Raw genomic sequence first — 143,128 nt, forward strand, 5'->3', positions numbered from 1 at the left:
AATTAAAACCCATATTTTTTAGCCGCTGCCCGCCTGGCTGGCTGGCTGGCTGTGGAAGGAGCTGAGGCAGGGAGCACCTCGGGGAAGGGAGAGCTGTTGAGGAGACCCCAGCCTCCTCCCGAGGGGGGAGAAGGCATGCAAGGGGTCCTTCTGGGAGGCCATTCCCAAGGCTGGTCCCTCAGCCTCGGGTGGTTCTGAAGCCAGGCAGGCAGGGTGAGTAAGGGCGGCTGGTTTGGAAAAAGAGGGAGAGGCTGGCTCTGTCCTGGGGAGGCCCGGTCTGGGGAACGGAAGCGGCTGGAGTGTGTCCTGCTCAAGAAGAACCACGGTGGTTTGGAAGGACCACAGCCATAAGCCTGGATGGGCAGAAAGTAGTCCAGGACAAGGAAGCCCAGCCTGGACTCCAGTACGAGGGGGGACAGCCCACCAGGGAGAATGCTGAGGTGGGCACTAGGACACGGGCTTCAGTTCCAATCCGAAAGTTCCCTGTATGTCCTGGGCTGGTCCTGTGCCCCTTTGGGCTTAGGCACTTCATTTATAGGGAAGGGGACTAGACAAACCCCTGGATCCCAGCTCTGATGTTCATTTTTGCATCTCTATGGGCTGATGCTACGAGGTGGGGCTCGCATGAGATCCATCTATAAGGACTGGTGGCCCCTGTAGCACCTTGGGAGATTAGAGAGGTGCCCCCGCGCCCCCCCCCCCCGAACTTACTAGAAACCGGTCCCTTTTGGGTGGACTCTGTGTGCCAGGACTGGTGGGGAGTGGCCAGAGCAGGAGCTGAACTTCTAACCCCACTCACCCCTTGGCCACATCCCTCTGTGTGGGGCACAAATTGCACAGTGGTACCTGGAGCCCTGACTGCCCCCTGCATGTGCTCACCCTCTGGCCAGGGCCTTGAAGCAAAACGAGAAGAGGTGACAGAAAGGCTGTGAGCAAAGCATGGCTGGGCTTCTGCCCTGGTCGGCTGCTGCCTAGGCAGACAGGAAGGCGTGCCCATGCCAGCCTGCTCACTGCCCTCACCAGGACATACGTCTGGGGATGTAGGTCAGAGTGCATGGGATACAGGACCCACTGTGGGACCTGGGAACTCAGAGTGTGGAAAAGGGAAGAAACCTGGAACTGAATGAAACCTCAGAGCCAAGGCTGGAGTGCCTCCAGCCCCACGGACAGTTCCAGGGTGGACTGGCCTGCCGTACACGACTCTGATCTCACCCTGCCGTCCACTCCAGGCCCCCCGTGTTCCTCACTCCGCGTTTCCCTCCTGACTCTGAGGCCCCTGCAGCCTCCCCTCCCCTCTGAGGACCATTCACAGTTTACAGAGCACTTTCACACTCCACATCTCATTTGATCTTCACAATGCCAGGGCTGTCCAAAGGAAGGAAGCAGGCTCCCAGGGGTTAGGGCAACAAGCCAGGTCCAGAGGCAAGTCCTAGCCTAGCTGCTTGACTGACTAGCACAGCACCAGGCCCTCTTCTTCCCAGAGGGGTTCACTTTTTCTGATGCAGAAGCCTGATGTTCTCCTTGACCAGGGAGCGTTCCTGGACGGAAAGGCATGTGAGTCCTGGTGACCAGCAGTGGGGTGTACCAGGGGCCAGTGCTCACTATGCAGTGAAAAGAAACCATCGGCCCACTGTGTGGACCCGGGGAACTCCCCAAATCTTTCTGGAGCCACAGGTACTTCCTGTAGTTTCCATTATGGGCTCCTGCTCTATCTTCCGGTCCTCTTCTCCTCAGTTGGATGGGGGTCCTCGAGGGAGAACCCTAGTCTCGCATCGCTCTGCTTCCCTCAGGCTTCCTCAGCAAGGTGGCCAGAGCAAGACTCGGGCCCACAGGGAGGGTGGATAATAGCTGATGTAAATGGGGAAGGCCAGAGCCTGGTTGCAGAAGATGAATGTGTGTGTGTGTGTGTGTGTGTGTGTGTGTGTGTGTGTCTGTCTCTGTAGGGAGTTCTTGGCATGCTGACATGTGGGGCAGTGACCAGAGCAGGGATGGACGGTTGGGGTGGGCAGAGGGTGAATACGTGGCCCCGGAGTGGGTTCTCAAGAGTTGGCTCCACCACCGATTCTGGCTGCATGATCTGTTTAGTTCTCCTTATTAAGCCTCAGTTTACCCATCTGTACCAGGAGGAGGTTCAGGAGGATCACAATAACAGCAGCAATAGTCACGTGTTCTTCAGCGGAGAAGTAAGATCAGGGAAAACCTATGGGGTATGTCAAGGCACATGAAGAAGCTGAGGCTCAAAGCCATCCAGCTACGGAGCTTATGGAGCCAGCCAGGAGTCCGACTCCCGATTAAGCTGCGTGAGGCCCCCCTGTGCGCCCCTACCACTTCCCTGAACATAGAGGCATTCCCCAGGAGATCACATTTGACGACATCCAGGCAGGCTCCCCAAAGCCAGCTGACCTTTTCAGGCCGCGGCTGCGGGGACACCTACCCAGGAGAGTCAGGACTTGCCGGGTAAGGAAGGCTTCACGGAGGAGGAGGAGCAGACACGGAATCGTGAGGCTGTGGGAGGGAGACAGAACAGGGCTTTCACGCTCTGGATACCTTGGGGAGGATAAAAAGGAGGGCGGTGAGCCCTGGGGAAGGCACCACTCGAAGCCCGGCGACCAAGGGGGAGTGGTCCCCCGCATCCTGTCCTCCCGGGTCGCCGTGCAGCTCTCAGCTCTCGCTGGTGTCTGCCTGGGCGGGGTCCCGCTCCCCAGGCACCACCGCTCCGGCCTAAGCCCTCCCCCGGGCGCCCATTGGCCTGCACCCCAGCCCAGCCTGCGGAGCGCGTGGGGTGGGGGTGGGGGTGGGGGAGGTGGTGGTCTGTCGCCTCCCTCCAGCCCGCAGCTTGGCGGAGGCGGCGCCTCTACCGGAGAGCAGACCGGGCTGAGCGGCGCGCGGCGGGAGAGGGACGGCGTGGGCCACGGCGTTCGGGCGGTGACAGCGGCGGCTGTAGGCGAGTGCGGTCCCCACGCACACGCCGCCGGGCAGGGACCCACGGCCCCGGGCGGCCGGCCGAGGCGCGATCGGCGCGCACTCCTCGGCGCACAAGCTCCCCATCCCCGGAGTCTGCCCGGGCCGACCCGCAGCAGCCGACCCGCAGCAGCCCACATCCCCGCATCCCCGCATCCCCGCAGGCCCCGCCGGGAGCAGGTAAGGCCCGCCCCGCTGCCCCTGTGCCTCCACACCCTGTCCCCCTCCCAGACCCCAGAATCCTCGCCCCTGGGGACTGCGGACCCCCTCCTCCAGAGCGGGCCAGGGCAGCGCGGGGCCAGCCTCCGAATCTAAAATGAAGCCCCCTCCCGTCGCTGCTGCCTTCCTGCGGGACAGTCTGACACCCCCACCTCTTGGGGCGACGGGTCCCTACAGCCCTTAGCGGCTGGGGTCGACCTAGCTACCTCTCGCCCCTTCCCCTTCCGGTGCCAGAAGAGAGGACCTCGGGTTGGGAACGCACTGCGGCCAGAGAGACCTATAAGGACCATAAGCACCTGCCTCTCTACTCCCAAGGCACAAGGACGCGCTGCTGAATTGGGAAGGTGACGCCGAGGGTCCCCAGGGGGCTGGATGCCGCAGGTCTCAGGAGGTTTGAGGGCTGAGCAAGCGATGTGCTCGGTAGGAGGTGGGATAGGGGCCAGAATAGAATCCCCGCTTGGGGACACATTTGGGATTGTTGTCTCTCGGTTTCCCGCAGCGTGGAGGGGCTGGGTCAGGATGGTTTTGGTGGTCCCACCGGAAACGCCATCGGGGCCTGTGGGAGAAGGGCACCTGCCTGCCAGGCTGAAGTGGGCCTGACCGAGACCCCTGCCTGCTGCCTTAAAGGCACAGGTCCTGCGGCAGGGGTGGGAGGAGGGGGCCTCATCTTGTGAGTTGGGGCATCAGAAGGGGCCAGGGCTCCGATGGATGGAGCTAGATGCTCAGAAGGGAGCCCAGCAGAAGCTGATTCTATTTCACATGGAGCTGGGGAGTGGAGCCTGGCCCCTGGAAGGAGCTCAGGCCTCCTTTGGAAGGTGCTGGAGGGGGGTACGAGGTCGAGGGGAGACTCCCCACTAATGCTTCAGGCCATGTGCATGCTTTTCATGCAAGTGCGTCAGTTCCCCTTTCTCCACCTCCCCCAGCCTCACAGTGTCCCACCAAGCCCCCCTCTAAATAAACCCACGCACGCAAAAACAAAAAACCAGGCACGCATTTGGCTTTTCCTGTGAGCAGCCCTGTGTGGTGGGGGGCTGGTGAAGGGGGCTTGGGAGGGATGGGGCCACACACATCTGTGGCGAGCTACCTGCCTTGAGGCTGCCGTTGGCCCAGGCGGAGAAGGATCCTGAAGGCCAGGCTAGAGGCATTTGAGTGGCTGTGGGCTTCAGAAGGGGATGAAACACTGTTTGAGCCTGGGGGGTGGGGTGGGGGTAGCAGCAGCACCCAGATTCTCCCAGGAGGCCCCAATCTGAGTTGGGTGCTGGGTGCAGGTGGGTTGTGTTGGTAGAGCTCACACGTACAGATGAATCGGGCTCCTGATCCCCACTGACCTTGGAGAGGGCAGGCAGAGGTGCCAGTCTGGACACAAGCTGCAATTTGAACGTCTAAATTAGAGACAGGCCCTGTGCCAGATCTGCCAACCAATCCATCAACAAGTGTGTGTGGGGTGACCAGGGAGGCGGCCCATCCCTTCCTCCCCCGCCATGGGCAATTCACCCGCGGTTCTGCGTCTGGGACAAGACCCGGGAGTCTGCCCCCCTGTTCACAATGAGGGGACATGGCTGTGGGGAGTCTCTGGAAGGACGCTTTTCTGCATTCTCAGGGCTAATCAGGCTAAAGACTGGCAGGGGGTTGACATTGGAGAAGCTTCAGAACCCATTTTCTCTCCTGCGGCCACCCTCTCGGCCAGGCCCCTACGTTGGGATGCTCTCTCAATTTGTGTTGAATAAGCAGACACCCAAAATGGATATTTACAGTCAGCATATGGAACCAAGGGGCTAGGAAAGACAGGCACTAAGGTGGCTTTCTTTCTGGGGACGTGGCCTCAGGTCTACAGGTCATTGACCAAGGGCTGGCAGTGGCTAAGGGGAGGACAGACACCTGGTGCTGTCTGTCAGAGGGCAGAGCCAAGGCTCAGCGCAGTACCAGGAAGGCCACCCGGCATGACGCCTACACCTGCGTGACAATGGGTTTCTCATCCGGGAGGCGTGTGAACCGAAGTCCGGTGCCCCAGACAGGGCTGCCTCGGGGATTTTCTGCTCTGGGAGGGTAGAGGCCCTGGAAGCCTCGGCCACCTCTGAACAGAGGAATCCGAGTCCGGAGTCTTAACGGCTGGGCCTAGTGGTCCAGCTGCCAGGCAACACGCAGGCAGCAAATCAACTGCGATGTGTTTGTACTGAGCCCTGGATGCCGTCACAGGCACATGCCGTCACAGGCACATGGTGACAGCCACCCCCACAGTGACACACAAAGAGGGGGTGACACACAGCCGGGGAAGCATAAAGGCTTCCCGTGACACCGGCCAGAGAGCTGGGACAGAACATGTGACAGCAGAAAGACAAATGGACATTGGGGAACACACCCTCAGATCTAGATGTACCTGGGACCCCGACGTTTGCCCAGGGAAGGCTACAAGAATCCTCCTAATGCAAGCCCAGGTGCACGGGAACTGAATGCAGGAAGTGCGTGTGGCATGAGACGAGGACAAGGGCTGGTGAGCTCTCTGCAAAGGGCCGGATTGTCTGTATTTTAGGCTTCACTGGCCACATACTGTCTCAGCCACTCAGTTCTGCGGTTGCAGCGTATAAACAAATGGGCATCGCTGTGTTTCATGCGCTTATTTATGGACTGAGATTTTGAATTTCATAGTTTTCATGTGTCGTGAGATGGGAGTCTTTTCATTTTTTTCCCTGACCATTTAAAACTGTAAGCATCATTCTTGGCTCACTGGCCGTCCAAAACTGGGTGACGGGCTGGATCTGACCCGCCGGAGGGGCTGCCAAGACCTGGGCTGGAAGGGAGAGGTGATGTAAGAGGTTGAAGAACAGAGGGGCAGAGTGCTAAGGGCTGGAGCTGCCCTAGGGGGCCTGGGATGCCACCCTCCACTCAGCCTGGAGCTCAGAGGGCCCCTCTGTTTCGTGGGTCAGTGCCCGGAGAGGATCCCCACCTGGCCTGAGTGCCCCAACCCAGACAGGCCTCCGCTATGTCCATGTGATGAACCTCCCACACTGAGGACCCCTGGAGACCACATTCAGGACTGAAAACAAATCAGCATCACATCACTGGGGTTCACCGGAGCCTCCTTTCCCATTCACCCTGTGCCCAGGCTTGTGCCCGCCTCCACCAGGAGGGCGACCACAGGGAAACCTGTGTGCCCCCCTGGAAGGGGAGGGTGAGGTGCTGCTCTCCTACTATGGGGGCACCCAGGAGGCTAAAGAATGCCTGGAAAGACACACTGGAAAGATATTAGAGCTTCTCCCGAGGGACCTGGACCAGCCGCTGGAGAGCAGGGAGTGTCCCGTCCCAGGAGCTGAGCCCTCTGCAGCTGCGGTGCTGTAGAAAGAGTGCTACAGGGGGTGGGGCAGTGAGGGTGGCTGGAGGGTCTCTGAGGAAAGTGGGGAGCCCGGTGAGTTACCGCTGGCCCGGTGTGCTGACTGATGACGCTGTTTTCGCGTGTGTCTGGCAAAGTGGCTCATCCGAGGACTCGGCTGCTCTTGTCAGTTCCCCATCCAGGTCTGTGGCTGTGCTGATGGGGCCTGAGGAGGGCAGGCCTTCCCAAATCTGGATGGGGGAGCGGACTCCCTTCCAGCCCAGATATCTGTCACATGCCCGTTCCTGCCAGGCCGGGGCCACGCTCTGCACTGGGTGACTTTGGGGAGTGTCGCCCCCTCTCTAGTCTGTTTCCCCACAGGTAACTCAGAACCACTGGGAGGTGGCTTTTAAAGTCCATTTGAGGTCTGAAATGCTGTGCTTATAGTTGCAGCTTCCTAAGGAGAGAAGTATGGGCCGGGGACAGCAGAAGGCCTGACCAGTCCCCAAGGGCGAGAGAAGGGTCACTCATGGGCTATCAGTGGGTTTTGAGCTGATCTCTCAGCAGTAGCAGAGGCTGGCAGGAGCATAGGGATGGAGTGCACAACCTTTGGAGCCAGGTGGCTTGGGTTCACTTCCCAGCTCTACCACGTATTTGCTGTGTGACCTTAGGGAAGTTGCATAGCCTCTCTGTGCCTCAGTGGCCCCAGCTATCGCGTGAGTGAGGATAATGCTAGTAACTACTTCACAGGTTTGAGTAGGTGAAATGAGTTAATGCGTATTTATTGCTTGGAAGCGTGCCTGACACATACTGAATGTTTAATAAATGTTAGTCATTAGTAAAGAAAGGTGCAGCTGGCCAGCTATTTCCATTTTGAATGTTACACAGGGCTGTGGGGATAGAGGTGTCAGCAAGATAGTGCAAAAACCTGAACACAAGTGGTAAGAGAATAATAGTTAACATATGTGTAGTCCTTACTGGGAGCCAGGCTAATACTGTATAAATTTGTTGGTGTCTCACAGCAATATCTATGAGGTAGATATTACTATTATTCCCATTTTACAGATAATCAAATTGAAGCGCAGAAGAGCTAAGTGTCTTGTCCTTAAGTCCACCACAGTAAATGTCAGGAGATAGGGTTTCTTGTCCTCAGATCAGGTGCTAAATTGCTCCAGCAGAGCCTGGACCCAAGAGCGAGCCTGGGAAGATCGGTGACCAGGTCATCCTGACCACTTGTGTGGCTGGGCCAAACGGCCCAGGTCCACCCTGAAGGAGGGGGTCGCTGGCAGTTGGGGAGAGTCAGAGGAGGGAGGCAGCCAGGACGAGGAGGGACAGCTGCTGGCAGACCCAGGGTTGCATCTACAGGGCAGAAGAGCCATTCGCATGGCCCAGGGGAGTACCAGGTTTGGGGCAGGTGGTCTAATATTGTAAACTCTGAGAGCTGTCCAGCAAGGGTGCTGGGGGAAAAGTGGGGAGCCCGGTAGTGGGGGGGGGGCAGAGGAGGTCGCCGTCTTAGAGAGGCTGCAGGAGGTGACCCTTGAGGTCCCCAGTGGAGGTGGGGGAGTGGGAAAGCCAGGGCTTGGGAGCCTCTGGGGTCTTTTGCTGGTGTGTCCGCATCCAGTTGGGCAGGGGTGGATGTAGTGGGGGAGGGTGAATACGTGAGGACAGCAGTGGGCTAAGGGAATAAGTCATGAATGTTGGCATCACAAGGAAAAAATTGTGTAACTAGGTGATGGATGTTTACCAGACTTATGTGGCCATCACTTGCAATATATAGCTATTGAATCATTATGTTGGATGCCTGAAGCTAATATAATGTTCCATATCAATTACATCTCAATAAAAGAAAGAGAGAGAGGACAATAGTGGGAATCGGGAACCTGGCCAGGCCTAGTTCCACAGGCGGCTCCTGTTGAGCGGATCCCACCCGTCCACGCTATGTCCCTGGGCTTGGACAGCCCGGTGACAAAGCAGGGCACTGGGGGATAGTGGGTCTCCAGCGTGTGTTCAGTCCACTGCAGTGGTGGCCGCAGAGCTGCTCTGCCGGGAGCGGGGTGAGCACCTGCCTGTCCGCCTCCCCGCGTGAACATACGTGTGTGCACACGCACAGGCCTGGAGTGCGTATGTCTGCGTGTGTCCCTTCTGCATCAGAATCCAGACAGATCTCGTTGGCTCTACCTAGCTGAGTGCCTTTGCGCAATGAGTGTGTGTAAGTGCGTTATGATATGTGTCACGAGGCTGATAAACATACCGGTGTGATTGCATCTGCACACATCTTTGTTCTCGGTTGGGTGAGCGTGCTTCTGCGTTGCTGGGAAGGAGTGTGTGTGTGTGTGTGTGTGTGGTGGTCTGTCAGCCCCTGAAGGCATCTCCTCCTCTCCTCCTTTGTGTATTCCACACAGGGCTGTTTGTATTTTGTATTGATGCTTTCAAGTGGGTGCCCTGGGGATAAATGTCTTTATGATTTTCTCTGTGGACCTATGTCTGTGTGTCTGTGTGTGTGTGTGTGTGTGAGAGAGAGAGAGAGAGGGAGAGAGAGAGAGAGAGAGAGAGGGAATCGGCCATCGGCCAGTCTTCAATAGACTAACCCCTTGCTTGCTGGCTGCCACCTGCTTGCCTGTAGAACAACCAGAGCCAAGGAAGCCACTGTCCTTTCGGGGCTAGCAGTCTTGGTGCTGATGGAGGTTAAACAAGTTCGTGGTTCTGCTCTATGTGAGAGAGAGAGTCACCTGGAGAGCTTTGATCAGCCCCGAGGCCCGTCCCGGCCCTAGAGCGCCCCGCTCAGTTGGGCAGGGGTATTTTAAACACACCTCAGTGGTTGCGGGGGGCGGGGGTGGGGCAGCCCAGGTTGAACGCAGGGCTAATAGGTTAGAGTGCATTTTGGGACCAGAGTTGGCCCTGGCTGCTGGCCTCCGGGTCAGAGGGGCTGGCAGAGGTACTGGAGGCCTTGTCTTGGGTGGAGGCCTCCCTGACTGCACATCACCATCCTTTGGCCTACGTGCCTGAGAGTCAGCTCCACATCTCAGAGTCCTCTGCCTGTGGTTTTCCTCGGAGCCCTCTGCTGGTGGGGAGAGCCGGCCTCCTGCATCTGCTGAGGGTCGGCAGGCATTCCCATGGTCCCGCCAGGCATGTTGGACAGGGCCTGGAGCTCCCCAGGGATAGTGGAGGTGACCCAGCCTCCGGGGACTGCTCGTGCCAGGTCATCCAGAGGCAGCCTGTGACAGCAGGGATGGGAGAGTCCTGTACACAGCTGGCACCCAGAGGTGCTGGCCAGGGACTGCCCAGCCCGGGTAGCTTTTCCTGAACCACAGGGCAGAGGCTGGGCCAGCATCCCCATGGCCACTGGGCTTCTCAGAGCAACTCTTGGGTACAGAGGCCGCCTTCAGCATCTCTGAGTGGGCCCTAAGCAGGCAGAGCAGCAGGGGGCTAAGACGGGCCCCTTTCATGGAGCCTGCCTGTGGCTCTTTTTCTTTCACTGCTTTGGGTGCTTGTTTGTCCCCCAGTTTAGCTTGGAGGGGCTGAGGGCAGCTTGGAGGGGCAGAGAGAGAGGGAGGGAGGCATGGATGGGCAGAGAGCCTGGGCACAACGGCCCTAGGGTAACGGCAGCTCTGCCCGCTGGTGGGTGTGTGCAAGGCTAGTGGTCCGAATGTAGTGCCCATGGGCCTCCCGAACCAGGCACCTGTGGGCTAGGGGTGACCCTGACACGGGTCTCCTCAATCACTCTGTAATTGAATAGTAATAAACATACGTTTAAATGACTGAGTCGTATTGCATTGTATGGCTGTGCCGGGCCTGTGAACAGTGCCTGCGGGATGGGATGGAGGCCTTGTGGCCCATGCTTTGTGTGGATGCTGTTGTCAATGGTGCTGCGGTGAGTAACCTCACCGTGCCAATTTCTGTTCAAGTGCAAAGGTTTCTCCAGGAGAGACTTCCAGGTGCGGGGCTCCTGGGTGGATGGGACTATGTGCTAACGATCAGTTTTCAAGGCGACCAGACTCATCCCCTGAGACTGTGTGGGCCTCCCCAGCCTCTTCACTGGACTCCCCACACACTGTCGGCCTCAGTCCTGGAGGACCCGGCGCCCCTGCAGTGCGGAGGCCCAGCTCCCTCGGCAGCCGCTTTGTTGTGTGTGTCGGAGGTGAGGGCTCTGGCCTGGAGGCCCAGCTGGCGGAGGCCGGTGCAGGAGGCTGTGGGGCTAGGGGACCAGCTCGGCAGCTGGAACCAAGCGACCTTCCGTGAGTGAGCAGGTTAGAGGTGTGCTCCTGTCTCACGTAGCAGCCTGGAGCTGGGGTGGTCCCACTCCACGAGCTCCCTCAGGCATCCCGGTTCCCCCCGGAGTGTTGCCCCCACCGCTCAGGGGTCATCCTGGCTGCCCTGTCAGAGCGGGTGGGTCCGGCATTGGGAAGAGCGTAGGAGCAGGAGGACAGCGTGTGATGCTGTAAGGACATGTGGACATGTCACTGCCGCCCCTTCCATAGGTGGGAACTTTCACATGCCCTCACCTGAGCAAGAGGGACAGGCGGGCACACGCGTGACAGCTAAAGCTGTTGTGGAGGGAGATGGGGGAGGCAGCCGCCTGCCGCAGAGGAGAAGGCCACCCACACCACCCCAGTGGTCCCCTGGGGGCCTGCCCGGTGTGCTCCCACCGTGTCCTCTGTGCCTAGCAGATGTGGGTGCTCAGCAGGTGGTTGTGGGACAGAGAATGAAGAACAGCAGGGACGAAGGCATGAGGGCTTCCCTGTGGAGGCTGAGAGCCTTGTCGCGGGAAGGGGAGGCATGGGGGTGGGGGGGGGGGGGGAAGAGCAGGCTATCCCGCAGGACTCATGCCTTTCCTCTCTCTCGAACCCTAGGCACCTTGGGGCTGACCAGCGGCTGCTCTGAGTGGGAGGTGAGCGGTGCTGGCCTGAGCCTCCTTGTGGCTGAGAAGCGCCATGGCCAGCATCGTATGGGCCTCCCTGGCTGCTCTCCTGCTGCTGCCTCTGGTAAGGCCCCAGGTCCATACCCTGTCCCCCCTCCCCCCACCAGCTGGAGCCCCCAGCTCACCCGAGCGCCCACCCCAGAGAACCCTGTCTTTGGCCTGCCCTCAGCTGGTATCTCTGCTGGCACCCCCACTGGACCATCCAGCACTTTTGTGAATTAGAAAGGGTGTCCCATCCTCAAGGCCTTCAACTGACTTGGCCAGAAATCCTTACACAGTTTAGGAATGTAACGCGATACTGACGTGGGCAGTCTCAGCGCTGTGCATCCTGCGCACTGCAGGGCCCCGGCCAGGCTGCAGGAGGCTCTCTGATCCCAGGCCCCTGCTCACCAGTCTGCCAGGTCAGAGCTCAGGTGCCTGCTCTCTGCTCATGTCTCTCCCAGAGCGAGGGCGGTGGGGAGGGTTCCAGGCCCTGGTCCCTGCCCCAAGCTGGGACTTCACACCAGCAGTGGCTCTAGCTCTCTCCGAGATCTGGATCAGAGCCCTGCCTCTGCCCTGCCTCAGACAGCCTGTTCCCCACCCTGGAAGCCGTCTGCACCTCTGTGAACAGTCGGGGCTAGACTGAGCATGGGAGTCCTGGATGTGCCTGCCTCCATGCTCCCGACATCCCCCTACAGAACCGCTCCTGCCCCCAAATTTTGAGTTAGTGGCGACAGCAATGCCAGGGCTTTGAAGTTACTTGCTCCTGCGCTTGAATCCAGCATCTGCCACTAACCAGCTGTGGGACCTTGGGCAGGAGTTTTCTTAACTTCTCTGAGCCTCAGTTTCCTCTTCTGTAAAATGGGGCAAGAGTAAATGGGAGTGGTTCATAGGCCCACTGAATGCTGCCACTGCTCCCCACCTGCACCTCCTTCCCCAGCCCCCAGAGGAGAGAGACAATGAGCGATCAGCCCCTCCTCTCCCCCAGCCCCTGCTGGCTCCCCTAAAGTGTAGCAGTAGCCTTGTGGCTTCTGGGGCTACACTGTCTGGGGCCGAATCCTGGCTGTATAGTCTACTACGCTGTGTGGCTTTGAGCAAGTTACTTAACATCTCTGGGCTTAAGTTTCACATGTGTAAAATGAAAAATGGCAAAAATACTACCTACCTTGTAGTCCTCTGGATATATATGTATACACATATAGTATATGGCAGAATAGAGTATGAAGGTCATAAAGTGCTATATCTGTGTTTGCTGCTGCTTTTATAAGACTTGGAAACTGAGGCCCAGGGTCAGGGTGGGATCTACCCAAGGCCACACTTTGAGTTGGTAAAGAAGAACCTCATGGTGTCTGTGACAGAGTGGATGTCAGGGTCCCTGCTGGCCCTGAAGTTTCTGTCATTATCCCCATCCTGCTTCTGCCCCTCCCCCCCGGCCCCAGGGCTTATAGTGAGCCTTGCTGCTCCCTCCCACCATCCCTTCTGTTCCCTGTAGATGGCCGCCATGCACTCCGACTGCATGTTCAAGCAGGAGCAGGTCCTGTGCCTGGAGAAGATCCGGAAGGCCAACGAGCTGATGGGCTTGAACGCCTCCTCCCATGGTGAGTAGGCTGGCGGGGAGGACATGGTATCCCAGCACGTCCATAGCCATTAAAACTGGTGCCCCAGCCTGCGGCCACCTTGGGAAGAAAGGTGAAGGGGACGGGTCCCCGGGTCTTTCAGAGAGCCCTGTAGGGCAGTGAAGTCCTGGATGTGCTCTGGGCAGCGACACTGGGTTGCCCTTGTTGGGGACAGCCTGCCCTGGATGCCTCCCTGTGGGAGTGTTCTGAGTGGCTGGGTGTGGCTACCTTAGATCCCAGGGGGCTGGGCTAGAGCTGGGTCTGGCTGTCAGAGAGCTCGTTAGCAGACGGCCTGGGCCTGGCAGCAGCAGGGACACAGCTGCTGGAGGTGCCCGAACTGGAGAGCAGGTGGGCAACCCAAAGCAGGGTCCCTTTCCACTTCCTCTGCTCACTCCACCAGAAGCCAGAGACGAGGGAGCAGCGGTAACCCACCTCCGCCTGTCTGGGCAGTACTCCTCCCGGGGCGGGGTGCTGCCTCCTCTGCGGGAGCGGCCACGCACTGAGGACAGTTAGCAGCCGTTGTTTCCCCATCAGATGCCAGGCTCCCCTGATCCCAGTGACAACCCGGAATGCCTCGTAGCATTTCCAGATGTTCCAGGCAGTGGCGTGGCCCTGCCTGAGAACCAGGGGTCCTGTGTGGCCCCCTCCTCCTAACTCCCTCGCTGTGCAGAGAGGACGCTGAGGCCCACAGGGAAAGGGCACCCTGGACTTCCTGACCCCCAGCGACCAGGGAGAGGGTCTGTGTGGGAAGCCAGGGACTTGGGGGTGGGTGCATCCCTGGAGTCTTGGCCAGCCTCACTTACACCTCCGTCGCTGGAGGGTGGGGCTCTCTGCCCAGATGAGAAGGATCCACCTCTCCCTCTGGATCCTCTTTGCTTATAGGGAGCTCTTCTGAGCACCATCTGCTTAAATACTCGATTAATCTGCAGCCCAGTTATGTGTAACGGTCCCTCTAGGCCAAGCTCCCTGGCCAGACAGTGAACATTAACTGCTAATAGAGCTGCTCCGGCCATGCTGGACTCGCTTGCCCTCCAGCCGAGCTCTGGCTCAGCCCTAACTGAGGCTGGAAGTGGATTCTAGGCCTCACCAGCCAGGGAAACTGAGGCAGGGGCCCCAAACAGGTGCCCAGTTGTAGGAGACCAAACTGGTATCTGGCCCAAGGCTCTGGTCTGGGAGCTGGGAAATGGGACCATGAGGTGGGCCTGGAGCCCAGGTGTCCTGCCTCCTAGCCCAGGGCCTCTGTTCCTGCATCACAGGTGTCAGGGGCATGTGGGGTGGGGCATAAGAAGCATCCAGGAGGAAAGGGTAGAGGTGGGAGGCGGGGCTATTGCACAGATGTTTGTGGAGCCCCAGCTGGGGGAGGACAAGCAGGCTAGCCCACAGGGGCGACGTGAGCGTGAGACAGAGGTGAGGATGGACACCCTCCCAGGAGCGGGCAGGCCAGTGCTGGGAGAGGCTGCACCCCAGGTATGCTCAGGAGAGGAAGAGAGGAATTCTGGGAGGGTTTATGGACAAGATTTATACTAGGTCCGTGGTTCTCAAACCTGGCTGCACATCAGAATCATCAGGATCTTTTAGAAGAATGTGCTCACACTATAATCCAAACCAGAACCACAGTCCCTCACAGTCACCATGACTTTAAAGGCTCCGAGGTGATGCTGGCGAGAAGCTGGTCTGAGAACCCCCGAGTTAGGCCCTAGGGACCAGTAGGCCCTTGACGTGAGAGCTGAGGGCGAGTGAGTGGGGAGAACATCCTCGGTGGGGGCACCACAGCGGCAAGAGCTCTGTGCCTCAGAAGCTCCACTACTAACACAAGCAGGTGGGACAATAGCCAATACTTACATAGGTTTTCCATGTGCCAGGCACTGTACTAGTGCTTTTTCTCCGACTGCAGCAACCTGGAGGGTAGGCTCTACGATTACCCCTGTCTTATAGATGAGGACACGGAGGCACCTGCACCTCTTAAATCCTTGTCCCTCCCAGGACCTCCACCCCCCAGAGAACACCAGGTGGTAATGTGCATTGTGACCTCCAGAGGGAAGCTGAGGGACAGGGTCACGCTGGGGGCGGCATGGAAGCTGAGCAGGCAGGTGAAGGAGGAGGATGCGTCAGCAAGGTGGTGGAGGGCGAAAGCAAGCCCTCTCTGCCCGGCGCTTCTGTCTGCATCAGCCTCGGCATGTTCTCAAGATGTTTATTGGGACTGTTATTGAAGAGTTGTGTTTAGTGCTTTTGTCCCTCATTCCAAACCTCTGAATGCTAAGTGGGACTCAAGACAACACGGAGTCCAGCTCCGTCACGTGACACTCAGAGAGGCTGAGGCCAGAGGTGGCAGTCCCTGGCCAAGTTACACCGAGGGCCCGAGCCAGCTCGGGACAGGCCCCAGGTCTGTGGCCCCTGCCAGGGGTGCCCTTTGTGCTGCAGTGCCCTATGCCAGAGAGAAGGAAAAAGGGCCCCTGGGCGTGGGAACCTGACTCTCCACTCCTGAGGGTCCCAGACCCATGCAGGTCACAGGCCCTGCCTGCTGGGTGGGCCTGTTTGCTCTCTGCTCCGCCCAGGCAGCCTGGCTGTCCCGTGTGAGTCCAGCCAGAGCCTCCCCTTTGCAGGGTTGCAGGCTTCTGTCAGCCTGGAGGCCTGGCCTGCCTTTAAGCAGGGCCGGTCAGGTGTGGTCCTCGGGGGTCCCCAGACCCTGGAGGAGATGGAAGAGGGACGCCTGCAGTGGCCCTGGAAGGGGCAGAGGAAGGAGACTTGTACAGAAGATGAAAGCCTGCTCCTTGCTCTTCTGACCGGCCTCTGAGGCCAGTCCAGGGTGCACAGTGCCTGGTCCCAGCCACACCCCCCCCCGCCCCCCCCCCCCACCCCCACCAGAAGAGGAGAGGCCTGGAGGAGGGAACCACTGCAGGGCTGGGCCCAGGCTCCCATCCTGGGAGCAGAATCAGCCTCTTGCCTGCACTTCCCAGCTGCTGTGAGACTAAACAGGCGCCCAGCATGGGGGAGGAATGGGGTCTGCAGGGACCCCTCGCTCCCCAAATCTGACTTGAGCCTGCGTCAGAATCTTCTGGAACACTTGTTAAAACACAGATGGCTAGGCCTAGCACCAGAGTTTCTGACTCAGTGGGTCTGGAGGGGCCTGGGCATCTGCATTTCTGGCGAGTTCCCAGTGGAGTTCCTGGTCTGGGGGTCCACACTTTGAAAGCCAGTGAGCTCGAGGGGAAAAATAACTTTCAGTAAATGGAAATCATGCTTTCCCCTCGAACTGTATGCTAAAATGGGGGCTTAGTATACGCATGCATCCTCGGCGGCTTCTCAAAGGGACGACTGTGCCTTGTCTGAGTCCCTGCGGTGCCTCTGCTCTCACGGCTTTGAACACACTGTGGAACTGGACAGGATCGTCACCATGACAACCCGAGATGAGCGCCTCATTCTGTTCCAATTGAGGCTAATGGCTCCCGCGTCCTCTCTGTTCAGCCTGCCCGAGTGGTCTTTCCTCCCGCTGTTGTCACGAGGCGCTTCCGCTCCTTGCTGCTTTGTGTGGGTGGCTTAGTGGGAGCAGCCCGGGAGATGGGGCCTCTCCCACCACGCAGGCATCTCCCCCTGCCCCCCCCCCCCCCTTCCCGCCTGAATTCCTCTGACCAAGTTCCATAGAGGCTTGAGGGGGAGGGAGAGAGGCAGAGCCAGGAGGGCACAGGCAGCCAGTGTAGAGTTGGGCTACAGCAGGAGAGGAATAGGGAGGTGGGGTGACCCCGTGGAGAGTCCTCCAGGGCCCAGAGCCGTTCCAATTCCCGACCTGCTCTGCAGGGCCGAGGAGAGGAGGGAACGTTCTCAGCCTCTCAGCAGTGGCTGATGCACTGGACCATCGCCGCCTGGAAGCACGCGTTCCTGGCTGCTGTCACTAACCTCTCCTGGTTTCCTCCTGCCTCTGGCCTCCCCTCCTCAGTCTTCTCTGCCAGCTGCTCTTCTGCTGTTGGCATGCCTTCTTTTGTTGGGACCAGGCGCTCTTCTCTCTTCTTCTCTTCAAATCTAGGCCTTCTCATGAGACAGATCAGCCAGGTCCATGGCCCCACCGAGCATCCCTGTGCTGACGACCCCCTGTTCTTCCTCCATTTCCGACTTCCCCCCTGCACTCCAGACCTTCATCTCACTGCCTGTTGGAAATCTTGGCAGATGTGCCTTCGGAGACACTTGTCCTGGCAGTGGGGCCAGAGAGGCGCCCCGGCTTCTGGGCATTGGCAGATCTCGAGTGAAATCTCTGTTCCTGATTGGAGCTCTAGTCGCTCAGAGTTGGGAGTACCCTCAGAGACACCCAGCCCTCAGTGTGCACACAGGGAAACTGAGGCAGGGTGGAGGGGTAGAGACTTACCGGAGTCATGCAGTGAGCCCTGGGCTGCAGTAGACAGAACTCCAGTCTCGTGGCTGACGTGCAGAGCTGAGGGACACCCTGCCCTCTCCCACTCTCGGCCCTCAAATGCAAACTTCCCAAGTGTTATCTCCACCTCTGTAGCCCTGGCACATGGCGGGAGCTCAGAAAACAGCTAAGAGAATGAATCGCCTGCCCTGCCTCCAGGCCTGGGCCCCCCACCCTGTGAGCCCCTTCTTCCTTGTGCCATCCTCACCCGAGCCCTGTGCCCCTCACCGCCCCACCGTCCTTGTGACTGCTTGCCTCCATCTGAAGTGCCCCAGGGCCTCAGGAACGTCAGCTGGCAGTGGCAGCTGGCTGTGCCAGGCCTCGCTGTTCCACGATAAGGGAACATCTGTTAACGGGGCACCTGGGACATGGGTTGGACGTTCGACGTGACCATACTCCGTGACTGTTCCCGGCCAGCAGGGGCCCTGCAGCCCACACTGAGCTGCTGGGTCCCCTTTCAAGCACCAGATGTCACAACCAGGCGTGTGCGGCTGGAGCCCTGCTGGGGTGGGCGACGGGAACCATCAATGGCTGGCCTGCTGTGAGACCTGGGACACGGTTCCTCGCATGTGGCCCCCAGTGACCTTGCCATCTTGGTTTGTGGTCCTCAGAGCTTTCTTTCTTTTTAAAAAAATATGCTTTTATTGATTTTAGAGAGAGAGGAAGGGAGAGAGAGAAACATCATGTGAGAGTGAAACGTCGATCAGCTGCCTCCTATATGTTCCCTACCAGGGATTGAGCCAGAAACCCTGCAACCCGGGCATATGCCCTGACTGGGAATCAAACTGGTGACCCTTTGGTGCCTGAGACAATGCCCAACCAACTGAGCCACACCAGCCAGGGCCCTCTGAGCTTTCGATGGTGTTTCCAGCTCCCAGACTTGGTCATTCCAGGAGTAGGATGCTATACGTTACTGTGATGGGGGATGAATTCCAAAATAGCCAGGTGTCAATTCTGAGAGACAGACCACTTCTGGTCCACACAGCACCCAACAGAGCTCATGAGGCCGGCCCAGGCCCCTCTCTGCCCAGGCTGCCTCTGTGACCTGTTGGCGGCCCTCCGCTGGCCTTCTCCCCTTGCCTTCTCCCCTTGCAGGCCTCTCTCCAGGGAATGATTCCAGGGACACCTAATTGACGTGAAGTTATTGATGATAACAGTAGGGGGCATGCGAGGAGTGAGCTTGGCGCTCTGCTGGGTAATGAGTGTGAACTCATTACTCCTCCCAGCAGCCCCGGGGGTGGGGAGTGTGTGTGTGGGGGGGTGAGGGTGAAAGGTGGGGGGGTGAGAGGTGGGGGGGGTGGGGGGTGGGAGGTCAGTTCCACTGGCTGTACCTTACCTGGCAGAGAGGCCCTCTCTGCACCAGTGTGTATGGACCCCTCTGCAGCATGCGACCCTCTCGCGACTCTCCATGCTCTGCTGTCACTTCCCCCCTCCTCCTCCTCCGTCTCTCTGTCCTGATCGGTCATGGTCATTACGGGCACTTCCTCTGCCCGCCCCCCCCCCCCCCCCCGAGTAAACAATGTCCACAGGGTGCCCTCCTCCCCTCCTCCCCATCCTTTCCTGGTGGACTCCCGTCCCATTGCCTTCCCCACACCCATGATGCTGGGCCTAGGGGCCGTCCAGGGAGCTGAGGGGACCAGCCCACTGAGGTGCCCACTTCAGGGCCTGGCTCACATGCTCTCTTCCCCACAGGCTGCCCTGGGATGTGGGACAACATCACGTGCTGGAAGCCCGCCCGCGTGGGCGAGATAGTCCTGGTCAGCTGCCCCAAGTTCTTCCAAATCTTCGATCCGGACCAAGGTGGGTTTCGCCTGCGCCTCTTCAGGCCACACTCAGCTCCGCCCGCTCCCCGCAGGGGCCCCAGACCTCCCTGGGACACGAGCACCAAGGACACGGCTGCCCTACAGGCTGATAGCTGTTCCCAGGGAAGCGGGGATGGGACCACACGCCACCTCTACACAGGGACACACAGGCTTTCCTCAGGCGTGGCTGCCCGGTCCACGTGGGGGGTGTGACATCACGGGTGGGGCACAGCTGGGCTTTCACACCCGGCCTCCATCACTCACCCCTGCTGCAGGCCTTGGGCAAGGCCCTCACCCCTTTGTCCCCAAGTCTGTCAAATAGGCATGTGGTGGGTCACTGGGGACTCGACTGATACACGGGGGAGTCACTTAGTGCAGGCCTGGGCACGTTTTAATACCCAGTGGTAATTGTTAACTGATGTTATTGCCATCACCACTCATCTGGAGACCCTGAGGGGCCCAGAGAGACACACACGGACACACAGGGAGACACCCCAGGCAGTGGACACAGGACGCTCCCCCACGTCCACACTTGCCAGCGTCCACACTCGCACACCATTCAGATCCAGGCAGAGGGACGACCTCACCGTCAGGCAGGCGCACTCATGCGCATTAAGCGGAGTGTGTTCTTGGTCCTCCCTGACCTCGGGCAGCGATGTGGGCTCAGGAGAGGAGGAGCTGGGGTCCTGTCCCCCAGCAGCCCCTGGGCTGCCTGGGAGAGGACGCTGGGCACACGGGAGCTGTGTGACATGCAGATGCCAGCTTGGGTGACCGGTGTCTGATGGCTGCTTCCCTGCGAGGAGAGGCTGGGTGGGTGCAGTGTCATAAGGAGCTCGGCCTGGGGCGTGTCTGTTGAGGTGTGTGTGTGTGGGGGGGTACTGCAGTGCCCTGGAGTTACTCAGGGGCCCCAGCCGATGTGGGAGACCTTGGGGTGGGCAGTGATGGGCTTTGTGACTCAGGATATAGGAGGCGAGGTGGGCGGGGAGAAGGCAGCGGGCTGTCTGCAGGCCCCGGGCTGTGGTGACCACATCTCTATGGGGAGCGGTCTGAGATGGCATCTCTCCTTTGGGTGTGAGATTGTTTCCGCCTTCCCTTGAGGCCTTGTGGGCTCCCAAAGAAGGTTGGTGTCTGGCCAGATCACTGTGACCCGGAGAAGAGCCTAGCGCCAGGCCCTGGCCCTCCACCGCACCCCTGTGGGTGTCAGGGGTGAGCTGAGCGCACTGTTGGGGGCGGGGCTCCAGGCAGGTGGTTTACTGAGAACGATGCGGCGCCCGCTTGAGATAAACTTTCCTTCAGACCCAGCCCTCCCCCTGGCAGTTGCACCATGAGTGTGTTATTTACACCTGACTCATAACAGCTCATTAAGGCAGGCCTTTTAGCATCTCCATTCACACAGCTGAATTAGTGAGACTTGCTACAGGGACTTGGAAAGTTGCAAACGGCACTTCTCATGTTAGCTCTGGGTTCCCAGGGCTGCCCCTGGCGTTCTCATCGTTCTCATCGGGGTGGTTGCTGCTTTGCAGGCTGTGGAGCGACAGGAGAACGCTTTGTTCTCAGGCGCCTCTGCTCATTTCTCTAACTGTGTCCTGTTCCCGAGGGAGAGGTAGATGTCTCCAGTGTCTGGCCAGCCTCAGCTTGTAGTCCTCATGGCTCTGGGCCCCAGCAGACCCTCGCCCCAGCATTTAGGGGTGAGGTGGGGAAGAAGGAGGGGGAGGAATTGGGGCCCAGTGAGAGCAGATCCCACTTCAGTCCTTGCTCACCTCTGCGTTCTCTCCCTTTCTCTGTTTCAGTCTGGGAGACAGAAACCATCGGTAAGAGGAACCCCGGAGAGGACAGACTGCTGCTCATCTGTCCATCTGTCCACCCAGCTTGATAATCTATCCATCTGTCCATCCAGCTGGAGCCCAGCTCTAACTGCTGGGAACGGGTGGGGGTGGAATGAGAGGCTTATCAGGGACCAGGTTCTCCCCTCCCCCTTTCTTTCCCCCTTGGCCATTCTCGAGGTGGGTTGAGGCGGGGAGGGGGGGAGACACAGGAAGATGGAAGATGCAGCCCTTGGCCTCAGGGTGCTCATGGGCTTGTTTGGGAGGACGAGACTCACTCATGGAGGGGTTAACAAGCCCACCACACGCATATGTGCAGGCCTGAATGTGTGCGTGAGCCCACACAGATACTGACACCCCCAGTGGCTGCAGAGTTGGAATGTACAGCAAGCTACAGAACAAAAGAGACCTAAGAATGCCGCATGCGGGCAGAACAATGTAAAGGTGCAGGGAGACTTCCTGGAGGAGGCGGCATGTCAGCTGGACCTTGGGAACAGGATTTAGAGAAGTAGAGGGGAAATGGAGACTCATTGCTAGTAGGGGCGTCAGCATGGGTGGAGGTGGGGAGAAAGAGTCAGGAGAGGAAGAGAAAAAGGTCTGAGGATAAAGTCTTTGAAGTTTTGGGTTCCATTTGATGAGAGCAGTTTGGAGAGGTGAGCGCCAAAGAGGAGGGGGACCAAGCCCAGGACTCGTGTGGCTGTTCCTTGCCTTGTCCTTGAAAAGGCCCAACCATCCCTTTTCCTTCCTCTCCCACTCTGGGGGAGGCCCTCTCACCATCCTGACAATGTCCCATTTCCACTTCCTGTGGTCCAGGGAGGAGAACTGAGTCATCAGCCTCATTAGAGCGTAGAAATACAAAGCCAATGGATTGCCGGTGGCATGTGCAGTGTGTCAGGAAGGTGTGGGTGCAGTGCTGGGCTGCCTCCTGGCTGAGACCCCACCCCTCGTTCTCCAGACCAGGGGAGCTTGGCCTTCCCGCGTCAGGGGCCGGCAGTGGGCAGCCCTGGCAAGCTGATGGCCGGGTGTTCTGACTCAGGCCCGTGTCTGTGTTTTGCAGGAGAGCTTGGTTTTGAAGACCTTAAGTCCTTGGACCTCTCAGGTATGTTGGGATCAACCACCTGCTGGCTAGAGCAGGGGCATCTGCTGACCTGTGAGCAGGGGGACCCCTCTGGCAGGCCTGGCTCTGCCTCTCTGTGGCTGTGTGGCCTCTGGCAGGTCCTTTTCCTTCTCTGATAAGCTGTGGGTCTACTGCCCAGACAGAACGCCGTGCCTACAATGTTAGGGGAACACAAATCTCTCGAAGCCCCATCGTAGACTCCAAATAAAAACCTCCTGGATTAGGTGGCCCCTGACAGCTGGGAACTCCCCTGTGTAGAATGGTGGTTCTCACACTTTCACGGTGGCCGCGACCCCCCAGGGGGCTCGTGGAGACCCAGATTCCTGGCCCCCGCCCAGAGTCACTCATCCCGTGGGCCTGGGTGGGGCCTGAGAAGGTGCATGTCCAGGCAGTCTCCCAGGTGATGCTGATGGGCTGGTCTGGGGAGACGCCCACTTGGAGAAGCCGGGCCCCGAGGTCCTGTGCTCCGTGGAATCGCTGGGGGGGAGAGAGCCGGGTGCAGTCACCGGGGCCGTCACTGCGGTGCTGACCGTCTGGAGGGCAGTACAACAATGGAGTGGCCAGTTCATAGCAGAGTTCGGAACAGAGAGGCTTCTGCTGTCCTGGGCCCACACTGTGTTATTAAAAGGAAATGTAAAGAAGGAGAATAAGAGGAAGGAAAGAGCGTATACCTCCAGGACACTTTTTAAAAAATTGTTATTTTGAAGCAACTTCCCTTTCTTCTTCCCACCACCCTGACGTGGGCAAAGTGGAGAGGCGGTGAGGCCCAGGCAGGGGAGGAATGTGGCCAAGGCCACGGTCCCACGGACACCCGGACTCTGAAGAGGTGGTCACGGGGGCTTGGGAGGAGCCTGCCAGTAGCAGCTGAGCTGGGTTTGCTGGAGCAGGAGCAGTTGTCTTGGAATTGTGAGCGGAAGAGATTCTCTCCCTGGGCCTGCGGACGCCCCGCTGCCCTGCTGTCACAGGACTCAGAATCCCAGGCAGCTTGGAGGCCAGTCTTCCCGCTGGGCCAGTCCCCTCTCCCTTGGTTAAGAGAGCAGCTTGCACCTCCCCTGACCCCCATGCCCTTTGTAAAGGCCCAGCCTGAGGTCATCAACAGTCACTATTTCCGGGCACACAGTGGAGGATTTCAGGAACCTGAGTGGCCATGCTCCCCAGGAACCCCAAGTATGGAGTGACTTTCGAATAAGAATTTCAGGGCCTCTTAGATCATCTCTGTGCCTGTGTTCTCCTTCCGCTGCAGGCATGAGGGTGGTGAGCCGGAACTGCACGAAGGATGGCTGGTCGGAGACCTTCCCTCACTATTTAGATGCTTGTGGGTTTGATGAATATAATGAATCTGAGTCTGGGGACCAGGTGAGTGTGTGCCCACCGGACCCAAGAGGCAGTGGGGGTGGGGTTGAGGAGGCGGGTGGAAGGGTGTTCCCAGCAGAGGCTGTGACTCCTGGTGGGACGATAGGCATGTCAGGTCCCCAGGCAGCATGTATGAGCACCCACCGTGTCCGGATGCTCGGAGGGTAGGACTCTCATTCACTCATTCTGGACTGAGAAGCAGCCGGTTTGCTGCCTGAGCTCCTTCAGCGCTCACCATGTGCCCCCACCGCCCCGGCTACTCCTCTGGGACACCCAGCCTTCCTGTGGCCCAGCAGCAGGAGGGTCATTGCTGGGCCCAGCAGGGGGCTTCCTGGACTCTTGTCCAGGCTAAGGGGTGATGGGATTGCTCAGAGCTCCTGCGCTCAACAAGCATTTATGGAGCATCTGATGAGAGCAGACACACTACAGAGGGGAGGAAGCCACTCAGTGGGGGATGGGGGCTTGGGGAGGTCTCAGAGGTAGAGGCACTGAGCAGGGAGGAGGTGAGATCAGCAAGAGGAGGGAGGAAGGAGGGGCTGGGTGGCAGGCCCAGAGCGGGGAGACTGGGAGACTGGGCTGGGGGCCAGCAGACCCCACATGGAGCCCCACCCTCCTGTGCCCTGCCCCAGAGTTACTACTACATGTCGGTGAAGGCCCTGTACACAGTTGGCTACAGCACGTCCCTCGTCTCCCTCACCACTGCCATGGTCATCTTGTGTCGCTTCCGGTAAGATCTCCAGCAGTGATCCAGTGAGCGTGCCCACTCCAGCTCAGAGTCCTCGCCACGCCCCCTGGACATCAGCCCTGAAGCTGGTGGGCGGGGCTTCCCCCACTCCCAGGATAGGGGATGGGAAACCTGACCCCAGAGAGGGCAGCTGGCCTGTCCAGGGAGGAGGCCTACTTGCCTCGCTTGTGCCTTCCTGGTCTACATAGAGGGGTTATGGGCTGGGTGATGGGGGCTTGCAACTTAGAAAGCAGGAGGGCGGGGGTGGTCAGGGTGGGAGCCCATAGCAGCCCTGAGTGCGCCGCCGCCATGCTGGGGGTCACCTGCCTCAAGGCCTCTCCCTCGCTGGGCAGGAAGCTGCATTGCACCCGCAACTTCATCCACATGAACCTGTTCGCGTCCTTCATGCTGAGGGCCATCTCTGTCTTCATCAAGGACTGGATCCTGTATGAGGAGCAGGACAACAACCACTGCTACATCTCCACCGTGAGTGCCTGGCCAGGGACATCCGGGACGTCCGAGGTCCGGGGCTTTCCCGCAGGTTAACACACAGTCCCAGCGAACAGGGAAACCCAGGAGAGATCACCAGGCCACCGGCAGCCAGGGACTCGCCTGCTTGAGGCTATGGCCTGGCCCTCGGCACCTGCGTGCACTCGGCAGAGCAGTTGGAGGTCAGGTGGAAAGGCCGGGTCCCACTTGGCTAGGATGCACACAGGCTCACCGTGGGCTGGCCTGGGCTGGTTACCGACCGCCCATGATGGAGCCCAAGGCCTGTGGGCTGGCATCTTCCTAGACCTCCTCCCCAGGCCTCAGACCTCAGGTCAGCAGAGAAGATGGGTTTGGATGGGGCAGGAGGGCAAAATCTGCCGAGAGCACAGGGCCTTGGCGCGGAGGCACACTTAGAGCCTGCGTTCTCTGTGAGATTTCTGGGGGGCCCGGGGTACCTCCTCTACCCCTGTGATGTCTAAAGCCCTCATTTGACGAAGGGGCCTCACATAGGGATCTGCCTACTCACCTAGCCTGTGGGACCTGGGAAGGGGCAGGAAGATGGGGAGAATGAGCCTGGGGAGGGGGCTCAATGCTCACCCCCACCCTGTCCTTTGCTGACATGGGCAGTGTTGTCTCCATGAGTAGCTTCGACTCTGAATCATGGGCAACTTTAAACTTTTCGAAGCCAGGAATATTGAGTGTTTCCGACCCATGGGGTGTGAGCCTGAGCAGGCCAGAGCTGAAAGGCCCTCGGAATTCTCCCTGCTCCCGGGGCTGGTTCTCAGAGCTCGGCGGGGCAGGGGATGGGGGCTCACGTCGCCCTCCCTCTCTGGCCCCCTCGGCAGGTGGAGTGCAAGGCCATAATGGTTTTCTTCCACTACTGCGTCGTGTCCAACTACTTCTGGCTGTTCATCGAGGGCCTGTACCTCTTCACCCTGCTGGTGGAGACCTTCTTCCCCGAGAGGAGATACTTCTACTGGTACACCATGGTTGGCTGGGGTAGGTCTGGCTGTGGCCTCGGGGCCAGGCATGTCCTCGGTGCCCGTGGGGGAGCGTCAGACCAGAGGAGGAACTTCCCTGTCCCCTCCCCCTTGCCCCAGTGCCACACACCTGCTGCTTGCACTCTTTCCTGTTCTTCCTGCCCCCAGAAAGCCCACCTTCTGAGAGGACATACTCTGTAAGGCGAGCTAGTCCATGGTCTGGGGGAGACATGGACCTCTGGGTATAAGGGACAGTTAGGGTCCCCAAAGCTCCAGGTCTGAGAAGGAGCCCTGCCTGTGGGTCAGAACCCCATGTCTGAGTGGGGATGATAGCCACAGGGAGCCCCAAGTCTGAGGGGGACATGGCCTGTTGGCGTTCCTGTTACCACGGGGCTCCTCTTGTTGCTTTTGCAGGGTCCCCAACCATCTGTGTGTCGGTGTGGGCTGCGCTGAGGCTCTACTTTGACAACACAGGGTGAGTGCGTGCCAGAGCGCCGGGCTGGTTTTCTGTGTGGGTTCTCCATGGGGGACCCCGCTTTACCGGCCCCAGACAAACGATACCAGGCTGGGCACCCACTGTGCCCTGAGCCGCCCACAGGTGGGTCCACCCAGCCACACCTCAGCCAGAAGGCAGTGGGAAGGAGCATGGCTCAGAGCCCCGCTCTGCTCCTGGGCCGGAGCGGAGCAGCCGCTTCCTTTCAGGGATGGGAGGATGAGTGCAGGGGAAACTCGCCCCACAAGGGGCCTAGGTGTGAAGGGGAAGGTGGCCCTTGCCCAGGAGCCCTGTGGTGACCCTGACTCTTGGGCTGCAATCCCTGCTGAGGGAAGGCCCGCGGCACCTGAGACCTCTCCTTCCAGCCACCCCTCCTCAGGAAGCTGCAGGGGAAGCACCAGCCAGGGCCAGAGACATGGTCCTGCAGGGGCCCTGTCCCTGAGCATAACCTCGCTTCTCTCTCTCTGTCTCTCAGCTGCTGGGATATGAATGACAGCACTCCTCTGTGGTGGGTGATCAAAGGCCCCGTGGTTGGTTCCATAATGGTGAGTGCCCTTGGGACAAGGAGCAGGGAAGAGGTGGCGGCGGCTTGGGCATAAAGGCACGACGGGAGAGGAAACCTAAACCTGCCTCCTCCCTTCTCATGGCTGCATTGTATTCTGCAGCATGGATGTACACATGCTCTAGCTATCCTGAGAGCGTTGGCCATTTATATGCTCCCATATTTCCTCATCGCAAAAGATACCACTAGAGAGGGTTCTGTGCATAATTGTGGACAGTCTTTTGGGGTAGGGGGTAATGGTTGCTCGATGCTTTAATAGGCATTTTTTCATGTTGCTAGTGCCTCAGGGCATTTCCCAGATATTTGTTGAAAATTTGTTTTTATTCTGGTTATCACCTTTTTATTTATCTTTTTATGCTTATTTTTCTAGCCCCGTTGTTGTCTGTCTTATTGTTTGAAGGATAGTAACACTACATTCGGTACACGTGTTGTAAGTGTGTTTCCAAGACGGCATAACTCTTATGCAGTCAAACCCTCGGGCTTCCTCTTTCCACATTCCGAGCCTTGTTTCTTGCTTAAGGAGGACTCTCCTGACCTATGACAGAAAGATATGCTTCTTAATTGTTTTGTCACATTTTTGTCGATTGGGTTATTACATGCTTTAGTCCGGCTGAAATTTTATTTCCTTGATCTGAAATGATACCTAATTTTATCTAATTTTATTTTATTTTTTCCCCTAGTGGATAGATGTTCCAGTCTCTCAATTATTTCTATTGAATAGATTATCCTTTCTCCATTATGTTGAAATGTCATTGTATCTTAAACACTCACTGTATTTTATTTGGTTCCAGATTTTCAGTTTGATGTTACTAATCTACTAGCTTCTTCCATGGTCAGTACCCCACTGGGCTAGTTACTATAACACTGTAGCATGGTTTCATATCTGGTATGCTAATTTTCCCTTCTTTATTCTTTTTTCTTTCAAAATCTTCTTGTAGATTTTATTTTTCAAGTGATTTCAAACCCTTTGGCAAGTTGCAAGAAAATAGTCTAATTGCAATTTTTATAGGAATTAAACTGAATTTATAAACTAATTTGGAAAATACAGTCCCACCTTTCCCCCAGTTATCCACTGTTTTGCTTCCTAAGTTTTTAGCTCCCTATAGTCAACTGTGGCATGGAAACAATTTTTTAAAAAAATATATTTTTATTGATTTCAGAGAGGAAGGGAGAGGGAGAGAGAGATAGAAACATCAATAATGAGAGAGAATCAGTGATCAGCTGCCTCCGGCCTGTCGCACACTGGGGATTGAGCCTGCAACCCAGGCATGTGCCCTGACTGGGAATCAAGCTGTGACCTCCTGGCTCATAGGTTGACACTCAACCACTGATCCACACTGGCCAGACTGGAAAAAAATTTTTAAAAGAAAAATTCCAGAAATACACAATTCATAAATTTTAAATTGGACGCTATTATGAGTAGCGTGAAGAAATCTCGCGCTGGGTCATGCTGTCCGACCCCAGCATGGACCGTCTCTTTGTCCAGTGTATCCTCACTGTATCAGCTACACACCTGTTAGTCAAAGCAGCCATCTTGGCCAGTGATCAGACTGGTTATCATATTTTGAGGGAGAAAAAGACCACATTCACATTTATTACAGTATATTGTTGCAATTGGTCTATTTTATTATTAGGTATGGCTAATCTCTTACTATGCCTAATTTATAAATTAAACTTTATCACAGATAGGTTTGTATAGGAAAAAACATGGATATGTAGGGTTTGGTATTCTCCACGGTCTTAAGCATCCGCTCAGGGTGAGGAAGGAGGGATGACTGTAACTGATATTCTTAAAATCTTGAGTCTTTCTCTCCAAGAACATGCATGAATCTCCATTTATTCAGTCTTTCCCATAGAGACGTTTCGTACAGTTTTTTCAGTTGTCTTTGTAATGTACCTACAAGATAAATCCAGCCAGTCTGGATTTATTCTTTCATTACATGTTTTAGTAGATTACTATTGATAGATAGGGAAGCTTTCAGTGTTGTTGTTTTTCTAATTACTTTTCCCCCCTTTGAATGGACTTACGCAGTTAGCAGTGTTTACTGAGCTAAATTCCAGGTACCGATGAGCGCGGTAGAGTACCTGATGAGCAGCACCCTGCCCTCACGTGGCATGCTGTATAATCCCAACAGCTCTGTGAAAACAAACAAACAAGACCTAAAATGGAAATGTATTTTTATTGACCCGGTCTACCTTTTTTCCCTGTTTTTTTTTTTTTTTTTTAAATAATGAATTTTGGTCTTTCTTAATTTTCTTGTATATGTTACATTTGTGGTACTCTTTCCCTAGCCTTTGATTTGAATGCTTAATTATTTTATCTTCAGCATTTATCATTTTTTTAGTAAGTGTTGGGCTATCATTTTCCTCGGAGCGCTGCTTTGGCTGCATCGGATGTGCCGTGTGCTCCTCTTGCGGTGCCTCGTTTCTATTTATTTGCTAACCTCTCTCCTTCCTCACCATACATATTGCTCCTCACTTTGATTAGAGAGTTTTGCCCTGATCTGTACCTGCAGGTAAATGTTGCTGTCACCATTCCCAGGCCTTGGATGGATAAGGGGTATGGTTGTCCATTCTGGCCCCCCATATTCAGTGACTGTGACCTTGGCGTTCCCAGCGGCCAGCTCTCACCTCTGTAGCAGCCTCTTCTCTTTCTGTCTGGCATCGGAATGATTCCATCACCTCAACCCTATCTGCTCTCTCTCTCTGCCAGAAATTGCTCACTTTCCTGGCTCACTAATGATATATTTCCCATTTCTTGGTACTCCTGTGGAATTCTTCTGTGTCTGTCTCTTCTGTCATTTCAACCATATGAACGCTGTTCCGAATTCTGAGTCTAGCTGGGATCTCGGCTGGATGGGGATGGGGGGCCCTGTTGGAGGGATAGTGGCATATGCAGAGGCAGGAGTGTGGACTGGCTCTGCCCAGGATCATTTCCATCGGCTTTTTCTTTGCTCCTCAGGTGAACTTTGGGCTCTTCGTGGGCATCATCTTCATCCTCGTGCAGAAACTTCAGTCTCCAGACATGGGAGGCAACGAGTCCAGCGTCTACTTGTAAGTACCACCGTGTGAACGCCATCGTCCCCTCCGCCAGCTGAGGGGGCCCTGACGCAGGCCACCGGAGGACAGGCCTGGGTTTGGGGGACAGGGTAGCCTATCGTGGGCTTTTGCAAGATTCCTTTCTGATTAAAGTGCCTTTGGAATCTAGTTGCCCATCTCTCCTCAGCCAAGCCAGCAGCTCCTAATCCACATGGCGATGACAGGGAAGGGAAAAGAGATTGGAGGAGACTGGCCGATGACATGTCACCCTAGGAAATCAAGACGGAAATTGCCAGGTTCCCGAGGGTAGTTAGGGTCTTGGTTGCTCAGAAGTCGGATTTCCTTTGGGGATCTCGGTTCTATGGGAAGCTCATGAGCGCCACTGGCTGCCTGCTGGTCCTGTCCCAGCCCTTGTGTGCAAGTTGCTTCAGCCCCACCAGCAGGTCACGTGGACGTTCTCGCTGGTCTGGGTAATGGAAGGAGGGAGTCTTTTTCTTCTCCTCCCCTCCGAGAGGAGCTATATTTTGGGGTCTGGTCCTCCCCCTAGAACTCCCTCTTCCCTGAGCAAAGGAGCATCTGATACGTTTTGGATTGATGGGGTTCGCAGGCCGCCTCTTAGCATTGAGTGTAGGGTTTTCTTCATTCACTTCCACTGCCTTGTGGTTTGTTCCTACAAGTGTTCCTGCAGTCGTGTCCCCAGCAGCGTATCCCTGCTTGCTGTGGCCCACCCTGTCCCACCCCTTCCCAGCCTGTCCCAGTCCTTGACCCACCCTGAGTCAGACTGAGTACCTTCTACCTGGCTCTTCTTGCCTCATGATCAGAAGCATGACCATGACCAGCTAGGTGTGTGGGGAATGGAGACACTTCTGATGCTGGGGTGAAGGCCAGTCCCCTGTGAGTGGCCGGAGGGGCCAGATGGGCACAGAGAATCTGGGGCAGTCTCTGGGGTCTGTCTGTGGGTGGGGGATGAGCCACAGGTGTTGCTTCCTTGGCTTGTTAAGAGGAGAGCAGGTTAGAAGGAGCTGAGGTATTCTCATTGCATCTGTGGGAGGCTTTGTCCTGCCTTCATCAGAGACCCCAGAATTTTAATAGCTGCTCAGTGGACAAGTAGGGCAGCAGGCAGACCCCAGCAGAGGGCTCCCCCACCCAACCATTCTCCTGAAGAGAAAGAGAGAGAGAAGCAGAGAGAGAAAGAGAGAGAGAGAGAGAGAGAGAGAGAGAGAGAGAGAGAGAGAGAAGAGAGAGGCAGAGACTGCTCAGAGGGCCATCCTAGGTCCTTCCCTCAGACTCCTCGGGGCTTCCCTTGTCTGTCTGTGCAGCCCAGGCACCACCCCTTGTGGAGCCCTTCCCCTGGGTTGGGGACTAGCGCAGGGCCTGGCGGGGTGAGCTTTGTTTCGTCTGCATAGAGGACGATTCCATTACATTAGGAAGGAACCCCCTCCTGTTTTGTTATTCATTTACTGTTTTTTCATTTTTTCATACTTTTGCAAGTTCCTACCAACCTCTGCTTATACGTGTATGTCATGTAGTAAAAAAATTATTCACCCATCATGTCATTCAGTCTCCCAGGCCTGTCCTCTGCAACGACCTAAGTGTCCTAGAGAGGCCATTCCTGCCTGTCCCCAGGCCTGGCCAGCGCGGGGCCCTGCTGCTCTCCTCCCCCTTCCCTGTCTGGTGTCAGGATCTGTGTCCTTGTGTCTGGTCCCAGTTTTCTGCTCGAGGGTGGATTGGCTCCCACCGAACTAATCTCAGATCCCTGACTCCAGTGTATAGCTGAGTCAGCCTCATCACTCCTTTGGGCTCTGGCAGCTTCGGCCACCCGGCCCCGGGTCCTGGTAGAATCCGTCTCTTCTTCTGAGGTCCCGGGACCCCTTCTCTGGACTTCTCCCCGCACCCCCTGTGCAGAGACACACAGGCCCAGCCACAGCCTGAGTAAGGACACGTCCATGTCGCTGTGTCTTGGGGAATAGGGGCCCGAGGAGAGGGAGAAAGACTGGGGAACGGGCAGTCGCTGGAGCAGCCAGAACACTTGACATCTGTTGGTTGTTTGTCTTCTGAGGGCCTGGCGTGTGGGCTCCGAAACAACTACCATGGTCACATCAAAGGTCACTGACCACAGGTCACCACAACCAATGCAATGATAACGACAAAGTTGAATATTGCAGGAATTACCAAAATGTGACAGACACGAAGTGAGCAAATGGTACCAATAGACTTGCTCAACTGAAATCAATAAAAATATATAAAACAAACAAACAAACAAACAAGCAAACAAAAAACCTTTTAATCTGTAAAAAACACACACCATCTGTGAAGTGTATATGTGAGCATACATGTTTAAAGAACCCGCTAAGGGCTTGCTTCTCTTGTGTAAAAAGTCTTCTCACAATCTCAGCAAGTCCTTTTTATAGAGAAAGCGAAGCATGGGCTCATCTTAAGCCCTAAAGGTTAAACCCTTGGATGGATGTGGTCTGCACACGGGGGCCGGGGGGGGGGGTGGGGGTGGGGGTAGGACCCATGCAGGACAAGGGTCAGCTTGATCCTATTCAATTCAGCGAGGGTCTGAGTCAAGGAGGCCCTGCTTCAGGATTGAGGGGTCATGAAAGAGACGGTGCTGCAGAGGGTCTGGCGAGATGGGCGTAGAAATGTCTGCATGCACATACATGTAACCCCCGTGTTGCAGCCGAGGGAGCTGGTTATCGGTGAAGGGCAGGGAGTCCAATGGGGAAGTGTGAAGGCATAGCTGCACTTCAGGCAGGCAGGCCCTGCACCCCAGGCTCCACTGTACCCCCATTCCCGGCCTCAGGGACGTCCCAGGCAGAGGAGGGTGGTAAGCAAGTATATAAACAAGGCTTCCTGGAAGAAGAGGCCCCGGGGTTCCAGCCTTGTGTGAAGCTGCCCATTGGAGGGCATTGAGCTGCAAGGGGTCTGCTGTGGGTGGGGGATTGGAAGGGGCAGGGCCCGTGGGAGAGGGTTTGAGGGCGGTGCCCCTGTCCCCTTGGGCCACCAAGTGTGTGTTGGGCTGAGAAGCCCTTCAGACCTACCTACAGCTTTTTGGTTTTTTCCTCTGTTTCCAGAACAAATATAAGCCTGGGAGTCCCCAAGAAAGCCCGAGAGGACCCCCTGCCTGTGCCCTCAGACCAGCATTCACCCCCTTTCCTGTAGGTTGGTGCCAGCGGCTCAGCTGATAAGGGTGTGTCCTCCGTAGACCAAGACGGCGCTCTCGGTCCAGCCTCCCACGGACCTGGGGGCTGGGCGGGGGCATGAGCCCCCCACACTCTCTCCCTGGTGCTCCTCGTACAATGAGCATCGGGGTCAGGACTTGGGCCTGGAGTGCGGGCCTGGGTCAGGGCTCGGCTTGTGCTCAGGCTCGCCCTGGTCTTGGGCAGGGGTTAGGGCTCTGCCTTTCCCTGGGACCGGCGTTTACCTCTGTGAGAAGCAGGGTCTCTGAAGGGGGAGGGGAGGCTGCAGGGCAGACAGGATTGCGCTGAGCGGCTCGGGCCAGGCCCTGAAGGGAGGCTTTACCCCCGGTGGGCTTCCCACGGCACGGAGGGCATCGGGAGCTGCCTCTTGGGTCTGGTGTGGGGGAGGGAAACCCCATCTGCGTCCCCCTCAGGGACCCCACAGAGGGTCTCCACGGTCCCCGGGTAAAGGAAAGAGCAGAGAACAGACACGGTGATGTCCTGGGTGGCTCAGCAGGGCCGTCATGTACCCAGGCTCAGGAGGATGACATTCACCTCTGCAGACAGGCCTTTCCGGGCTGGGCGGAGTACAGGCAGGACGCTTCCAGTCGGGGACTCCGGCACCCCGCATGGCACCCGGTTCTCATGGGCTCCGTCTTCCACTACTAAAGCACCCGCTCCCCTGTCTCGGAGTACCCCAGCATCCCAACTCCTGTTAGGGATTGGCAGCAGGGAATGGTTACCCCCATTTTGCAGAGAGAGAAACTGAGGCCCAGAGAAGGAAAATGGCCCCACCCAAGGTCAAGGCTGGGCTTCTGGTAGGGGTACCAGTGTGGGGTGGAAAGCCCCCCGGGGGACTGGGTTGGGTTCTGGGGTTCCCAGCATCTTAGCATAGGGGGGACCCTCTAGAGAATGTTCAGTTCAGACCACGACATCCTGCCGGCTGGGCGTATCCAGTGCCACACTGGTCACTAGGATGAGGGTGCACAGACGGGGCTGCCCACGGAAGTCTCCCTGCAGGGGTCTCGACCGCATCCGGTCAGGTGTTGCCTAGGCCCACAGCCCGGCGGCCCCCCTTCTAAAGGCACTGAAGCATCGTGGAGTCTGGCCTGAGACCAAAGCAGGGGCCCGAGGAACCAGGTGCTGCATCCCTGGTTATAGAGGGGAGAGCCCAGACCTGGAAATGGCTTTGACCTTCCTGTGGACGGACAGCAAAGCCTGGCAGGACCGGGCCGGGAGTGGGCTCTCTGCCTTCCTGCCACGGGGTCTCCCTCGGAGACTGGCTGGCGCTGGTCGCCAAGAAGCCCCACCCAGCACCCTTGTCTGAGTTTCTTATCTTCCCTCGGATCCAAATCAGAACTGAGTGCGTCCGTCAGCCTGGGCTTCTCTCTCCCTCGTGGTTAAATTCCTTTCCCCTCCTTCACTAGTTGCTGTGGCTGGCAGGGAATCTGATGCCTTTCTCACGCCTGTCTCTGGCTTCCTGCCGCACTCTCATGTTTCTTGTCCGTGGGTCCTTGTGGGCAGTCGTTGAGGATTTGGGGGAGGGGTATGTTTGGGAAGAACAGCCCTTCCCTTTGTCCTTAGATCCTTCTGAGAGCCCTCCCCGGTGCCAGGCCCCCCATTGCTCCCTGCACCCCACTCCCCATCAGAGGCACACGTCTCCCACGGCCTGAGTTCCGGCCTCCAGCCCAGGAAGGGGGAACGTGTGGGAGCTCCAGGAGGAGAGACCTCAAAGGGGAGCAGCTGAGGCTTTAGAATTCTGCATGCAGCTGTGTCGGGGGCTCACCCGAGGTTCGGGCTCTCGGGCTCCGGGACCCCGGTTTCTGTGCCACACGTAGGCCAAGTTTGAGGGGCCAGGCCACTGACCTTAGGGGAGAGTCGCCACCTTTCAACCTGGGGGAGGCAGCAAGTACACGTGAAGAGTAGGATGGCTTCCATTCCTGAAAGCCCGACCAACCTTTTACAATTACACTTACATGTGTATGTGATGAGAGGAACAGCAGCGTACGTGCGTCCATCTGTCTCTGTGTGCATACGAAGCGGACCTTTGACATTCATTGAGGCCACAGGAGGGAACGTCTCCAATGTAGGACTTGACTTGGGCCACCTAGGGATCGTGTGCAAGTGCCGGTTCGGAGCCGAGGTGTGGGTGGCACCCGAGATTCTGCTTTCTAAGGAGCTCTCGGCGGGGTGGGGGGGAGGTGGGGGCTGCTGCTGCTGGTTTGGGGACCCCACTCTGGGAAGCCGAGCATCATGTCCCACATCTTTATCTATAACATGGGCCGTTCCGCCCACCTCACAGCGCGGTGGGAATTGAGAGATGCTGTTACCTAAGTGAGAGCCCCACCCCCACACTGGGGCAGTGGGGGACCTCGGTTGGCTCCATCTTTGGAATGTGTGATTCGAAGGTTTGCCTCAGTAGAATGACATGTCCCCCAGGCCAAGGACCCGCAGACTTGCTCTCAGAGAGCTGGACTCAAATGACGAAGCTGTGAGCCCTTCCTGCATTTCTCTTATGGTATCAAGCCCCTCAGATCGGCAGCCACGGGCAGGTTCCCGGGGCTCGGGCCACGTGGTGCCTGAGGAGGGTGTGTGGAGCGGGCGTGTCTATTGCAGTCTTAATTCCCCACGTACGTGTTTGTCCGAGGAGGAAGAGAAGTGTCCGGGTGTGTGCCACCCCCAGCATCCACAGGGCAGAGAAGGGCTGGAAGAGATGGGCGTTCCGCGTGAGCCTCTGCAGAGGGAGGCTCGGCCTCGCCCAGTGGCATGTCCAGCTAGACTGGACCCCAGGCCCACACGTAGATGCTCCTGCAGATGACTTGTTTCTGCAGGCAGAGGGACAGTGCCCAAAAGCCTCAGGCTCAGCCCCTGCCCAACAGACTTCTCTCAGGAGGTTGAGCCCGACCAGTGCCGTGCGCTGGGACTCTCAGTGGCGGCAGATGCCCGCGATCTGTGCTGACCCCGTGGCATCCACTCGTACATGACTGTCGAGTCCTTGCCGTGTGGCGAGGGCCTGCGAGGAGGTGGCTTTTTTATTTGATTTAATTTAAACTCAGCCACAGATGGATAGTGGCTGTCACAGTGGATAGGTCGGGTCTGGACTAAGTCTGTTCTGTCCAGGCCATCTCTGTGCCCCCGTATGCCCGCCCTGAAGTGCCTGGGGGCTCAGGAAGGTTCGGGTGGAAGAAGAGAGGTGTAGAGGGGAGACGGTGGCCATCGAGTCGGGCTCCGTAATGAGCCCACAGCTTGCCCGGGTCCAGGCTCAGTCCGCCAGCGCTGGGCACCTCGAGATCCATGGTGTTTCCAGTTGCTCAGCTCTCTGGGTGACCTCGGACAAGGCCGCGCGCCCTGAGCCCAGAGCTGCCCATGGCGACAGCTTCTGGCTCAGAGACCCAGCCAAGGCCCCACCTTCTGAACCCGTGTTCTCTTCGAGCCCCACCCCCTACGTCGTTGGTCCCAGTGTGAGTGCTCGTGTGTGTGCATGTCCATGCACGGACGTGTACATGTATGGGTGTGTGTTTCCCTGTCCTGAGCTGACCCTGTCTTGGCCCTCGGCTTCCTCATTCTCCATGTCACTGCCCGGTCCTCTCTCCACACCCTCGGCTCCTCTGCCCTCCCCTCCCTCCCCGTGGACTCTGTGGCTCTAAGTCCCACCTCAGTTTCTCCATTGCCCGGTGCCCCGGCTGACACCAGTGCTGATCTTGTCGCACCAGCAGCTGCGTGCAGAAATGCTACTGCAGGCCAGAGCGGGCTCAGCAGCACTCTTGCAAGATGTCAGAACTGTCCACCATTACTCTGTAAGTGTGCGTGGCTGTGGCCCGTGTCCTGGAGGGGAGGGGGGCGCATGCCGCCACCGCCTGGAGCCCGCGTCCTGCCGCTGGACTGGGGAGAGCAGAGCACAGTGCCCCCAGCCCCGAGCCCCCCTGGCTGTTGCATGTTGACCTCTGTGTGTCTTGTGAGTTCTCTGCACTCTTGGGGGCGGGGGTGTGGCACGGGAAAGGAGGCCGTGGGGATGGAGCCGCTGGGGCTTGGCTGCTGCCTTGATGTGTGGTCTTTCCCAAATGTCTTACTTCTCTTGGTCAAGTCTTTGGAACTGCTAAATTATTTCTGCTAGACTTAGAGCTTGAGTTCATAGGGTTGGTTCCCCCACCCGGGACAGGGACTCTCACTGCAGCAAACCTCACTTACATTCATGTGCCCGGTCTGTGTTCACTCTCTGAGTTCCCACCACAACCTCATGAGGTGGGTACTTGTTTATCCCCATTTTACAGATGTGAAAACTGAGGCATAGAGAAATGAAGTGACCCACTCCAGGTCACATAATTGGCAGGGTGAGGACTTGAACCCAGGGAGTCCTGTCACCTGGCCCCAGGGTGTCTCTGGCCGGAGCAGCCACCTCGTTGGACATCCTTTTAAGTGGGATGAGCATCTCTGACTGTGGGAAGCTTTTCTGGGTATTTTTCTGCCATGGATGCCCCTTAGGGGCAGGGGACAGACGCCAAGGGCCCGTGTCACTGTCTCTGGGTTAATCAGATCAGATGGTGATTCTGTGACTGTCCTCAGAGGGGCGTCCCGAGGCTCACACCGTATGTCCCCATTCCAAGGCCTCTGGCCAGCTCTGAAGGGCAGAGGCCCCAGAACTCTGGGCCCAGAGATCTCCCCACCTGCCTCCACTTCCTCATCTGCCAGAGGGTCCCTGGGATGCGCTGGGTCCCCAGCAGACTCCCCGCCTGTTCCGGGCAGCCTTAGGGCTGCCAGAGGGAAGGTGCTATCCCTGGCTATGCAGCGGGCACCTGATACTAGTCGCCACACCGGCCAGGGGCTGGGCAGGGCCGGAGTCCATGCCCGAAAGGTCACTGTGTCTCACACACTGACCCCTGGCCATCCACCGCCACCACAAAGGCTGGAGAGGGTGGCCCTGTGGTGTCCAGGGTGCTTTTCAAACTGCAGGGAAAAGTCCCTGGGAACGGGCCCATTTGTGGGAGAAGAGCTGGAGGGAGGAAGTCAGGGACCACAGGCACGTCCCAGGGCATCTTCCCTCCTGAGCCCCCCAATTAAGCTGCTCTTGCAAAGTAGCCCCTTTAGGGAGCGTCACCGAGGGGCCCCAAGATGAACACATGTCTGCATTTCCAGGCTACTTGCCTCTTCTTTTTAAATTTTCATTCATTTTTGTGTTAAGTATCTTTTTATTGATTTCAGAGAGGAAGGGAGAGGGAGAGAGAGAGAGAGAGAGAGAGAGAGAGAGAGAGAGAGAGAGAGAGAGAAACATCAATGATGAGAGAGAATCATTGATCAGCTGCCTCCTGCATGCTCCTTACTCAGGATCGAGCCTACAACCCGGGCATGTGCCCTGACTGGGAATCAAAACGTGACTTCCTGGTTCATAGGTTGATGCTCAACCACGGAGCCACACCAGCTGGGTTTAAATTTTCATTCTTTAGCTAACATTCCCTGCTGTCTTCGGTGCCAGGCTCCGGGTGCCAGCAGAGGACCAAGTGCCCAGGTCACCGTCAGTGTAAGGACTGAGGCTTTCAGACTGGCTGTGCGGCCATCTGTTCCTCCATGGACAGGCCCTGGGGGTGGGCGCTGTGCCAGCACGTGCTGCCCCAAGGCCAGTGGGGATAGTGAGGTGCCAGTTGCCTTCAGGAGCCGCAGCCTGAGAGGGAGAGCAGATGATGGAGGGATAGATCCTGCAGCACCGTGCCTGGGTCCAGATGGGTGCCTGCTCAGATCCTGCTGGCACCAGCCCAGGTCTGAGGACGCCAGGTCTTGCAGAATGGGCTGCCCGCAGGGGGAGCGGGGTGGGTGCCCAGCCCTCAAGGGGCTTCATCTCCCCAGGTTACCCTCCCCTTTCTCCTTTTCTCCTTCCCCCAGTCTTTTTCTTCCCTTCCCTCCTTCCTTCCCACTGGGCAGCCAAAGGCCTTACTCTGGCTCCAGGGATTTGCTTCTGAGATCCAGAGCCCTGACTCCACAGAACATTCTGCCCCAGAAAAGCTGGGGTGGGGAAGAGGAAGGGATGCACGGTGTCACTGCCCCAAATCCCATGGCAGCCCCCATGCCCAGCTGCCCCCCGCGTGGACCCAGCCTCCCACTCGCCCCCGACTCAGCCAGTATGCTGGGGTGGGTGGAGATGGGGTCCCATGCTTGGAGACCCTCTGGGAGCCCCCTTTTCACAGGGCAGGGCCCACAAGGGCACCACTGTGCCCACCCGTGATGTCTCACGGAGCTTCTGTGCCCCACCCCTCAGAACAGAGCCCCTCCCACCAGGCCAGGAGCCAGGGGCAGGCAGAGGAACCCAGAATTGCTGTTTTCTGGGCAAGAGGTCTCCACCCCCACGCAGACAGCTTTCTCTCCCGGGTGGCAGGTTTCTCCTGCTTGAATGGGAATTGTTCATGCCCACAGTCAGTAGGTCCTTCCGCCCAAGTCTCTCCTTCTGTGGCCACTCCCCCAACCCCCCACCCACCTCCCCCTGTCCTCAGCACCTCCCTGTCACTCTCCAGGACTAGCCCCAGACTCTCTTTCAGGCCCGGGAGCTCCCTTTGCAGCAGGAGAATGTGGGCTTTGCCCATCACGTCGTCACTCAAGCCTTCCACATCCCACCCTCGTATTTGCCCTGCCTTCGCTTTCCCCATGAGGGGTGTCTGTAAATCACATACACACATGTGCACGTTTAGTGGGTCTGCAGGATGTGGCCTACAGGGACAGGAGCTCTGGGGTACGGGCTCTGTCGGCCACCTCCCCTCCTAGGCCCTGTGTACATGGGGAGAATCCTGAAGGAGGGTCCATGGACAGGGCTCTGGGGAGAATAAAGGGGTTCTCTGCCCTCCACGGCTCTGGCCCAAGCGCTGGTGGCCCCCAGAGCGGACATCCTCCTCTCTCCCGACAGGCGGCTGGCGCGGTCCACCCTGCTGCTCATCCCGCTGTTTGGGATCCACTACACGATCTTCGCCTTCTCCCCCGAGTATGTCAGCAAGAGGGAGAGGCTGGTGTTTGAGCTGGGCCTGGGCTCCTTCCAGGTACGTGCGGGGGGGTGGGGGGTGAGGGGGGGGGTGGGGGGGGGAGCTCACAGGGATCCAGGGCCCTGGCCCTAACCTGCTGGTGGTTCTAGAAGCTTCTTTAACCTGAACTGGGCCTCCAGGATTCCATCTCTGCCGTGAGAGCACTAGACTAGCCGGGGCTGGGAGAGCCCCTGCTGCTGCTGCTGCACTCTGGCTTCTGTGAGAAGACCCTGGTGTCTCCTGTCACTGTGGCCGGGTGCCCTGAGCCAGGCCTCTCAGGAGATCTAAGACGGTGGCTCCCCATCCCTCATCCATGCTCCAGGTGCTGACAGGGTGGCCTCCAGAGACCTCTGTGTCCCCGTCCTGACTCCAGTCTGTGGACCGGGCACCCCGTGAGCGCTGGGGCTCTGTTGCCCAAGTCAGGGCCCTAGGACAGGACCTGGCCACAGAGCGCCAGGCGAGTGGAACTGGTGGGAGAGCATGCGGGCATATAAATAAATGACCCACGGGGGGTGCGGGGCGGGGGGGCGGAGAGACACTAGGGACTCCATCTGTGAAGGACTAAGAAGGTGGGTTGTAGACAAGTGAGCGATGGGGAGGTGGTGTGACAGTGCAGAGTGAGCAGCTGAGCAGATGGGCGCATGAGTGGGCCGTGCAGGCAGGGCTGGCTCCCCGGAGTGTCCCCAGGTTACAGCAGAGAATCTGTCCTGAACCCACGTGTTTAAACATGTATTTGACTTGGAGGGTCTGAAAGGTCCTCTGTGTAACTGCCTTGAGTGTCTCCCTCCCCCCATCCTAATTCTTATGCTGATGAAACTGCCCCTAGAAAGACCAAGCCTTAGCTTGGGAGTCAGAGGCTGGGTCCCATCTCAGCACAAGAAATCCGAAGGCAGAGAATTCCGTAAAGAACATGGCAGGGTGCCGGACCCTGCTGTGCGCAAGCACGTGCTCACGGTGTCTGGGTGCTTGTTCAGAGCGTGTACATTGGGTGTGCGTGGGCAGAGCGTGTGCACTGGGCGTGTGCGCAGAGCGTGTGCACTGGGTGTGCGTGTGCAGGGCGTGTGCATTGGGTGTGTGCGCGGAGCGTGTGCACTGGGTGTGTGTCGCAGAGTGTGTGCACTGGGTGTGCGTGCTCAGAGAGTGTGCATTGGGTGTGTGCGCAGAGTGTGTGGCCTAGGGAGGGGTGCATATAACACAGGGCCGGACTGTCCTGAGGGGTCTGCCCTTGGGGGGCCTGCAGGCTGCCTGGGGAGCCCAGAGGACATTCTGGGGTGTTCAGGGGAGGCCTCGTGGAGGAAGAGGGATCCATCGAGCTGGACTTTGGGAAAGGGAAGGACTTGGCCAAGGTGTGAGCTCGGAAGCCAGGTGCGTCCATGGGATGGGCTCCCTCCTCAGCCAGGTGGCTCCATGGCTGTGGCCGTCTTGGTGGAGCAGAACTTTTTCATCCCAGCTTCCCGGGCGGCAGGTGGCCCCATCCAAGTGACTGTGTTATTCTGCTCCCTGGTCGCTCCTGCCCCCTCCCGCGCACCTGCGTGGAGGTCCTGGCGGGCACGCTCAGGGGTCCTTGCTCTCTCTCCCCAGGGCTTCGTGGTGGCTGTTCTCTACTGCTTTCTGAACGGGGAGGTAAGATCCCCCCTCTGGCTTCTCAGCAGTGGAGGTGGGCTTGCTGGGGAACAGACAGGGTGCCGCCTGCTGGCACACAGGGCCCGTCATCCAGACCGGGGCTCTGCCAGGCTCCCAGACCGGACTGGGGGTGAGGGGTAGGGATGGGATGGCATGGCGCCAGGGTCTCCTGAGAGCCTCCTCCCCCCGTCCCTGCCCCTGTGCCAGACTTTCTCCCACTTTGCTGCACAGCCGAGGCCCAGCCTCTGGAGCAGATCCCTTGCGCCCCCCCCCCCGCCCCCCCCCCACCAAAGGCATCAGCTGCAGAGGCCAATCCGCCCGGTAGGGCTCTCATAGGATGTGCCTTAGTAAAGAAGAACGGAAAGTGAGGAAGGGCAAGGCAGAGGAGTGGTGCCCTCCACTCAGGACGCTGTGGTGGGCAGGGGTGCTGAGCGGGGAGCTGCCCAAAGTTCCGCGCTGCTCCCAGCAGGCAGCCGGCCCAAACCCGCCCCTGTCAGGAGGGGACTGTGGGGACTTGGCAGAGACCACGGGGAGAGGCCTGGCTCCTTCTAGTGATGCTCACGCCCAGTGCTCTGCTCTTGGGGTCCCCAGATCTCACCTCTTAGGGTGATGCTTTGAGCGGAGCCCAGACCAGAGGTGCTGAGGTGGTGGGGCTGGGGGTGGATGGGACTCGTGGCACCAGGCTAGGTTCTTGTCTGGGAGACTCGGCGGGCTTCCCCACTCTGCACGTAAGAAAGAAGATTTGGTTCAGTGGTCGCTGGCGCCCTGCAGCAAGGCCAGACCAGGCCAGACCCGGAGAGGCAGAGGGGAGACGGGGAGGACACGGGCTTGCCCTGGATGCTGTGGATGGGGAGCTGGGCTGGAGAGGTGCCAGTACCATTTCCAGTTGTGCAGTCTGTGCACCCCACCCCACCAAAGTTCTGGACGGGAGGTGCACAAAGACAGAAATGGGCGTGCCCCCCCCAAACACCATGCTCAGATCTAAGGGGGGGTGTCTGCCCAGGGGGTGCATTATTTGTGGTTCTCAGCCCGGACTGCATCCTGGAGTCCCTGGGAGTTTGCAAACAGGTGCAGGACTTCCCCAGAGATGTTGATGTGCTTGTTGGGGGTCGGGTCCGAGCGTCTGGGTTTTTAAACCTCTCCACGCGAGTCTAACGTGCAGCCCATGTTGATGGTCAGCAAGAGGGCGCCTTGCCCCGATCCGTCCACCCAGGGCCAGCGCTGGAAAGCTTCCTGAAGGCCCCTAGTGGCTGGTCACTGGCCGTGGACACGAGAAGCCATGGACCGCAGGAAGCCACTCGCGGGCCTGGCTCAGCAGCGACGTGGGCTCGGGGCTCGGTCCGATCCTCACAGGCCTTCCTTTCCCACTGGGGGCCAGGCTGCCAGCTGCCGCTTGGGGGTGGGCGGGGCGCGGCTGGAGGTGGCTGTGCCAGTCGGGGCGGCCCCAGGGCAGGAGGCACCGGACAAGGGAGGTCGGAGAGGATGTTGCTGGGAGGTGACGGCCCTGTTGCTCCCTGCAGGTGCAGGCGGAGATCAAGCGTAAGTGGCGGAGCTGGAAGGTGAACCGCTACTTCGCCGTGGACTTCAAGCACCGGCACCCGTCCCTGGCTAGCAGCGGGGTGAACGGGGGCACCCAGCTCTCCATCCTGAGCAAGAGCAGCTCCCAGATCCGCATGTCCGGCCTCCCGGCTGACAACCTGGCCACCTGAGCCCCCTCCGCCCTCCTCTCCTCACGCCAGGCTGGGCTGCCGTGGGCGCCGGCCACGCATGTTGCCTCTTTTCTTCCTTCGGGCAGGCCCTGGGCCAGAAGCCGGGCTCCCCGAGGGGGGAGGAGGATGCAGGTGCAGAGGGTATTTCGCCCCCCTTCCAATTTGGCGCTGGCCCAACCCACCACGGATCCCTGGGCCCTGACCCAACACGTGTAAATACTCATCAGATGTGGGAAAGTTGTACCATCCCGGTCCCTTCGTCCAGTGTCCCTGCCCACCCCCAGCAGGTCCCAGCTCCACCGCCCCCGTCCCCCCCAGCCTCAGTGAGTGCCTGACCTGGTCCTGAGGCCGACATCCTTGCTTTGGGGGTTCGGTGGGGCCTGCCAGACAGCCTCTCAGAGTATCTGACTCTCGAGGGGACTCCTCGCCAGCCAGGGGCTCTTCTCAGGCCTGCCCGTCGCCGAGGCCATTCAGGGTCCCACGTGGATGCCGGAGCGGCCTTCAGCGCAGGCCAGACATGAGGCCCTCCTGCTCGCCCAACCTCTCGGTGTCCGGGTGCCCAGCTCCTGGGTTTCGTGCGGTGGGACCGCTCCAGGGCGCTTCCTTTCTGAGACTGCAGTCTGGGTGCGGGGCTAAAGGTCGGGGAATGTTCTGGTGCTTTTCATTTGGCCCGTGGAAGACGGCCAAGAGCTGGAAATGCGCATCTGATGGGAAGGAGATGGACGGGGAAGGACCCATGGAAGCCTTCACCATCTCCGTGATTCACCCGGACGCATGTGGGCAGGGAATCGCCCGGTAGCCTCTCTTCTGCCCCCGCCCGCCCCCTCCCCCCTGCCCCAGGCATCAGCTGTGGAAGGAGAGATGGATGCCTGGGAATAACTGCTCCCCAGCCACATCCACCACATAGAACCCCCAAGTCCTTCCCAGCTCCCTTCCCCTCAGTCAAAGCCATGACTAGGATGAAGCACCTTAGCCCTCCGTGGGCCCGATTCCAGGCCCAGAAACTCCCCTCCCACTCTTACCGCCCCCCCCCCCCCCTCCGCCACCCTGAGGATCCCCAGCCACTAGCTCCTGGGGCTGCGCCTCAGCTAGGAAGTCTCCCTGAGACCGGGGCAAAGACCCCGTGTGCTCTTGCCCTTGAGTCACAGGAAAGATGCTGGGGTGTCCTCGATGCTGAAGGGGAAGCCACACCCTCCATGCCTCTTAGGAGAAGCTGCAGATAGAAGGAGTTGGGTACCCCAGCCCAGTCCTGGCCCCCCACAGTGTGAGGAGGAAATGGGCCAGACCCAGGTTGGGGTGGGGTGGGGTGGAGGATAGCGTTGGAGCGCCATGCATGCCTCGAGTGTGGGGACACCGCGTGTGGGCCTGGCGTGCTGTGTCAGCTCTGATGTCCCAGCTGAGTGTCTGTGGACTGGCTTCGTGGTCGTGGCCTGGGATGCTGGCGGAGATGGGGTGGACGGTGGGGGTGGCTTTGTCTGGTTTGAGAAGGAGGAAGGGGCCTGGCTTGTGAGCTGCTTGTTACTGGAGAGGCCGTCGGAGCGACCGGGTAAGGCTGAGCTGTGTGGGTTGGAGAACGGGAGGCCCTGGGTCTTTGGCAAAATCAGAGGGCGAAGGAGCTGCCTCCACTTCCTGGGCACATTGGCGACGCGGGCTGGCCGTGGGGTGTGCCGCGGTCCTTCCGTCTGGCCTCTGACCTCGTGACCCCCCTTCTCTGCTCTGGGAGGCAAGTGTGTTACCCAAAGGGGTGTCCACGGGCCACCTTGCACTCTGAGGGGCCTGAGCGGCTTGGAAGGGGCCACAGGCTGGGATTCAGAGACAGGGGGCCTGCCCCTGTCAGGCTCAGACCACTGGGCCTGTGGACAGAGCGCTCCCTGTCTGGGCCTCAGTTTCCCCATTTGGGAGATGAGGGGACTAATGCGTCTCCAGGCTCTGTGCTTCCGTAATCCTCCAGTCCAGGTGGAAAGCGGGTAGAGGGTGTCACCCAAGGTCTGGATGTGTACGTTTGAGTAGGTGTGTGGGCGGTGCTGCTTATTCTTAGGAATGGAACAGCTGCCTCTTCCACGTGGACACCACAGTGGAAGCTGGTGGGCTGGAGGGAAGGGTCGGGCCAGGGACAACTGGACCAGTGCCTTGGGCATGGTGTGCAGACCCAGCCCTGACCTTGGTCGGGACAGCGGTCACCTCCAGATCGTGGCGGGGGGGGGGGGGGGCGGGGGTCCCCTGAGCATGGCCCTTGTTCCTCACCCTGCCCCATCAGCAGGCCTGCTTCACTGTGAGAGAGAGGCTGTGACTTTCTATGGAGACCACAGATCAGCAAAAACAAAACCAGCCCCGAATTCCCCGTGCTGCCGCCTGAGCCCTGAGCCTGGGTCCTCGTGGGCCCCAGGTTCCTGCTGGTTTGTCCCTTTGTTTTTCTCTCTGAACCAACGATTGCCCGTCGTGTCAGCCGAGGTCCCTGCCGCATTTGGGATGTTCCAGGAGGCTAGGCAGCTGGCCTTCAGGGTCACAGGCATGGGGGGCGAGAGCATGAGGTCCGGGGACAGCCTCGCCCTCTGGTTCTTTGTTTCCAAATCTGTAAAATGGACAGTAAGACTAGATGGTTTGTCCCGTTCAATGCACCTCTGGATTCTCCGTCTAAACACCAGTCATCTGCTGGGAATGGGCCCTGGCAAGGATCTCAGTGTCTGCCTGGTGCGGGAAGGATGAGAAGCCGCATTGAGTGAGGAGGGGGAGGATGTGGGGAGGCTGGGGAGGAGCCGAGTTCCCGACTCCGTGTTTCTACAAGGTCATCGCCAAGAAGGGGGCGATTCTTGCTCCATGCAACCTGTAGGACAGAGCTCCCCAGGGGAGACTGAGTCCTCCTGGGGGTGAGGCAGTGTCGGAAAGGCCCAGCCCTGGGGCAGCGGGACTCAGACAGGGAGCCTGTGAGGGGTCAGAGTGTGAGATTTGGGGGTTCAGAGGCTCTGGTGGCCCCCAGGACTGAGAGCTTTGTGACTGTCCCTATGCCTGAGGCCAGGCCACATCCTCTGTCTAGTGGGCAGCTCTCTGACCCACCCAGGGGCCTATCCTTCTTGGACCCCTCCCCTCCCTGAACTGGCTACTCTGGGGGGACAGGGCCAGGAGCTGGAGCTCCCCCGAGGCCTGACATTCCAGGCCACCCCCCACCCAGGGTGCTCTCACCTCCTCCTGACCCTGTCCCTTCCGGAAGGAAAGCTGGGAGAGGCTTCCTGTCATTCTGTGAGTCCCCTCGACCCCCTCAAGGCCACTCCAAAGTGAAAGCAGTGAGTGGTTTGTCACCATAGATTTCTACCTGAGCCTCGTGACCAGGGCACAGGGACCTGGTTTCTCCCAGCTTTGCCGCTGGCCTGCTGTTTGGCCCTGACTCCTCTGTGCATCTTCACGGTGACTCACAAAGTACTAGAGCCAGGAGGTCCAACCTCCCCCTTGGGCTGATGACAAAATGCAGGTGGGCCTAGCCTGGCCCTGCACCCGCTGGGATCCCGTGCCAATATGCCTGAGGACAGGGCCCTGCACGGGGCCCCCCATGAGACCCTCAGGGAAGCATCTGTTCAGAACACGTTCCGCCTGGCGCAGGGCAGGGCTCTGGCCACAGAAGCTGTTAGGACTCCGGAGTGCAGGAGGGGTGGCGAGGTCACCGTGCTGTGGGGGACCTGTGTGCCACCCTGGGCTGCCCCTCCTGGCTGAACCTCTCTGGGCCGCTGCTTCCCGACTCGGGAAGTGGGAGGACACGCTGTGCGTCTGTCCACGGGCCAGGGAAGGGGCGGCAGTGAGACCCCTGTGAGAAGGGCTTTGGTGACCACACACCTGTGGGAATGGTTATCAGGGGAAGACCCCTGAAAGGCTCCCTGTGCTCTTTGTCAACTGCCCCGAGCCCTCCTGGGGTAACCTTTGTCCCGCCTGTAGAAACCTACCAGCACCAGGGAGAGGCGAGGCCAGGCCCCGATGGACACCCTGCCAGGGGTATCTCCATTGTGAGTCAGGTTGTCCTTGGGTTAGGACGTGGGTGCTGTCAGCGTCCCCTGCCACCCACGGGAATCCTCCAGAGATCTGGGACGTCCCTCGAGTGGGCCGCCTGCCCATTTCCTCTCCTTCCCTGAACTCCAGTCCTGGGGTGCGTGTGCTTGGCCACGTGTGTCTTGTGCTGTGTCCGTCTTCCGTCGCTTTGCCCCTGTGAGGACCAGCGTGGGACCACCCTGGTATCCCAGACGTGGCTCCAGGACCCCTTGTGGGATCCGGGTCAGCCTGGTCTCCATCTCGCTCGGTAAAGACCAGCCACACCGACCCCGCTCCTGCTGCCACTATTAATGCTGTGCTCACACCTCGTCCGGGACGTTGAGGATGTCAAACTGCTGTAGACTCAATAAATGTCTTCTCATTTTTCCTGGTGGCTCAGGCTTGGCGATTGTCTTACAAAGCCCTGAATAATGACTGTCCGTTGCAGGCCGGGCAAGGGCAGTGCCAGGCCCTCCGGGGATGGGCGGGCCACTGTGAAGATGGCGCGTCAATGGGGAGTTAGCCAGTGGCCCTGCAACCAGAAAGGCCATTGGCCAAATGCACCTCGTGGGGCTGGGAGGCTGGGAGGCTGGGAGGCTGGTGGGTTCTGTTTCAGACACAGGCCCAGGGGAGAGTGAGGGAGGCCGATGAGCTCTTTCTGGCCCAGTCATTTATCTTTAAAGAAGCCTCACATTGGCTCACGTCTCATTGGCCAACAGGAGATCACATGGCCACACGTCACTGCACCCCGATAACATTGGAAGGAGAGAATGGGTTCTGGCCGGCAAACAGTAGTTTGTGCCATAGCCTCAAACCCCCAGATCTTTAGGGGTGTAGGTGGTGGTCCCTACGCCACTGGGAACAAACCAGGGCTGCAGTCTCCATCCTGGATCATAGAATCCGTCTGGGGTCCTCAGTCATAACTGAGGGAGCGGCGATGCCCACCCACAGGAACCACTGCGGGGGAAGTGTGAGGCACGCTCGCAACCCCGCTGGCTGCCTCCATCCCTGCTCTCTCCTGACTGCGTTTCCTGGGTGCCTTCTGCTCCCTCGTGGCTTCTACAAATTAATCATGCTTTCACTTGGGTGATTATCGGAGTAATGATGTCGTTCACCTTATTTTTTTGGTCTTTTAATTTCTGTCGGTTGCCTTCCAGGGAACTCAATTTCGATGCGTCTGAGCCTTCAGCTTGGTTAGACTGCCCCCTGGTGGACGCCCACTGCAGCGTCCTTCTGGTCTGAGAATAAAGCCGGCTTCCCTGCCCTGTTCTGGAGGCAAAGGTGATGATTGCACGTGTGAAATTCAGGCACCAAGAGCTCTCCTAACTTTCAGGATGCCGTTTTGTAAGAGGCTAATGTAGAGATAATTTTTCTTGGGCTCTGAAAAAGTTGTTTCCTAAATTTCTATAAAGGAGAGGCTTAGGGATGTCAACTTTATTAGAAGGAGGATGGTGGCAAGAAGGCATGTGGCTTTCATTTATTTAGTCAACACCTGCTTGCTGCGCATCTAACTCTTCACTTATCAAGTATTTCTTGAGCACCTACTGTGTGCTGGGAGCTGCTGTGTCACTGGTGAGCCTCAGGGATCAGGGCCCCACTGTCAGGAGCTTACCTTCTACATAAAGGAAAGAAATGAGGTGACTTCAGGTAGAGAAAAGTGTCAGGAAGACCGTAAAGCCATTGATAAATAGTAAATACTGGGAGTGGGTGGGTAGGCTGAGACAGGGCAGGCAGGAAGGCCTATCCAAGATGCAGGCATTTAAGCATCTGGGTGTTCTGCTCCTGCCTCATTGGCCCATTCTGGGGGGATCCCTGCAAACACCTTGGGGAAGAGCATTCCATGTAGAGGTACCGCATATGAAATAATGACCATGTCCAAGGAAGGGTGTGCCACTTCCTGGGGCCATAACAAATCACCATGGACCGGGCGGCTTAACAACGGAAATCAATTCTCTCAGTTCTGGGAAGTGCAGAAGCAAAGTGTTGGCAGGGCAGTGCCCTCGGAAGGCCCAAGGGACACTCTGCCCTGTGCCTTTCTCTTGGCTGCTAGTGTTGCTGCGCACCTGGCATTCCTTGGCTTGTGGACGCATCCCTCCAGTCTTTCCTTAGTCACCGCCCGGCCTTCTCCCTCTGTGTCTCTCTGCCTCCCTGTCTTCTGCTCCTCTTATAGGGATGTGGGACCCACCCTAGTCCAGTATGACATCATATTAATGAGATCTGCAAAGACCCTATTTCCAAATAAGATCACCTTGACAGGGAGTTAGGATTTCAACGTGTCTTTGGGCGGCGGCGGGGGCGGGGGGGGGGGGGGGGGGACGGGGCGGGGGGAGCAGCTCAACACACAACAAAGGGCGATTACGTCAGAAGGTCTGCTGGCTGAGCTGACACACGCTTTGCCTTAGCTCATTTGGAAGAGGTGAGGGTTGATGATAGATTGCGGTGCAAAAGGGGATGAGAGCCTCCTGTCACCCACAGTCACCCCTCAGCCCCCCCCCCCCCCAGTGTGTTCCAGTAAAAAGACATGTGTCAGCCCTGCCCCTGGTATGGTCCCTGCTTTTCTTGTGTTTCTCATGGAAATTGACTCCTAAGACTCCATTGCCTGCTACATCGCGACTCCGGCGGTGGCATGTGCATCCTTCGGGGGCCCAGTCTCACCCCGTGAAGCTGGATGAAGGATTCATGGGGCCTGGACCCTGGCCTTCTCTCATTGTCCAAACACCCGCAACTTCCCAAGAAACTGAGTGCCCCCCTCAAAGCAGAGACAAGATTCTGACAGTCAGCCACACATCCTCACGGACGCCGGAAGCCTGTATAAAACCATCACTTACATCTATTCTGACTCAGAGAGGCTCTCCCATGGGGATGTGGGGGTGAAGTCTCAGCTTAGTCAGTGTGTCCTCCACAAGCTCAATGGGAAGGGTCTGTGTTCTGCCCCAGGGCTTCCTCTCAGCCCCCTCCCCCCAGTCATTCTTCTCTCTTTCCTGCAGACAGCCCCCACCCCAGTGTAGCCTGTTCTTGCTACGTCCCCCTCCTAACCAGGTCCCTCCTCTCTACCCTTGGCCTCGACTCAGGCATGGCTTGGTGGTCAATGTTTTTCTCTAGCTGATACTCTTGGTGCCCCTGTCTTGTGGGTTTCCCTGACTCTTGGGAGTCATCTGTGGTTTTCTCTTCAACTGTCTTCTCTTTTTGTATATTAAATGGGCCAAGCATCCATTTCTATGCATGAGCCATCATGACCTCAGTTAAAAGTCCCGACTCTTCGTCTCTGGGCACAATTTATTGGCGTAGACAAGCTTACTCAGTAGGCACCATGGAGAGAGGCCAGTGAACTTGGGTTCCAGCACCACAGACAGTTCCAAGACACCCTGCCTACTAGAGCGTGGGCTCTGTGTGGTCGCTGCGTCTGGTCTGATGGGAACAAAGGCAGATCTAGGTTCTATTGGTTTCTGATTACAGGGTAATTAACAAAACTCATGATTTTGGGGGCGTCCTCTTTAATAAAAAATGCAAACATTTACATTCAAAATTGGTATACTAATGAGGGTTTTTTAAGAATGAGAAAAGTTGACAACCACTATAAGTATTCTAAAACCCAGACAAATAACATCATATTTGTATTAATTACCCCGATACTTTTTGCCTGGCTCCATACATGGCAAACTTTGTCTCTCTAGCACTGCTCTGACATCGCAGGACATTTCCGTGTCTCTCTGCCTTTGTATGCCATGCTGAGTACATACAGGAGCATTCCCGGATGGATGGTAATAATCTAACAGTATAACGAAGCATCAGTACAGTACTGATTTGTAACCCCAACTGAATGTATCTCTAGCTTAATTTCCCCTCAGCTGGGTCCCCAAAGCGCTCACGGTCCATTCAGCACTCCCCGACATGTGAGATGGCGTTGGGTTCTGTCTTTTGCAACATATTGTATCTTGACTGCTGGAGGCATCTGATATACCTGGGGGGTGGGGGCGGGTAAGGAAAGTTTACTTTCCTTTGCTCTTGAGCCCGAATATTAATGAATAAAAAGGATAAGAAAAGAGTAAAGAAGCAACATTAGAAGCAGGGGCAGTAGGGTTAGCAAAGACTTCACTTTCTTCTGAAAAGCTTGCCATGGGCCCAAAGCTGGCTAAATGCCTCTGATGTTTTCTTATAAAATTCTGTACTGAGGCCACCCTGAGTTTTGGGCATTCATACAAGAAAGGTTAATGGCACATCTATTACGTTCTCTGCTTCAGATGCCTGGGACTAAAACCATCAGTTAAGGATAAGATATTTCTTTTTTCTTTTTCTTTTTTTCTGGAAAGAAGTCCTTCCACTGGAGTGAAAGGGGTATACAGAAGGGATGAGGTTGAAGATGGAATGAGTTATATCTTCAGGGGAGTTTAAGGAAACTGTGTTTGATATGACTCACTCCAGCCATCAAAATGTCAGAGCCAGCCGTGGACCCAGACTGGCTGGAGCCCCACACCTGAGGGGGCCACACACTGAGTTCTGAGGAGCCTGCGTGAGACCTAGGCCACCCTGAGCCTCCAGGTGACAGCCAGGCCACAGACCAGGCCACCTGCAAGCCCCAAGTGCAGAAGGTAGGTCTTCTGGGCTCTGCAACTGGCCTGGCCAGGGGTCCAGCCTCCTCATTCATTTGCATCACAAAAAGAAATACGTAAGACAGGTCGTGACACAACCGGTCATTTAATCCGAACCTCCAGCTGCTGAGGCAGCAGCAAATGTAAACAGCCTCAGGAGCTGAGAGCAGATTCTCTCCCCAGTCCAAACGTGTAGGCACGCTCCAGGTCCTGACTTCATTGGGCGGGAAATCAGTGCGAGGGTCTGCACTGCCCTCTGCTGGTCACTGGCTCACCAGCCAGGGCAGCCTAGCGCTCAGCTCTGGAAACCACAGGAGCTCTTTGTTTCCACACAAGGACTCATCAATGAGATAAGGAGGGGCGAGAGCAAGTTACAGGATTTCCTATAATTAACACCAGGGGGGAAACATATCTTACATTGTTTGTGGAAAGAATGCGGCCTAGACAGGATTTCACCCTTTTGTGGACTTAACCCTTTGCATTTCCTGTACATGACCCGCCCCCCCCCCCCCCCCCCCCCCCCCCGATTGCAAGTAAGAGTGTCCAAACCTGTAGACAATTTTATAAGATTTTACTTGAGGCAAACCGACCACATGCCCGGGAACAAGACCTCAAATGCTCCAGAAAATGACAGTTTCGCAGTTTCTTTCACACATTTGGAATGAAGGGGGGATGAGGCAGAGGACAGGAAGGTGGGAGAAGCAGGGTGGGGATTGGATTACAGGGTAATTAACAAGATTATGTGCTTCTATGAGGGTAGTCACACCTAGAGGGGTCTGGAAAGAGGGTTATTTATGGTATTTCAAAGGTGCGTGTTAACCTGGATGCCCAAGAACAGTGGACAAGGCTGGCTTAGAATGTTACTCTCCTGGCCGGTGGCTCAGTTAGAGGGTCATCTTATGCTAAACAAACAAAACAAAACAAAACAAAACAAAACAAAACAAAACAGGCTTCTGGTTTGATTTCCACTCAAGGCACAGACTTAGGTTGCAGATTGGAGCCCCGGTTGGTTGGGGCGCATACGGTAGGCAACCAATCGATGTTTCTCTCTCCTCTCTCTCTCTCTCTCTCTCTCTCAAATAAAGAAACTAACCGCCCCCCCCCCCCCAAAAAAGCACAAGAAATCCTTTCACTAAAGAAGTTATAGGCCTGCGGTGTGAGTGCCCACCAGGTGTGAGTGTCCAGTTAGGAATTTATGACCAACTCCTTGAAACCGTGGGCCACGGGGGGGACCTGTGAGGTTCCTTTCCGTCACTGAACTTGTACACATCTCCCCTTTCCCCCACGCAGATCAAAAATGGTTTCTGAAGGTCACATACATGTAAGAAACATGCTTGGTGTCACTCAAGCGGTGGACGTGTGTGTAAGGACTTTCACACTCCATTGCGAACACGAGTGCACTCAGGGGGCCGTTCATCCATCCCTCAGAGTTCCAAGGACAGGTGCGCCATGTCCTCCCGCCCCTGCTTTGGGAGACACGAAGGTGAACGCAATAAGGCTGTTGATCTCAAGGAGTGTGTTGTTTGTAGGGAAGAAAATAAATCGCTAACAGACAGCAAATGGGGTTGTGTCCCAGTGGACGCTGTTGTCTCCGCCGGGGCTGCTTCCCCACTCCAGCCGCTGCAGGGGTGGCTGCTCATGGCTACACCTGCCCCCTTGTCCCGACAGTCACTGAGGGGTGCCTGAGGGACACTACCTTCCCTCCACACGTCCCACCCAGCCTGGCCTGTGGCCAGGGGCTGAGTGATGCAGGGGTCCGACAGGCCAGCCCCTTGCCTCTGGCTGGGTCAACCCCTGTGGGGCAATGCACAGGCCAGAGCTCCCTGAGGGTGGGAGAAGGAGATTCTGCTGTGAAGACCTTCGCCACTCCCTCCTCTCCTCTCCCTGCTTCCCTCACTCCCCTGCGGTGTCTCCCCAAGGCACCCCCCCCACCACCCCCATAAGGGGCTTGCTCAGAGTCTCCTTTTCAGGCTCTGCTTCCAGGAATCCGGATGGGAACCTGTGCCATGTAAGAGGCCCGGGAAAGATGATGTCTAGTTTCAGGTGAGGGGAAAGGTACTTTGAGGTCAGGGTTAGATGTGGGCACATGAGAGGAATTCATTCATTCCGCACACGAGTTGTTGACAAGTACCTCCTGTGACCGGGCACGCTCCCAGGCCCTGGAAACACAGCAGCAAATAGGACAGCCTTGTTATGACTGTTACCCACTGTGTTTTACTGGACAAAACGAGCCAGCCCCGACTCAAGGAGCACACACGGGGAAAGAAAGAAGTGTGCCCATTTTTATAAACAATCAACTTCAGGGGCTATTCTATAGCCTGACCTAAGGTCATCTGGTGACATTCCTTGGAAAGAAAAAATCTTAGGACCCTTCTGGGAGTTGATGGTGAAAGGCTTTTTTTTTTTAAAAAAAAAAATATCTTTATTGATTTCAGAGAGGAAGGGAGAGGGAGAGATAGAAACATCAACGATGACAGAGAATCACTGACTGGCCGCCCCCTGCACGCCCCCCAGTGGGGATCAAGCCTGCAACCCAGGCATGTGCCCCTGACCGGAATTGAACCCGGGACCCTTCAGTCCCCAAGTTGATGCTCTATCCAATGAGCCAAACCAGCTGGGGTGAAAGGCTTATTTCTAAGACACACTTGTATGAGATTCATTATTGTTGGATCTGGGGCCCTTAAAATTGGACCAGAATCACCATCTAAAGTGAGGTCAGTATGAAAGTGAGTCAAAACAAATGTAATTGTATAAAACTAATAATTGTTCATTGGGATCCCAACTCTGGTTATTTGCCTCCCACGAGGATAAGAAAACAGACCATTATGAAGAGCTGCCCTTTGCTGCAAGCATTAACCGATGGCAGTTGGCCCTCTCTGGGAATTTCCACTTAGTGATCTGCTGGAAGCCGGTCCCGTAATTTCCAACGTGCTGTTATCCAGGAGATTATCTTCCTTGTAGCTGTGCTGGGTTTTCAGAGGCATTAATACAGCTGAATATCTCTTCCTGTTGCTTCTCTAATTAAAAGCTTGTTGGATTTCCAAATAAGAAACACGCTATCCAGGCACTGGTAATAAGACTGCTAATAATCAGGACGAAAACCTCAGCCAGGGATGGCAGTAAGGACCGAGGATCTTCTCATCAGGCAAAGGAGAGGGCCAGGGGTCCGAGGTTCCCGAGGTTCGGAGAAGCCAGCCTCCCCGGGGCGGGGGCGCTGCCGACCGAGCACCGCCAATGGGCAGCCAGGTGCCCCATTTCAAGCTGAATGCACGCATCCTGGGTCCCGGAAGAGCGGCTCACGTCTGGCTTTCCAATCATTACCTCCCTCCTCCCTTGCTTCCTTAAACTCCCGCATCCCGCCCCTGTGGCGGCCTGGCCTGCTTTGGTCTCCACAGCAGGCAGCAATTCCACCAGTTACAAGAGGCAGCCACTAGGTGGCACCAGGCGTTCAGAGGAAAGTGCTTGCCTGGGTGAGTGAAGGTAGGGCCTTCTCGTTCTCCCACCTTCCCCTCCACGCCCTCACTCTATCTCCACCCGCTTTAAGAGTTAGGTTGCTTTCACAGCAGCTTTTATGCAATTCTGAAAGTCGAGGAAACGTGTGTCGGGGGGATTTGTGGGATGTGCAGGAACTTTGAAACTCTACAGGCACAGAGTGAACTCTGGGCAAGAAAGAGGGACGGCAGCTGTTCCCTATTCTCTCTTGCGCCGCCCTCACCTCTCTGAGCATCGCCACGGGCTGTTCCACAGGCACCTCAAACTGCCCTTTTAAAGACAACTCACTCCTTCTCTCCATCCTCTCCCAGCCCAGTCCGCTCTTGGTTGGGTAGTTCCCTCCTCATTTCCTACACTCTTTTAAACAGGCAGTTCCGGCACCTAAAAACCATCCTGTTTTCCTACACGCGCACCCTCCTAGCTCACCTGCTCCAGCTCACCTGCCTCTAGCATCCCTCCTTCCTCTCATCCCTCCTTCCTCTCCGTGTGCACTGCGCTGAGCAGCACGCCCTTTGTCCCAGCACCTGGTGTTTTGAATAGAGTGGAGGTGTGGACGCTGGGGATGCAGCAGTGACGTTGAACCTGAAGTTTTCAGGATGAGCTGAAGTTAGCCAGGCAAATGGGAGTGAGTATTCTCTGTGGAGCAGTGATGTGTGCGAGTGAATAGGCACAATTTCAGTCACTGGCCTTCCTGTCCAGAAAAAAATATTGGTATCCTATGATCGTTGTGATTTTGTTGTTGTTGCTTGTCTAAAGGAATACAATTAATTTGTGCACGAAACAATTTTGTTTAATGTACTTATTAACCATTATAAATTATCTGTAAATTTTTAAACTTTCTACAGGCAATCATGTCATCTTCAAATGTTGACTTGTTAAAACGGAACATAAATTAGTGTTTTTACCATTTCTGTTAATGCAAAGACTCTGGAATGCTTACTATATATTTTGATTTTGTATACCGATTAATCCCTATGAACAATTATTAGTTTTATACAATTACATTTATTTTGACTCACTCTCATACTGACCCTTATGTTGATTTTTATTCTTCTCTGAATCTTCCCTTCATTAATCTGTGATCATTTTCCTTAGGTACTTTAGTATTCCATTTATTGTATATCTGCTGCTGATGAATTCCCTCAGCTTTTTATGATCTGAAATATCTTTTTTTTTTTTGAAGGATTTTTTTTCTGGGAAAAATTTAAGTTTACCAGTTATTTTTATTCAGTACTTTGATGATGTTATTCCATTATTGTCTGGGTTCTGTAATTTTCATTGACAAGTAAGCATTATTTCTTATCTTGCTTTATTGAAGGAAATGTTTCCTTTTCCCCACTAGTTATTTTCAATGCACTTTTCTTGTTTATATTTATTTTTCAGAAGTGTTACTGTGATAAATCTAGGTGTGTTTTTTTCTTTATATTTTCCTGCTTGGAGTTTATAGTGTTTCTTAAACCTGTGGCTTGATATCTTTCATCAGTTTAAAGCATTTCTATCTAGTATCACTTCAAAAATGGCTTCAGTCCCATTTATGTGTTACATTCTCTCCTAGAATACAATTATACATATTAAAATTTTGGGTATGTCTTATACATATTAAATTTTTGGCTATGTATCTTACTCCACCCTTCCTTCTTTTTTCATGCTTCATTTTTAATATTTTCTCTCTCTATCTCTACCTACATCCATATGTATTTATAATCCCTAATTACATACTATATAGACACATATTGCTGTTAGACACACCTGGGTTTTTTTGTTACATTAACCCAATTATTATAGGTTGGCAATATTCAGATTGTGGAGCTTCTACTAGTCTTTCAATTCTTCAGCCTTCTGATGACAGAAGTGGTGATGTAGGTCCAGGCACATCTGTTTTCAATTTCTGTTTTACATTTTATTTTTTATTTTATTGTAAAATTTTCTAATTCAATCTACCATCTTGTCATCTAATTTCTTGAACAGCAATAGTCACTTATTTTAAAGACCATGTCTGATAAAACCATTATTGAATTACCTGTGGCTCTATTTCTGTCCTTTGTTTTCCCCCCATGATTTAAGCCATCTGGTTTTATTTCCTGATGTAACCATTTTTGACGAAATCCCCATATTAAGTATATCTTTAGAAATGCTCTGGAGGGTGTTACCTATGCCTACAGATGGTTTCTTTTTGCCTCTGGTAAGCAGTTAGGGTAGGATATAGTCATTTCCATACAATCATTTTAGTTCAATCACATATTGAATTAACTTAAAGCTGGGCTCCAGTCTTTGTAAGGGATGGTCTATTTCTGGTTCATTCCTGTTACCACAGTGTCGTTCCTGTAGGGCTCTCAGTGGAAATCCTGGGGTGTTTGCTAGGACACTTCCTCTAATTATTGCCCCCAAGTCTTCTAAGAATGTAGGAGACCCTTGCGCAGCCCGTCTCTTGGCCACCACTTGTGAATCATCAGAGGCCTTAACCAGGAAAGCAGTAGGAAGTTAACGTCAAGCTCACCTTTTTGTAAATGTCCTTTCCCCAGGACTTTGCTTCCTCAAGTCCTCACTGCCTTTGTAGTTCTCCAGTATCTTCACGTACATATTTAAAAGACACATTCTCAAGCACTTCTAGTTGATTTTAGTGGGAGAGTTGGTCTGAAACCAGCTGCTCTCTGATGATCAGAATCATAAATCTGTGATTACAAATCTTTAAAGGACATACAACGAGCTTTGAACCAGTGGTTTCTGTAGAAGAGTATTAAAGGCTCTGTGTAAAGGGAGGTAAGGCTTTTTTTAAATTTTTTTTATTTTTTTATTTTTATAAACCAGGGTTTAGTATATAAGTTCATTTAACCTTTGTTTCTTTTCTATGAACTGGATAGACATATGTGGGATTTTTCTTTTTCTTTTTTTTTCTTTTTTGCTACAAAGAAAATGTTTGTGGTTTCTGTGCTTATATTTCCAATTATTTATTTTTTTTTAATTTACAAAGATTTCCAGGGAAATAAAGGGGAAAATTTTAGCTTTATAATGCCATCTTTAAATCAGAAGTCTGATCTCATTTTCATTTTAAATGTATCACCTTGGCTATTGCCTGGAACATTATTTCAAATAGCAAAAGGCTGTAATGAACCTAAATGTACATGAATACAGGATGGTTAAATAAATTATGATAAATTCATATAATAAAACATCATAACCATTAAAAATAATTAGGTAGCTTTCTGTGTAATGACATGGAATTATTCCAAGAGATATTGACTGAGAATAGCGAGGTGTGGAACAATGTGTGTGCTATTACTGCCACCATTTTATGAAAAAAATATATGTACATATATTTTTATAAATTCATAAACTGTCTTTAGAACAACATACAAAAACTAGCAAAAACTTATACTTTCTAGAAAAGTCATTCTCCTAGGAAATGGAACAAGGTCACGGGGAGCGGCGGGGAGGGGGACAGGCCAAAGGTGAACATAAACTTTTCAATGCGTATCTTTCTGTATCTTTTGGATGTGTTACCTATTCAAGAATGTAAGTAGGCTCTGGCCAATGTTGCTTAGTGATAGAGTGTTGGCCCATGCACCGAAGGGTGTGGGTTTGACTCAAGGTTAAGGGCACGTACCTGGGTTGCAGGGTTTGATCCCCGGCTTCAGTCAGGGCACGTGCAGGAGGCAACCAATCAATGTGTCTCTCTTACATCTGATGTTTCTCTCTGTCTGTCTGTCTGTCTGTCTCTCTCCTCCCCCACCCTTCCACTCTCTCTAGAAAATATAAGCAATGGGAAAAGTATCCTTGGGTGAGGATTAACAACAATAACAAAAATTAAAATAAGAAAACATGCATTTTACTGGATCCTAGTGAAATAATTTTCATTTCTGGGCATTCCTAAACTTTTCCCTTCCATTATGAGTCTAGTAACATACATATTTTATATAATTATAATCAGAGAATTTTATCTTCTTTTTCTTAATTTGATAACTTTTCACATTTTTATAATCTTCAGGATTATTTAAACATTTTTTATAATATTTTGTTTCGTGCGTGTACCATAATTTATGCATCCTTTTCCCAAGGCTGGTTATTGATATATTTACACGTTTCCTTATTATGTGTGACATGATGATAAGTATCTTTGTGAATGTATATTTGTTTGGTGTCTATAATGAGCTCTAAAATTTTATGGTTATTTGGTAAGGCTGAATGACAATAAAGCGAGCACTCTATGGAGTAGGAGAAAGGTCAGATATGATTATAGATGATCCTTCGAGATCCCCACAGTAAGCCAGGCGGTCTTCATTCATTCTAACATTTGTCTACATGGGTAAAACAGAGTTGTTGCTCTTTAAATAGACACACAGTGAAAATGGAACTCGTAGGAAAGAATGCACTTAAAGAATCATTAATTATTACCTAATTACTTGCACCACTGTGGCATGGACAGAAAAGTGCTCTGTGATGATGAAGTTGTCAATTACAGTTCATAATTAAGGGGCCAGGTGCATGTTTAACTTAACAAGATAAATATCTGCCCAGATGTTGTTTGTCTGCTGCTTCATTACCAGGTAGGTTAGAAGATTTCCATAAACTAGAAAGCCTATTAGATGCAAAACCTCACTATGTTAAGAAATCTTTAACAAACTTGTTACTGTAGCTAATATTCATTCAAGAAGACTGCTCGCCAGGCCTCCAAGGGAGCTGAAGAAGGAAGTACGTGTATATAATACCATGTTTGCACATTCTCGGTGAAGTGGCCATTTGAACGTAAAATAGGGCAAAAATACGAGAGCATGGAAACCGGAGAAGACGCCTCCCAGTGCCGGGACATGGAGGGGTTCTGTGCAAGATTGAAAAGGCCAGATCATAAGACAACAGAGAATCAGCCCATGTGTGGACCAGTCCACGGAACCCAGGATCCTTGGGTGAAAGAGATGGAGACGCTGGCAGGATTATACGTAGTAAGATATCCCTAAGTCGAAGGGGCAAGACTGGGAAGAAAGGACTGGTTGGAGGAAAAATGGAAGTCGGATCATGTCACTCCTTGTGTTCGTTTACTGGGGCTGCCCTAACGAAATACCAAAGAGTGGGTGGCTCGAACAGCAGAGCTGTGTGTTCTCAGAGTTCTGGAGGCTGGATGTTCAAGATTCAGGTGGCAGCAGGATCCGTTCCCCCTGGGAGCCCTCCCTTTGACTTGCCATGGCTGCCCCTCGCTATGTTCTCACACGGCCTTTCCTCTGTGCGTGCGTCTTTGGTCTCTCTTCCTCTTCTTACAAGGACACCAGTCATAGTGGATTGGGGGGCAGTGGAGGGCCTAAGGGGGGCATTTGTAATACCCTCAACCCTCAAAAAATAAAATAAATTTCATCACTTCTACTAAAGTGGTCCATGTATAAGAACTATCTGGGAGCTTCTACTTATTTAATCATTTGCATTTGTTAAAAAATAAGAATAAGGTCTGCACCAACACATTTGTAAGGCACGTCGTATTGCCCCTCTTTTTATAGTCAAGCACATAGAGGCAGGTAGCTAAGTAAACCACAGGGGACCACAGGTGAATATGTGATAGGAAGCGAAGTTGACATCAGGCCTGTCTGCATCCAAGCCCCACTCTTTCCACTGCAGAACACAGGGTAGTTGGGGAATTACTGTTTAAAATCTCGAACGGCCTGAATGAGTCACACGGGCTGCTGTGTGCTGGCTGAGGCAAACAGCTGTTTTCTGCAGCTCTGGTCCTCCTGGCGTGGCACAGGCTCCTCATCATGTCCAGTTCTATGGGTGTCAGGAAAGAGAACATGCCTGACCCGGGAAATCACCGTGTAGAATGTCTCCATGCAGTGCGACCTTCCGTGCTCTGCCCTTCCGCGGCAGGCCTGGGGTTTCCCCTCTCAGCATCTGCCCACAGCAGGCTCTGGGTGTGGCAGACGCCCACGCCAGGGCGCAGGGCCCCGCACACCTGGGTCCACTTCAAGTCATGGTGCTGAGTGGGTGGGTGCCTCCGCCCACAGGCTGGCCCCTGGGAAGAAGAAGAAGAAGTTGGCTTTGGAGAATTCTGTCCTCATTTTGGGGATCAGCGTTTCATCTATAGGCTTCTGTATTTTCTGTTTGATCAGCTTTATTGAGGATTAATTTGCTTACTTCTTTGTATTTTGGGAGGCCCCCTTCCTTCCGTTTTTCTGATGATCATAATACATATTTATTGTAAAACTGCAAATAATACAGAAATATACGGCAGTAAGTAAAAGTTTCTTTTATTTTTAAAACAATCACTGTTTGCTGGGTACTTACCATATCCCACATACTGTATATACATACTCTCTTTCGTTTCTTGCAACAACTCTATAAATGGGCATTATTATGCCTATTTTGCAAAGATTCTGAAGATGAGACACACAGATGAGATCATCTCTCCAGAAGGTCTCCCAGGTAACAAAGCTCTTCTCTTAATCATTGCACTGGGCTGCGTTCAGCTCTCGCTTAGCTGACGGTAAGCTTTCTCACTTCAGCTCTGTAAAGCGTCGTCTTTGCTCCACGTGATCTTTATTAGAACAATCTTTTCCTCCTCTTTGGCTTCAGTTATGTCTCTTTCTGATATGACATGTGCTATGGAGAGCTCACTAGCGAACAAGCCTTTTAAGAGCAGGAAGTAGTTATGTGAACTCACACGGCTGCACTGCCTACAGCACGGGATCCGACTTGGCGTTGCTGAGCAGTAAAGTTTCATAGAATGAATGAATGAATGAATGAACGGAGTTTTAACTAACATGCTTTTTGCAAGCGTCATCTCATTTGGTCCCATTGAAGTAGATTCGTGTTCATTGAAAGGGACAATGCTTTCCATACTGAACATAAGTCATGAGTTTTATATCACCAATGGTTTACTCAGGATTTAATAAGAATGATAGTAAGAGTTTAGGATTCTTTAAAAAAATATATTTTATTGATTTTTTTACAGAGAAGAAGGGAGAGGGATAGAGAGTTAAAAACATCGATGAGAGAGAAACATTGATCAGCTGCCTCCTGTACACTCCCTACTGGGTATGTGCCCGCAACCAAGGTACATGCCCTTGGCCGGAATCGAACCTGGGACCCCTAAGACTGCAGGCCGACGCTCTATCCACTGAGCCAAACCGGTTAGGGCGAGTTTAGGATTCTTGATGTGTTCTCTAAAGTAGCCAGATGTTCTTCCTTTTTTATATGCTCATGCTGATTGTCTTTTGTTGTGTTCTGTGTTTACCGTTTCATGTGGGCCCTTTTCTCTCTTGCTCCACGCAGAGTATTTTGCCAAAAAGGTGTCCTCAGTTGTCACGGGAAGCGCGCTGCCTCAGGCCGGGAGCCGCCTTGCTGACACTGTAAATGCACCTGCACATCTGATCTCGCTGGCCACTTCCCAGCCTCCTTTCCCTTCCAGAGCCAGGACTTTCTAGGGAAAGAGATGACACCCCCCCTAAATTCCCTTCTGTCTTTCACTCAGATTCCCCAGGGCTGCACCCAGGTTTCTCCTGGGTTTGCAAACTGTGTAAGTGGGAATAGTCCGTGCATTTGAGGTACTTCAGGAGCTTTTCCCTCCCCAGTGGCCAGACTCTTCTTGTGCCTCAGATCCCCAGTGGCCCCACAGAGGGTCACCCTTGCCACACCCCTAACGCAGCCACAACCACCCAGAGGCAGCCTGACTTCAAATCTCCCCCTGGTCTGTGGAGTGACCTTGAAGAAGTGGGTAGACCTTCCTTGATCACCTGGGGAGTGGAACTTCAGAAGGAGGTGAGTGAATTGAGAGTTGTGGAATCAAGGTCTCAAAAAACAGCAGCAGCTAAAAGGGATCATTATGCAGGTGTTTCTCCACCCACTTGGTTGATGAAAGAGCTTCCACATCATGACCTGTCAATCTGATCCTTCAGATGAAAGACTCTCCCTTTGAAAACAGGCATCATATGGAAATCCGAGAGCCAGTATCAATATTTATTAGGCGAAGCCTGCCTCCTGTCCTATTGTATCGTGGATTTAGAGTACAGCCAGTTACCCTGGGCTCCTCCAAGGCCTGTGCTGAAATTGAACCTGTCGGATGTTGCTTTGTAGGAACACTAAGTTTCATTTGTGTAACTGACTTGCCTGCAGAAGGATGGAGGCAATGTTTTGCTTTTTAAAATCTCTGCTTAGTGTCCGGCTTAGTGTGACTCCGTGATTGAGCATCGATCCATAAACCAGAAGGTCATGGTTTGATTTCTTGTCTGGGCACATGTCTGGGTTATGGACTCTGTCCCTAGTGTGTGTGTGTGTGTGTGTGTGTGTGTGTGTCTGTGGTGGGTGGGAGGCAGCCAAATAATGATTCTCTGTCATCATTGATGTTTCTATCCCTCTCTCCCTCTCTAAAATCAATAAAATATATTAAAAAAACACACACCAAAACCACCATCAATTGAAGTTATTAAACCAATTAATCCCAATTGTAGGAACCATCTAGAGTCAAGCTTTTGGGATTTGCTGTACAAGGTGTTTCAGACTCAGGGAGGAGGAGGCATTTAGTGGATGTTCCTTTGTCCCTAAAGGGAGTTTCGGATGTGGGAAGAGCACAGGCCCAGCCTCAGATGGGGGAACGAAGATTACTCACTGGCTCTTCGGAAGCATGCTCCCCGCGAGTATTGCAATACTCAACAGTGGGGTCCCTGGGCGAACATTTTGTTTCCACAAAACTTTATTTCTCCCACCTTTGATCTTCCCCTAACACCACCGAGCATCACACGGCATCGGAAACATAGTCAACAAAATGAGAACCCTGTAGATCAAAAGCAATCAGATTTCCAGTAGCCAACTCAGGCCTGTTTCTGAGCACCGAAGCCGCTCTCGCCATTCCTGCCAGATGCTCTGGGCCCAGGTTCCTGCAGGAGACCTCTCCTTGCCTGGTAACCACACGTCTGCTTTTGTTGAGATTGTTCTGTGGGAGAAAACTTTTATAAAAGCTATGAGGAGAGGTGAGGGTTTGGTTTTGTTAACTAGTCCTAAATTAAGCATTTAGTGATTACATTTCCATATTTCTATTAACACTACGTAAAATACCGATGCCATCTTGCTTTTTTATTAACAACAGCCCATTCTCTTGCCAGAAATGACCCAGAAAAAAAATAAAATCAAATACTTTCATCTAAAAGATCACTTCCGTTCTGACTCTGCTTTCTTTTTTCCTTCTTTGCTAAGTCTCAGGGCTCCTTTGGAAGGCGGGGCCCCTTTGCCTGAGTGTCCGCCCACAACACCCCCCCCCTCCCCCGCCCACTTACCTTGCTGAAATCTCCCTTCTGCGACCTGCTTTGGACTTCCTGGCACGGCTTTTGCCAACTGAGCTTTCTTAGCTGTTATCAGCAATAGTTCTTGATTTGTTAGCCACAGGGCTGTGGATCAGTGGACATTGGTTCTGTTGATGACATCAAGGGGCTAATAAGGTAGAATAATATAACTAATATATGTGCAATTTATCGCAGTTTATAAATTGCTTTCAAATTCAGATCTCTTCTTATGCTAATAAAACATGCCTGTGCTTAGAAAAAAATTGTATTTTCCCCACAAAATATTGCATTAGGTGGTTGTCTTGTAAAAATGTGCAAAAGTGACTCTATATCTATGTCTATATCTACTGTATATCTATATATCTATATCTATCTATATCTAGATGATATAATCTATATCATCTATATCTATATTATCTATATTTATTCTAGTTAATTGGTTCTATTTCTCTAGAGAACCCTGCCTAATGCGTTATTTCTGTCTCTGTCTGTACCTCCACCTCTATCTCTACCTGTCTCCTAGCCCCTCTCCTTGGGAGTGCATGTCCCTCACTACTAGTGCAGTAAAGTAGCTGGGACCACTTCTGCATTGAGAAGAGATTCACACACAGGGATCCCACAAAGGAACGTCCACTGCATTTTTATATTCCAGGGGCTTCTCTTTCTCTTGTCCACTTCTGTTTTTAGCTACTTTCCTCTGGGGTCACTGTGGAATCAGAATGACTGGTGAGGGCAGCAAAAAATGCAGACAGATGGGTGGGGATGCCCCGATTGTGCCTGTGTGACTTCAGGCCCAAATGCTACTCTGATGGAAACGTTTAAACCTAGCCCTCCAGTGAACTTACACAGCGGGGCTGTGCAAAGTGCCAGAGTTCACGCTCTTGGGAGTGAAAGTCTTTGAAACTAGGAGAAAAGCATTGCAGAATTCGGATCATATGCTATTGCTTGGCTTCAGTTACAAGTGAGTGAACAAAAACAAAGTTTAAAGTTCCCAACTGAGCATTTAAAATAAAAATAGAATTTTGTAGGTGCAAAACACCTTTTATTGCAGGAAGGGATAAGCTAGCAATGAGCCTTCTCTAAAAATGGCCTGACACAACAACCCAAAGTGACTACAAACGTGTGTGGCTACAAACATCTCTGAAGTTCAAATGCATCTGCGTGGAAGGGACTTGTTTAGTAGTGGCTGTTTTAGCTCCACATCCTGAAAGTTTATTTCCTTGTACTTTTGTAAGTTAAAAGGCTCGATCCCCAGTAGGGGGCGTGCAGGGGAAGAGCCGACCAATGTTTCACTCTCACATCAATGTTTCTCTCTCTCTCTAAAAATCAATGAAAACATCTTTAAAAAATTAAAGTATTGACCTAACAGTGTTAGAGAAACTATATGCTTGGCCCATAGGAATTGTCAAAAAATGTTAGTTGCTTTTAAAACTATTATATTCATGATCAGACATCATTTCTGCCCAAATGTATGTGTCACCATACCCTTTACAAGTACATGGCCCGTGTTCATCTGCATGGCTCACTGTTTCTTACAGTGTATCCTGATGTTCCCACCTCTGCACCTGAACACTTATAGGTCCTTTCACCTGGCTCCTTATTTATCCCAGGTTAGATCAGTCATTCATAAAAAATATTACGGGAAATTTCATATGTATACACAAAAGTGGAGAGAATAGTGACATGAACCCTCATGTACCTACCGCCCAGTTTCAACAATGACCAACAATACATGGCCAGCTTGCTTCATTTTACCCCTGAATAGATCATTTTGCAGCAGATCCCAGACATCATGCTGTTTTATACATAAGAACTTCAGTAAGTATCTCTAAAAGTTAAGGGCCCCTTTAAAAACACAACCACAATGCCATGATCACATCTGAAAAATGAACAGTCTTTCTTTAATGTTAAGTGTCTAGTCATGTTTAAATGTCCACAATTATCTCCTAAATGTTTGTTAAATATGTATTTTTTTATAGTTGATTATTTAAATCAGGGTTCAAACAAATCTATCCATTGTATTTGGTTGGTAATGTCTGTTAAGTCTCTTTTAATTTATACATTCTCTCCCCCAGGCCCTTATAATTTGTTAAAAAGACTGGATCATTTCTCCTGTAGAGTTTTGCACATTCTGTGTTCTGCTGATTGCATCCCTGTAGCATCCCTTCTGTCTTCTTATTACTCATAAATTGGTAGTTCAGCTACAGGCTTGGTCAGGTTTTACATTTTGGGCAAGAATTTTTTGCTGGTGATGTCAAGAACCATTTTTTAGCCACTGAGCGCTGGGCGTGGTTCTGGTATCCAGGAGGATGAGTCACATTTCCTATATTAGGCCTAATGCTCCTCCTGCAGGCTCCACCTCACTCTCTTCCCTGGCATCAGAGCTTTTTAAGTACGAATCTCCCTTCCCTTCTCTGTAGTGGGCTTCCCAAGGGAACCCTGCGTGCGGAAATCTACTTCATACCCGTCCTTTTCCCCACCACCCTGAGCCTGCACAGCCAAGTTTCAGTGAGAACCGATGACAACCACAGTGAACACTCAGGTACCGTTGCTGAGAGCTAACCCTGCACCAGGCACTGTGCTAGGACCTAAACACGGACCATCTCACATAATTTCACAAGAGCCTGTGACCAAGGTATTTCAGTATTCCCATTCTAGAGGGGAGGAAACTGAGGGCGAGAATGTAGGAACCTCATGCAAAGGACCTTTAAGCGATGCCCCATACACTGGGGTTGGTCTCCAGTGTGGAGTCCTTGTCCATGTCAGTGACCCAGCCCTATAGATCCACCCTCTTCCTTTCCTTCTTTATGAGAAACCCTTGACCTTGTGAACTGAGGAGTGTGGGGAGCAGAACTAAGTGTTAACACAACTTGGCTATTAATGGATAAAGTTGTTGAGTGTAAATTCCGGTTTGAGAAATGCCTTGAGAGCTGCAGCTTAGAAGGAATCTGCAACCGCCAGCTGTGTGACGTTGGGCAAGTCACGTAACCTCTCTGTGCCTTAGCTGCCTCGTAATAAAGTGTGAATGACGTGCCACAGACTTAGAAGAGTGCCTCGAAAATAGTGAGCACTCAGTAGATGCTCCCTGCTACTCTTGCTATTACTGACTTCATTCTCCAAAGTGTTTGAATAGTTAGCAGAACGAAGTAAATGAAAGGCTTAAAAATAACTTATTTTGTTTCTCCTGTTGTGAAAAGGCCATCTCCCCTTTCCTTTAACTATTTCTTTTCTTTCTCATAGAGGCGTTAAAAGTACGGAGGTCTCTTCCCCCCACCACTCCCCACCACAAACATTTTAATTAAGGTATCTTTTGAGAAGGAATACTTTAATCCAAAATGATCACTTTGATACTCAAAGAGACACATTTGGAGGCTCTTTGACGAGGGGGAATTAAAGACGGAGAAGCTGAATAAATATCAAGCAAAATGTTAATGTTTTGGCTTTGTGGTGTCTGCATCTGAGAGAGCTCCTGGCAGATTTTTCTCCGGCTCCAGCTGGAAGCTCCGGCTCCTTTTGTGTGCCCGGAGCTGGGCTGCGCATTGCTGTGCTGCCCCTAGGGGTCAGTCTGATCCAGGGATTGTCCCCATCCCTGCCGTTCTGGAGGGGAGGAGAGCTGGGTGCCCGGGGCCACGCAGCTTCCAAAGGCGCTGGATGGCGAGGGTCTGAGCTGCGCTGAGCGCGCATCGGGCTGTCCTCACCGGGCTGTCCCAGCTGTGGTGCCGCCTGCGGGGCATCAGCCGCTTTCCCCGCTGGGCATTGGCCGCCCTCCCGTGTTTCTCTTCCTGAACATGGACTTTGCCAAAGTCAGGAGAGGTCAAATGACTAGGGTTCGCCTCACTTCCTAATGGTAACAGGAAAAACAGTAACACAAAGAAAACATGGATGTAGATGGCTCAGGAATATTTTCTAATAAACGTAAGTTTTGCTTGTGACACACTCAACCTATGGCACCCAGGAGACGTAAACATGTTGGAGCTGTGAGAGGCCTGGGGACCCTTTCCATCACCCCTTCTTCATCTGACAAAGAAACTTAGGCCCAGAGAAGAAACACACAGCCCTGGTTATCACATGAAGTCTTGACTGAGGGGTAGCGCCCTTTTGCATAAGCTTACTCATGATTAAAAAAAAAAATCTTATGAATGCTTATTAGCTTTAAAGGCCAGGAATCAATGTACAAAGTAGTTGTTAGGTGGTTAGATGGCAAATAGCACAGTGGTTAAGTGGACAGACTGCAGAGGTAGATTATCTGCTTGCAGATGAAGATGGGAGGGAGGCAAAGGGCTTGTGACTTCGCTATTTGCAAGGTCCTAATTCCTTAACCTCCCTTTGCCTCAGTTTACTCATCGGTGACATGAGGGTAAATTGGAAGGATTCGTTTTTTAAAAACCCTTCAGAATAATTCTGTAAATGCCCAGTGCGTGTTGGCTGACATTAATTATGAAGATTAGTAGTATTACAAGGGAAATCCTTGAACTTGAAGAAAGGGGTGTGAATGCCCTGGTTCATCTTGGGGAGCCCAGTTTTACTCCTCCCAGTTTGTCCCCCACATGTCTATCAGGGTGATCTTCTTTAACAGGTTTTGTGAGTCCGTTCCCCTATCTCAGACAAAAACTCAGTGTGGGACTAAAGCAGGACTGTCCCTTGGGAATCTGGTGACGGAGTCAGGAGTGGGTGGTAACAATCAGGATGGCAGGTGTTGGACAGTCTGCCCCAGGAGACATTGCCAAGGAAGAATTCCCAGGATTTAGCAGCTCCCTCAAGTTCAAGTCCCAAAGGAACAGGACCTTCACAGGGACTTTGGGTACGTTGTTACTGCTCTGTGATTCAGTTAGCTGCACGGTGTTCACACCCAACCTCAGCTTCCTAGGAGATGGAGATTCTACCCACCCTTGGCTTTGTGTGCTTATGAAAATGCTTCCCTCTGGTGTGGATTGCTGGATAAGATGCTCACTGCAGTCTCCGCCTCACAGACTATATTGGGTACCATTCTATCAATGCAGACACTCTCTATAAGATTAGTAAAAAAATCAATCCAACAATAGATCACTGCCTTTAGGCTCTTCTGCCTTCTTCCCATTGACTTTGCTACATTTGTAGTATTTTAAGGTCTTGCCATGTGTACTTTCCCCCCATTAGTACTCAGCCTGCCTTTGGAGAAGGGCTGACATCTAATCTGCTTTTCACCTGGCAGGCCTGGAGATATGTAAAGACAGCCACTAAGGCTCCCTGAATTCTCTTTCTCAGATCTCCAGCCATTCCTCCTAGAGCAGCAGTTCTCAACCTGTGGGTCGCGACCCCTTTGGGGGTCAAATGACCCTTTCACAGGGGTCGCCTAAGACCACATATTGTTTTTGTGATTAATCACTATGCTTTAATTATGTTCAATTTGTAACAATGAAATTGGGGGTCACCACAACATGAGGAACTGTATTAAAGGGTCACGGCATTAGGAAGGTTGAAAACCACTGTCCTAGAGCATCATTCAGAACCATCATCATTCTGGCCGTCATTGGCTTCCAGATCTTCCCTAGTTTGTAAATGTCTCTATTGCCTCTTAGATTTCGGTACCCAGAGAAGACCCCAGAACTATGGATCCTATAGAATTGGATCAGGTCTTCCCAGAGTGCTAGTTCATCACCTTAGTGTCTCTCAGAGCAACATTTGGCTCTGGAATAATGGAAAATGTAGAAAAATAAACTCCAAAGTCTTTTTCACATCAGTGACCATTGATGGGGCCACATCACTCCCCATCCTGTACTTGATTGGCTGATTGAGGTCAAAAACTTGATTCTGCATTTGTCTTGTCAATACCAACTTGTTAATCTTGTAGACTATTAGTCTCTTTGGCCAGACTATGAACTCCTTGAGGTCAGAGATTGTGTCTCTCAACTCTATGTTTCTAGTGCCCATCACAGTGCCTGGCATTTCATAGATGCTTAACAAAACATGTTTGTGGAATAAAGGAATGGGCCTCTTTTTTTTATTTTTTATTTTTTAAATTAATTACAGTTCTTCAAATGTTTAAGGGAAAAACCTCTTTCTATTATTTTCTTGCAGAGTAATTTCCAGGCTACACTTGGAGAACTTCAGTTTAAAAAAGAAAAATCTTTTTCTTTTACACCACGTAACCTACAGGGTTACTTTTTGGATGTTCAAGGAATGGGCCTCTTAAGGGTCTTTGAATCTTAAGTTTCTTATTCATAATTATTTACAACATTATTTGTAATATGTAAATATGTTACATGTAAATAGTAAATGTTCTTCCAGGTTTTCATACCAAGTCAGTAATATTTTGATTAAGATAGCGCTATGTAGGACCTAACTAGAAATGATCCTTCATAAAATTTAATGATAATAATAATGAGGACAGTAATCAACGCTGCTTGACCACAGTTGGTCAATGCACCATACTTTTATTTCATTTCACTAATACCTACCTTAAATGTCTGGATCTTGACCACAGGGTTTCAACATGTTTTGCTGACCATCAAGTTAAAATCAAGATGGGTATCTCCATAGCATTCCTGATATTCAAATGTAATGACCAAGCATCGGAAATGAGGTCAGTGTATCACAACCTGAGTTTTAGTGATTTGCCTCCTCCTTCAGCCAATTGCTTACCCCCCAGTGCTACCACTGCCTTGTCTAGGAAATGTTGATAAGCTAGTCCTACATTTTATTAGGCCAATGTATGGTTAGCACAATAATCCACACAAAGCATTTGGCATAGTTCCTGGCACAGCATATAATGCTTAAAAATGTTAACTACTCTTTTTAAAAAATATATTTTTATTGATTTCAGAGAGGAAGGGTGAGGGAGAGAGAGGTAGAAACATCAATGATGAGAATCATTGATCAGCTGCCTCCTGAACGCCCCCTACTGGGAATCAAGCCTGCAACCTGGCATGTGCCCTTGACTGGAATTGAACCCAGGACCCTTCAGTCCGCAGGCCAATGCTCTATCCACTGAGCTTAACTGCTCTTATTATTACTTTTATTTGGCCAGTTATGAACCCACTCAACTGGATTCATAGCCACGAAATTGTGCATTCATCCAGTCAACTCCACTTTGATTTTTAAAATTAGTTTAGCCAGTTTGGAGTTCTATAGCCAAAAATCATGGTTGGCTCATTTTTTATCATATCAACCTTTTTTGTTTACTTGTTTGTTTTGTCTCTTTGCCTGGGAGAGACAAAGACCTGAGTGCATTTCTTATGAGCAGATGCATGTGTTTGTTTAAGCTAGAGGCACAGAGCTGGGAAGGGAACCAGGTGGGGTGGCCAGCAGAGAACCCTGTAAATATGGGTCAGGCCAATGCAAAGGAAGTTGGTTGGCTCAATCATTTGTGTCTCAGTGATTGTGAAAATGCAATGCAGAGAGTTTTCTCCATCTATCAGCAAGGAGTGTAAGCAGATGGCACAATGGCCAGCATTTTAACGCAGCTGTGTACATGAAATCTAAAACCCAGTATCGACTGCGGTTGGGTTACTTGCCTCTGGGTGGTTTGGCCTTTGGAGTTTCATCATGTGGGTCTTTCTGCTGCTTCAGTTGAATGTGTGACTTGATGTCCTCGCCTGTCACAGGCGATGGTTCCAGGTCATTGTTAGATGTGCTGGTCCTGACCATGCTGTTAATCTAGGTTGTTCTAAATTGTCTTTATGGTCTTGGTACTGTTTAATCCTCAAAGCAGTCTTATGAGTTATATATTACTATCCCAGCTTTCCAAATAAGATGACTGATTGGTCCAAGGTCACACAGCGGCTAGTAAGCGACAGAGCAAGGTCTGCTCGGCGCCAGCAGTCATGGGTTTCCCCATTCTGCTACACCAGCCTCCCCACGCCTTGCTTCTGTCCTTCAGGAGGTCTCCGAGGCCTCTTCAGCTCACTTAGTGAGCTCTGCGAATGCTTTGTGGAATTAGGAGTAGCGTATGTATTATTAAAGAGAACAAAAGAGCCATATACTTGTTGTCTCACTCTCTGGGAGAAGTAGAACCGAAGGAGAAGTTGGACATAAATGATTCATAAACAGCCATTAATTACCTTCTGAGACTTTTGAAGTTTGATCTTCAGTTCCTCAATTTGGAATTGATTAATTAATAATTTAATTAATTCAACAAATATTAATGAAGCACTTATCATTTGCCTGTCACCATCTGAAGTGCTGAGGAAGGGTGCCTATTTGAAGGCTTTCTATCAGGTTGGATATTGGCCTAAACGAAGTAGTCACTTTCAGGAAACTTAGATCCTAATCCTCATTGCAACTTAAGTTTTCACATAATTGGGATATTTCTTATCCCCCCAAGCATGATTTATATATATGTACACCTAGCTTTGAACCTTGGCCAGGCCTCACCTCTTATAACCATGTAACCGACCCTACACTTCCTTCAAAGGCCAGGGCCCACCTTCCTCTCCTTCCTCTTGAAAACTTCCCTGACCACAAGGCTCCAGCAACAGGCTCCTCTTCTCCTTTAAACCTCCATTTAGTGTCTGCAACACCCTCTGGTCCCTTAAGAGCATGACTGTCAGATTCTCATCTTTCAAGGGTTCTTAACCTGGGGTGGAGCCAGAGACATCTGGGGAGTTTTATCAAAATCCACGTGCCTAGTCTTCACTCTCTGAATATTTGCTGATTCGGTATGTCTGGCCCTGGCGCTTGATGGTGTATCATTGGAAACTGCCACCTGAGTGATTCAAGCCTGAGCAGGTTAAGGAGCCTCATCTTCCATTGTGGTCAGGCCTTAGTACTGAGCCCTACATTTCACATGCAATTTCCTGTGCCAACTATTTCCTCTTTAATGAAATTTTAGCACCGGAAACACTGTGATGATAATTCTTTGTATTTTCCTAATTCCCAGCACAATGCCGAATAAAGAATGATTACTCATGGAAGGAATTATCAGCCAACGGGACAGATCCCGTTTCCTCTTTCCTCCCAGTGTGCTCAGAAATTTTCAGGAGTGAATGATGCAGTCTGATACCTTACAGCAGTGATGGCGAACCTTTTGAGCTCGGCGTGTCAGCATTTTGAAAAACCCTAACTTAACTCTGGTGCCGTATCACATATAGAAATTTTTTGATATTTGCAACCATAGTAAAACAAAGACTTATGCTTTTGATATTTATTTTATATATTTAAATGCCATTTAACAAAGAAAAATCAACCAAAAAAATGAGTTCTCGCGTCACCTCTGACACGCGTGTCATAGGTTTGCCATCACTGCTTTAGAGGCAAACTCCCTGGTCCTGGCCTGTGTGGTGGAATGAGGATGAGGCTCTTACCTTCTGATCTTCCTCCCTCCAGACATGGAAGTGTCACACTTCTCCACACCCTTGAGGTTAAGGTTATATGTGTGGCCAAGTGACTTGCTCTGTTCTAAGACTCAGGAGTGGAAGTGATGAGTGTCTCCCAGGCTGGCTGGAGAACGGAATTACCCATGTGGTGCCCTCTGGGTTCCCTTCCCATGTCCTGGCAGTCAGCAAGTCCCATCATGGGTGAGTTCCTGAGTGAGGAGACAGGAAGCAGCCCCTCTGCTGGCCCATGTGGGATATGGGAGCGTGAGCAAGAGAGAAAGCTTTGTGGTGATAACCACACACATTTGGAGGGTTTTTGTTATTGTATCTTAATCTCTTCTGACTAGCCCAGCATGGGTCCAATGCATATTAAATTATTTTTCATATATATTATAGAGACCCGGTGCACAAAATTTGTGAACTTGGGGGGTCCCTCAGGCCAGTTTGCACCCTCTCACAGCCCTGGAGCCATCTCACAGCCCTGGACATCCTTAGCGCTGCTGTGAAGGCGGGAGAGGCTTCTGACACCACCACTGTGCTCGCCAGCTGTGAGCCTGGCTTCTGGCTGAGCAGCGCTCCCCCTGTGGGAGTGCATTGAACACCAGGGGGCATCTCCTGCATTGAGCATCTGCCCCCTGGTGGTTAGTGCACATCATAGCAACCAATTGTTCCTCCGTTTGGTCGATTTGCATATTAGCCTTTTATTATATAGGATAAGATTTTTCAATTTAAAAAAAGGATGCGAAGAGTTGAACTTTTTCTGGGAAGGAGCAGTGGAAGCAAAGGCCTACCACAGAAAATTAACAAATTTGGAACTTTATACGGCCACCAAGGCAATATTTTTTGTCATATGTGTGCTTATTCAAAATGACTCCTCTTCTCACTCAGCTGGTAGCATAAGGAAGAGTTGTTTGGTGAAAGGGATAGATACTATCTTTAGTCATCTAGTGTGGAAGATTGAGGATTGAACAAAAGGTAATTACCCAGTAAGAGTTAGTACCTTGGTCATATCCTTAATTAGCCATTTGGGATAAATTCCACTAAGTGAGATGGCTGGGTGACAGGTGTGCTGCTCTTCCGGGTTTTGATACTTACCGAGGGGTACCAGGAGGCAGTTCTGCTTTATATGACCACTGGTGATCTACAGCAGGAGGTGTTTCTTTAAACCCTCCCCCATAGCAGGCACGACCTTTTCCTCAGTGTGTGGGAGCTTGGTGGGTGAAAATGATATCTTGCAGGAGGGACATAATCCATGATGACTTCACAGTGCTAGAGGGATCTGGAGGGACAAATACCATGACCTGCCTCTTTCTCTGAGCTCTTTCTGATGCCCCCCATTGGCTGAGTCCAACTGGAAACCAGAGGACAAGGGAGCCTGCTGGAGTGGTCTATACAGGTGAATCTCCGAGGGCAGAGCCAAGGGAGGAGGGCAGTGTGTGGACAAATGGAAGAAACTCTGTAGAGGAGAAAAGACCTCTCTTCCACCCTCTTAGGTTCAGGATTGGTGAACCTGCAAATGAAATGGACAAACGTCAGGTTAGCAAGAGAAAAGACATTTAAAATGTACTTCAGGGAGTTCACAGAAAGAGTGGCTCAGGGAGCAATTGGGATGTAGGGCTTCCACACCATCTTAACAGGGGAAGAGGTGGGGAGAAGGGCGCTTACTGGAAAACAAATCTTTTTGGAAAGATAAACGGGACTTTAGGAGAAAATGTGGCAGGTGTGATACTTTTATGACAATGGCTCATCTCTGGGGGTAAGAGTTAATTCCCCCTTGTTGCAGGAAATTTTGGGGAGTGGATTGAGGACTATTGAGTTCTTTTTAAAAAACATTTTTATTAATTTCAGAGAGAGGAAAGGAGAGAGAGAGAAAGAGAGAGAGAGAGAGAGAGAGAGAGAGAGAGACATCAATGATGAGAGAGAATCATGGATTGGCTGCCTCCTGTACATCCCCTACTAGGGATCAAGCCCACAACCAGGGAATGTGCCCTGACTGGGAATGGAACCGTGACCTCCTGATTCATAGGTCACCGCTCAACCACTGAGTCACACCAGCCGGGCAAGATGATTGAGTTCTTTCGGGCGGCTCTGGTCAGGAGCACAGATGCCTTTGCTCAGAATAACTTTGTGGCCACAGTGGTGTATTCTGGAACCCTTTACCACCACCTCAGGCAGGATGGTCTATGGGCTGAATACAGACCAACGTTTCTGATCTTTCTCCGCAGAGGTAACTGAACAGGGGGCCCTGCTTCGAGGATGTTCTGCCCTAGCTGTTCCATCCTAGCTGTTCTGCAGTGTGACAAAGGGCGTTGCATGTGTGTATCCACATGGCCAGCAGGAAATGGCTATGGCCTTCCCCTTGCTCGGGAGACAGTACCCTGTTTGTCTGGTAACTTCAGGAAATTCCACTGCTTCTGGGACAGGTTCTGGCTGGGGTAAAGAATTCCAGACCTCATTTTCTTTAGGCTTTGGGGAAAATGCAAAGTCCTTCTGAGCACTATGAGAATAATCTAGTTATAATCATAAAAGTTGTTTGGAATTCAAGAAGAAAGTGAACTTCGTGTGTGTGTGTGTGTGTGTGTGTGTGTGTGTGTGTGTGTGTTTTACAGGTGGGAGATAGAATAAAACAGATAAGGTGACAGAATTTCCATTGTTAGATGCCTCTTTTTTTGTCTATGAAATACACACGAAGGAGCTATACTGAGCCATGAATACTGAAAACACTTGTGTGTTTTTCCACATGGGAAAACGTTACCCTTTGAAAAATCCAAGGCCCGCCTGGGCGACACATGTCGGATCCGGAGCTCAGCTGTAGCTGTTAGGCAGCCCCTCACCTGCACCCACAGCAAAAGCGAAAGTGTGATGGCACAGACCGTGTTTAAAATGGGTGCGTTAAAAATACCCTCTTGGCTTCACAGATTTCTGGAACTGTGAGGTGGCATCCTCGTTTTTGTTCCCCGAAGAAGGTGTGTCTGGGAGAAATGCAAAAGCCGGTTAAACTGGTTCTGTAATTGGATTATGCAACAACAGTCTTTGCACCTCGATGCTTTAAATGTTGAAGAACCAGCAACTTCTCTGAGCCCTCCCGTGTGACCCAGAGCAAGGCTCCTGGTCATGGCAAGGGGAGGAGCTGGCAGCTCAGTCAATGTGTGACGTTGGTGATGGCTTCATCTCCAAGGTGGAGTCGCAGGGTTGTTGTGGGAAAGTGAAAGCTATCCCTTTATTTTTTTATTTTTATTTTTTAAAATATATTTTATTGATTTTTTACAGAGAGGAAGGGAGAGGGATAGAGAGTTAGAAACATCGATGAGAGAGAAACATCGATCAGCTGCCTCCTGCACATCTCCTACTGGGGATGTGCCCGCAACCAAGGTACATGCCCTTGACTGGAATCAAACCTGGGATCCTTGAGTCCACAGGCCGACGCTCTATCCACTGAGCCAAACCAGTTAGGGCGAAAGCTATCCCTTTATAGGGGGGAAGGCTTTCCTAAGTGATGAGGAGGAAAGAAACGACCAGCATGTTGAAGGAAGGGTTGCAAGGACTCTGGAAGAAGATTGGGCTCTGGGGTCCAATTCCGGTTAAGGAAAATGGTGATACCGTGGCTCAGGTTTACTCTAGAAGCCCCATGCACTCTGCTGTCTAACACTGAGCATGGCCTGTGTAGTTAACTCCCAAAGAGCCTAAGTCAGGTTCAGGAGCTTGGTTTTCCTTTGCAGAACGTAACCACTTTGTGCCCCCAGGCAAAAATTTTACAAGGACTCTCTTACCTCCTATTAACTGCAACTTTAGCTGCTTGCCAGCCCACCAGACCATTCCTTGTTCTACACATGGTTGGCTTGGCCTGGTTCTATTCCAGGGGCACAAACCTGAGTGCTTGTGTAGAATTCACAGCCCTTCTGAAAAGGGGGATCATGGTGGGAAATCCAGTAGTATTTCTGGCTTTCAACCAAGCTCTCCCTTGTCTCCATCCCTTATTTCTCCGACTATTTCACTGCTTTATTCTCCAACTGGCCTTTGAGTATGGTCAGAACTGTCAGTGTTTCTGGAGTTCCTGCCTCCAGAGGTGATGGGAGTGGCTGTCGGGGCCAGAGGCATGAGGAAAGGGTCAGCGAAAAGACCAAGTGATGGCCCCCCAGCAGACAGCCCCTAGTATTTACTCTGGAAGAGTGGAACAGTTGGCAAGCCACCCAGAAGTCAGGGTAAAGGATTGTAAAAACAGAGGAAAGAGGAAAAATACTCAACATGTGTTGATTATGAATTTTAATTGCTGAGGTATCTGTTCAGGCAAATGAGCTGGGAGAGAAATGTGGGCAGGAAGAGCTCTGTGAACGTTACAGATGATACGGTTCTGTTTTTAGGAAATGCACAATTAGACTGTGTCCACACAACCCAAAGTAAAAGCAGATGTATCCGTCATCAGACTATTTTGATTAATGGGGGAATTTGGAGCTTAAACGATCTGGTTCCGCCAGCTATGTTGATCAAATGAACTGGATCATTGCCAGACCTCCATTTGCCTCAGTGGGGTGTAGACACAACTTTTTGGGGGAGGCATTTTCAGAGACAGGCATCATCATGTGAAGCAGCAGGAGCTCAGTGGGGGGTGGGAAGCACCAAGCACGTGATAGTGAACTCTTACATTTGGACAACCCGCATGAGAGGTCATGGATTTAGTTTAGTTCCAAATCACAGAAGCAATTCAGCAAGCCCCAAATAATGCTATGGAAGCAGACTCTTCGTAATCTTCCTGGGAGCGGGTTATCCAATTAGGGAAAAGGTCCTCATGCTATTGGTCTGTGATGAGAGGATGGAGTGACTGGACAGCGGAAGAGGTGAGAGAAAGCCCTTTGAGACCCAGGTAGACCTTCGTGGTAGCTCCGTCCAGACAGGGGACAAGTGACACGAAGATGGACCACTTCTGCCATCTAATTGGCTGGACCAACGTTCTCTTTTGATATGACAGTACATATCTGTTTTTTTTCCTTTTCTTTCTCTGGAACATATTTATTTATTTGTTTATATTTATTGGTCACTGAAGATGATAACATCAGTATAACCTCTTGCACACCAGGGCTGTTTTTAGAGGACACATCTTAAATGAGGCCACTCCCTGAGAAAAGAGGATGATTTGAGTCACGGAAGATGCTATTGCACCAAAAATTATCCTTTGAAACAAAGCCCTGTTGGAATAAGGATCCTTTAACATTACCCAATGCATTGTATGGTCTGGGATGTCTTTTATTTTGAAATAAGAGAGGCAAATTAAAAATAAAAAGGAATAGCTACACTGGAAATCATTAATGATAATGAGTGATTAAGAAGTGGTTATAACAGCCCAAATGCCCATCAACGGATGAATGGATGAACAAATTGTAATATACACTAGTACATATAATGGTCTATTACTCAGCCATAAAAGGAATGAAGTACTGGTACGAACACAGATGAACTTAAAAAACATGGTAACTGAGCCCTAGCTGGTGTGGCTTAGTTGGTTGGGCATCGTCTTGTACACGGAAAGGTTGCCAGTTTGATTCCAGTTATGGCATATGCCAGGGTTGCAGGCTCAATCCCCAGTAGGGGGCATGCAGGAGGCAGCAGATCCATAGAGACAGATATCAGATTGGTGGCACCAGGGATTGAAAGGAAGGGGAACGGGGAGGACTGCTTAATGGGCATAAGGTTTTCTTCGGAGCGATGAAAATGTTTTGAAACTAGATAAGGTGGTAGTTGCACAGCATTATGAATGTACCAAATGCCACTGAATTGTACACTTTAAAATGACTAATTTCATGTTACATGAATTCCCCCCCACAAAAAAAGAAGTGACTGGAAAGCAAACATGTTTGAGTTGTGCTATCCCACTCCCAATCCCTTTTCAGCAACGACCAGCTCAGAACCTCCATAGAATATCTTCTAAAGCAACAAAACGAGTAAAGAGTTTGCATACAGTTAAACAGATTCACTTTACAAGAGCATTCTCTCTTGAGATTGCAGAGAGTTTAGAACCATTTGGAAGATGATTCCTATGGACAAACAAGCTCAATGCTTTAAAGGACCTTTAGACACTATTTCTCCCCATTCTTCCTTTTGCAGATGAGACGTGATGCAGTAGTTTCATGGGGAGTTGGGGGAGGGCCAGATGTGTATCCAAGTTGCTTGATTCTTACATTGGTGTCGAATCCACGATATCACACTGTATGCTAAGAATAGGTGATGTAACATTCTGAAATACCCACCCAAAGTGGTACAGAAGTTTCAATTGCTTCTCTTCTGTTATGCTTTGAAACAATGTGGTAATAGTAATAATAATAGCAATAAAAGTAATAACTGATAATAACATGTTTATTGAGTTCTTATTAGGTGTAGGATACTGGATGAAAAAAGCAATTTATATGCAATTTAATTTGCTCCTAAACCTTATAAAGTCAATGAGGCAACTGAGGTCCAGAAAGAGTAAGTGAATTTGTTCCAGATGTTACTGGTAGAGTTGGGGTTGGAACTTTGTATTCCCAGGGCTACAGTGCTCTTAACCAATGTACCAGTGTTATCTAGACCTTTAGATTTCACAAATTAATAACATTTCCAGAAACCAACATAATGTGGTCATATTTTTTTTTTGGTGCCAATTATAAAAATTGAGCAACAAACAAATAATAAAGGAAACAAACCCTAGTATTTCCTACCATCATTATATTATCAAATAAAAAATATTCCACACAAAACAGTAGAAGGATCTAATCTGAGAAGAGAGAATGCTCTTGTAAAGTGGATCTGTTTAACTTATGTGAACTCTTTACTCGTTTTGTTGCTTTAGAAGATATTCTAGTGGAGGTTCTGAGATGGTCATTGCTGTTGGCTGCTGGATGACTGAGCAATGGAGGTAGTGATTGAGCATTGGTGAAGGAAAGTCCACACCATTGTGTCTATGCATAATCGCCTTCTCTGCCACCAAAATCACTTTGTACATGGGACCATCGTCCAAGTGTTGGGGTGGCTGGAGAAAGATGCTAACAGATATCTACCAGACAGGTCACATTGTCCACCAAATTATTGGGACCATCTTCCTCAGTGGATGTCCTATGGTAGGACACTCCTAGCCCCAGAGAACCTGGGTGAATCTAGCCTTGATTGAGGAACAGATACAGTAGCTAACATTTTCCTAACATCTAAGATTAAGTTGATAATTCAGTTCGATTATCCTGACACTGATTATGCTGCTTCGTCCTGATTAAGTTTGGAATTTTACCTCCCCCGGCCTAATCGAATTCTTTTGTCTTCCTGCTCCACACAGAGATGCAGAAAAGGAACTCCATTCAAATATTTTCTTCCAATGGTACTATTTTTTTTTTTTTGCAAGAAACAAGTTCTCTTTTATTGAAAATTATATGATCACTTACCAATGTGAATTTACTATTTAATATAAGGACCACACCCAATTATTTAAACAATCATTGGAGAGCAGTAAATGCTATTTAGTCCCCCCTGTGAGCAAGGACAGTGGGTAACATGAAAATACTTCTTGCTAGCACTCAGTGTATTGAGGGGGGAAAGGTTGTTATATTCAACCATTAAGTTTGAGGTGGTTAACTCTATAATACTTTCATCAGTTCTCAAAGCCGTCCATGGGTACCTCAAAAAGACTGAGAATCCCTTTTCTGGAAGGGAATCAGAAAAAGAAATAAAAGACAAACAACGTAGTCACTAATGATCACTTTGTTTCTGGGATCCAACTTCAACTGACCTCTAAGTTCCATAATCACAACTAAGAGCAATAACAAACTGAAGACATAATATGGTTTCTAGAAGCCACAGCAAAATGTTCTGTTATATCTGAACTGTGTTCCCCAAATTTTATACGTTGCCATTCCAATTCCCAGTTCCTCAAAATGTAACTGTAATTAGAGTAAGGGTATATACAGGGTGATTAAATTAAGAAGATGCCGTTAGGATAGGCCCTAATTCAATATGATTGGTGTTCTAATAAGAAGAGGAATAGACACCTGGAATGTGTGTACATAGAACAACTCTGTGATGAGGCAGCAAGAAGGCGGCCATCTACAAGCCAAGGAGAGAGGCCTCAGAGGAAACCAACTCTACCATCTTGAAAATTTAAAAAATGAAAGAAATTCTTACATATTAGTGAAAATCTTTCTTATACATTAGATTAATATATTAAAATACTTAACCTGCATCAGAATGGTGTAACACATTGTCTTAATCATAAAATACCAGTCCCCAGAAAGAGTTTGGCTAGAATCACTTGCTAGACCTGTAGAGTGTACACTGTAAACCGTTTGCGCAAACCATGGCTTTGTTACAGCACCAAACTTATCCAGCGAGAAGAAATCCCATTTCGTCAGAGAACAGGTTTTCCATTTGATTTGTGCCCAGAACATGTAAAAAACATAGCAGATTGCATGCTGCATTGGCTACAGAACATACATACATATGCATTTAAATCACTTAGGTTTTCCTTTTTATGGTGCATTGGTGAATTGTATTCCTTTTGCATTTGTAATTAGAAGGAGAAACAGATGTAATGGCTTTATTTAAAGTGATATGTCCATTAAAATAATCTACACTACCAAGTCATTGTTTCCTTTAACAAGGAATCTGTCCATTGTGATGCTGTGTTTTTGAGCCATTTAAATAGATGATAAAGAAAAACGTATATGTTTTCAGGAAATGTTGACTGATTATGGAAGTCAGATGTTTTTTATGAGGAGGTTCAACTGTTTTTATAGTTTGTGGTGGTTTGTTTTTGTTATTTTCTGTATTTGGAGATGGGACATCATCAAAGAAACAGTTATTCCTTCGCCATCACCTTTGTTCTCCAACTGAGCTGAATAATCAAACCTATCTGTGTTTCAAAGGGGACCAAGACTTTTTAATTTTAACAGGCCCTGGTACAGTAAAACTGAATATTTAACTATCAGTGATCAAATACATTTGGTATTAACACTGGCTCTTTGTTTGAACCTAAATAAAACGTGGATCTTTATTTTGACCAATAACAGCTTTCTGGGGAGCTGCAGTTATGCTTGATTGAGACAGACTGTGACAGCCAACGCAGTAGCCGGCAGACAATTCTTTAATATATGAGCTCCATTGACCCAATTTCCCACCCTCCACCCCCAAAGCAAATAGCATCTCTAGCAACCTTTTCACCATTTAATCTTGCAACATCATTGCACTTATGATAAAAATTTGACTAAAATTAATCTTTGTAGAACAGATGCAGATTAATTTCTTGTACAGCTATAATTAAACACCTCTGTCTTTGAATCACCAATGCTTGTGGACACATCCTCAAGTTCAAAGTTGCCATTTTTTTTTCCTCCAAGGAAAATTTAATATCAGAAACGTTACATGGTCTGTACACAGGTTCAAAGATAGTATGGTTTCATACAAATTTCATTTAGGATACAAGGCGATTTTTTTGTTGATAAAAAACATTTAGGAAGCTTTATATGGGAAGAAATGTTGGGGGGGCAACATATGATGATGATTATGATGTTCAATCTAATAATTTACACTTCTGTAAACCCTAGGGGCACCAGTATTATGCCTTATAGGGAGGTGGAGAGAAAATCCTTGTAAACGTCTTTAGCTAGGTCCCTGAGATGGTCAGCATTGTATGTAATCGAACACTAGTGAATGTATTTTGAGGCTTGTTTCTTTTGGCTTAATGATTTTGTAGGGAAGGAAAAGGTTTTCCTCTTAGCATCTCCGGCTGGGTCTGAAAATTAACTTGACAAAGACAGGTCAACAGGAGAAAAAGCACAGAAATGTATTAAATATAAGTTTTTCAGGTCAGGACACAGGAAACCTCATAGGAAAATGAAGACCCAAAGAAACAGGTAGACCTGAGCTTGTCTGTGGTAGGTTTGATGAAGAGTGGGTAGTCGCGTAGAAATATGATAGGTTAATATGATGAGGGAATTGTAGTAAACTGGTGGAAAATGAACATAGTCACTTGTTATGATGGTGTCCCTCTGTCTTTAAGGATAAGGCTGTTCTTTTCCTCCAGGTATAGGGAGGGCACCTCCCACCAGGGTTTTATGGTCTGTTTTGGAGGATGGGCACAGAAGAGTGGGTCAAGATGACTTCCCAGCTTCTTCTGTCTTCCCAAGCCCCTTTGGCTGAAAATATCCACATACCAAGGAGCTGTATTTGGGGTACGGTGCCCTGAACCCCATCAGTGCACATTTATTGAAATATGGAAGAATGGCTAGCTTTCTGGTTTGCTGTAGATTTCAGTTTTCTTTGTTTTATTAGTCAAGGCTCTGATTTTCTATTTTTATAATAAGCTTACTGATTGTATACTATTTGTTGATAGTAACTTTCAAATCTTGTTTGAAAGGGGATATACAGACACACTCAGGTCAATGACTGATTTGATCAAATAAACAAAACCCCTGCTTTTTCTTAGCTGTTGAGTTTCTATTTATGAAAGAGAAATAATGATAAATTTTCTTCAACAGTACTATGTGGTCTGTAATTTGTATAAATTCACATTTTATAAAGTCTTTAAAGGTTTATTCAAAAGGCTAATTGAGTAGTTATGGACAAATACTGATAAATATTAATAGTGAATAGTAATAATTTATTAAATTGATATTCTATTGGTTAGTTAATTATTTCTGGATACCATATAAACAAACATTCAAAAAGTATGTTAGGGAGGCTGCTTGTGGAATGAAAGGCTTTCAGTCTGATAGAAACCCATCTGTTTGAGGTTATTTAGATATAAACCCATCGGAAACTTTGAATTTTAAAGATTGTTTCTAAGGCTTTAATTTAGTTGTTTACTTAGACCATTTTCATGTTCAAACTTAACCTTTGTTCATAAGTAAAAAAGTTGTTATCACTATGATCTTCAAAATATACAGTTGAACTATCCTGGATCTGCAAGTCAATATTAAACTAATTGATATTAGGTAGAAACGCCTATATTTTACAATAGCCAAAATTCATAGAAGGCTCAGTAACTTTTAAAGCTTGCAACTGCTCATAAATCCTCTTCTATAAACTATCATTATCTTTTTCAAGCTCAGGGATTTGGAGAATGAAAAGAACGTTTAAAGACAGAGAATAAAGAAGCTTTCTTTTGGGAGCTCTTCTCAGCTCATTTTTTCTATGATCACTGCCTTCTGTGGTGGGGGGTCATAGCTGTGGAAAATGTTTGTAGGATGGGACAGATTCTGCCCCTCTGCCCATGGCTGATCCGCTGGGCACTGGGGACTCCTTGCATGTGGCTACAACTGGGAATATCTAAATGCAAGTGCCATGCAGCAGCCTTAGGCAGAGAGAAGCAGAGAGAGGAGAGCATGCAATGCACCAGAGAGAGTAGCTTATGAGCTTTGATGTTAATTCCAATGTCCGAGCATTGATGGAGGAACATATGAAAAGCCAATGCCAGGAGTGCAACCGCCATTGAGTCCTTTGATTTAAGTTCTGGTGTACTTTGGGAGGAAGAGGTTATATTGGGTAGCTTCTAAGACCCATACTCCATAAGGGACTATTTGATTATTTTTTTCTTCAAATGTTATAAAAACACATTTATTTTTCTTAAAGGAAATTTTGAGTTGAGCAATAATTAGTTGTCGCTAACTTCTTTGACGTTTGATACTTGTATTTAGATGTTAGTATAGCTAAAAATAAATTGAGATTCCTGATCCCCTTCTGATAATATGAATAAATAAAAATGGATTTACTGTATTATCTAAAGCAGGGAATTCTTTCATCTTTTTCATTGACAATTTTAATTATTTAAAGGATACACTTGGAGGGGATTTTTCCAAGGTCCTGGAACAACTACAGGGGCTGAGCAGAGGATTTCTGACAAGCAGAACTGTCCGCCTGCCTGTCCACAGAATCACCACTTACTTCTCCTTTGACTCTTGTTCCCAGAATGCACCCTGTGTCCTTTGCCTAACCTTCTCTTCTGTTTTCACATGATTTCTCTTGACAACTCAATCCCCTCTCCTGGCTTCAATGGTGATCCAAAATCTCTATCCCCACCCTTGCTTCTAAGACTAAGTGTCTCAAATGTATATAAGCTAACTTTTCCAAAAGCCAATAAATTCTATATTTCCAGACAATGATTGTGCATATGTGACATATGTGTTATATATAGCCCAATTTATGTACTTATAGTTTTGCATTTTCGACTACATTTAAAATGGTCAGTCCTCTGCAGCTCCAAAACTGCCCTTGTCATCGTGCTTTCTAGACCTGTTTTTCTACTCTCCTCCTATTTCTGTAACTTATTCCACCATCCTAATGCGCCCCCCTCCCCCAGACCACAAAATCAGTACCTCCCATTTGTCTCTCGGTTCATCAGTTCTCTTCCCCCTGCCTCCCAGCATAGTCACCTGCCTGCTCCCAGGGATTTGACCTCTTCAGTGTCTGTCTTTTCTGAACTTACTCTGCTCCACTGCATTGGGTTGTCAGCATTCTACCCCTACTCAATGCTTCCCTCTTCCACCTGATCATCACATGACTTCTAGATTAATCCTTTGAAGCATAGCTTTGTTACAGTGCCAACAGGATTGTTCAGTAGCTTTCCTTTGCATTTGGCCTAAAGTCCAAACTTGTTACCTTGAAACTGGAACACGATGTCTAAGGTTAAAACACGCTACAAAGATAGATATTAGGGGCTGAATTATGTTCCCCTAAAATTCATATGCCTAGTGTCAGGCATATGAACAATAAAGACTTCACTCAGACAAATAGATTTAGATAGGCATCAATTATTGGGGAGAATTCTTGCAAATATAGCTACTAAGGAATCTGAAGAATTTTAGCCAGAATTTTGCATATTTTAGCATTGATTGCACTACCTGCCATGCATTCTGCTAATGGGGTAGGAAGAACCTCCCTAAAGGAAACTGTCCTATTATTAAATGAAAAACCCAATAATAAGACATTTCTTGAGCCCTGCTTATGTGCCAGGCACTGTTTCAAACACTTTAAAATTATTCACTCATTTAATGATCACAACAACTCTGCAAGGTAGAAACGATTAGTGTCCCAGTTTTGGACATGAGAAAACTGAGGCACAAAGAGCTGAAGTAATGCGCCCAAGGTCATACCCGTGCCATTAAGACAGAGACAGATTTGAAACCCATGTCAATTTGTAACTTGACTCCAAACTCAGACCCTATGCTATTTCTACTGCTTGTTAATTCATTCATCTCACGATAAATTATAAGATTCTCTAATTATTATAAAATATTGTCCCAATATCTCTGACAAATATTAACTCCTAAAGGTACAGTAAAGTTCTAGTTCTGCTTTAGAACACAACATTAAAAAATGTTAAATTTATTAGGACAGACAAGCAAATGAAGCAGTTCAGGCACAAAGTGTATTCTTTGATCTGAATGATCTGGCTAGCATTTCACAATGATCATTGCCAAATATCACACTGAAAGTGTTACCGTCAGACATGGATGTAAAAAGACTTAGTTTAATCTCATGGCCAATTTCTCTTGTATAGAAACTCAACTCTGGCACATAATTACAAATAGATACCTTGCTGTGGTGGATGGACGATTCCTCATGACTACTGAGATATTTGGTAAATGCATGTCAATGACTAAAAAAAGCCACAGATAATTAAAGATGGGCTAGAGGAAATAAGCATATATGTAGCTTTTGAGATATTGGCCCACTATTGACATTGGAAATTTTGAATAAAAACACTATAGAATTAAGAAAGATAAATTGATGCATTATATATATATATATATTTAATCCTCACCTGAGGATATTTTTCCATTGATTTGTAGAGAGAGTGGAAGAGTGAGGGAAAGACAGAGAGAAATATCAATGTGAGAGAAACACATTGATTGGTTGCCTCCTGCACGAGCCCCAGGGAGAAGCCTGCAACCGAGGTATGTGCCCTTGACCAGAATTGAACCTGAGACCTTTCAGTCTGCAGGCCAATGCTCTACCCATTGAGCCAAACTGGCTCGGGCTGTGAATAATATTTTTTTTGGCTCTTGCAGATGCCTGCATTTGTTAGGATAATTATCTAACTCACAGTAGCTTAAGAGAGAAGGAACTTTGAGACTCCTGTCACTGAGAAGGTCTGGACAAGTTGAGCTGACATCAACTCTCTCGTCTCCTCTGCTTCCCACTCTGTTGGTTTTTATCAGGAAAGCTCTCACTCATCACAGCAGCAAAGATGGCCTCCTATCTCCATAGACCCTTCTTATTCATTATTTTAGGAAAAAGACCCTCTTCTGGACTCTGGGTAGCCTCACTCCCTGAAGAGGGCAGGTTGGGGAGATGGAGCCTCCAGAAGACAGGTGATGATGACAAAGGGCCCATGGCAGGTGGGGAGGAAGTGCAGATCCACAGGAAGAGCAGTGCAGGTGAGGCAAAAAGTAGCAGGTGCCTCCTGCAGCTGCTGAGCTATTTACCAACAAAATCTATTTAACCTCCTTCTTGGGAAAATTCACCATCTTTTTTTTTTTAAAACTCAAAATACTTAGAAGTAGAAAAGGTAATCCTTTCAAAAGATAGAAGACCCATAAGAGAGTAAAAATTAATACAAAAATGAAATCAAGTTGAGAAGTCTAGTAGTATTGGGTGATTAAAGTAGATACTGCCATATAATAAAAATATGAAGTGTTGGGTATATGCTGAATTTCCAAGGTGAGTTTTTAAAGAGTAGTAGTGCTACATCAGAATACTTAAAAGCTTTGGGGAAAACACACAATCTGGATAATGTGTTCTGGCTCTGAATCTTGCTCCTGCTGCTTGCTTATTGGAAATTTTCATTTCTTTCTTTTTCATTACTTGAGCAAGGGACTTAATCTCTTTGGGTTTTGCTTTGTTCACTTGTCAAATGAGAATAAGTATGTATACTTTTGGATAGTTGGTGCAAGGGTTAAAAATCATGATGCACAAAAAAACGTGCCATATAGTAGATCCTCAATAAATGTTAGTTTTCCAATGTGATGTATAAACTTAATACAGACAGGCTTTATTCTCCTTTTCCTTTATTAGCCTTTTTCCCACTTGACAGTACATAATACAAATGGAAACAATAATAGCTTGTTCAGGTAGCATGGAAGAGAAGCAGAATTAGTAATAAATTACACTCACCAGAATTTCCGATGATGAAAAAGGCAAGTATATAAAAAAATTAATTATACCTTGTTATATGTCAAAAATCCAGTAGAAAGAAAAGACAGCTGGACACCCACTGAGTCTCAACCATGGTACGGCAAGCATTTTGATAAGAGAGAATATTATACGTCACATTGCCACCATCGTTCTGTCAATCATTGGTGACTGTGGCCATATGAGGCCCAGAATCACACACAGCTGCTCAGCACAGCATCCAAACCAAAGAAGAGAGCAAAAGCTTCTGCCTGACTCTTTATTGAAAAAAAAATCAAAATAATATTGCTCTTTAATTGTGGAGGAAGGGTTGGATTCTTTGCTCTGTAGCTTTGGATTTTGTGTTCAAATTTTCAAGATGACACACCCTGACTGTCGTCTTATTTCTTAAAAATAGGCTACGGGTGGGCTGAAAATTTTTTTTGAATAGATCTGAAAAAAATTTCCTTCTACTTGCAAAATGATAACCCTTTCTTATTAGCCTATGGAAAGAATATTTAAGGAAGAATATTCAATAGCGTTAGTTTTCTGTCGCTGTTGCTCCTTTGGGCTCACCCATCAAGATTAAATGACAGGTATGGGATTTTCATCAGAAGAAAAAGTTTGATAAAAAAGAGAAAAAAACCCCACCCTGAATTAATTTACATAGCCTAACATATGAGCATAATTTTCTTTGGATGTAGTTTATTGTTGGCAAAATTGAGGAAAAAAAAAATGCATGTGCCATTTTAATCTCAAGTCTCTTCTCATGAAATGTACATGGTTGTGTGGTTGACTGTTTACAGGAACTTTTCAGTTTTTGCTGTTTGGCCTGCTTTCAAAATATTCAAATATATTTGGCTTTTGTAACTTTGCTAATTAGACCTTCTAAAACAGATGGAATTATAGAAATTACAGGGTTTAAAATATCATTTTAATTGGTTTACGATCTATGTGACACACAGTGCCATTCATTCTGTAAAAAATATATACGAATGGCTCGAAAGAGATAGCATGCTAATGAAGTTTTCTTTAACTCTTTCAATTAAATCTTTCCATTAGCCTGGCCCCAGGCAAGTCTACTCAACCCTAACTGTGAAGAGTCAGGTTGTAACCTGAAACCATGTTGGAGGGTGTCTTTTAGGATGACTGAGGGGAGATTTACCTTCTTCCTTAAGAAAGTAAATGGCCTTACAAGCGGCCTTTAAGCATGCAGATGGCAGTCCCCTGAGCGATGCATAGGCTCAGCTTTCTTCCTCAGTGTGACTGCCCGATATATCAGGCAACCAGATGCCTCTGATTTTCTGGACTAGCCTTGATTTCAAATATTCTGTTTTATGGGCCCACTAAGAACACTTGCATGTAGAAGAACACACGTACAGATTTTGAGCTGAAATCACTGTATGCAGATTTCGGGGAGATTTGTATGGGGTGCTTCATGTGTGTCTATGGGCTTTAAGATCAAGAATCTGGAGGGCCCTGCTGGAGTGGCTCAGGTGGTTGAGTGACATCCTGTGCACCTAAAGGTTGCCGGTTCGATTCCGATCAGGGCACATATCTGGGTTCAGGTTCTGTCCCAGATTGGGGCACGTATGAACTCTCTCTCTCCCTCAAATCAGTAAAAATGTATATTAAAAAAATAATCTGGTGGATAAAGCTCACCCAGACCCACAAAGATTTGAATTTTGAGGCCTGCAATGAAGCTCTCAATTAAATAAACTCGCTTTAGCCAGCAAAATAACATGCAGTTTTAAAGAATACTATACTACATTTTTTTTTGGCTAGTGTTGGCTAACAAAATTAAATGACTGTTTTTCAAATATCTCAATTTGCCATTTAGATGTGATTTTAAGCACACTATGCCCCTTTGTTGCCATGGTAACAGATTTGGGCCCTCGTGGGTGACAGAAAAGTATCACAGTACTGGTTCCTGTTTGAATACACATGATCTCTGGGTCTCGCTTGCCCTGCAGCGGGAGGACGGGGGAAGCTGGAGTCCCCACACTTCCCACAGCCAGGTAAACCCATGCATCCAATGAGGCGGAGGGCTGGGGAAATGGCCCACAGCAGGGACAGAATACCTCATACAGTCGCTGTGGAGAACGAGTCAAATTTTGGCTTTAATGAGCCCAGATAGAGCCCTTCTCCTCCCCACCAATGTGACATTTGCAGACATTTTCTATATCGAGGAAATATTTAATTGAAACGTGCTTCTGAGGATGCCCACGGAGCTGGCTCCAGGCGCCTTCCCTCGTCGCAGGGGTCAATTAAAAGAACCAATGAGCTGTTTTTAAAACTTGAAAATATTAAAAGAAAAAAAGGTTGGGGGAAAAGAAAGTGGACAAAAGTAACGTTAAATAGCATGGAGCATGACTAATGGCGCTAGCATGTTAAAATCATTGGGAAAATGTCCTTGGAAGACAAATGAATTTTCAGCAGAATAATTAACTTAATTAACAAATTTGCATGCATATTCATCAGGCTATTGAAGTCTTTCCAGCCCAGCTTGATGAGCGTTGGTGTAATAATTGTCTCATTTACATTCTGCAATCTACTACAATTTAGGGCATGCAAAAAAAGCCAACCTCTTCCCTTTGACTTTCCCTAGGACCCACAGACTCCTGATAACTCGGCCATCACCTACTCAGTGGCCTTAAGATCCGGCCTTTTGAGAGAACCCCCAGAGAGAGCTGACTGTGGTTTCCTCCTCCCCCAGCCTCTTCTTTCTTCTTCTTCTTCTTTTTTTTTTTGGCCCAGGTTCTCTGATTTTGCCTCTGCTTGCTCTCCTGGGTACATCTTGGCACCAGTTCTGACTTCAAATCTCCTGGGTCGCCAGACTGCATCATGTAAAAATTGCCATTTCCCTCCATCTCTGCAGGGCAATCTTTAAAGGCAGTAAGGTGTGACGCTCCAGACTGGCAGCTTGGCAAGCGCAGCCCATGGATACCAGCACACAGGAATCTGGACGGTTCGCGCTGACAGCGCTCAGCACTGGGAACAAAAGGAATGGAGGGGGAAAAAGCGCAAATGTATTTTTACATATTGTAGGCATATGGCCACCGACCAGCAGAAATACATTTAATTACCAATTGCGCACATTGAGGAGAAAAATGCTCGGAAGGAAAAAAAAACAAACCTGTGTACACAGCAATATTATTCTACTTTAACTTTTCACCTCATTTTTTTTAAATTGAAGATGAAAGAGATGTGGATTAGAATCACAAAAGGTTATCTGCTGGAATCCTCTCAAAGGTGATGTGGGTTTTTGATGTGCCTTCCTCAATAGAGTAACATTACATAAGGAAATAGAAAAGTTTTCATTGCAAAATAATTTTACTAAGGTATTTTTTTGGGGGGTGAGGGGGACCATGGGAACCTAATGGGAAATATACCAATTAGACACTCTGACTGTTTTGCTAAAACTATACTTCTGATGTTGTTATACATTAGTCTAGGCCTTAACAATGAAAAGTAAGTCTTGAAAAATTATAGTCTTGCTCTTCCCTAAGAAATCAGAACAGTTCACCCCCATTTATTGCCTGTTTCTTGTCTCTCAGGCACTGTGCCAGCCAATAGAGGGACAAGGAGGTGTGGTCCCTGAACTCAATAAGCTCATACTCTAATGGGAGACAAATACATGTATACTTTTTTAAAATACATTTTTATTGACTTTAGAGAGAAGAAGGGAGAGGGAAAGAGAGAAACATCAATAATGAGAGAGAATCATAATTGGCTGCTTCCTGCATGCTCCCAACTGGTGATTGAGCCTACAACCTGGGCTTGTGCCCCAACCAGGAACCGAACTATGATCTCCTGGTTCATACGTTGACACTCAATCACTGAGCCACACCGGCTGGACCATACACTTATAATTTTAATACCAAGTTAGAAAATGTATTAAAATTATAGTTAAATTTAAAAGTGCATAGTATGCAAAATAAGATACGTGTAGTGTGATAAAGCAGGTTTGTTGATCCAGGGGCCACAGAGAATAGACTCAGTTCAGCCTGGGAGCCAGTCACCCAGGAGGATCAGGGAGGCGACTCCTTCCTGGAGGAGTTAATAGAAAGGAGTTTTGGGTCTGAATAAGGGTGTAGGTAAGAGGCCCCAACAATGTCCTCCAAACTTGTTGATTCTGTTTCATCCCTTATAAACCTGCTGCAAAATTGTATCTTAGTCAATGTGTTAGAATTTCCCACTCTTCTAATATCTAGCAGCTGGGCAGGATGGGGTTGAGCAGACATGTATTGGTACCACATACACCTTTGGGTCATCTGGTCACCAGTGGGCTGGTGGCTGTGAGTGGAGCTCACGTCCAGTGAGGGTCTTTGCCTAGTGGGTCAGGCGTCCTCTAAGAAGTGCTAGTGAGTGAGACCTCCAGCAGTAGTCGAGGCAGCACCCCAGCGTTGAGGTAGATTGGAGAACTTGGCTGCAGGACCAAGTTGGTGGCAGTGGACTCTAGGTAAGAAGAGGAATCCCAAGGATCAGGTCAGGACACGTAAACCTGTTCCAACAAACTAGTGGCCAGCCCTTGGGTATCTCAGCTCTGATTGACGATACCTGGCAGGCATGCCCCTGGGGTGGATATCTCTGAAAACTGTATGGGAAGCTCTCTACTCTTTTCTCCCTGACCTATGAAGGGTTTATTGGAAGGGCATACATAGGAGAATTTCAACCCGGGGATGGTGTAGTGATAATCACCAGAAGCTGGTCCTATCTTTACTGGTACAAGATTGGTTTCTTCGGGGCTTTGCTCTGGAGAGGCAAACACTTAAGGAAAAGGCCAAGGTTATTCCAGGGTTCAAATGGATCCCATTTCTTGCACTTGAGTTTTGCTGACTCAGTTAATAGTGAGTTCAAGTGTGCTTGGGTAGGAACTTGAAGTGTTGAGATGATCGTGGGCTAGGAGCTTGCTGGTAATTCCTTTTCCATAGATCACATTTAAGGGAAAATAAAGTGATTGCATCAGCAGACTTCTAAGGTCCTTCCTTTATCCACTCTTCCATTTATCTATTCATTTGTTTATTCATCAGATTTATCAGGGACCTAGTATGTGCCAGGTATTGAGCCACCTGGTGGGGATACAGTGGTGACTGAAATGGACGCAGTCCCTGCCTTTCCAAGGTTCCAGTGGAGAGAGGTGATTAGCCAAGCAAAGAAAACTAAGCCTGTGTGGGAAGTATAAAAGATAGGGGGAGCACATGGTAGGAACACCTAGTCCAACATAGAGGGACCAGGAACCTATCTGGGGGGAAAATAATCTCTGACATTAGATGTGTTAGCCTAGAAAAGACTGCAAGAAGGTCAATAACAGCCATTCACTGAGGGCTTACCCTCTGACCAACACTTATGTGACTTGTCTAAGGAAACTTTGTAAGTGGCCAAGTCTGGATGCTTCCCAAACCAAACTGTATGTTTTTAATAACTTTGCTTTACTGCCAATATTGAAATTAGTATTTGTGAGGCCCAAATGCTGGTCACAAACACATGGGGTGCCAGACTGTAGATCTGGCTGCTTTATTGGCCACATGGGGTTTGGAGCTTCAGCTCCCCAATCAGTAGAGTAAACCCAATTCAAACCATTAGATAGTGAGGAAGCTAGGTCTCTGACCTGCACAATGAAGATGTTGTATGCATCCTGAAGAACATATTCCAAACAACTTCCCACGGCATAAGCAAGTTTAAATGACTGTTTTTCATTCGGTTTAAAATGAAAGTTTGGTTTTCATGAGTCTTCAAGTGAAGTTACGTTATTAGGCTCTGTAGACACCATGTGGTGACTTTCAAAAGTTTGCAGAGTAAAGTAAGAATGATACTATCACAGGTTTAGAGAAATGCCTTGATAAAATAGACACCTACTTTTACATTGATAAAATTTGTGGTACCAAACATATGTATATTTATAGTCTGTCTTCCAGAAACTTATGGAATATCTGAAAGGAAAAGTACTTTTTAAAAATAAAGATTCAAAGGAATAAAAAAAGGAAGTTCAATTTGAATAGAAATATGTATCAAATTTATTTCTGGGCTTCCTCAAAACCAAAGCTAAAAAGGGAAACATGGAAAATTGCATTATTTTTTATTATCAAATAGAAAGAAGCAGCCCTGCTAGTGTGGCTCAGTGGTTGAACGTCGACTTATGAGCCAGGAGGTCATAGTTCAATTCCCAGTCAGGGCACATATGTGGGTTGTGGGCTCCATTCCCAGTGTGGGAAGTGCAGGAGGCAGCCAATCAATGATTCTCTCTCATCATTAATGTTTCTATCTCTCTCTCCCTCTCCCTTCCTCTCTGAAATCAATAAAAATATATATTTTTAAAAAACAAGAAGGAAGAAAAAGTATTTACTAAGACACAAATTCTGAAAATTACTTAACATAGACTTTGAAAGAAGGAATAGATTAAGGTGTTTGTAATGTAGTGGATTGTAGTATCACTCAAGAACTGTAACGAAATATGTCCTTTCTTTTAAACCTAGACTGGAGGAAGGCTTCCTACCAGGGTACTAGGTCCTGATGCACAGATCTGGATTTAGCAGCACTAATTCATCTATTTGGTTATATATTCATGAGGCCAACATTGGTTGATTACATGATCTGTGCCATTTATGCTTCTAAGGCTGGAACTGAATGATAAAAAAAAATTCCCTGCTCACAGTCAAAATTAAAATGATTCCAGCACACTAATATAAAATTTTATAGTTTTAATTGTTACAGTAGTATGTGATGGATGAATTATGGATTAATAAACTTACATGATGCTTTATGGTTTATAAAATGTTTTCATACATCATTGCAACCCAAGTATCCTTGAAGATAGGGAGATTTCAGGTAGAACCTAATGGTCAGATTTGGGCTGATATTCTTGGTTACCGAGTCCTGCTGTATTATGAAAACATTGTTTGTGCTTATATTTTTCCATGCTTGAGAGCCCATTTCAGAACTTAGTAAGAAAATCAGCTGGTTAATTTGCAAGAGACCTTAACATACCTTGATGTGTTGAAGGCTTGAACATTATACTTGGTGACACTTGGTTTAATGAACATCTTAATTTTCTTCACATCCCATGATGTGTTGCAGGACTTCTGGCAAAATGTGTGATCCTTGTGCTAGGCACAGCTAGGAAATATTAATAACTGTTAAATGGTACCCAGTTGTCCGTACCTCACAGCAATGATGACTAGTTGTATGGTCCATTCAGGCTCTCTTTATTCTCCTTCCTCAGCACGCCTATTGTGCACAATGGGTGAAGAATTCTACTTCTTTTCTGGTTAATTAACCCACATGCTAATGATACTGTTCCATCCTTGGTTGATTTAGAGCAGCCTCCAGCTGCCTGCCTATAAGAAGAAAATGGCTGTGTACACTCACTAGTCCAGGCAGGCAACGTGCTGGTGGGTGACCATCTCATTCCAGTTTGCCCAGGATTTTCTTGGTTTTAGCTTTGAAAGTCATAAGTCCCTCAGTCCTAGGTAAATGGGACCAGGATTGGTCACCCCAAATGCAGATAACTGCCTGTATGATTAAAAGACAACAAATGAATATCTCTATTGCTGAGTAGAGTACAAGGAACAAAGGTAATAGTGGAGGGTTCGTTTGGATTCACCAACAGCAGGCCCCCGAGTCAGGGATTTCACGACAAGCAGTCTACTGGGAGGTGATCCCTGGACACAGGGGTAGGAGAGTAGAGTCATGAGACAGGCAAGCAAGTTGCCACTATGGGTGTCTGGAACTTGATCCTACTAGGGAACGCTGCGAAATGGTGTAGAGACAAACTTTGTCAAAAAGCTATGCCACCTGAGGGTAAGAGGAGTTGGAGGTAAGCATGTCATAAGTTGAAGTCTGTTTCTACTGGTGGTGGTGGTGGGGTGTGTGTGTGTGGCGGGGTGGGGGGGGGGGGGAGTGGGTGTGGAGGGGGTGGGGGAGAGGTTGTTAGCTTGATCTGCAGAGCCTGTGGCCAGAGTGGACCTCAGCAGTCAGGGGAAGCCCTCAGACAGTTGCAGGTGTAGCAGATGAAAGCCATGTCCTTTTCACTGAGGGGTAAGGGCTGAAGGGATATGAGGATGTGACAGCGCTGCTACAATGCATCTACACTGCTACCCAGGTCATCGCATTGACCAGCTCTCTTTCCAGTGTGGACCCGGCCTCAGACCTGTATGCCTGTGTGGCAATGGGGGAAAGAAATGGTCTGGACACTGGGGAAATTAAGGGTGTGTGTGCATGGGCGAAAGGCAGATGAGTTTGATGTCTCTAAATAGTGATTGAGACGTGTTCTTTTCATTAGTAATTATCATCTGACCAAAGGATAGAAATGTGAGTTCAGTTGGACATTTTTAATTAGGCCTCAATAACATCATTTCAGACACTAATTCTGTAAATCTCACGAATTTGTAGGGAGGAGACTTTAGAATACCCTTTAGGGCAGTGGTTCTCAACCTTCCTAATGCCGAGACCCTTTAATACAGTTCCTCATGTTGTGGTGACCCCCAATTTCATTGTTACAAATTGAACATAATTAAAACATAGTGATTAATCACAAAAACAATATGTAATTATATATGTGTTTTCTGATGGTCTTAGGCGACCCCTGTGAAAGGGCGTTCGACCCCCACAGGGGTCGCGACCCCCAGGTTGAGAACCACTGCTTAGGGTCTCATTCCAAGGCTTATGAAGTCTCCTAATTATAAAGAATTTAATTTTTGAATTTTACCTTTCCTTTAGCCATTAAAAGCTGTTTTCGTATTTCTGTCTTTGAGCTGGACAAAAGGCTACCAAGGGAACACCTAGAACATGACCTCCTCCTTAAGCTTATAACGTGTGCAGGGTGGAATGTAGCGGCATGCTCTTCACCAGCCAGGTATCCGAGCCAGGTGCCTGGAGCTGGTAACCAAGTCATACCAGCCATCGAGGCTGCTCAGTACTCTTGCAGGCAACCTGAAATATCTCTCGAAGCTTGTTAGAAGCTGGAGGTTCAATCAGGTCACTTTCAAGAAGTCGAACTAAGATATTAGGTGAGTGGAATCCATAAGGAATCAAACCTTGAGAGAGGGAGAAGCATCTAGAGAGCAGAGTGAGAGTCAGCTGATGGTGGAGAGGTAGCCACAAAATCAGAGCAGCTGTGTGGAGCCGTGGGGCCAGGATGGCGGGTCATCAGAATGGGAGGTGATGTTCACCTGCCACGGAGAGGAGGTGGGAACCAGGTGATTCAACCTGGTTTGTGTCTTAAAAGTTCGTCCAGTGGCTATGAGTGTGGCCACGAGGCTGCTGGCATAGTTCTATGTGCTCTTTAGTTCCCCACATGCAGCCTTAGAAGAAACCCTGTTCATTAAAGTAACCTCCGTGTCCCCATCTACCTGAAAGAGCCCAAGTCACATTGATTTTTTAAAGTATTTGAAATCACTGCGTACCTTTCTCTTGATGTAGCCTAGGTCATTTTCATTCCATTAGTATTTTTTGTTCTTACACTTTTTAAAAGAAATTTTCATTAGCCATGTTCTTTCTCATTCTGTTGTTTTGCCTTTTAGAATTGTTTTAATTAAACTTGAAGGCAATAAGGTAATATGGAATAAGGAATCTTTAAAAAAATATGTTCTTATTGACTAGAGAGAGAGAGAGAAATAGAAACATCAATGAGAGAGAAATGTCGGCCACTTCCAGGAATTGAACCGGTGATCTCTTGGTGCCTGGATGACGCTTAATCAAAGAGCCACACTGGCCAGGCTGGAATAAGGAGTCTTAATGCTTAAATACAATCATTCCACATCTGTGAATGCATGGTAAAAAAAGTAATCAGAAAAGCTAACAAATTCGTGTAAAAATTATGTCATTGTAATTTTAAAATTTGGAAATAGCATACATTTTCTCTAAAGGGGACACATCAGAAATTATTATGATATGTTCAATTAATGTAATGTTATGCAATCTTTAAAATGATGAAATTATTTTTGAAGAATATTTAATGATTTGGGAAAGTGCTTATGCATAGAAAATGTTCCAAAAGAAATATACCAAATGTTAGCAGGAGTTATAAACCTCGGGTGGTGGGATTATGGATGCTTAAAAATAACTTCTTTTTGATATTTATGTATAATGCATTACAATATTCATGCATAATACATATATATTATAAAATACATTATTAAAAATGAAAATTACCCAAAAGTCAAAAGATAATAAAAATAGCTTTGGCTTATTTCCCCTAATTCTGTGCGTTATTTTACTTTCTTTACCCCGATCAGTGATCACTTTTCTTATTTCTTTGTTCCTTCCTTTTCCACACTCTCCCTGCTTCTTTCTCCTCCTCCATCTCCTGCTTCTTCTTCTGACATGCACAAGTCCAAGGCGTTCACATGTCTCACTCACAGCCAGATTGCACTCCAGAAACACATCTACAGTCTCACTCTTTCTCCTCATCCTCACCAACACGTCCTACATACAATCCACATTTCCGATTTTTGCTGTTTGGATGGGTGAAGAGTAATGATTTGGTCTGACTTGCATTTCTGTGATTTTCAGTGAGGTTAAACTTCTTTTCATTCTTTCATTAAGTCATTTGGGCTCCCCTTTCTGTGAATTCAGTTTTACAGATCTATTGTTCATTATTTTTTGGTTGTTAGTTTGTTTCTTGCTTTTTCATCCTTTCATGCATTCATCTATTCATTTGTCCTTTCTAATTGGAGGCATTCTTGCTGTTCTGGATGGCAATCTCTTGGCAGGCTAGGCAATTCAGGCAACTCCTCTCAACCTTTGCCCTTCCCTGTGACCTTTGCTATGTTGTTCTCTGTAGAAGCAGTCCTTGAATTTTGATCCATCCATTGTTGAATTGACTCACCAACATTGCCATGTAGAACATCATTTAGATCTTTAGTTAGGTCTTTGGATTTCTGTATCCACCATTTTTTTCTCTCTCCATTTCCATTGTTGTCCTTTTCCACTTTACTCTATAATGAATTATCATGTTTATCCTCTATATTACTTATTCAGTTTGTCAATGTCAATTCTGTGATTTCAAAAAGCTTAATTCTGCTTTTTCAAATCTTTGATTCCTTGCAGCATTTCTTACTTCAGTAAACCTTCCTCTCTTCTAATGTAATTGCTTATAGGTATGTTTTCTTGCTAAACCATCTTTTTCCACTTTATCTCACATCTATTGAAATACAAACCACTCACCATTCTTTTTTCTTTTGCTTCCTTGAGCAACATTTCCTGAGTCTTCCAGAAGGTGTCACCTTTCCCTGAATCCCCCCACTTTGCAGGTTCCCGAATCCCTGCACAGGAAGCTGTCTGGAGGGGACGGCAGCCCCTGCCCTCCGACCACTTCTGGAGAGGCCGAATCTCTTTCCCAGAGTCACAGATGGTAGGTAGGTGGGTGAGCCCAGCGCCTCACACATTTCCTATCTCATTCTGCTCCCTCAGACAGAAATGGGGCCCACTCCTACGTCCATCGCCGGCTCTCCAGCACACGAGACAGATGGACTGCACGGAAAGCGGTAGCCCTGGTTGTTACTGCTTCTATTTCCATCTTCTCCCAGGCCCCTAGCGGTGTATTTGTGGAGGCTACTATGCTGGTAGCCCACAGCCTACATCTTGCCCAGGTGTTTCTGAGGAGTTGAATCTCTGGATGTAGCTCAGGGTGAGGTGGGGGTGAGTGAAATGAGACATTACCATCTGGCTGTCCTAGAAAATAACACGAGTCAGTGCAGGAACAGCCAGCTCGCTTTCTGGTGGGTGCAGCTCATGCATTTCTCAACTAAGTAGATACAATGGAGGAGAAGCAAAGGACCTTCTTAGTGCAGGGCTGCAGGTGGTGTGTTTCCTTTAGAAGCAGAGCACAAGGTGCCCCCATTGGCCTGGTGCTTATGTGTCTGGCTACAGTGGCATTGGAATCACATTCTCCTCGAATTTGAAAACCAGCTCATTGTTCTAGTTTTCCCTGGTGCTGTGATCTCTTATCTGTGTGTGTTCAGAGATATTTTAATGAGACATTGAGAAAGGCCAGGTGTCACTTGAAGCTGCTCCATTCCTTTAAGAAGCCACAGTTTCACTTCTTGCCCTGCAGGGGCAGTGACCTCTGCACAGAAAGTTCTTCAAGGGGCACCTGCAGGCCAGGCTGGGCCACTCCTCAAAGGGTAACGGGCTTGAAACGGCTCCAAGTGTTTGAGCAAGCACTTCTCCAAGGAAGAGAAAAATGTGCCTGTGAGATTCTGCAGCCTGGTGTTATTAATGCCCACCTCCACCATGTAAATGTGTTAACATGGCTGCTCCTAAAAGTCTGAGCTTTAGAGAAACTGCATCTTGATGAATCCATCCTGGCAGAAGAAAATACAAAAATGAATAAAATAGTCTGGTTCTATGGCTATCAAGTGAAAGAGGGCAGCAAAGAATGACATGAATAAGATAATCAGATGTGGTGAGTGCTATGTGGTTTAGCATGTTGATCTGTGGATGGACTTGTTTGATATTATTCCTCTTTCTTTGTTTGGAACCCAAAAGCCAAAGAGGAACAATATTGTTTTTCTTTGTGTTAAGTAACCCTTATTTCAACACAAGGACCACATCAGCTATATGTAAGGTTGCCAAATAAAGTAGAGCATGCCCAGTTATATTTGAATTTCAGATAAATATAAATAATTTTTCAGTATGAGTATGTCCCAAATGTACAAGACTTGCAAAGGGCAGTGTCTGAACATTTTCAGTGGCACCTTGAATATATTAAAGAGTAGAGGCTGGGGAGGCCAGGAGATAGGATTTTGGAGACCTTGCCATAGTTTGGTGTCATTCCCACCAGCCCATACCCCCATGCAAGAGAGGAGGGCATATTTCCTTCTATAAATGCCTCCCAAGAAAGGTCCAGAGATCTTGCACTTGTACGTGGAGGGAGCTGGTGGTGTGATGTGCCTGGCAGATTCAAGTTAAAGACTGGTGGGAGCCATCTGCTGAGCAGCCAGCGAGGGGGAGGGTGCATTGAAAGCGACAGAGGGGCATATGTCCCATGGAGCAGATATGGGTTCCATCACAGGGGCTGGGCCTGCAGGTTATTTAAAAATTAACTCCACTCAAGAGGGCTTTCTTCCAGCTGAAGAGACTTTGGCAGAAATGGACCCGCCAGCTGTAGGCACTAGGGAGGTTGATGTAAGGTGCCACCTGGGGCGAACTGAGTCAGGTAGAGACTGATGTTCCCAGAGAAGAGCTTTCTGTGGGATTTGTGCAAACACCCCAGAGAAAGAATCACATATAAACTAGGGAGCACCAGTGGAGCTCGTTTGCTCATTCATTCATTCATTCATTCCTCAGCAAAATTTGTACCACAGGCTGTCTGCAGTTCTCATTCTTAGGACACACATAGGTCACAGCAGTCACAGATGCTTGCTCTCAAGGAGCAGAGGGGTGGCAGGCAGTTCTGTAGAAGACTGCATTGTCTTCTATGACATGTCAAGTGGGCATCAATCCTCTTTATTTAAAATCACCAGGAATAAATCAATGCACCCACCATCAGAGGTCACTCTTAAACATCCTTTAAATTGGCCAAAAGAGAGCGCAGTAGGAGCAAAACTCCCCGTCAGAACTGTCATTACTCCAGAGAAAGCAAATGGAGAGTCTAAAAGATAAGCTGGGGAAATGTCGACGTCAGTGTTTCCTCTTCTGTCCCTCTGCCTACCTGGCTGCTGGCTGAGGTGATGTCAGTAGTGGGAAAAGTGAACAATGAAAGAGGCTAAAACGAAAGGTCATTCGTTTTCTATCAGAAACAGATGAGAACTAAGAGGGAGGAGAGAATCACCCACAAAGTGAAAAAGACCAACATTTCTAAAGGCTTGTTTGTGTGAATGTAAATACAAAGGCTAAAGAATAAATATACTAGAATGGTTGTCAAGAGAAGGAAGGAACTAAGAGTGGAAACCAACTGCATTGAACTGCCACTGACATTGTCTCCATCAGAGCATGTGTCATCATTAATCACGTGTCATTGATCATGTCTCATCAGGTAGGGCATTATCCATGCTGCTCCAAGCTCACATAGGTGGTAAGTTTAGGCTGTCTGTTCTTTATATGAATGAATCTGGAGCCTAGGGTGCCATCTGTAATCCCACGGATTAATGAAATGTCCCTGGGCCGCCAGTGCATTCTCTGGAAGCAGCAGAGTGAGGCTTTGAACGTGGTCTTAGCAAGGGAAGAGGGGGGCCCTCCATTCTGATATTTAACCTGGCTCTTTTGTGAGCAGCCCTTTCCCTGGGGATTGAAGAGACGTGGCAGAGAAGACAGAGGGGCTCTGGCAGGCACTGCCGGACCCTGGATGCCAGCAACTGATGAAAGCCTCGGTCACTCCTGGCCATCTTCCTATGGTCAGCTTGCAGCTTCCCAATGATAGGCCCCAGCTGGGGATGAGCACGAGGCTGGAGGTGCCGAGGCAAGCCCAGGTACCACCTGGTCCCGTCCACGAGGGACTAGGCCTCAGGAGCAGCCTTTCTTCTGTGGCAGACACCAGACCTCTCCTGCAGGTGAGCCTTGGGCTGGAACCCTTTCCATGCTTTCTGTGTTCTCTTCAACTCGATAGTGGTGATGATTAGCTGAAGGAGAAGCCTTCCTCCTACGCTGTTAGATTCTCGCTGGGGAAGCGTTGTGCTGACTTTTCAGCAAGCCAGCATGGGCTGAGCTTTCTTGCCAGCTTTCTGCTTGCACTTAATCCTACTGACTACATGGGAAACCTAGATGGAAACGGACGCTTTTTTTGTCTTCTGTCTACCGCTGGAAGAGCAAATGGCCTGTAATTATTGTGCGGCTTATATAACAGGAAGTGTTTTACCATATATGTTAAATTGGTTTGCATCCCCAGGCAGGAGAGAAAACACGATTTGATTAATTCAGTACGGAATTCATTCTGCGTTCCAAATGTGGTACATTTTTGTGATTTTAATCTAGAATTTGGGCATATTCACTCATTCAACAAAATTTAGTAAGCACCTATCATGTGTCAGGACCCAATGTTTACAGAACCCTGGGCTTGGTTCCTGCCTCCTTGAACTTACTCATTTCCCAGGGAGACCATCATGATACATTAAGAAAGTTGCTTTGATGGTGATATGTACAGCAACCTCAGAAAAAACGTTTCTTGGTGAATCAAGAAAAACTTTACAGAGGAGAAATCTTTCGCCAGGTCTTGAGGGACAGTTGGACAAGAGATAGGGGTGGGAAAAAAGACAGTGTAAGGGTCTGACAGACAGATGACTCTCTTTCTGGGGCTCTGAGCAAAGCAGGCATGACAGTGTGGCATGGAGTTGCCATCCCCGGTCCTCAGCACAGACTTGGGAGTCTATTAGTTTCTGAAGAACTTGGTGGAGGAATCTTTACAGAGTGTTGATTCTAGCAGACCTGGTAGAGTTTTCTATTTGTTTCAGAAGAAAGCATGAGTTTGAGAACCAGTGTGCATTTCAAAAATTCCAACTACTGTATCCCTATTACGGAAACACCTGTTCTGGACATGGCAATATTTTTTTCTGTTGGTATTGATTTACTGAGCTGAATACATTAAAACAGACATTTTCACGTAAAAAAGTGAAGAATAGATGATAATCCTAGCTTCAATCATCCCCCACTCCCCCAGTTTAAAAACCAGTTTAGGTTGGAAAAAGTAATGAATTTTTGTAGTTCCAGAAAAATCTCACATTGAACATTGACTCATAAACTATCTATTGGAGAAGTATTTTCTTCAAATACTGCAATTAATCCTGCAAAGTAAGGAAGTTTGGCCTCATGGATCCTAGTTTCTTGCATGAAACTAAATGTTGGACTTTTTTTTTTTTGCTCTGAGAGTGATCGTCAACTCTATTTGGCAGCCAATAAAAAGACATAGGATCTTTTAATCTGGTTTGGATCTGCCTAAAGTGAGTCTCTAGAGTAGAATATGAAGCCACTTGTTGTTCAATGATATTATCCCTTTGGTTTTAAGTATTTGTCAAATGTTATTTCTAATTGTGATTATGATCAATTTTTCACAGATACCTAGAGGGTACAGAAATGAATAACATTTGAAATTTAAAAATGTAAATTTCTTTCACTTCTCATTAACTCAGAGCAATTACCTCTTCCATTCAGAACTTTGCAAATGCTCTGTGCTGTAGCAACCTGTATAAAGAGGATGATGGTGAGAAAATGCACTGTATTTCAACTCCAAAATTCTTCAAGGAACCTCAAGGCCAAGAGTTCAGTTATTAATTCTAATAATTTGTCTCCATATTCTTTTGAACTTTACACATTTACACAATTTCCTACATACACACAATTATGCTATCTGTGTATGATGTCATTTTTAATTTTTTCCTTTCCCAACTCTTTTCTAGTAACCCTTTTTTCTTGCCTCATTGTACTGGCTAGGACATCCATACAATACTGAACAGAATTCAATGGTGGTAGCTGGCATCTTGCCTTGTTTCTGATCTCAAGGAGAAAGCTTGTAATATTTCATCATTGTGTATAAACTCTTTGGGTATTATTGAACTCTTAACAATGTCAAGTCTTCATGTCCATGAACATGGTATGTTTTTTCACTTATGTCTTTTTTAATTTCCTTCAGCAATGTTTTGCAGTTTTCAGTAGACAAATTGTTCACTTCTTTGGTTAGATGGATTCCTAAGCATTTAATTATTTTAGTTGCTTTATAAATGAAATTGACTTCCTGATTTATTTTTTGGATTGTTCATTGCTTGTGTATAGAAACACAATTGATTTTTGTGTGTTGATCCTGTACCCTGAAACTGCTAAATTTGTTGATTAGCTGTAGTAGCTAAATCTTTAGTGTGTATTCTTTATAATTTTCTATACACAGGATATTTTAATCTATGGATAGAAGTAGCATTACCTCTTTATTTTCCATTTGGATGCCTTTGTTTCTAATAGCTCTGGTTAGAACTTACAGAACAATGTTGAACAGCAGTGACAAAGGCAGGCATTCTTGTCTTGTTCTGGATCTTAGAATGAGAGCTTCCTATCCTTAAACACTGAGTGTAATCCACTTAGATTTATTTTAACTCCATGTCTTCCAAACTTATTTGACTGAGGAACAAGCTATTATATTTGAAAATACTGCACTGATAGATTAAGACTTTGAATGAGTCTCCAATATCTGACAAGTAGAATAAAAATTCTGGTGCTCAGAGAAACATGTGTCATTAGATTTCAATTTCTGATTCCCACATTTTGAGGAAACCATTTTATCTGCTTCATCAATTCTTCTGAGTACTTCAGGTCAATTCACAAAACCAAACAAATGTACTTTACGCAAGCAACGAAGCAGGATGCGGCTACTAATTACAATGCAAGGAATAAGTGGTACTGTTAACTGAGAGAGGATGGCCACACACATGGCCTGGTGCTCTATGGTGCATTGCTGGCGGTTGTAGGAACTCAGCAGGAACAGTAAAGTTAACAGTAAAAGTTTTATAATTTGCCTTTTAGGGAGAAAGGTGTGAGGTTGATATGAAAACACTGGGTATTTTTTTCCTCTTGCCAAAATATTCCTGACTGTGTCTTCTTCATTCCAATCACTAGTTATTAATTTTTACCAAGTGTCCCATCTCCACGTGTATGTTTTCTCTCAAAAAGAATTCCAAGCAAGACTCTGCCAAACTTCCCTCATCTGAACATATAACCCACTCTTACACTTTATAGATAAGTCTGACAACGGCCAGGAAACAAAATAACAAATAAACAAATTGGCTGTGAAATCAGAGTTGTAAAATTGGCAGCAGTAAGATAAGCAAACCACAGAAACTGGGGGTGGTTAAATAATCAAACAGGGGTGTCAGAGAACGCCTCAGCCGATGTGCAGAGCCTGATGAGGGCCTTCTTGCAGGATTTAGGCAGAACACTAGAGTCAAAGAAGTTTATGTGTTCAGTGGGTGGCTCGGTTAGCTCACGTCTTTGCATACTTTCTATGTCTTTAATAGCACTAACTGCTTTTGCTGCTGGTGAAGGCTGGATGACTGGTGGGTTAGAGAGCCACTAGAAGTAATATTGTCACTCCTGTGAAAGCCACTCTACATTGGCGTCCTTGTTCTTCCTTTGATATACACAGCTCTTGCCCTTCTTGATGTGATTTTTTTTTTGTCTCTCTCCCTAAAATCTTCCCCAAATACTTGGAGGGGTTCTTACCCCTCATTTATTTAGGTCTCTGTTCAGAGAGGTCTTCCCTAATGCCCCTTTTCAAAGCATTTCCTGGCACATACTGCCCCATTATCCTGCCCGAGTTTTCTTTATGGGTCTTGATTCTTGGCCCTATGTTAAATGTTTAGTGACATATTTGCTATCTGTTCACCAGTGTCACTTTTATGAGGTCAAGACTTTGTCTGTTCACTGCTGTATGGCCAACACTTAGGCACTTAGAAAATATTTTCTGAATGAATGAGCTATAAATAAATTGATGGAAAAGTAATTTAAGGAAACAAGAGAATTTATTGGCTCACTGAATGACAAGAAATTTAATCAGATGCAGGTGGATAGCACTCACACAGTGTCCCTGGGACTGTCTGTGTCCTCAGCTCTGCTTTTCCCCCATTGGCTTCCTTCTCTAGCTGGCTCTTCCCACCTCATGGCCCCAGCAACCCAAGGCTTACATCTCACCAGGTTTAAAAATCCAGAGATGAGGCCATGTTTTCCCCCCAGTAGCACAGGATTACAGGGCTCTCCTGGGTTCTACAGAGCAACACCCCTGAACCAAATACTCTGGCCACGGAGTTGGAATATGGTGATTGGCCAGGCTGCGGTTACTTGTTCCTTTCCAAAGCGTGTGTGTGTGTGGGTGTGTGTCCACTCAAGCCACATGGACCAAGAATAGGGAAGGGTAGTTCTTAAAAGAAAAATCAAGGTGTTGATACTAGAAATCAGGTGAAAGGATCCCAGGAAGACAAAAACGACAGAGTCCACTGTGTGTTCCTATGATTGTAGAAAGGAAGAGGAAAGCAAATTCTTAGCTATTCAATCACCTCTTAACTTCTCTAGATTCTCTCTTCTAGGAAACTGGTAAAAATGTATCAAAACTTTATTCCAAGTCAGGATTCTTGTCTTCTTTAGGCTTCGTTTATACCCCAAGCATGCTGACCCAGTCAGCACACGGGAAGCCCTCAAGTTTCAAATGCTGAACTCATGCTGTGACCAAGGCCCTGAACTCTTAACTATGATCTTCCAAACACAGGTTGAACCCTTGTGTGTTTTCAGAGCTCTTCAGGATACTGGGGACAAATGGCACACCACACTCCTTATATGTAACGCAGGTCTGAAGGTCTTGTCACAGAAACAGAGATTTTTATTAACCATGCCGCATTTTGCAAGGTCAATAGCCATTTAAGTTTCTTGTATCACAGATCATGTCTAGAGCCTTTTGAACAAGAAGCAGCTCGCACTAAATGGTGCTATTCACGTTCTATTTAAAGTCTATTCAAAAAGGGATACTCAGAATCCCTTTCTGTACACTTAAAATAGTTATGGAAGGCTGTTCATGATATATAGATAAGTAAAAAAAACATATCACAGAGCCGAATGATCCACTTTTGCACAAAAATACCCCTTTCTCTCCTTCTAGATTGATGGCGGATATTAATACCCTAAAATATGGACAGTGGCTAACTCAGAATCATTTTTATGTTTTTTGTTTGTCTGGATTTCCTACAGTCAGTTCTTTTTTTAAAAGTTGTACCATTCCCATAAAATCCCAACCCTGTTTCAGCTGAAAAAATACAGGAAGCTAAATTCGGCCCCCAATTTAAGTTCATAGCGAAAACTTAAGTAGCCTACAAAATAGTAGTAGTATTAATGAAGTTATTTTGGGGGAAAACTGTGAAGTCCGATTAGTTGACCTTCAGCTATTATTTAAGCATATGGTGGAAATAAACAATGATTTTAGTATGGGAATTGGGTGAGGTTATACCGTACATTTATTTTAGAATGGGTCTTGTCAACTTCTGAGGCTGTTTGAACAAATCCTAGTTTTCGTGCTAACATGGGAGTGTGGTCCTGATGTCTGTGGGTTTCTGAGCCCCTCCCACTTCTCCTTTTGCAATGCCTGCTCACTGGGACAGGAAGGGACCAAGGGACGTGGACATGCTCCACTAATAGGCTGCATTCCTTCCATTGCCATGTTCTGCTCGGTTGTTGAAAATGCCCAGTGATTCTGTTCTCACATGCTCTTCTCTATGTTAACGTGCATCTTAGCAAGACCTTAAATTCTGACTTCCGAACAGCCCCATCTGAGCCACACTCTCAGTATTTCCTTTTTGTTAGCTATAAAACCAAGCAAATGGGACCGAGGGACTTTGGCACAGCGCCAAATCAGAGTGAAATGCATCCCGAGTTGGCCCTTTGCCCAAAGGTACAATTCTCAGCTGCGCGCTGCCCTTAATTTTGAGAATTGTCTTTGGAAGCTTCGGATTTTTTCAGAGTGGTGGAAGCATTGTGTCTGCTCTCCAGGCAACCAGCATTCAAAAACCAAACACAAAACCACAATATTTTGCTTTCTCTTTGCATCAGATTTCTTTAGCTAGAGGGTTCAACGTGTTAAGAAATTTAAGTGGAAATGATAGAAATACCATGTGCTTGCCAGCCATAAATAACAGTGTGCAGATTCGTTTAGTGTATTTGATCTTAAAACAGATCATTCTTTCAAGTTTGATACTTGAGATGTTTTAAAACTAGACTTCCCTTCCTTTATAAATAGTAGAAGGTCTTAGCATCAATTTCAATGATGTTGGTGTAAATATCAAATTATTCTGTGATTAGGGAAAACAATTGACAATAGATATATTTGATAAACACAAGTGCTAGTATGTATGAAACATTGACAATGTGCTAATGTTTGGTATATTATAAGGCCAGCATAGGGACTGTCCAAATAGCAAGTTGACATTTGTTTTGATTGTTCTATGAATAAAGTCTTCTTAAATGTCTTAAACTCCACCAGGTAAAGGAGTTGTGTTCCTAATCACTAAAGAGTTGTCCTTTTTGGAGAAGATCATGCCTACAAGAAATTGAAGAACTTTTATAGGTGTCATTTTGCTTTTTGTACATGTTAGAAGGAAGATGTGTTGTTTTTCTATTTTACCACATTCAGCTTATGCCTGGCAATCCGATTTTTAAAAATATTTGATTGAATTACATCAGCTAATCTTATATATCTTTTATCCCCTAAATTGAGAGGCAAATGTACACAAATTCAGAGAATTGCATGCCAGTTCTTATTAGTTCTGCAGCAAATATATACCAAGGTGTTTGCAATCAGACATACCTGGTTTCTAATAGCCAAGTAAAATAAGTAAACCTCTGCAGAAGACACCAACCATCTGACATCTGATGCACAAACCAAGACGTATACTCTCTGAGTCTCTATTTCCTTATCAAAACACCTAAGGAAATACTCCTTTTTTACATGGTTGTTGTGGGAAGTCATGAGGTAATATACGAATAGGCCTAGAACAGGACCTAACAAAATTTAAGAGTTTAATTACTGTTTTATTTTCAGATTATACTAGTAAAAGGACTGACTATAAGCTTATTATAGAAAATTGAAAAAAAAACCAAGATAAAAATAGGGGGGAAATCCCTATTGTCACGCCATCTAGTTTTTTCTTGGCCCTTTCCCTGTCAGTGTTTATAGTTGAGGTAATGCTCACTGTAAAATTTTATATTTGGCCTTAATTCAATTTACTTTACAGCATTGGCATTTTCTCATGTTATTATAAGCTCTTCATAAACAATAGTTTTCGTGTCTGCGCAGTGTTCCATCTTGTCATCTACTAACCATTTCCCTATCATTGGATAGGTTGTTTTCATTGTTTTGTATTGTAGATAGTGACATGATAAACACATTTGTTTCTAACTTTTGTATTTCAGATTATGCCCTCAGAATAGAATATATTTCTTTCATCTGTTCTTTGTTCCACTTCCATATTTTCTGCCTCTTTGGTTAATGATATTTTATGATTCAATTTTATCCCCTTTATTGGCACAAAGACTAGGATGTTTGAAGTTGTTCCACACTCACTGATTTTCTGTTTACTTCTTTTAGGTTTTTTTCCTCTCTGTCTCATTTTGGATCATTTCTGTTGCTATGCCTTCATGTTCTCCAATCTTTTCTTCTACATTATCTAAATGGCTATTAACTTTATCCAATAATTTTTCATCTTACACATTGTAATGTTCATCTTTAGAAGTTCCATGTGGTCTTTATATCTTGAATGTTTCTACTTGACATGTTCAATCTTTCCTCTACACATGGACTATAGTTACAATAATTTATTTTAATGTTATTTTCTGATTCCATCATGTGGGTCATTCTAGAACCTGTTTCAGTTTATTCATTTTCTCCTCATTTTGGGCCACACTTTTCTGCTTCTTTGCCTGCCTAGTAATAAAGCAAAAAGAATTTATTAAGTTGGTGGAGTACAAAACACACACAGAATCAATAGCTTTCCCATTTGCTAACTGTAACTAGCAAAAAAATTGAAATTAAAAAAATAAGATCTCATTCATAATAACTGCAGAAACTATAAACTACTTGGGAATATGTTTAATAAAAATCTACATAAAGGGATATATCGTAGCATCATATCATATGCCTGATTATCATATACAAATTAAATTTAAACTTGCATGTTGCAAATTCTTCTTTTAAAATGTGATATACATATTTCATACACTAGCACCCCCAAACATAGGCCAAGGGCTTATTAGGTGTTCAACTTAAGAAATAGCAATCTTTTTCAATACTGGAGGAAAAACTGAATGTGTTGAACTTACTGTAATATAATACATCTGTATGCTGTTCTTTGGGGGCACTTTAAAGGCTTTTCAAAGATAATTTTGACTATAAGCAAATGTCCCCTCCAATGCTAGTTTTGGAAACCAACCCTTGTATAAGATGAATCTCCAGTGTGATATGAAACTTTTCTGAAGGACTAGGAGAAATAGAGTTTGGGGATATCATAGTAAATATTTGGCTGTCTAATATAGAAATAACATGCGCTGAAGTGTTAAAAGAAGCAGAAAACTGAAACTCTGCTCTCTCCCTGACTCATTATTGGAGGCATCCTAAAGCAGAGTGCTTAGAACTGCCAGACATCTGCTTTCCTCCATTGCTTTTCTTCCTGGCCAGTTGAGTTAGAGAATCTCCACAATTAAGAAAGCTTGGTGCCTTGACTCTCACACCATTACATTCCTCTGTAACTAAGACTTCCAGTGGTAAAGGTGAAATGTGCTTGATTTCCTCTAACTAGTATGTACATTAGGATATTAGAGGCTGGGTCTGGATTCCAGGATGCCACAAATGCTTGGATGCTTTGGTGTATGAGTGATGGGAAAAATTAGGTAGGTGTAAGAGCTCACAAGGGAACTCCTAGGACTAAGTATGAAGAAAGTTAAAGATCTCCTGACACAATGTCAGTGGCTTGGCCCCCTTTGGTGGGATGGTTGAGTTTGTACTGGTACAGGGATGTTGCCTGACTTCCTCTCTATGAGGATACCAAAATCTCTAAAATTTGTCAACCATTTGAGTGCTACATATATACCCTAGGGGATACCATCGCAGGGGGACATGCATCCTAGTTGGTTATGGAAACAATATAATGCAAATGTTGATCTTTCCCGGATGAATAGAGACATATAATGCAACCACAATCAGAATCCCAACTGTATTTTCTGTTTTCTTGGTGGTAGCTGGCATCTTGCCTTGTTTCTGATCTCAAGGGAAAAGCTTGTAATACTTTATCATTGTGTATAAACCCTTTGGGTATTATGAACTCTTAACAATGTCAAATCTTCATGTCCATGAACATGATATGTTTTTTCACTTACTTAGGTCTTATTTAATTTCCTTCAGCAATGTTTTGTAGTTTTCAGTAGATAAACCATTCACTTCTTTGGTTAGATAGATTCCTAAGCATTTAATTATTTTAGTTGCTTTATAAATGGACTTTGATTACATTTTACTCATTCAAATTCATCCTTCTGGAACTCTAATTACAGGGATTACATTGGTCCCAGTGTGTGGCTGATGATGTTGGAGGTGCCACCCCTGGAGTAGGTCTCCCATGGCCATCCATGTGCCTTCTGGGTATCCAGGGTTGGTCACCTGACCCAGGATGGACCAATCAACATCTTTCCCAGGATTTTTCTTATTAACTGGGACTAAGGGGAATAAGTTAGTTCCTTTGAGTGTAAGAAGAACAATACTGTAAAGTTTTTGGCTTGGAACTATTTCTGCCATTTCATGAAACATCCCCATTTGTAGTGAGAAAGAATGAAATTGCAGGAAAAAAGGAAAAGAGTACTGTAGCCATCACCCAATTTATTTCTAGAACTTTCCATCATCCCAAACAGAACCTCTGTACCCGTTAAGCAAAAATTTCCCATTTGCCCTTTCTTAAGCCTCTAGTAATAACCTCTGCTCTACTTTCTGTTTCTATGAATTTGCCTATTTTAGATACCTCATCGAAGTGGAATCATGAGACATTTATCCTTTGGTATCTAGTTTATTTTACTTAGCAAGATTTCTTCAAGGTTCATCCACATTGTAGCATGGATCAGAATTCCATTGTTTTTTATGGCAGAGTAATATTCCATTGTGTGAACATGCATTTATTCGTTCATCTGTTGATAGGTATTTTGGTTGTTTCCACCTTTTGGCTATTTTGAATAGAGTGCACAACAACCATGTCAAACTCACGGCCCGTGGGCCGCATGTGGCCCACAACGAATATTTTTGCGGCCCAGCCAATGTAATGATATGTAAGAAATGTTTTAATAAAAATTTTGTAACTTAATTTTTATAAAATCCTGTTATACATAATTATTAATAATGAACTACAACGTTCCCTAATGACTGATTACTATAATCGTGTTGCATTCATTTCCCTTACGCATCTTACACGCAGGCGCACCATTTCTCTCCACTAATACTAGCAGTGAATATTTTAGCAGCCGATTGCCACATCATTAGCCTTGTACTGACTTGTTTGGTGTGGGCAATAGGAAATATTTCACTTTTGGAGAACAAGAAAAATAGGTTTATTTGTGTTACGCTTGTTAATTTGTGCAGTTATTCAGTGTCTGGTAAGTTTAATGTTTAAGAACAAATATTAATTTTTATTAAAATGTTCTATTATTTTATGTTAATGATTACTCATTTATTTCAGCCCTTTGTATTCAGTGTGTCTCTATAGAAATAAACCTACGTTTCTATGAAAATTGAAGCTTTTGTTTTTTTGTGGCCCACATACACTTAAACCTTGTTTATTTGGCCCGTGTTAGCCTTTGAGTTTGACATGCTTGGTGCACAAGTTTCTGTTTTGAGTTCCTGTTTACAATTTGGATATATACCTAGAAGTAGAAATCATGGGTTATATGCTAATTTTATGTTTAACTTTTTGAGGAACTGCCAAACTGTTTCCACAGTGCCTGTACCATTACGCATTCCCACCAGCAATGTACAAGGATTACAATTGGGACTATCTTTATGTGTCACCCTATCCGATTTTGAAATTAAAACCAAATATGTAAAGATTTGTTTTCACCTCTGGGTGAAAGGCAATAGTTAAACAGAAAGCAATATTCTGAGACATTAAAACCTAAGATTTGTGGGTTTCCTCTGGTTTGGCGGATTTTTCAGGAATCCGCAAGTGCTGTTGGCACATGCTTCTTTGTCAGTAGGTAATGTGAAAATTGAATTTGTTGTTGGTGATAAAGTTCACGTCTCCTGTCTTTGGGGGGACATTGGTTTGGGAATATAGTTTACTGGAACCTGGTAGTTTCAGTAATGCAAATGCTACAAAATGTTACTTAAAAACAAAACATAAATTCATTCGAGGGTGGCATGGCAATGAAGGGGAGCTCTCTCCATTCGGTTGTCCTTCTGGGGCATTCTGGCAGCTGCAGCCAATATTGAACAGGGAGCTGCAGCTGTTTACAGATGCATTAGGAGGAAGAGGCTTTGGAACGCTGTTGCAGAATTTCTCCTGTGCAAAAGCAAGGCCAAAATTGCCAGAGAGGGAAGATAGCTGAGAGATATAAGTAAATTTAATTTCCAGCAAGAGCTCAAGGTGCTAATACAGAGCATTACGGTTGCAATAAATCAGGACCTAGGTTTGGACTGGTCACAGGGAAGGCAATTGGGTTCAGAACAATCAAGTCATTCCTTTATTTCTCTACTAGGGGCCCAGTGCATGAATTCGTGCACCTTGAAAGGAACTGTGGGCCGTGAGGCTGTGGTAGGCACAGGAGTGGGTCTCGGTCCATACTCTGCGCTCCCCCCCAGCCCCACCTGCCGTGGCCTCCAGCCCCCCTCTGCTGGCAGCCCGCTCCCCCTTCACTGCTCCCATGCGCTGACAGTGCTGGCCCTACTCGCACCCACTGATGGCGCAGAGCGATTAGAGCCAGCGCCAGCAATGGGTGCAAACTGTGGTTGCTGCCCTGATCGCCCCTCGGGAGCAGGGGGAGGTAGAGAAACCCTCAGGGGCAATCAGGGCTGGCAGCTGCAGCTCACACCTGCTGATGGCGCTGAGTGATCGGGACCAGTGCCAGGCACCAGCAGTGGGTGGGAGCAGTGGCTCTGGCGCCAGCAGCAGGTGCGAGCACCGGGCTGGACCATGGCATGTGGGAGCAAAGAATTTTCAGTAACTACCAGAGGCTCGCCCCAATGACAGTGCCCAGCACCCTGCCTTGGTTTGGTGCCCCTGCTTACCTGCTCCACCATTCTGCCATGGCCAACACCCGCCATGTTCCACATGTCATAGCGACTGGTTCTTCGGTTGTTCTGGTTGTTCCACTGTTTGGTCTATTTACATATTAGCCTTTTATTATATAGGATATGCCAGTTACTCTTACAGAGTCCACAAAAGCGATAGGTACTGATCTATCTTACATTTAGAATATTTATGTAGATCATTCATGCCAAACAATTTGTTAGAGTCTGAATCACCTGTGGGTTACAAAGCTGTCCATTTCCAAAAATATGTACCATGATAAATTTAATGAGTACAGGTAGGTCCTAACACATCAAGTTTTTCTGATATTTGCTTATTCTTAACACAGAGCTTTGGTATAAAAATGATTTTTGCCGACAACGATGTAACTGCAAATTGAAGTCCTGAGACTAAGAAGGAGGACATTTATACATTGATTTATAACCTCAGGGCTCTTGGTTTTGACTCGTGACTGGATGCTTAACAGGTGGTCTGCCACTTACTTCATGATTCTGGTGACATCATCTCTTTGCCAAGATGTCGAAGCTGAACACACACCCAGTAGAACAGGAGCTACCGCTGTAATTCAACAAATTATATTTACCGTCTCATCTGGCTATACCCAGTTGCCCAGGAGTATGACTTTTGGTCATTACTCTTCACATATATGTGGTTGTCATGTAAAAAAGCCAACAAAACAGTCACAAAATCAATTTGTTACCAGAGGGAAGAGGGGGCTTCAAGGCATGGAGAAGGACCCCGATCCCCTTGGGGGAAAAAGCAGAAAGGTCAATTTGGTTTATTAAAGAGCTGATCCTTTTAGGTTCAGGATATAATATACTTCCTTTAATGCCATCTAATAGGAAATCAGAAACAGTCCAAAAACATACTATTCCCCGAGGATGAGTTAACACAAGATTAGTACCACCAGGCCAAACCGCTTTAAGCCCAGAATCCTGCCATGCAAATGTCATTCTAACGTCCTGGAATCTAATTTAAGGGCTGATGTTTGGAGGTGTTCTGGTAGGCACATATATATAAATAAAGTCAGGACAAATCAAGTGTACTTTAGAATGGTCTGGTAGATTTGTGGCGTAGCCTAAAAAGCAGAGAGAGAAATGTATTTTCTCCAAAAACAGCACATCAGTGAATAAAAATGAATTAGGCACTTGCTGTTGCTCAGCACTCAGAGGGGGAGATTACCTGAGCAGGTTCTTCAAAGGAGAAAGAGTGGGCCTTCCAAAGGGGGTGGGTCCCAGGGTCAAGGTGAGCCAGAAAGGGCCTTACCTAAGGTAGGGCACCTGGTCAGAGGCACAGTGAAAGAGGACAGGCACTTGTCAGAGAAGACGGTGGTGAGAATCAAACCTCAAGGGCACAGGAAGAAGGGGCAGTGACCTGAACTGGCAAAGTGCCTGGGAAGAGGGAGAGTGCTGGAGGCCTGTTTGCCTGGTACCTGCTGGGCAGTAAGAAAGCAGGTACAATGGCTTCCAGGCACTGTGCAGTGTGTGCCAATGAGGATGGGTACAGACATGTGCAACATGCCATCCTCTATCTCACAGGTCTCCCAGGCTGGTTGGGCAGACAGTTATCACATGTGAAGCCATCAGAGAACAATTCAAAAGAGCAAATTATAAAGGACTCAAGAGTGGGCTCCCAACTGAGTAGTGAGGGACATCTTCCAGAGAGAGGGGAGCTGGGATGGGCTTTGAGAAGGTTAGGGGGAGGGAGAGAGGTTGGGAGCATCCTGGGCAAAGGTACAGCATTTGCAAAGGCCCTGAGGTCGAAGGAATGTGGCAGCGGTGGCATGCAACATGGGACTGACCCACAACAAATATGGTGCAGCACAGGCTACGGGAGGCTGGCCCCAGTGGAGCAAATGGTGCACTGTGAGAGCCTGTGGGAACCAGCTGGAGAAATTTGAGAGCTAGCAAAGGGTTGGATGAGATAGGAAAGAGAGAGCCCTGAAAGCAATGTGAATGAGACAAGTCGGGAGAGGAACAGGGCAACTAGAGATGTTTAGAGACAGATTCTGAGGAAACCACACAGCAGGTAGATGGAGTGGTCCAGCCACAGTGCCCAGTTTAAAGCCCAGAAATGGGACAGGGGAGGAAATAATAAATGTTAGGACATTACAGAAGAAAAAGCAACAGGTTTTGTATTTTGACTATACAAGAAAAATGAAGAAGAGAGGGGTTGAGGAAAACTCCAGAATTTCAAGTCTGAGTGAAAGGGAGGTCAGAGAAAGGAGACTTCCCTGGTAACCAGGTTTTGGAAAAAATGAACAAACATGTAATATTGAGCATACTGATGTTCAAGCGACATCTACACATCCAAGTGGAAATGTCCAGTGAATAGCTAGAAAGATGAAAATAAAGGTAAGATAAAAACGTAAGACTGGAAATGGGGATTTGAGCATATACAAGGTAATTCTCAGTGCCTTGTATGTGTATATATTATGATTCCAAGAGGAATTGATTTCTGCATTCCACATGGAATGTGAATTTGTGCTCTTGAATTAGCTGAATACAATTATCACTCTGTCAGAAGGTGCAATAAAAGAGAGCGACCTCTTTGGTACCAGAACAGAGAGGACACACAAATCAGTGCACATATAATTTATAAATCCAGTAGTTGGCTTGGATCAGCATTTTCTCAGAGTGTTCAGACTCCTTAACCACTATTATTTTTGAAAAATATGTTTGTATTGATTTCAGAGAGGAAGGAAGAGGGAGAGAGAAATAGAAACATCAACAATAAGAGAGAGTCATTGATCGGCTGCCTCTTGCATGCCCCCCACTGGTGATCAAGCCCACAACCTGGGCAGGGAATCAAACCATGACTTCCAGGTTCATAGGTCAACCACTGTGCCACATTGGTCAGGCCCTCAACCATTATTTGAAGGGAAAAAGGAAACGCATCAGAATGCTCATCACTTTGTAAAGACTCTACTGGAAAACTCAGTGTAATGAGCCAGAAGTAATTCTTTCCCATCGGAGCCCAGCATCTTGGTCTAAGCTTCACTTCTCTAACTGAATGGAACTTCTCTGATGGAAACAGGTTGCTTTGTTTCCTTAGTGTGGTGTTCTCATCAGAGAAATCTGTTGTTTAGTGTATACAGGTTGATCTGGTGGAATGATATTTGTGGATGGTGTTATGTAAATAGAGCTATAGCCCATGTTTCTGATAGTAACATAGGCTATATTTAGGATGTATGTGTATGTAACGATGGGGTGTCTGTGTGTGTCTGCATGTGTGTGTGTGTGCCCATATGCGTGCTGAGAGCAGGGGGTAGAGAAATGTGTAAGCAAGCCCGTGTTAAAGTTCTTGATGTAAAGAAAGTCGCCAACTCACAAAGGAATTTGATTACCTCGATCCATTATACACACACAGTGAGTGAGCGTGCTCCTCACCATCTGTCATCTATTTCATTTGCATCCCCAGCACCTGGCCTGTTTACTTGCTACATTCGTTTCTTCACCGAATACTTACGCTGCTTTAATAAAATACAGAAATGTTATTGTTAAAAACCAATTAATTTACAATCCTCTACAGGGATAGTATTAGTTATAATTCAATTTGGCTTCTAATGATCTGCTTTCTTGCAAAATGGCTTAATTCTTGTGTCAAAGATTAGTTATTAGATATTACCCTGCCGCACCAGTCATGTACTGCTGAGGTAGGCACAGCAGCTCTACACGTCCCCTGCCATTAATCAGAAGTCGGAAGCATTTCCTTGTTTAACTCCTTCAAGAGCGTGGTTGCCTGTGTGATGCCCTGAACTCTTCCCTGTCCAAACGCTCAGCTACTGTTCTCCCTTCGCTCGATGAGGTCTGGCATGATCAGAGCCAGCTTTGGTCATGAATACAACATGCCAGTCTTCCCAGCTCCATCTAGTCACGTACATTTAAAAACATATTTTTTTATTGATTTCAGAGAGAAGGGAGAGGGAGAGAATCATCAATGATGAGAGAGAATCATTGATTGCCTGCCTCCTGCACGCCCCCTAGTGGGGATGGAGCCCGCAACCCCGGGCATGTGCTCTGACCACGGAATGGAACCATGACCTCCTGGTTCATAGGTTGATGCTCAATCACTGAGCCACACCGGCTGGGCTATTCACATACACTTTTCTTTGACCATTTCATAGTTCCTGATCCAGCCATTTTTGAGAATGAGGTATGAAAAGATGCTTCGCTCTCCTAAGTCCTGCCTCCCGAAGGGACCGTGGTGGATTTCCCACCCACGCTGGGTGTCCTTTCCCTCATTACAACAGGATTAGCCACAGCCATCAGGCAGGCCAACCTGCCCCCACAGCCACGGGCTGGCAGCCCTCAGCCACCTCGTCCGCGCATGTCACGAATGCAATCACTAAACATATGGCTGCAGCCAGCACGTTCTAGAAACGCCCGCCTGGGCCCGAAGCATCTGAGAGAAAATTTATTCTTCCAGGTTAAAAATGCCTTAATTTTTTCTCCAGTATAGCTTTCTCAAGCTGCCCATGTCTTTCCTCTTTTTTAACCTTCTTGTGTAATTTAGTATTTAGTGTGGAAACTATCATCTCCTTTTCAATTTGATTTTGAATATAACATGTGGCAAATGACACATATCCCAGCAACAAATATATTAGATGCTTATATTTTTAGATTTTGTTTTCCAAAGGTATAGAATATAAATACAATTTACATTGAAAATTATGGCTATAAAGACTGTCCTGAAAAAAACCCTAATCATTGCTGTAAAAACTATGAAGCTGCACAATCATTGGGGATCAGTAATCACTACAGATACTTGCCAAACCTTGAAATCATTCAATTAGCCAGAGAATTAAATAATACAGACCGAACACAGAGCATCATTTTGATGTGAAAGGGGGAAAAAAAACCCTCTTTTTTATGTGTGTGTTCTCAGTGAACTAAAAAGCCAGCATTCTACATCGACAAAATCTGCTTTTTCAAAGATGCATTCATTCTGCTTATACTTTTTAGTTTTGTAGAAGGCAGTCACTGCCAGCTCGGGGACATGTGCATGTGTGGCAATGGTGAGGTGGCGGCGGTTCAGTGTACATCCTCTCTGGATGGTGCCACATGCAATGCAGAGGTGCCCCTTATTTCACAAAAGCAGAGAAACCGGCCTTGCGATCGGGGCAGAGGAAACTTGGACAGCTGTCTTACACGAAGCATTTTCACTTTTGTACATTATTATACCAAGGTAACTGTGCTTGGGCCACACTCACCATCTTGTGTAACAGGCTTTCTACCGGTGATGATACTCATTGGTAGACGCCTGAAGATAACCTGATTTCAGTTGTACGGCTCATCCTGACGGCTCCTCCCTGCTGACTCAATCAATGATAGGTAGTTGTTATTCCAAATAGCTGGTCTATCTACATGTTCATACTCTTTTGCTAGTAAAACTAAACACAAAATATTATATTTAATATGAGATCGGCAGAGTTAAAATTTAAGTCTGAGGGGACCGACGGGAGATGACTATACAAATAAAGATGGACAGATTTTCCCCACAGCGGTTCCCTGGTGACTTTGGCTCCGATGGATATGATTTAAAAACTTCATTCTGAATAATGAGCACTTCACATCCCTGAATCACTGCTCTATAGGCCAAGCAGGGGTGGGAACCCAATGCCGAGATACATCCCCAGCAAGAAGAACCCTGTTTTCCAAAGTTTGTTCTTCAGATTCAGACAATGCAGCGTCCACCTCAAACACAGGAGGCGAGCAAGCAAGCTGCGGTCTAAGGTGGACATGCGTGCTGGGCCCGGCACATGTCATTGTTCCGAACGGGATCACCTGCACCCTCCTCTCCTAGGAGCACATTTCAAACAGAGTTAGCTCCTCAAACCTTCTAATTAAACTGAGAAATCCCCAGGCTTCCATGACTCAGCCTCGGAAAAAGATTATTAGGAATTTAATAGGGAAAATATAGCAGCTCAGACCATCTGTGACCCAGTGCTCTGTGAGAATTTAAAGAAAACGGGAGGGAGGCAGTGCACACTCCAGTGCCCGCTCGAGGAGTACTTTGTAGGAGCTGCAATAAATCAACATAGTTAGAGTACAGCCTTTTTCAGATTTAATTACTGTTACATAATTATTAGCAAAGCATTCTCCTCTGAAACTGTAAAACTCATTACATCAAAAATCCCCAAGCTCCGGATGGAATTTATGAACTAGTTACTTTCTTTCAAGCTCTGGGAAAAGAGTGGAATGGAGTCCAGATTTGTCTCCGGCTTTTTAGGAGCAGAAGGGGATTTTTTTCTCCTTCCTGTTTGGTATCATTTCAGTAGGTTTCTGACTTGGTTTTCTACGGATCGTTCTCTCAGACATCCATCTCTCGTCTAAATACCTGCTTAAATGATTGCGTTCCATTCCAGTGGTAAAGGGTATTAAGCAAGTAAATTTTAAAGTATGCTGACAAGGACCTGGCTGATCTTCAAAAAAAGGGGAAAGGAGTAATTTTAAAGTGTCTGTGATTTTTTCAGAAGGCTCATGGAGGGTCAGCAAAACCATAGCAAGTCCCGGGGCTTGTGCTGGAAGGCCCAATGTCAACAGGAAAGTAACTTGCACAGTACCCGGCTGGGTGTCTCTTCCCTACACCACGTGCAATGGCAAGTCCTTGATAGCTTGACATTGGCCGTGGTGGGACTATTTACAATACAAAAATTTGCAAGTGCTACAATCAAGGCTTTCCCCTGCGGAGCCAGTTGTTCAACACTTACCAGCCCAGCACTGTTGCTGTGTTCACCAATGACACAGGTGTAAATACCACCTCTACTTTACACAGCTCTGCCGGGCATCCTAGGATAAATTTCCATTCTGGAAATGCTACGTGGATAAGACTTTAACAAAAATAGGTTTATTTCAAGTCTGGCTTGGGTAGGGGGACTGTTTCTGGAAGCAGGAATACTGTGCAGTGGGATTCCTTTGAGTCCAAGATGGGGACATTCTTTCCACTGGGGGTCTGCAGCCTCCTTAGGTCCTTGGCCCTTACCTGCAGAGAACTGCAGCTGCCAGAAAGCAGTGTGTTCTTGCTCCTACACTCAGAATATCCAGCCAGATGTTTTCTGTTGCATTTGTAGGCTCTCCTGGGATTAGCTCTCACCAGAGTGAGAGGGAGATAAAGGCAGCTGAGGCTTAACCAGTCAGCTGCCTTGGACCTGCTCCCTCTTCTGCCACATTTCCCAGTGACTGGCTCTTCACCAGCCCCAGGACCACCTTAGTTTCTCCCTGGCGGCTCCCTAATCCACATTGTAATCCACATTGCCTATAAGGTTTGCCACCAACCACTCTTGCTGCTCATAACTGCCACATCACCAAATGAAATGACTGTCTTGTGTATGTCCTTCTGTGCTATTTTTTAAAAAATATATTTTATTGATTTTTTACAGAGAGGAAGGGAGAGGGATAGAGAGTTAGAAACATCGATCAGCTGCCTCCTGCACACCTCCTACTGGGGATGTGCCCGCATCCTACTGGGGATGTGCCCGCAACCAAGATACATGCCCCTGACTGGAATCAAACCTGGGACCCCTCAGTCCGCAGGCTGACGCTCCATCCACTGAGCCAAACCAGTCAGGGCCTTCTGTGCTATTTTTCTTCCTAATAGAAGAGGGCATGACCAGCACCACCTACACATTGTTCTAGAGTTCCATTTTAATGTTCAATGCTGTAGATTTTGCACTTCAGATCATATATGGGTTTCTCTTTCTTTCTTTCTTTTTCTTTTTTTTTTTTTTTTTTTTTTTACCAATCTGTCTTTAATCAATAAGAACTCTCAATGCTTGTTATTATTATTTTTTTTACAGTAGCCCGCTACCTTTTCATTTGTGAATGGGATAGCTTTCCACATCTCTTGGAGCATAATATACTTAAAGTTTTGTTTTGAGTGTTTTTAAATTTGTGTTTTCTGGATAGAGTCCTTCTGTTTGCTAAGTATTACGTCTTTTTCATGCTGGAGTTTCTCTTGGATGTTTGGCGATTCTTTGTGGTCTGTTCATATTATAGATGAGAATCTAATTGGAACAATGTTGTTAGCAAGAGTTATTTCCTCCGCTCAAATGAGGCTTCCTGTCTGCCCATAAATTCGTGTTCTGATGAGCAAGCCCTGCTCCTGCTGGCTGGGGGAGGAAGAGGACCTGTGGACAGCACAGGCTTGCTTTGTGAGTGTTCAGGTGGTTTTTCCTTCTGGTGATGAGACCAGTTTCTTAGTGACCATAAGTTTGATAGAATACTGCTTGCTACTACCACCCCAAGCCAAATTGTTAAGTCTTTCTTGTCAGAATTCTGGAACCAGGGAGTAGTCCAGAATTTAACCCATCGCCAAATGCCAAATCCGAAGCACAAGGTTACGGAACCGCATGAACTAGTCAGGTCTCTGTCTTCCTTCTCCTGCGCTATTGCTTCTGAGTTTGGCATTATGAGGATTTGCACGGGGAAACTCAGCTGCATGCAGGAAGTTCTTTTATTTGAGGTTGTTGTAGGCTTCTCAGTTATATTGTCTCTCTTTCTGTTATGTATTTGGGAAAAGTTCTCTGTTCTGACCTGCTTGTGCCATCTTTTCCAGCTTTCGAGTGTTCCTGTGTATTTAATTTCCTAAATCTCTTCCTAAATTTCTTAAATCTCTTCCATTTCAGTGGAATTTGCGGACAGTGGTGGCAACATGTGACCGCAGCCAGGTTGAACTCGAAGGCTTCCTCTCGCCTTTTCTACAGTGCTTGTGTCTGGCTTGGTTATAACTACAGTAACCTGTAACTTCAAACAGAACATAGCTGTAGTCCTGTCCACACTGTGTCACCTGGCCTGCAAACATGTTTAATGAAATAATATTCTCACATCAACTACGAGGGTCGGTACTTCAATTAAGACACGTAACAGTGGACCTGCCCATTTAGTCCACATTTCCCAGCTCAACATTGAGGAAAATGCTCCTTCTTATCTAAGCTTTTTATGGGTTAGGAGGCACATTAAGAACTAACTATTTTTTAATGTGGTTCAGATTACTTTTATTAATTTCTTTTGTATTTTAGTGGAAAATTATTCTTTAAAAAATTCACGAAAGCTTTTGGTGCTAACAGTCTTTTAAAGAAATCTTTGTGCAATGAACATCACACACTGTTCTCTAGACAGTCATTGAGTCTATGGCTGAAAAATACTGAGCCTTTGGTGGAATGCCAGCATTTAGCGTGTCTTTTCCTAAAACATTATTGTAGGCCCCAAGCTAATTTTTCAAGTGAAGAAAGCTGTTGTAAAGATAAAGAGGAAAAATGCTAATATTTTCTTACTACGGCATGCTAGTTTGCAACCGAATTGTGTTGGAGCAGAAAACTCTTCAAATATACATTTGTAAATATTGGTCAGCACACTTGGAATCCTGTATGAGGATCAAATGACACATCTATTTCCGTCATCATTGCCATAACAATGGATCACTGAGGGACTTGTTCTGTGTCTGTCCTTCTTGCCCATATCCTGGCAGGTGGATGGAAGTTAATCAGTGTAAATGTGGAGTTCGAACAACTAACCGAGAGAACAAATGCCGTGCTTTCTTTTTATTTTTCTTTGTCTTTTTTTAAGAGGTGCAAATGCTATGCTTAAGTCGGTCAGCACGGCAATGCGGAGGAATCCTAGAGGGCTCCGGATGATACCCATCACCGGCACATGCCTGACTAATTTAATCTCCTTCCTGCCATACTCTTCCATCAGCCTAATCCTGCACGACCTGTCCAGAGTCTCTGCCACAGTGTGACTGGGCTCGAGACGAAACAATTTGTTCAGCCAAAGCTTGCTGGCTACCATCTGACTCAGGTTTCGTAGTAATACATCCTGGCTTGGGGGAAGTTAATTTTATCAGGATCTGGAAGGAAGGCATTTGATTAGCAAGTTAGAGGTAAGCACGAATTCAGCACTTACTCTGGGTCAGGCACTGTTTTCAGCATTTTACATGTATTATCTCTCTTAACCCCACATCAGCACTACGGAGCAGGTGCTACTGGTAGGCGGGATTTACAAGGGACAACACTGAGGGCCAGAGAGGTAAGTCGCCTGTCCCAGGCCTCCCAGATGATAAGCAAGGGAGCCGGGATCTGCATCCACGTGGGGCGAATCTAAAGTCTATGCTTGTGTAACCCCTTTCCCTGTGTTATTGAACGTATTCAGCTCATTCATGGACTTGAAAGAAAATAAATAACATTTCTATTAAAAATCAGTAAGTCAAATACTTTTTTAGTTTACACTGATTTTTTCCCTCTTATTAGTCTGACTATATTGGCTTTTACTGAATCTTCATACTTGAGTTTATATTGACTTTTTCCTTCTATTAGTCTGAGTATATTGGCTTTTACTCAATGTTTATACCTTCTAATCTGACTTAAGGAATACCTTCCCTATCCCTTTAAACTCTCTGGGTGTTACTGACTTTCTGGGCCTTAATCCCATATGCAAGGTTTGTGGTCCACCTTTGCGCATCTGTTGCAACCCTGAACCCAAAGGTCCACGTAGGTTGGTAGAGCTTAGAGCTTTATATGATTGGGGTGGGGGAGTGGGACGTAGGGCAGAAGATCTCTAACAAACAGAATGCAAAACAAAAAAAATACAAAATTAGGTCCAAATGAATATTTACTTAAGGTAGAAAAGAAATCACCACACATTACAGATTTTTTAAAAGCTGGAAAATACTACAAATATTAAGAATACACACACACACACACATACACACAATTTTCATAGTTAATTGGTTGGCAACTTAAAAATACCTCCCCCCTTATATTTTTAGTTACATAATTGTTTTTTATCTCTCCACATAGCAATAATTTGGTAATATAATTTTTAATAGAGTAGAGAGCTAAGCCCATCTTTCCTCTACCATAGTTGATCACAATATCACTTTTTTTTAATGGTCCATCATTTTTATCCAGATTGTGTGTGTGTGTGTGTGTGTGTGCGCGCACACACTTACAAATGCATTTAATGATTAGCAAAGAAGATACACTTCACACAGGTTCAAATCAAGGTTTTGTCATTTCACACTTGCTTTATTGAACATCCTGAAATGTCTTCACAAATGGCAGTAAACATGGTACCTTTTTAGCTTTATCAACTATGTCATCACATCAGAGAAGGAGGGAAATGTAGGATGTGTTTCTACTTGGCCATGCTGCCTCACCGGTACATTCCTGACAGGAGAGAACTTCCATGTGGACAGACCTGGATGACGCTGGACTTCCGCTTACGATTATACATATCTGACCATTGGAAGACTTCCCGGTGCCTAGCTCTGGCTTACTCTCCCCAGTAGCACAATGCCAGGTACTGCAGGATACTCTCCATGGTAATGCCACCTCTGGTGCCAAGCTTCATTTCTCAGGTTAGGGTTAAGTCACTACAGTTGCATAGTAGGACTATTCCAGAAAGCTATCCCTGCACCTAGAGATCCAGCAATGAAATGAATGAAATGACTGAGAACCCCATGAATATAGTTCAGTAATCCCAAACTTAATGTACCTCCAAGTCAGCTTCCCTTAGCCAGGTCCCCAAACTACATGTATCCCCAAGCGTGGCCACGTGAGAGAAAGTCAAAGGGCCGGAGGGTCAAGGCAAGATGCCCACCTTCAGTCTCACACACTGTGGACTAAGCTCCAGGTGCCTCGGACCCAGAATTCCCTTCCTGAGTGGCTTTGAACCTGCTTCCTGGGCTGCTGGCCTGCTGGATGATGCTTACTCAGGCTCAAGTGATGGCCAAGTGAAGTCAAGGGGGGTGGAAGGAAGAGGGGGGAGCTAGCACCTGGCAGCTGGCTTTCCCCACACTGCTGGGGTCTAAGGAGTCAGATTATTCTCAGTGTGAACTAGGCCTTCCCATTCATTATGCAGGCATACTTGTCTAGGGAGAAGAATAGGACATATTTTATTTAATAGTTTGTTAGCTAGACCTATGACTTAGATGTTCTACGATGAATGTGCGATACTTGTGTTATCAAAACGAATAATGAAAAATGTGTCAAATGTTATAACAAGCAAACACAATGTTAAAAGCCAAATCTGGACATCGAGTTTAGGAGCTCTGTTTGGTCAGCTGAGAAAGTCAACCAGGACACATGTCTGCTAGAGATCGTTGGCCTCTGGGAAGAAGGGTTGAAGGGACTGCGGGATTTCCCAGCTTCCTGAGCCTGAGGGACAAAGAAGGCACAGCCAGTGTGGCCCAGCATCTGGAGAGTGTGCCCGGGAGAGCAGGACCCAGGCTGACAGACCGAGCAATGGAAGCACAGGTCACTGCTCAGGATGCAGGTGTGCAGTCACCATGGCGAAGGCTGCTGGGCACACGGCCCTAATGCTGCTCCTGAGGAAGGGGGCAAACCACGGGGGTCTCCCAGAGCCAGGCCACCTTCGGCTCGTGGGCTCAGGCCCTCCATCTGCTTATGGTCACCTGCCAGAACCTGCAATATTAGTAAAAGGAAATTCTTGGACGAAAGATAACAATTCTCTTTGGGAAGAGAGTGGGCAGTAACACTAAGTAGAATGGCGAGTGCTTATTACACAGCTATTTAAACTTGTAAGCACTATGATTTGTGTTACACAACCCTTCAAGAACTATTGATATAATTAGGGCACATTATTAAGAATATAATCATGGAAACAATCACATACCTTCTCACCACCCTCCAACATGGTCAGGTCCCTGTCACCGGTTTCCTCTCAATCTAACCCCGATCCCGAGCCCCACACTGGCTTGGACAGAAGGAGGTGGAGCCCACAGCTTTAAATTCTAGAGGTCCATCTGCACACCCAGGTTTTGGGACAATTGAGACAGCAATCCGTGCTGATGCGGGAACGTCCATGCTTGGCCTTTCCCCCCACCCCACGCCCCCACCCCCCGGTTTGCTATCCAGTGCTGTACTTACTACACCCAACAGCACAGCCCCATCTCTCTGCTAAAACATCACCCGGGCTTGGCATTTACTCAGCTGTCTGGTGCACGTGGTTCCCTGCCCCACATTGTCAGGGAAAGCTGGGAGGGAGAGATCGGGCCCCACCAAGGCTCCTCAGTGTGACTCCCTCCTAATGACGCTTTCCAATCAGAAGGGAGTCATTTCCCTCCACCTCATTAGCTTCCTGCCTAGCTTTCTGCCCCTTGAAGCTGAGTTTTCCCTTCCATTAACAGGCAACTAGGAAGGTGCACTCACTAGTACACATACTAATCTTGTAGTTTTAGAGCCTGACCTCTGACCAACCTTTGGACATAAGTGGTTTCTTAAAGGGCCATGCCTGTTTTTTTGTAAATGTATTAAAAGACATTAAAAGAGATTCTACTCCCCCCCCCCCGCCCCCCCGCCGGGAATCCCCCTGGAGAAAATAATACACACCAAATACAGGTCTCTTTATTCAGGTGGTGGGTGCCTTTTTGCACTGTCCAGACGTCAGATTCCACATGGTGGCCTGGATGCCTGTTATTCAGAAACCAGGCAAGAAATTCGCATTTCCAATGGATGCTAAACACAAGTTAGACTCATTCCCCTCTCCCATGACAGGAATAGTACTGGATAAACACATAGGGTGCTTCCTGGATGCAATATCAATGGATTCCGTTAAACAAAAATTTATGGAGCACCTGCTGTGTGCAGGACACTGTGTTGAGTGCTACACTGAGTACTGTGTGAGTCAACAACATGACCAAGATTTACAGTTTGGTAGAGCATATGGCTTTACATGGACATCTATAGAATTTTTAAACCTCATAAAGTGAATAAATACAATATAAGCAGACAGATGGAGTAAATATCCCAGAAAGTCACGAACAGATTGGGGAGGACAAAGGTAATCCATGATTCAAATGGTCTTTCTCACATTTTCTTTTATTCTAACATTTCCGTAACCAGTGTCTTTTCCCAGCTCCAACAATCAGTCACCCAAACCTGTCAGTGGCTCCTCAGGTCTCCTACCAGGGCAGACCGTTGTTCATGGCCTGGAATCTATACTGAGATTGATAGACAGATTTGCAGTTTGTGTTTAGCTCTTACGTGTTTAGGTTTATAGTAGAACTTTCAAGGAAATATAGTCAATCCTTAAAAGTCACAAAACAAATAATATTATGGTACACTGTTTCTGGGAAATACACAAGCCATACTTGTGTCATCCTTAAAGCAAGATTTTGCCATTCCTTTGTTAAAACAAGTAAAGGTAGACATTCCTAGGATATGCTGAGCAGTGCTATGGGAGGACTGTGGGACTGGTTTGTAAAAAAAGACTTGAATTTAATTTAAATTCTGGCACTTGCTAGCAGTGGGAGTTTGGGCGAGTCACCTAACTGCTCTGCTTTTCTATATCTGAGCCTCATAATTACATTTACTTGCCACCATATGTTGAACGGTTGTTGTGACGATCCATGTAAAATAACACAGGTATCATTATTATAACAAGCTGTGAAATAAATTTTGGGGTAGCCTTAGCCGGTTTGGCTCAGTGAATAGACCATCGGCCTGTGAACCAAAAGGTCCCAGATTTGATTCTGGACAAGGGCACCTACATTGGTTGCAGGCTCCTCCCTGGCCCTGGTCAGGGCTCATGCAGGAGGCAACCAATTGATGTGTTTCTCTTACATCGATCTTTCTCTCTGTCTTTCCCTCCTCTCTCTTCCACTCTCCCTAAAAATCAATAGAAAAATATATTCATGTGAGGATTAACAACAACAACAACAAATTGGGGGGGGGTATAGCTTGGTTCCTTTTTCAGTAGTTGTTAATATTTATCAATGTTGCATTTCTAATTTTCTTCTATAATATTTATATAATCTTTATTTTCTAACTACATTACTTTTTCTAGCCTAGGATCAAAACAGGGAAGACTTCCACAGAGATGTGCACCTTGATCCCAGTTTGAGGATAGAAGGCCCCCAGGGTTGCTTCCTCATCCAGCCGTGCTCCCTTTCCTAGTGAGGGCATCATTGTCTGGTCTAAATCAGAGCGAAGGCTTACTGCCTCCCTGTATTCTCAGCTCCTGTTTTCTTTCCCCCAAGTTCCCAAGAAAACTAAACGCTAAAGGAAAACACAAGTGAGAGACATATTCTCTATTCTTTAGCCCCATTGTTCTTGTTTAGGCTTGAGACACAAAGTGCAATTATAATGTTTATTTCTCATCTTGACTGACACATTCGTTAGGGAACTTGAACTTCATTGAGTGGAGGCATGTTCATGGAGGCATGAAATCCAGCTACAAAACACAAACTACATATCATTCTGGCAAGATCACGAAGAAGAGGGTTTAAACTCTGAATTATTCTTTTATCTCAGCCTTATGTAAGTCAAATAGGTGTGTGTTGGGGGAGGGCTGGGGGTGTGTCTCTGTTTTTCTTCTTCATCTAACTGAGATTGAGTGCTTTTTGGTTTTTCTCCATTCCTAAATCTCTATCTATAATAATAAAAGCATAATATGCTAATTAGACCAGATGGCCGAACAGTGGAACGACCGTTTGGACAACCTTCCGGACGACCTTCTGGACAAAGCTGGCTGCGAGGGCTGAGCTCCTTGCACAAATTTCATGCATCGGGCCTCTAGTGTAATAATAAGCCTCTAGACTTAAAAATATATTTGTTTAATATGATAAAATTCAGAAACCAATCAAACCTTTAATTCGATAGTTTGGGGGCCAATGCTTCACACCTCAGTTAGGTCAAACACCCTCTGACTAGACACACTGGTGTATTCTGTAAATAATTCATTCAATGGAGTGACCAGAAACCCAAAATTAAAGCCATATGGAAACCTACTGTGCCTATTAAATTGTGTGTAGCAGTGTTAACAGCATCTTGATTTGTGGCTGCAAGTAATAAATGAATTATATTAATTTTGTAGCTGCAAGCTAATTTCGCCAGAATTACTTTTTAATAACCAAGCATCATGTTCACTGGTAAGATTTAAATACATTTAGGAACAAATTTGTAGACTTTTAAGTAATGCTAGATTATCATTTTGAAAGCTTAAGAGTTCATTTACCATTTCCCCTAACACCACATTTTTGAGAGAAGCCAATTTTGCTCAAACTGGATAACTTCACTGATGAACAATGGCTGTGCTGTTACCCAGTAGCAGTCACCATCCCAGTACAGCCAGGTGGGGGCTGAATTGTTGCAAGTAGGTTTTCCCTATTTTAGAGGTGATTTGTCTTTATCATATAACTGATCATTTTCTCTCCCCTGCTGGATGGAAACTCATCATGGTTTCATGTCAGTGCAAAACTTTGAAAATTATGGTTGATTGTCTTAAGTGCGGCTGTTTAGTTTGGTGGTGGAGAGTGCGGGTTCTAGAGGCAGACTCCCACTTGGACTGAATTTTCATCCCACTACTTATCAACTATGTGACCCTGGGCTAGATTTTGTGCCTCAGTTTCCTGAGGGAGCTGACAATAGTCTGTACTCCAAAGGTTTTGGGGGGGGGATTAAATGAGAAAGGACAGGCAAAGTGCTTAGATGAGACCTGCCTGGGGGAAGCCATATTAAATAAGGGCTACTGTGATTCTCTGGGGGAGAATGAGGCTCGTGGGGAAACTGTGAGGTTGCTGGTCAGGCCAACCTGGGTGGAATCCCAGATCCACCCTTCATTTCTCTCGGACAATGAATGTGCGTAACAAGTGGCTTCACTGCTCTGAATCTTCATCTTTGTCTGTGAAATGGAATTCTCACACCAAACCCACCTCCCTGTCCCCTCGTATTGTGTCTTACACACAAACACACAAAAGTCCTTCAAGACTTATTTTACTTCACCTGTATTTTGAGAAGAAATGGAATATTCAGCAAGAGGAATTTGTGAGTGGGCATATTTCAAAATTATACCAGGAAGAATGTCAAAATGGTTGGGGGTCGATACTCACCAAGGGCAAACCCCAGGGTCTTCTAAATGTTTAGTCAACTTTTTTTGACAAGAGCACCCATCCCTCAAAAGTGGGAAAGAAGAACATCCAATGTGTGCTAGCAGATCGCACACCTGTGATGTTACCTGCCAGTTCTGCTTCCCTCGCCTGACTTATGACTTCACGTTCTTTCTTACACGAGCACTACTGGGAACCTGAAATTCCTCCTCTTCCTTGCTCGAGTCCATTGTCTGTATCCAACTGTCTTGCTGAGAGCTGAAAGGTTGTAAGATGTGGCTTAGGGTATTGCAGCTTTCCTTTCATTAGCCTCTATCTGTCACCCCCAAGAAGGTGTTTACTGTTTAGTGATGTGAAATACATCTGGGGTTGGTGTACCAGGAATGTATGTGGACCAGATCATGAAGTGGCCAAGGATTGAGGGGAGGGGGGTGGAACCTAAGAAATGGTATTCCAAGGCCATCTTGGGTGATTCTGATGTCCATCAAACCTTGGGATCCTGACCTACAATATCCTTGATTGGATATTGGCAGTTCTGATGGGTCCTTTGAGTTCTTTTTTGGTTCTTACTGTATACTCCATGCAAGGTCTCTGAACTTACTGAGTTCCTCCTCTCCTTATTAATTTTAAGAGGATTCTGTTGTTGTTGTTGTTGTTATTTTGTTTTGTTTTTACCATCTTCCCCTCAGAGTTCTCATTGCAATACTGCTTTTTTCAAAGAGAGAAATAAGGCACTTTGGCAACGGTTGCTATCCTGTAAAAGTCATCCCTGGAAAAGGGCAGGTGAGCATGCAGGGAATTCTCACCTTTCGTGTGATGGGATCAGACATTAGATATAAGTAGCACAGTTCAGAAGCTTGGGTGCAGGTGTCTGAAGAGCCCGGGCTCTTCTGGAATTTTCAGACATGTATTCCGCTTCAGTTATCTTCCAGATCAGTGGCTTTCCAACTACTTTGACATTTGACATTATAAAATGTATCTTACTCTGTGTGTGTGTGTGTGTGTGTGTGAGTGTGTGTGCATGTGTGTGTGTATGTGAAGTAAAGTTTCAGGTGAACAAGTACTTACTTTTACTATGTGTGAAGGACTCTACATTTTTTTTTAAATTACAGTTTACAGTCAATATTATTTTGTATTAGTTTTAGGTGTATAACAAAGCGGTTAGACAATCATATACTTTACAAAGTATTCCCCCAATATTTGCAGTACCCACCTGACACCATACATAGTTATTGCAATAGTATTGACTATATTCCTTATGCTGTACTTTACATCCCTGAAGGACTCTACTTTTTATTTTATTGAAAATATATTGATTAAGTTCACTAGATTGACTTTTTATCACAACTAGAGGCCCGGCGCACAAAATTCATGCGGGGGGGGGGGGGGGTCACTCAGCCCCGCCTGTGCCCTCCCACAGTCTGGGAGCCCTCGCGGGATGTCCAACTGCTGTGGAGGTGGGAGAGGTCCCACCACTGCTGCTGTGCTTGCCAGCCATGAGCCTGGCTTCTAGCTGAGCGACGCTCCCCCGGTGAGAGTGCACTGATCACTAGAGGGCAGCTCCTGCATTGAGCGTCTGCCCCTTGGTGATCAGTGTGCATCATAGCGACTGGTCATTCCGCCATTGGGCCGAAACCGGCTCTCCGACATCCCTCGAGGGGTCCCGGATTGCAAGAGGGCGCAGGCCAGGCCAAAGGACCCCACTGGTGCACGATCAGGGCCGGGGAGGGATGCGGGAGGTTGGCCAGCCGGTGAGGGACCACAGGAGGGCTCCAGGGCATGTCAGGCCCATCTCGCTCAGTCCCAATCTGCTGGACCCCAGTAGCAAGCTAACCTACTGGTTGGGGCATTTGCCCCCTGGTGGTCAGGGCACGTCATAGCGAGCGGTTGAGTGGCCTTAGCATATCATTCGCATATTACGCTTTGATTGGTTGAATGGCCAACCAGACGACTGGACACTTAGCATATTATGCTTTATTATATAGGATATGCTACCTGGATCTAACCTGCATTTTGAAAAATATTGTTCACGTTCAGATTTAGCAGAGGTTAATGTGGTTCTATCACATTAATAATAGAAATAATAGCTGATTTCATCAGCTATGTGCTTACTTTGGATTAGGAAGTGGGCCAGATACTTTTCATGAATGATTGTGTTTTATCTTTATAACCTATGCCATATGTGATATTATTCTCACTTTAAAGGTGACAATCCGAACCTTCCGGTGGTTGCTCAGTGTCAGTTGTTCTTGGATGTGAAAGGCCCATGCCTCTTTGCCTTTGAATTGAGGTTATTCTCTAATACAACCAGAGCTTGTATCCTTAATTGCAATAAACGAATCAAGGACTTAATGAGTGCATGCACCATAGAGACAAAAAGAGCATCATACAGAGCCCCTGCTCACATGGAGTGTACAGTCTAGTTATATACCCAAGTTAAATAAGCAATGCATGACCTAAACAAGATTTTGAATGCAGCACAATAATTAGGCAATGAAAACGTAGTTGACAACTATGTGATCAAAACAACACAGCTGTGGTTTCAGAGCAGCATGAAACTAGAGGGATCGGGAGGCTTCATGTAGGAGGTGGCCTCGAAACACGTGAATTTGAGAAGATGGAGAACAGAAATGCGGATATCTTAAACCGATGAACAGTGCAAGACACAAAGGTGGACAGATAGGAAAGAAATGGGCTCAACCTCAGAGACATCTCAGGAGCTGGGCAGGGTGGGTATCTTGGCTCCTGACCCTCCCCACTTATCTTCACCAGGAGCAGTAACATGTTCATGTGTACACTAACTTCTAACGTATTATTTGAACAAAGTGCACTGATGCTTTTTAAAAAAAAGTAGGTGAAAACTACTGATATAATGAAATGGGATATCAGGTTGCAAAAGGAGACTAGAGACCCCATGCATCAGGCCTTGGGAGCCCACAAAGGAGGAAGGCCCGAGGACTGGCTTTGTCCAGCTCTGCCATTAGCACTGTGCCCACTGACAAGGGATGTGATTTTGCTGATCTGTTTCCGGTAAAACAAGGGTCATAAGGTTGATTACCTCATGATAAAGTTCCTGGGGCTAAATGGGTGAATAGGTGAGAAATGTTATGTAAATTCGAGTGTGCTATATGTTAGCAGTTGTTTGTAGTTTTGATAGGGAAGATGTAGCTGAGTGAAAAATTAAAAGGAGAACCACAAAAGGTGTTATTCCAAGGGACGGGTGTATGGAAGCAGGTCGGGAGGATGAAATTGGCATTGGCATTGGGACATGGGCTGGAAGGAGGATGTTGGGTCAGGAGCAATGAGCGTGGAGGTTGGGTGATTCCATGTCAGGAGTCACGAGTGGGGTCTGAAGGCTGGTGAGGCCACAGGGATGGGTCCCACACACAGCCTCGTATCCCAGCTTCCATCAGGCCGCGGAAGGAGAGAGCACACATGGGATTCGTGCATCCAAATATGGAAGGCATTTCATAATCTCTAGGGTCTGTGCCTGGAAACCCCACTCTTTTGCTTGAGTTCCTTGGGAACAAAGCTCTGAGCTGAGACGCTCCATCTGAACGGTTGTCTTTTCCCCAGACGTTCAGCCAGCTGCTTCTCTCCCTGGCTCTCCCCGCTGCCAGAAGGAGCCGGGAGAATCATCTCCTGTGGCAATCGCTGGTTCCCGCATGGATCTGTGACCCTGGGAAGTCTAGGCGGATTTCAAAGGCTGTCTGGACCGAAACACGCAATGCTGTTCTCAGTCCGGGGCACCAGGTCACCTTGCAGCAAGGGGTGGGGGTTGGGAGAGAGACCGACTATACTCTGCTAGTGACTACACAGAACTGCTTTAACATTTATTTTAAGCCATATTCTCCCAGGTGCAGATGCTTCCTTACTTTCTCGTCCTTTGCTCAGACGCGGTGAGCAGTGAGTGGCCTTAGAGAGGCCCGGCCATCCTGGCCACAGTCCCAGACAGGGCAGGTTTGTGCGCATCTGCAAGGAAGCCACGCAGAGTCACTCCAGTGTGGAGACAGGGGACAGAGGGCTCGCTACCTTGGGCACACTTGTCCTCGTGCCTGGAAAGCACTCTTCCCCCTCTTCCCCCGGCCCCTCTGCCCTTGCCTGCCTGGGATTTGACTGAACAGTCGCTCACACCCGCGGAGGGCGCCTTCAGGACCCGCTGCGTCCTGCACCAGGCCAGCAGCTGCTCGGTGCCTGGTGCCTTAGGCGCCTGGTGCCTTTGCCCCTCGGAGCGCGGCTGCTGCGCACCCAAGGGCTGGCTCTGATGCGGGAACTGCGGGGCGGCCGATCCCTCACCCCCGCAGAAAGGGGCGCAGAATGGGGCGCAAAATGGGGCGCGCGCCTCCCAGCCTTGGCTCAAGATGTCCCACCAGCCGTGGGAACAGCAGGGCAGCAGGGCGGGGACAGCTCTTAGTGCAAACTGCCGCTGCCTCCATGTCCCCCATTGCGGCAGACGGGAGAAGGGGTGACCCCCTGTCCCACCTCTCCGGTCCAGGCCCCCAGGAGGTCTGCTCTGCCACGGTTCAGAGTGGGGTCTCTAGACCGGCTCGCTTCCCAGATGGCGCAGCCCCTTCCTTGTCTGGGACCCCGGGCTCCAAGGCGCCCACTGCACACGGGACACAGCAGTGCAGGTACAGCCTGTGACCCCGGAGGCGGGAGGGGCGGCGGGCAGCATCCTCCTTCCCCTCCCGAGTCACCTGCCAGGCGCGCCTTCGGCCTGTGCTCCCTGAAGCGGGATCCCTGGCGCACGGTGGGCAGCGGTGCGGGGCTGTGGAGCAGGACCCCCTGCCCAGACCCGTCCGGGCAGGCTCCCTCCCGCCACCGCTGGACCCAATTCAGAGGGTGAGCTGCCGGGGACCGCTGTCTCAGCTGCGCCTCCTCCGCCCAGGGAGGCAAACCCACACCAGGGGTCTCTGGAGGGAGGGCACTGCCACCTTGGTTCTGATCCTAGGAGAGGCGCAGTTCTGCTGAAGAGGGGGAGCTCGCCAGGCACCATTCAAGTAGGTTTTTGGTGGCCTTTTGTCAGAAACTTTTAATCACACAGAATTTAGCCTCTAATCGGCCAGACTTATTTAAAGGGCACAGAGTCCAACCCTCCCTTTTTAACATCCACTCTGGTGTTTGCTGGAAACCTGCCACCGAATTTCGGCTGGAGCTGAAGGTTACCAGGATTTATCATTGTTTCCCCAGGATGTTTAACGTGCATGGGCTCCTCTCCTTTCATTTAAGATACTTTAAAAAAAAAATTATTGTAAGCGCTTTGGCCATTTTGTTTAAGAAATTTGCTTTATCTCTTACGGTTTTGAAATCCAGAAATATTTCTGGAATAGGAAGGGGGGAGTTTTGGAGACAGAAAGCAGCTGTGTACCAGGAAATAATGAGCATCGTGCAGAAATATCACCACTAATAGATGATTTCTCTGAGTGTAAATATCTATGTTTAATTGCTTTAAAAATGTGGTGTGGAAAACACAAGTATACATTGTGATAACAAACCTGTACAGATAATTTCTGAACAACACAACACAAGTGCTGAAAATGTTGTCTTTGTGATTGAAATAATTTTTCCAAAATGATGACAGCACCTACCCAAATATCACGTTGTCCCATCTGCAAACACCTGAAGAGGAATGGTTACCAATCGAATGCATTTAGACTTGTCCCTAATAAAGAGAAAATTGCATAGCTTTTTCATATTGTCACCCATCCTCAAATGCACCTTCCAATATCATTGTCAGCTGGGTGTTATTCTCCATATTTTAAACTTCCAATTTTTCAGAGATACATAATGTATAATTTCTAATCATTATAAACACATCATTTTATTAATCTTATTTTAATCACATGCATTTTTATAGTTACTGTACAACTGAAATAGACATTGAGTTATGCTGTGTGCATGTCTTTATTCAACAGTATATTCTTAGACACCCCTTTTTTCAAACAAATTAAGTGAATTTAAAAGAAAAGAAAACAAGGAAAAAAAAATCCTTCCAGTAGAAACAGAATCACAGTGCTTTACAGACAAAAGGAAAGGAAAAGAAGCTCTCATAAGAAAAGAGATTTATTATGACATAGAAAATTCTCACAATAGTTGAAACACACTCCAGGAACTAGTAAACACCTTAGATAGAGCCGTGCCAATTACTCAGCCCACAAGCATCTGCTTTGTCTTAATTAGACGGGGGAGGTGAATGACCACTGTTTATTTTCATTTTCCTCATTAATTATGAAAAACTGCATTTAATTCATCTTGCATGGTGAGAGATTGGCTGCGCAGATGTAAGTCGTAAGGGAAGTGGCTGTCGGTGGGCAACCTGAACATGGCACCCTGCCCAAGGGCACCCCTGGGTGGCACTGCACAGTAATGCATGCCGTAATTGTAATTTTTGCCATAGTCCAAGGTTTCTTCTTGCTTCAGGGAAAATATCCCATTATAGTTAATTGGGGGAGGACTTAAGGGACCTTCGAACTGAGGGCTGGCACACTCAGGGGAAGTGCTTTCATAGAAGGATTCGTATGCACTGCAATAATTATAGGGTTTCATGGACTTGGAATTATCCAGAGCCCCATGTCCTGGGGGGGTGGTGAGCTCGGGGCTGTGGTAGGGAGGGTAGAAGGTGGAGTAGGGTGACCTTGTGTGATGTGCGGCCTCCCCGCCCTGCCCCATCAGGAAGCTTCGGGCGTTGAGCTGCAGGCAGCCTGCCACCAAGTTTGTCGTTGGCTGGGAGAGACCTTTGCACAAGTTTTGGACGAACGTGAGCAGATCAGGTCTCTTGCCGATTCTTAGAATTTCCGAAAGTGCCCAGATGTAGTTTTTGGCCAGCCGTAAAGTTTCTATTTTGGACAGTTTTTGGGTTTTCGAATAACAGGGGACCACTTTTCTCAAATTGTCCAGAGCGTCGTTGAGGCCGTGCATCCTGTTCCTCTCCCTCGCGTTCGCTTCTTGTCTCCTGAACTTGACCCTCTCCAGGCGCAGCTTGGTCGTCTTTTTTTTCCTAAGACCCCTCCTCCTGGGCAACCCATTTTCATCTTCCTCTTCCCTGTCCTCCTCCTCTTCCTCTTTCTCGGTCTCTTCTCCGGGGGCTCTTTTGATGCTCTTTCCTCGAAGGACGATCTGTTTGGCAAAGCTTTCCGGTTTCTTAATTTGCTTCTGGTCCTCGCATTCTCTAGAAAACTTTCTGCACATCTGGGGTTCTGGCATCATAACAGACTCATCAAACGGGAGTGTTAGCATGGCTCTCTTATCTTAAATTACCTGAAAAAATGCCAGCACAATATTTAAAGTGTTTGCATTTTTACACTTAAACATATTGAATGACTTAATCATGAAAATACAAAAAAAAGTGAAAAAGACTGATTTGGGGACTAATTTTTTTTACATTAAATATAATTTTCTAGTTGGGGCAGACTAATAATTATAATAAACATTAGTACATGCAATAGGATTAACTTACACAGGCAAATTAGCAAAAGAAAATAAAACATGAGGCATGAATAGTAATACCACCCCCATCTCCATTTCTCTTTGAATTTTTACTGTTTTTTAAATACACAAACAAGACTGTGGAATTTAAGCAAATGCAAAACATGATATAGCAATGCAGAATTTCATTAGTTCCAATCCCTCCCGAGTAGGAAGTGAGAGGAGACACCAGTTTTTAAAATAAAAAGTGTTATCTTTCCATTTGCTGATGAATTTGTGGGTTTTAAAAATAAAAGCCTTAACTTTATTTGCTGTGTTATGTAACTGTGGGTTTAGATAAGTGGCCGTTGCAATATACAAATCTAAGAAAAAATTAACCAGAGCCCATTTTAAAACTGATTTCTTTCTGATCAGCAAAGAAAAATGCACTATTTCCCAGCCTTCTCACAAAAAAGGGGGTGGGGGAGGATTTGGCTAATTTGCAATAAACTCCTTAAATAAATTAAACAAATAAAAATCACTGGCATTCTTTTAAATCAAAGAAAATGTTGAGACTGCATTTACATTTACATTTTTTCTACACATAATTGTCTGTTTACTACTGTTCAAATTATCCCGGACACAAAACACTCGCGTAGTGTTTTTGTTCTGCAAGCCACGGAAGTCTCCCTCTAGCTAATCTCTGACAGGAGCGGTCCAAGGATTCTGACTGCAATTGTGCACGTGTGTTCAGAATCCTGAATGAAAGGGGAAAATCATTCGTTTCAAATGCAATTTTGGCTTTCGTTTGGTGAAACAGCAAGTATTTTCATCTAAAGTCTACAAACAAATAAACATGTTAAATAAAACAGACACTTTTCAATTTAACAATCCACACACACACACACACACACACACACTCTCTTAGTAATGTCCTGTCCACATACTTGCAGTGTTACAGAGTAGCAGTGAAAGTATGTGATAATCACATCCTAAGAATGAAATATGATAACTTATAAATGGCAAAGAGCATATAAATACTATAAGACAGTGACACTGTATCTTTAAATACTTGCATGCAAAGCCAGCATCAATGGAAGCATATCTTTATTTATATTACCTTAGGTTTTAATTTCATTCAATAATCAGTTTTCATTTTGGATCTTCCAAATCTTTTCAGGCTGAGTGTCGCATCGTCGCCTGGAGTCTCTAGATCTGTGTGTGTATCTGCACTATCTCATTGATCTCTAAAAAGTGACATTGATGCCAACTGCCAGAGCTGGTACCCATGCCATCTGCTAGTGACGTCACAGGGCAGAGAGAACCATGTGATCCTCTCTCTTGGGACCTTCATTCTGCACTGATCATCTGGCATCCCTGTAAGTGGGTACCAGCATTCATGCATCAACACAGAAGGTTAGACTGATAGGGGAAAAAATCCGCACGAGCCTTTCACAGACAGTAGGTGCCTTTCTCCTCGGGCTGCTCCGGCTCCACGGGCAATCTGGAGGAAGAGCTGTGCTAGTGCTCAGCCTTGCCCTGCCAACGGTGCAACTGTTAGGTAGTCGTTAATATTCCATTCCTTTCCAAGGTGGGCTTTTGTGTGAGCGAGGGGTTTCTTTTGTCACTGCTGTGGACGGTTTGTGAAGATCACCCTCCCATTTGTGCACCTGGGTACCCAGGGAAAGAGCGCCGTGAAAAGGAGCTGAAATCAGAACATGGTCTTGAGATACTTAACCAAACTAAGATTTGTGTAAGCAAACAGGGACCGACGGGGGTCTCCTTATTTCCTTGTTTTGTTTCATGGCGTGTAACTTACCGGTGCGTGTCTGTGTGTTCTCTCACTAACATGTAAGACTTCTGTGCTTCCCGGGAATTTGGAATAAAAGAACAGTGTCTCCATCTGGGGTCTGTGAGAGGCACCCGCAGGGGCTCCCCTTTCTACATGTGCAGGTACCTTTCGACAACTTCTCCCGGAGAGATGCTTTATGTCTGTGTCTCAAATGCAGAGGCAATTCCGAGTCCACCGTGAACAATTTCCAGCTACCTCGTGTCCTCTCCCCAAAGTCACAACTTCACTCTTTATTGGCCCCTATCTCTTTCCAGCACGAACTCGCTTGTTCCTTCTCATTTCATTTCAGGCACCATAAACATAAAAATCATCCCTTAGGTTTTTGTCTGTCTCTCCCTGGCATTCTGCGGAGTATTTTAATCAAAGGTTAGCTTTCTTGTTTGTTTGTTTGTTTTGAGCTTCCAGATTTTTCCCTTTCTCCTAAAAATCTTCTCACATTATTCTCCCTCTAGCCCAACATCTACTTAAATAGCTTGTCATTCTTATATTCGCGTCCAGTTGTTTTTCCCTGCCAGATTTATTTCATATTTATCTGTTTTTCCCCATGTTCTCCACCCCCCCGCCTCCCCCCCCCCCCCCACGCACTCCCTTTGGTTTTTTTTTTTTTTAACAAAAGCAGGCAGAACAGTTCAGCGGGGCTGACAAAGCTTTATAAAGAAAACAAACTGTGAAGCCAGAGGCAAACTCCACCTTCCCCTCTTTCCCTTTATTCCCCTGCCGCATCCCCCGTTCACCCCACCCGCCCCAAAAAGGACATTTTATTTCCAGATTGCCTGTCAGTAAAGAGAAAAGGGTGCTTTTAAAAAAGAAAAGTTTGAACGTAGACCAACAGCACCTTTATTGTTTGACAACGGAGTAAGCTTTCTCCAAAGTGAGACAGTATGCTTTTGGTATTAAAGTAATCCCTGGCAGAGTTGTAACTGTTGAATCTGTGTTAGCATTCCCCTTATAAATCCCGGTTTTTGAAAGGTTTAGAATTCTGCTGCTTTAATGCGCGTTGGCTCCAGATGGGCACCGGAGACCTGGAACTAAATTCGGTTTTGCTTCTGTCATTCCGCACTCACTTCCGGCCCTCTGCAGTGACTCGCCTTTGCCCGGACAGTCCGAGAAAAGATGGAGAAGTTGAGGAAAAGGAGACTCGTGCTAAGTAAAGGAGGATAATTTTATCCCCTCAATGATCTAATGACAAATGCAAATTGAAAATAAAAGGAAGGCCATAAATCCATAACTT

The 143,128-nt window shown here is 48.1% G+C and overlaps 2 protein-coding genes across 7 annotated transcripts; one reads left to right on the forward strand and one right to left on the reverse strand.

The window, feature by feature from the left end:
• The first annotated feature begins 2,902 nt into the window (after positions 1 to 2,902).
• Positions 2,903 to 47,704, forward strand: ADCYAP1R1 (ADCYAP receptor type I). Of its 6 annotated transcripts, none has more exons than XM_070424526.1 (18): positions 2,903 to 3,141; positions 3,415 to 3,524; positions 11,338 to 11,469; positions 12,877 to 12,982; positions 19,095 to 19,202; positions 20,995 to 21,015; positions 22,085 to 22,126; positions 23,388 to 23,500; positions 24,127 to 24,224; positions 24,575 to 24,707; positions 25,556 to 25,709; positions 26,105 to 26,165; positions 26,659 to 26,728; positions 29,708 to 29,799; positions 36,680 to 36,763; positions 39,853 to 39,982; positions 41,546 to 41,587; positions 43,108 to 47,704. In XM_070424526.1, exons 3-18 carry the CDS (start codon positions 11,419 to 11,421, stop codon positions 43,294 to 43,296), a joined length of 1,494 nt encoding a protein of 497 aa, XP_070280627.1. In that variant the 5' UTR covers positions 2,903 to 3,141; positions 3,415 to 3,524; positions 11,338 to 11,418; the 3' UTR covers positions 43,297 to 47,704. The 6 variants fall into 6 exon arrangements, with proteins under 6 accessions (XP_070280627.1, XP_070280626.1, XP_070280628.1 ...); XM_070424525.1 differs by having other exon boundaries at positions 3,418 to 3,524; XM_070424527.1 differs by lacking the exons at positions 3,415 to 3,524; positions 36,680 to 36,763 and adding an exon at positions 32,862 to 32,945.
• A 90,982-nt stretch (positions 47,705 to 138,686) lies between these two features.
• Positions 138,687 to 141,423, reverse strand: NEUROD6 (neuronal differentiation 6). The gene is made up of 2 exons (XM_070425175.1): positions 141,166 to 141,423; positions 138,687 to 139,898 (listed from the first exon to the last, which is right to left on the reverse strand). Exon 2 carries the CDS (start codon positions 139,875 to 139,877, stop codon positions 138,864 to 138,866), a length of 1,014 nt encoding a protein of 337 aa, XP_070281276.1. The 5' UTR covers positions 139,878 to 139,898; positions 141,166 to 141,423; the 3' UTR covers positions 138,687 to 138,863.
• Between the last annotated feature and the right edge of the window lie 1,705 nt (positions 141,424 to 143,128).

Source organism: Myotis yumanensis, unplaced genomic scaffold, assembly GCF_028538775.1.
Source record: "Myotis yumanensis isolate MYYU_CA2020_CCGP unplaced genomic scaffold, mMyoYum1.0.hap1 SCAF_9, whole genome shotgun sequence".
NCBI lineage: Eukaryota > Metazoa > Chordata > Mammalia > Chiroptera > Vespertilionidae > Myotis > Myotis yumanensis.

Coding starts and splice junctions, on each gene's coding strand:
- ADCYAP1R1 (XM_070424526.1), top strand. CDS start 11,419: ATGGCCAGCATCGTATGGGCCTCCCTGGCTGCTCTCCTGCTGCTGCCT. Junction 26,729..29,707: donor CCGTGGTTGGTTCCATAATG/GTGAGTGCCCTT, acceptor TTTGCTCCTCAG/GTGAACTTTGGGCTCTTCGT. Junction 29,800..36,679: donor AACGAGTCCAGCGTCTACTT/GTAAGTACCACC, acceptor TTGTCGCACCAG/CAGCTGCGTGCAGAAATGCT.
- NEUROD6 (XM_070425175.1), bottom strand. CDS start 139,877: ATGCTAACACTCCCGTTTGATGAGTCTGTTATGATGCCAGAACCCCAG.